The 144,179-nt window shown below is 36.1% G+C and overlaps 1 protein-coding gene across 4 annotated transcripts; it reads right to left on the reverse strand.

Annotated features, from left to right (window-relative positions):
• Positions 1-6,998: 6,998 nt before the first annotated feature.
• RB1CC1 (RB1 inducible coiled-coil 1) lies at positions 6,999-105,659 on the reverse strand. Of its 4 annotated transcripts, none has more exons than XM_038579300.1 (24): positions 105,503-105,659; positions 79,628-79,742; positions 78,433-78,554; positions 77,059-77,185; positions 76,715-76,885; positions 62,721-62,923; positions 60,968-61,394; positions 55,407-55,577; positions 46,209-46,393; positions 45,853-46,039; positions 45,688-45,769; positions 45,374-45,435; positions 43,947-44,050; positions 43,389-43,515; positions 41,399-43,299; positions 28,726-28,870; positions 25,872-25,980; positions 25,531-25,771; positions 17,437-17,491; positions 16,305-16,352; positions 14,516-14,574; positions 12,225-12,361; positions 9,182-9,252; positions 8,280-8,391 (listed from the first exon to the last, which is right to left on the reverse strand). In XM_038579300.1, exons 3-24 carry the CDS (start codon positions 78,501-78,503, stop codon positions 8,314-8,316), a joined length of 4,761 nt encoding a protein of 1,586 aa, XP_038435228.1. In that variant the 5' UTR covers positions 78,504-78,554; positions 79,628-79,742; positions 105,503-105,659; the 3' UTR covers positions 8,280-8,313. The 4 variants fall into 4 exon arrangements, with proteins under 4 accessions (XP_038435226.1, XP_038435227.1, XP_038435228.1 ...); XM_038579297.1 differs by having other exon boundaries at positions 28,726-28,891; positions 105,503-105,652; XM_038579298.1 differs by lacking the exons at positions 79,628-79,742; positions 105,503-105,659 and having other exon boundaries at positions 6,999-8,391; positions 28,726-28,891; positions 78,433-78,503.
• Between the last annotated feature and the right edge of the window lie 38,520 nt (positions 105,660-144,179).

A 144,179-nucleotide genomic window follows, 5' to 3' on the forward strand; every position in this document is an offset into this window, starting at 1 on the left:
GCACCCTAAGTACTGCTACACCTTAATTTTGGAAAGGGAATTAAAATCTTTATCCCAAGGGAAGACAGAAGAGAGCAGAGATAGTTTTTAGTGCCTCTTTGTATCCATAAATACATCACAGATGTCAGCTGCTACGAATGTCTGAGGTGCCATGGTTTAACTTTTGTAGGATTTTGGTGGTGGGTTGAGGTTTGGGTGACCTTATGTGCCTTTTTTTTTTTTTAACACTGAATAACAATAGCATTGTGTAGAAATTTAGGAAGACCAGAGCCTTGCAACTCTAACCCGTTTTGAAAGCACACAATCTTTTTAAAGTCTTTCTAGGAATGTATAAATATTTGTATGGCACTTTTCATTTTTTTTTAAGATTTTATTTATGTATTCATGAGAGACACAGAGAGAGAGAGAGAGAGGGAGAGAGAGAGAGAGAGACAGAGAGACAGAGGCACAGGCAGAGGGAGAAGCAGGCTCCATGCAGGGAGCCTGATGTGGGACTCGATCTTGGGTCTCCAGGATCTTGCCCTGGTCTGAAGGCGGCGCTAAACCGCTGAGCCGCCCGGGCTGCCTGTATGGCACTTTTCAATATGCAGAATAGTTTCACTTACTTTTCTTGTAATCATCACAAAAAACTGTTAAGGTTTTACTTATTACAGATAATAGAAATTCCCACAGAGAAACTGAGGCTAAAAAAAATTAAATAGGTGAGCCAGTAATTTACTTTGGAATCCATATTTGAACTTTTTTTTTTTTTAAGATTTTATTTATTTATTCATAAGAGAGGGGAGAGAGAGAGAGAGAGAGAGAGAGAGAGAGAGAGAGAGAGAGAGGCAGACACAGGCAGAGGGAGAAGCAGGCTCCATGCAGGGAGCCCGACATGGGACTCCATCCTGGGTCTCCAGGATCCCGCCCTGGGCTGAAGGCAGCGCTAAACCGCTGAGCCACTGGGGCTGCCCTGAACTCAGTTTTAACAACTAGAAGCATTCTGCCCCTTGTCACATTTTATCATACCTACAATTTTAAGCAGCAGGATTTGCATAAAACATTGGAATTTTCAAGAGGAAACAAGTTCTCTAGATGCTTACATTTAAATGACATTAAATGAATAAGGATGGCGGTGTTAAAATCATGTATTTTTGAGGATCAACTGTGGATACTGATGATGTGGGGGGCTAGAGATAAACCTAGGCAAGGTGCAGTACTGAAATTCCAACATGAACAGAAAGTAGTTTACTGCAAGTACTGGATATAGGCAGCTTATGGTGCCTTAAGAATGCACAGTCACTGAAGTTTTATTAGGCCTAAGCATCTGTGTGGCCTACTGGTTTATCAGATTGGATAAGGTTCAGAATTTTTCCTTAGAGCAAAGGTGTATTTCTTTCAAGTACAAAGGCTAGATTCAGATAGAGTGACACAGGTCAACCTTGTGAACTCTTAGTTTAAGCGTGATCTTTGAAAATGTGGACTCCTTTGTGTGCAGACTAGCGGTTCATACTATTATAATAGGCTTCCTGCAGAAGATAGTCAACACACTCCTTGTTGCTAATGAGCTATATCCTTTTAAGGTATGCTTGTGCTGACTTAATTTGTAGAACTAAATCCAGGAAAGGGCCACAGCGACCACACATCACTTTCAGTAACAGCGTCGTTACTATAGTAACCTTGAGTATATGGACTCTCCAAAAACTTTGAAAAGAACTTGTAAGAAAATACTGTGCAAAGAAACGATAATAAATTCATTTATATTAGCCATCTTCCATTTCACAATTGTAGCCTCTTAAGGAATGCCAGAAGTGCATTAGGAGGCATTTTGTTTTGGTCCTTCTAACCAAAGTAAAACCTTTTTGGAATTCACTGGTATGTGAATACACAAAATCATCTTGAAGCCACACATTCATTATTTAATGGAGATTTTCTGAGCTTCATTCTAATCATAAGCTTTTAATGACAAGCTCTGTTATGAAAAGTTAGAAATAATATGGTAGTGAGCACTGAGGAGGTATTTCAGTATGTTTAAATTGTTGGAATTTTTAAGATTTATGTGAAAACCTGGGAATTTCCAATTCCAGGTTGGCTTACTCCAATAAACACTACAAACAACATATGCAGGGGGCAGCCCTGGTGGCTCAGCGGTTTAGCGCCGCCTACAGCCCAGGGCGTGATCCTGGAGACCCGGATCGAGTCCCACGTCAGGCTCCCTGCATGGAGCCTGCTTCTCCCTCTGCCTGTGTCTCTGCTGCTCTCTCTCTCTCCTCTGTATTCTAATGAATAAATAAAATCTTTAAAAACAACAACAACATATGCAGAGAGGAAATCAGAGACGCTCTAGAACTTGAGTAAAAATGAGAACAGTTGGGATCCCTGGGTGGCGCAGCGGTTTGGCGCCTGCCTTCCCAGGGCGCGATCCTGGAGACCCGGGATCGAATCCCACATCGGGCATCCCGGTGCATGGAGCCTGCTTATCCCTCTGCCTGTGTCTCTGCCTCTCTCTCTCTCTCTATCATAAATAAGTGAAAATTGAAAAAAAAAGACTAAAAAAAAAAATGAGAAAAGTTTAAGACATTAATTCAGTAGTCATCTGGGAAAATAGTCCTAGAGGCTGTGGATGCAGGGGTGGGATTTTAAAACAATTAGTCCAATCAAGACAACATGGATTTGGTTATAGTCTTAGGGAGACAGGACTAGAACTTACACTTTTAAAAAAGCAAACTCCTGAACTGAAAAAGGCAGCATTAACCATAGGGAGATGGAAAAGGGCAGCTAGGAAATTCAGCTAGGGAAAAACGGTGAGTAGCATTGAGAAGGTGAGTCCCCACATTAGGCTCTCATATTTGAACTGCTGAGGCCACCTGACAACCAAACTTTCCTCCAATTTCTGGCTCACTGGGCTACAGTTTGATAGTTCTGCTTCCACCAGGAGAGAATTCATCTGTCAGTGTACTATATTCCCTAGGCAACTGTATTACGGGCACAAATGACAAAGGTATTGGTTTATACCAGAATCACACCCTTGTGACATACGAAATTATGGAAAAGTTAGTACTATCATTCATTTATTGGGAAACAGTTTGAATGAAGGTATTTAGGATACAGAGCAGTATGGCATGCTTAAGAGGTTGTAAGGACTTCAAATCATAAGAACACAACTTTGGTATCTGTGAAAGTGGAGAGATTTCTTCTTGACATTCCAGTTACATCCACAAGCCTGTACCCACCTCTTAATGTTGCAAACTAGGAATTATCACTTAGTTCATGGTGTGAGATTTCAACTACCTTAATTGTGAATACTCTATTGATAATGGTAACCAGTTACTAAATAAATCAAACTTTTTGAAAAGCTTCTCTGATGGAGTGCATAGCTGTTTAGTTATCACCAGTCAATGTGAAGGTAATTAGGGGAGTATCAGATACCAAACTTGGAAGGTGACTTGTCTGGCACTCCAGGTCCCCACGATGTCAGAATCAGAGTGATGACAGAATTCTTGTAGACTTTTTGAATACTCTTATAAGGACAGTATTATTTATAAGGCAACTCAAAATATTTTAAATTATGCACAATTGCCTTTAGTGCTGTGAAAGAGTCCTCTGGTAAGATTTCCAAGGTGCAAGATGGCCAGTTGTAAACATTGCTCACTCATGTTTTCTTGCACTCTTCAATGCTACAGACTAAGTAGGAGGAATATTCATGAAAATGTGTTACTTTTTAGGATCTAGTTATGTATATGGTGGTATGAAAACAGAAAAGCAAGTATACATTTCTACTAGACCATGTATAACCTGTTTTAAAAGTTAATATGTGCAGGGCAGGCCGGGTGGCTCAGCGGTTTAGCACTGCCTTCAGCCCAGGGCGTGATCCTGGAGACCCGGGGAATGAGTCCCGCGTCAGGCTCCCTGCATGGAGCCTGCTTCTCCCTCTGCCTGTGTCTCTGCCTCTCTCTGTCTCTCATAAATAAATAAAATATTTAAAAAAAAGTTAATACGTGCATGTACTGGTGACAGCTCCAGAAATCATACTTCTAAACATGTTGGATGAAGAGATAATCTTGTAGTATGTAACTGAAATTGCTGAGAGAATTTAGGCATCACATATGCTTGTTGAGTTTAGGCTTTACACTTGTAGGAGTTAAGAACTCATTTTTTAAGAAACTAAGTAAGTAGTTCATGTTAGAAACTTGAACTGGTTTAGTAGACATCCACTGGTACAGCAGAATTCCAGAGATTATAAGTGACACTTAAATGAGCTATTCACTGAGTAATACTATTACTGACTAGTGGAGGAATTAACTGGTGGCATTTCTAAATCAGTCTAAGGAGTATTACAACATCAATTGGGAGTTAGAATGTCAGAAGCACTTTTGCTATAAGGTTGCACAAAATGAGATCTTTCAGAAGCAACATTTAATATTTGTAGTAACAGTCCCTAGAAGTGCTGGAAATTCCTGAATCGCCCATATTATAGTGACAATTCAGTGAGAATGGAGTGATTCCTCCCTCTAGCAGTCCTAGAACCTGAAGGAAAAAGAATGGGTGACATCTGTTAAAATGATTTAATGGCATAGTATTCTACTGGGGGCACAGATACTAGAGGCATCGCTAGGTATACTCTTACATGACACACACAATTATTGCTTTGGTGAGGAGAGCACGTGGAGAACTAATCTTGCATTTTCTAATGCTGAGTCTTGCCACTTGTTTCCATTAACATCAGAACTGATATTGCTAGTAAGCTTTATTTATTTTAAGGTAGGAATGGAACAGGTGGAGCTCAATTGGAATGATCTCCAAGTCTGAGACATCTAAGAAGTATGTAAACCAAATAGCTTACAGCTGACTGTAGTCTCATTACCACTATGTTAAGAAGTGTTTGAAAAAATTTCCATCTTATAAAGATTATAAATTATACAAAGTATTTTTTAAAACTGGCCAAAGATGGCTTGTTTATATTCTGAGACTATGACTAATATAAAAGCTATCAATTAGTGGACAATAACATTTTTAACTGCTTCCAGTTTTTACTAGTAAGTAGAATACATATTTGTGGAAATTAAACATTACTTTAAATTTATGGCTTTAAGAGATCACTAAATCACATGCTATTCTAAAAAAAAAATTTCAAGGATATCTGTAACTATTTCTAAATATTAATGGGCAATAGCTGTTTTGCATATAACTTCAAAAAGAATTGTGACGGTTTAAAAAAGACAGTTTTTATCCTCTGCTACTTCTTTGAATCTGAGTTGGTTCTGTTGGACCAAAAAAGTAATAGAATTTGACATGCAAGTCTCTGGCTTTTGCTGCCTCTCTTTTAGGAAGTCTGCTGCCATTGCTTAGAAACCTGGAGTATTATGACAGAGGCCACATAAGGAAGCAAAGTACTCTGGAGGACAACCCTAACTAACCTCTAGACTCTTGAGTGAAGGTATTATGGACTATCCAGCCTAAGTTGAATCAACAGGTCACTGCAGCCATGTGAGCAACTGTTTTGGAATAATTGTTACACAACAATAAACACTTGATACAGAAATTGGTACCAAGACTGAGGCGCTGACCTAACAAAAACCTAACATTTGGCACTGCCTGACCAAAGGCCAGAACAGTGAAGGAGTGGTCTGTGAAGTTTGGAAAAGTAGAGAAACTGCTACTGGAAGCTGGAAAGATGACGAAATATTTTGTGTTAGCCAAATAAATAGCAAAACTAACAAATGTGTGCCTCTGGCTAAAAATATTTCCAAGAAATGTTCAAAGTGACAATGGGTTCATTTTACCTGTATGAGGCATGGGGAGAGATGGTTCCAAAATGCAGGTTTCTGAGAAGCGTGACTTGATGAAATAAAGTATGAAGAAGCATTTGAAAAGATCGAGGCTCTAGCAATTACACAATAATACCACAAGAAGAAAAAACAACAGAAAAACTTCAGACTATGGGCTGCACAAGGAAGGAAATGTAATCAGGATTTAGGAGTTGGCTCAGAAACCATTTACAGAGTGCTAGTTGGAAAGTAACAGTTAATTATTGGAAAGATAAAGTTCTAATGAAATAACTAAAATTTCATATAAGAAAATAAATCGATAACAAATTATCAATCATAGTGTAGTCATATAATCTGGCATATAAACTAAAAATGGCTAAAAAAGTAAAATCTTACCTCTAGGTGGCACAACTGTGAAATAGAACAGGGGCTTAGGGGTGTATTAATTATTTTTGGAAATCATGTACTTGTTTTATACCGTAATTTTTAAAAATAAAAGTCAAGGTTTAGATAATTTTTGCTCATTCTGTTCTTAGCATATGCAGAGGTACCTGCATATGCTAAGTAAATTATCCACATGATTCACATGTGCTTAAATTTTACTTGCAGTAAAATGTGATTTAAATATTCATTCCTGTAATAAAGACACAATTCTACTAGAGTTTGAGTAGTGATTAACAGGTTTTGATTATGCAAAAAATCTTTACAATAGCTAATATTTTATTTAATCTGTTTTTGAAATTGGTTCAAAGTACCTTACGTTATTTTCATCACTCAACCTTCAATACAACCTTATGAGGTAGGACCTATTATTACATCATTTTATTTTATTACATGAGAAAACTGTGGTTCAGTTCAGGCAAGTCGTCCAAAGTTAAGGTAGACCTAGAAATGGAACTCAGGGGTTCTGATGCCCAAATGCACAGTACATTGACCATAACCATACAAAGGTAAGATTGATAGGATGAATATAAAATAGAATCTAAGAAAAACTATAAGCAATAAAATCCAACATGAAAGAGTAGCATTAATGAGATGATAGCTTTCATGTGTCAGGCCACTGTTATTCCATAGCACAATGACCACATATTTATATGTGTGAAGGGCACCAAGCAAGTCAAAATGGTCCACCCGGCAGACTTACTTAGACCCAACCAAATCTGCTTAATAAAACCACTCTGTATATAAAGTAGTTTATTGCTTTGGTATTTTTTGCATTGAGATGTCATGGAAGGATTGAATAGAAACATGTGAAATCATTTGTTCATTTATTCATTAATATGTTGTCAAATTCAGTTTTCTATACACTATGGTGTTTATTCCATTTTCTGTACTATTAGATATACATATTTAAAAAAATATTTAACTTATTTTTAAGAAGAAATTAAATATTTTCTGAAAAAGAATAATTTTATTATTGTTCTCTAGCAACAAACCTGAAATAAGCCTCATCCAACTCAACTAACTCATTTAAATACCTTTGCTCCATAGCAATTTGTCTACATATCTAGTTTACACAATTCTATTCTACATAACACTGTTTTACCCTGTTACATAGTATATAGTTAAAGAACATTTTTGTAATAAACATGTTTCTCTTTTGATATGATACAGAACAAGTTTTTCACACTTCCCAGCAATCACTCAAATATATTAAAAATGTATCCCTTTTTAAAAGGCACACACATTTACAGGTTCAAATCTTTATTGTTTTAAAATTCTACATGTCTTTTACAATACAATATTTTGTTATTTAAATGACCTCTAAATGGTTAATGTACAATGAATATGCTTTTTCTGAAATCAAACCATGAATTATGATTTCATCAATATGATTATTCTAAAACAAATAATAGAGACTGGGAAGGTTCCAGTGCTGCTTTTGAAACTTGTCAATAGCACTGACTCTTCCCTTTAGAACCTAGGTGACCATTGTTGAAAGTGCTTTTGAAGATTGCTGATTATGGCTGATCTTAACATCAGTCAATCAAATGAAGAGTTTCTTTTTGTTTTGAAACATCAAAGGGCATTTAAAAAAATAAATGAAACAATTTGCTTTAGTAATCTACAGAGGCAAACTCAAAGTTATGATTATCTGCATGCAATAACACTCCTCTTTAAGTAGTTTTGAAGAATTTATACATTTTATAAAGAATGTGTTTAAGAGTGCAAGTTTTCTGATATTGATTTCACAAAAGGACAAATGCTGGTAATAATAACTAACATTTAATATCTAAGTCCAAGCTAATGTATATGTAACAGGCAATTAATATGGCTAACAATAAGCCACAATGCAGGGTATGCCCTTTGAGAAAATGAACTAGTTTGGTCCGCATTTCTAGTTATTTGGGTAAAAAAACAAAAACCATTTTAATTCAGCCGAGGGTTTTGATGAATTTATTGTTCCTAAAACGTAGCCAGTTAAAAAGTAAATGATATACACCAATGAAGTATATTGTCACTGTGACTTTTATATAAAAAGATGGCCTGCTGTTTTTGGAGTGATGAATAAGCACTGTAGGACAAATCAGAAACATGTCACAGAATGTTTAATTTCTTCCATAAGTTATACTTTCTTATTCCATGACACAGCTTTCACTCTGTAAAACTTTGTCCCCAAAGGAACTTTAAATCTGTTTTGTGCCTAAGAAGAGAAGAAAAGGAATCACTTAAATAGTTGAAACCAAATTACATAGGTACTGTCCTATCATACTACTTATTGCTGGAGTACTGGGGGTTGAGAAGTCTTTATCAAACTACACAAGACCCACACCCCTCACCAGGTTAAGAGTATTCTGAATCATTAATATTAATGGAAGAGAGAGCTGGAAATCATTGCTCAAGAATATAGAACAAAAGGAGACATATATCATGATTTTAAGTATCAAAGAACCCTCAATACACATTTTAAATTTTGTTAGTGTTCTGGAGCAGCGGGGCCCCAAATTACAGTGAGTTAGGAAAAATGTTCATGAGATTCCATTGATTCTATAGCACTGACACTGCTGACATTATAGTCAGGTATATTTTTAGCCATCAAATATTTTGCATTAACTTTCTTCAATGGGGGCAGCATATGAAAATAAGAAAACAACTCTACGACAAATAGATTCATTTTTAATCATTAGTTATGCCGTGTGTTCTTTCTTTTCTTGCACAAGAAAACACAACTTGATAAAGAACAGATACTTATTGTCATTTTCATGTTATAGCTAGATGAATTGTTGGTAATCTACCTTCATCTACTCTATAAAGATAAATAATAAATACTTATTAAATTGGTGATTTGTACTCATATTCATTAGATTCAAGGTATAAATCAAATGAGCTAAAGGACCAATGAATGGCCCAGTAATAATTTCTATATAAAGGACCATGTGAATCTGAATCTTGATAATTCCTAGTTTTATATCATTTGATCTAGTAATTTTTACCTTTTTGGCTTGACAGTATTCCTTTTCCATTACTTTTCCAAGTACCCACGGTCTTCTTGATGTACCTGAAGCTGTTGAATGAAATTGTTAATTTCTTTTTATAAGTACAGTTATAAGTCATGAAAACATAACTGCCAGAATCAAAACAGACCAATAAAGTTCTCAAAAGTGAAAAAAAGTATAAAACTTTTAAAACTGAAATCACTAAATACAAAAAGATTTATAAATCAAAAATGAATTTATTTTACTTTTAATCAATCATAGAATAAAGTTCAAGAAATAGTCTAAGCACAAATCAGAAGTCTAGGAATTCTAAATTAGCTCAACAGTGCCATCTACTGAAAGTGCTAATGAAGATGACCATTTCCATTTCTGAAAGCAGTTACTGAGTTTATTTTCTAGGTTCAAAGCAAAGCACTGCTTTTAACACACAGTGTTCAAGGGCAGGAGATGCACCTGCCTCATATCCTACTCCACAGTGCCTGGCATTGTACACTGTACACTGTACACAAAAAATAGTAATACAGGGTTAAGAACCAAAGTCTAGAAAGGCACTGCTTGTGTTGAAGGGGAGATGGAAAATGTGGGAGGAGACAGGATGAAAAGGCTAGTCATCATAGAGCCAAAGTGTGACAAGCTAAGAAAAGGAAAGTACTCATTCTATTTTTAAATTCAGAGGATAAGTTTATAATAGAGTTGGTTTCAAAAGTATTTGGCTAGTAAATTATCAGCTTAGGCTAAAGCCTTTGAGGTTCTAAGGGAAGACAAAATTGATTTTTATTCCATAAACATAATTTGGCAACATATAAATGAAAGATATCATGAATAAACTATCAGAAATAAAAATATATATATAGAAAGATAAAAGCCCAAGAACCACAGGATATGGGAAATACTCTGAAGACTAATATAGCACTTCATAGACAATACATCATTTCCAAAAAGAATCATCTAAAACTAAATGCCTATGTTTTGCTTGAGGAGTAAGCAGTCTCACTGTCATGGCCATAAAAACACTCTAATAATCCCCATGGCAATGACACAGGGGTAGGGTAGCATCATCTCCATTTGGTATTCTCTGTTCTGTATTTCTCAAAAAAGGGGGAGGGTGGTTGGGTAGGGTGGGGGAGAGAAGGGTCGAGTTCCTTGGTAAAGTAAAATTGTTTTTTTTTTTAAACGATTTTATTTATTCATGAGACACACACACACACACACACACACACACACACACACAGAGGCAGAGACACAGGCAGATGGAGAAGCAGGCTCTGTGCAGGGAGCCAGACGTGGGACTTGATCCCGGGACCCCAGGATCACGCCCTGGGCTGCAGGCGGTGCTAACCCCCTGAGCCACCCAGGGATCCCCCACGTAAAATTGTTAAATACATTCTTTTCTCCAAGACTTCTGAGCCTTTAAAATAATATGCATTGTAAACCTTTAAGACTATAAAGATTTATAAGTCTTCCAAGATTTATTTTTTTTAAGATTTACTTGAGAAAGAGCATGTGCATGTGGAGGGAGGGGCAGAAGAAGAGAATCTTCAAGCAGACTCCACACCCTGAGCATGGAGCCCAACTCAGGGCTTGATCCCAGGACCCTAAGGTTATGTATGGCCTGAGCCAAAACCAAGAGTCACACACTCAACTGACTGAGCCCCACCCAGGCACCTCAAGTGTTTCCTAGATTTAAACAATACCCTCTTATTCTTGGGAAATGCATATTGAAATATTTAAAAACAAAGATCCATGATATAACTTATATAAGTTATATAAGCCTCATATGGTTCTGGCAACAAAAACAAGCACACATTTGTGTATATTTATGTATTTATACATTTAGACATACACATGTACATAATGCAAATGGAGCAGAATGTTAAGAACAGGTGAATCTGAGTAAAGGTGTATGGGTCCTTTTTGTTTTTCACTGTACTTACCATGCAACTCATTGGTAAACTTACTTATTTACTTATTTTTAAAGATTTTTATTTTATTTATTTATGAGAAACACACACACACACACAGAGGGAGAGACACAGGCAGAGAGAGAAGCAGGCTCCATGCAGGGAGCCAGATGTGGGACTCGATCCTGGGACTCCAGGATCATGCCCTGAGCCAAAGACAGACACTCAACCACTGAGCCACCCAGGCACTGCTCATTGGTAAATTTAAATATAATTTTCAAATAAAAACTTTAAAGAAATCCGAAACAAACAAAAACCAATAACAACAAAAAAGAAATCAGAAACAAAGACATCCACAGGAAAAAAAAAAAAATACTAAGTTCACTGTTTTCAATGCACAAAATCAATAAGTTGTTAGCTTATCTTCTCATTTTTCAAGGTTATACGAAAACTATATAAGTCTATGGACATTCTATATAACCCATCACCCACAGCCATGATGAAGTGATGTGACACTGGCCTAGTTCAAGAGTTGGTATTTGCCCATGTTGGTAAGTCATACCAAACAAACATCAATGTAGACAGACATATATTCTTACATTTAATAATTGTATTTAAGCTAAAGTATCCCAAGCCATCTATTCTTTAATGATCAAAGTAATATATAAGACACTGTCATTTAGTAAATTTTAATAAAACTTTTCTTAAAAAGCCTTAAAAAAACTAAGTATTGACAAGTTTAATTAAAAACAAAGTAGGAACATAAGATGATAAACAGGACAGAAAGACATAGAGAATTTTTTTCCCTAAAAAAGTCTTTATTGCCTTTGTAAACAAATGAGTGTAAACTAAACTTAAATAAGCTGCATTTAAGGGAATTTTGACAATATAATTCTGTTTTTGCTAGGGCATGAAATATCTGACCCAACGTCATTAAATACACTCTAATTTTCAAATGTCTGTATAATCCAGGAAAATATTCTGTACAGAGCATATTTTATAGAACAAAACAAAAAACATTAAGCAGAATTCCTTCTTAGTGATTTAATTCTGTTATAATTAGACAAGATGGTAGGAAAGTCTTTGATATATTCTCTCCACTCTAGGTTTATTATTTTAGTTATGGATGTGACACTTACCACCCTCACCTGGTTTGAGATCCAGGGCAGGCAGAGACTCCGAATGCAGAAAATACAAGGTTGGACTAACAGTAAATAATACATAATTGTCATGGCGCTCGTCTAGGATGATGAGTACCAAATCTCCCACCTGAAAACTGAGTAAAGAAACGTAATTTATTATCCTAAAGGCTTACTGCTACCCTCCTTCTGAAAACTTTAAGTATATATTCTGCAATGTTCAGCCATATATTCAAATATCAATACATTATTAAAACTCACATTAACAATTTTTTTTTAAAACTCTACCCTGCTCCCAGTGGGAGTGCTGGTCATACACAGCAGATGTTCAAAGGATGATGCCCATGACTATCAAAGACAAAAATTTAAAAATTTCTAATACTATCTATAGCTTTAAAAAATAAAAAAAAAAATGTTTGGATGGGGGGGCACCTATTATAGTCACCAATTACAGGCAGAGGATATTCATTGTCATCTTCTATCTTAGAACATGAAACCAATTCTGAGTGAACTTACTTATAGTCAGTCACAGTGTCAAAGAAAGACTACATACTCTTTCTCCCATATCCAGGTATAGAGTTCTTCAATTTGAAAGAAAAACCAATTGTGCTCAGTTCATATACTTAATTAGGTTTAAACAAGTCAACTGAAATTACTGCTTTAGGGTGAAGGCCTGAAAGAACAAGCCAAGGGAAGAAAGTGGGTACAACTGTCCATATACTTTAATTGGTTCTGTCTCCTTAGAATCATTTTTAGAAATGCTGTTCAAAATATCAACAGGCCTTGAAAGTTATCTTGTGACTTTACTGAATTTATCAGTTCTAGCAGTTTTTTGGTGGAGCCTTTAGGGTTTTCTACATAGTATCAAGTCATCAGTTTTACTTCCCCCCTTTGTCAATTGGAACGCCTTTTATTTCTTTTTGTTATATGACTGCTGTGGCCAGGACTTCCAGTACTATGTTGAGTAAGAGTAGTGACGGTTAGTTACCAGGGGTGAGGTGGGGTGCAGGGGAGACGGGTCAAATAAGTGACAGGGATTAAGAGTACACTTATCATGATGAACAGTGAATAACGTGTAGAATTGCAGAATCACTATTTTGTACTCCTTAAACCAATATAACACTGTGTGTTAAAAAAAAAGTTAACCTCGAATTTCTTAGTTGTCAAGATAATTTAATTCAGTAGGTCTTGAACCTGATAAATTATCAAAATCACTGGGAAAGCTTTTAAGGGATAACAGCTTTTTATTCATTAATTGCTTATCTTACAAATATTTGATGCCTTCCTATCAAGATGTGGCAGGTGCTGTTTTGGCTAAATACCAAACAGAATACCTTTAAAAGGTAGACAGGGCCTCTCTTTAGGCAGTTAAAAAAAAAAAAAAAAAAAAAAAAAACAACCTTTTTTTTTTTTTTTTTTTTTTTTTTTTTTTTTTTTAACAACCTTTTTTTTAAAGCTCATCTCACTTTAATCTTTGAAAGCCAAAAACTGGATTTGAATTGACAGACAGCTAATACATAAAACCAGATACCACCTAGTCTTTTAAAATCACAGAGAAAAGATAAAATTCTAATGAAGGGTTGAAGGTCAAAAGTCACAGATATGTGACACCCAAAAATTTAGTTGACAGACTTGTTACAGACCAAAAAAAAAAAGGGTCTTATGAAAATATTTAGTTTACTGATTTTTGTATCTGTATTGATAAGTATAGAAGACCAACCAGGGTTCATGAGCTGGTAACAATGCTTTTTGAAAACTGTATTACAGAGACTCTCCTTTTCAAAAAGACCATGCCAAACTCCAATATATAGTAATGTGATCCTGTAACACTGTCTATGAAATTACTTAACTGACAGTGTATTATGAATTTGTAGTATATCAATAAAATGAAGTCTGAAAAATAAAATGAGGAAGCATTGCAACTTAAAAAAATCTCCTAATTGACTCTCCAACTGAAAATAAAAAAGACTAAAATGATAAATGGGTTTTAAAAGACATGGCATTAGCTGAAAAGTAGTCAAAGAGATTTCAGGAATATTCGTGTGAAAATGATAACTGAAGCTGCAATAGGAATGAGTTCGAATATAATCCTAATGTTCCTAAGAGTAAAAATTTAGAAAAGCTTTGCTTTTTACTAAAAATTTTTTTACTACCAATAGGTACAAAACACTCAGCTCAATGTACCTGAATCTGAAGGATTATAGCCAATGAAATATATTTTCATTAACAGTTTAATACTATCCAAGTCAACAAACTTACTCCACATGAAAAACAGAAAATATAATACTTACTCTCTAATAGCTATTTTTTCAGAATGCCTTGAGGATACGGAAGACATGCTCTGAGACATCTAAAAAAATGAATAGTTCATAAGGCTTATATAAAGCACCACATATATTTATTAGGTCCTTGTTGCAAAAATTTCTTTTGATGTCACACATATTCACATCTGTGTCCCAACTTTTAAGAGTCCAAAATATGAGGTTCATTAATATAATTCCTTTCCTTCAACAGTGATTTTTAATGGACAAATTCACCTACGTTTTTACTTATGGTTATTTTCTTAATCAAATTTGGTTGCACTAAAAACTAAATATAAAATCATATATGTAATTATATAGTTAATATTAGAAATATCAAAGAGTAGAGACTGACAAGTTTTGGAGAATAGTTTGCCACTATTACAAATCAGTTTCCAGTTTCTCCTTTTGGTAAAAGAACCAAAAAACTTTAGGAAAATTTTATTCGAAGGCCCAATATCTCATTAGACAAGGTTGACCATTTTCTAGACCATATTAAATTGTATTTTGATTTTTAAAAAAGCTTAAGTTTTTCTTACATTATAAATGAGGGTGTAGATTTAAGAAAGCACTGTGTGAAAGCAGTCAAAAATTGACATGAAAGTATGCTTTACACTGAGACACCTTTCTGGGTGGGGTACTCTTTGGATCTGAAGGGCAAAATTTGTTCATTCATAAACACTTCCCAAGCAACAACTGTATACCAGTTACTATTCCAGGTGCGAGGAACACAGACAAAACTGACTATAATCCTTACCAAATAGAGCCTATATTCTATTGGAAATACAGCATAAAGCAGCATATTGAATGATGTCTAGGATTAGGAAACTCTTTCCGTCTTTTTGAACACCAGTTTTCTCTAATTACAAAAATAGCAAATAGCCGCACGATTATCTTGATGATTAATGATTGACTAGAATGACTATAGACTAATTGAATACGTGATTGATGACTATAGAATTCAGATGTAATTTTGCTGTTCAAGTTGGGGAAGAAAGGCATAATAAAAGAAAGATATTTCCCTACAAGATAAATACTTTTAAAAGCTCAATTCCAGTCAATATCTCAAATCTTTTCAAAAGTATTAAACACTGGCTCTAGATTATTCCTATTTCTTTATAAATTACAATTATTAAAAGTTGAAAAATAAAGCAATTGCTTTATTAAAGCATGTAAGATCAACTATAGAACTGTTTAGACAATTGGTTAAGTTTACAGGTTAGGGCAGAACCCAGATTAATTCAGAAGACCATACAGTGTCTCATGCAAGGTGTCAGGATAAATCTTGACAATTAAGCTTGGAAAGAGCAAAAGAAAATGCAGGATAAAACAATTTAAGTTAAAAAAAAAAAAAGTGAAGGGATACCAAATATTAATTATGCATACTTACAAGTGAACATGTCAATTTTCAAAAGGCTTATGAAAAGTACCTCTAACTTAGTTACTGACTCAAGATTCCTAACTTGATGTTATAAATACATATAATTATGGAATCCTAAGCGATCATAACTTATCAATCATCAGAAACACTGCCTTGATTTTGTTGACTGATTTTAACAGTACATTAGTAAGGCAGTCCACCTGGTTACCTCTATTGCCACAGACGGTAAATCTGACCCAAAGTCATCACTCTGAGAATCAAGTCATCAATGATCCACATGGCCCAATGAAACTACTAGAAATAAATTACTCAAGCCATACATCTGATGGTATTTATAATGAAAGATAATGCAAAACATTTTGAGATGTTAACATCTATTGGGCAAGAAAAATAACTTACCAGTCTTTGATTTAATCGCTTGTTTTCTTCTTCTTTCAACTGTAATGTCTGTGGGAGAAAAAAATAAGACCTGTGTTTATCCCTTGTACCTTCTTAAACTGAAACTTAATAATTGTCAAAATTTTCTGAATCTTCACATTAATGTTCTGATCTAGTATGGATATTCTTTTTTATGGGTCCTTTCCAACTGTTTTAATTATTTATAGGCTCAAGAGAATTAGAACAATTTTAGGTACATTTACGTAATAAGCTTAAATTTCTCAAAGCTTAATATGCATTAGAATTACTTTGGCACTTGTAAATATGCAGTAAATAGCTGAGATCTATCCCCAAAGACTCTGCAGGGGGATAGACAAGGGATAGGAACAGGACTGCCCTAATAGGAGGATTCTGTAGTTTTAACACACACTTCAGCTGATTTTTGACAAAGACAATCACACAACCCTTTAATAACAAAAGAATGCATAACAGAACACAAAGTTATTTTGGCTTCTTTTTTTTTTTTTTATTTTGGCTTCTTATCTTGACAATTAAGCTTGGAAAAAGCAAAAGAAAATGTAGAAAATCTTAAAAGCCTAAGGAATGAAAAGTGGTCTATGAACAAAGATATGTTTAATTTGAAACAAAATTACATATAACCTGGGTAGTACAAATGGGAGGAAACCCTTGGACAATTTCCTGTTAATTTCAATTTATCTCAAAAAAAAAAAAAAAACCTCTTAGCTTTTCTTATTATTCATATACTATTTTCACCCAATTCTAGAAAATCTTTACCTTGCTTTTGAAATACAAGAAGTTTATATTTATAATGTTTTGTTGCATTCTTAACTGTTACTGAATAAAACCATTATTCTGTATACTCATTTTATAAAGATCATCTATCTTTCTTACTGAGAGACTTCATTTATTGGGAAGAAATGAAAATAAGAGGACTGAAATACTGTAAAACATTTAGTCAGTTGGATTAAAAAAAAAAAAAAAGAATTCTCAAAACATTAACCCCAAAAGTAACTATTAAAAAAGGATCTAATTTATAAACACAATGGGGTATGTTTTCAATGTAAGGTTTAGGCAACTACATTCCCAGAATGAACACAGCAAACACTGTATTTCAAGAAACCAATTTACTTACTCGTTCTAACAGCATTATTCTCTGTTTTTCTTCAGATAGCATATGGATATTTTCTCTAAAAGAGAAGGATTTATTTTAGTTCAAGTCATTTAAAATTCTGGACTTTATACTTTGCAGTGAGATTTGGAAACTTAACTATTAATACACAGCATCATAAAAATTTAAAGGTTTATACTTAAATTTTCAAAAGCAGTCTGCTTAAATTAGAATACATTTCAATGGTGTATATATATTCCTTGTGCCAGATATTGAACCTAGATCTAAAAATTGTTTCAAATTATAAGTGAAACTTTGTGTCTGCATTTTTCTAGGGATAAGGTCTTTTGAATTTAAGTTTTTTTCCCCAAGGATTAAGAACCATTTTTCTTACTATGGGTTAATCTATGTTATCAATAAAGTGGTATCTTTTGGGTGGCTTCACCATTAAAAATAGAGACAAAACAAAATGCTACACGTCCTTGAGTAAGCTATAGAATTTAAAGTTTCATTGTACAAAAAATAAACCAAATATCAATAAAGACTTCAAAAGTACTATTAAGTGGCTATAAATGTGCTAGTTACTGTGCCATGTGTGAATCTATCACACTAAAATAACCAAAAATTTGAAAGAAAAAAATGTAACTGAGTATAGGCTTTTATTTTATATTTTTACTACAATTTTTTACTGAAGCACAACTGGGAAATAAAATTGTGAGACATTCAAAGGATAAAATATGACGACTTGATATATGTACACATTGTGAAAGCTGACCCTCTGCTGAGTTAACTAATACCTCTACCACTTACCTTTTTTGCAAGGCAGAAAAAACACTGAAATTCTACTCTCCTATCAAATTTCAAATATACAAATATATAACACAGTGTTACCATTTTCTGTCCAGGTTATATATATCCTCAGGTCTTAATTATAACTGGAAGTCTGTCACTCCCCCAGCTCTTGGCAACCACTTTTCTACTCTATGAAGGATACTATGCAGTATTTGTCTTTCTCTGTCTGGCTTATTTCACTTAGCATATTGGCCTCCAGGTTCATCCATGTTGTTGCAAACGGCAGAATTTTCTTCTTTCTTATGGCTGAATAATAATCCATTATATACTTTTATTCACCATTTTCTTACCTACTTTCTTTATCCATTCATCCATGAAAGAATACTTAGGTGTTTCCATGTGTTGGCTACTGTGAATAATGCTGCAATGAACATGGGAGCACGGAAATCTCTTTGAGATAATGGCTTCATTTCCTTTGCATGTATACACCCAGAGAGGAGACTGCTGGATCATATGGTGGTTCTACTTTTAAGTTTTTGAGGAACTTCCATACTTTCTTCTATAGTGACTGTGCCAATTTACATTTCCACTAAGAGTGCCTGAGGGCTCCCTCTTTTCCACATCCTTGATAGCATTTGTTATCTACTGATTGTCTCTTTAATAAGACATCCTGATAGATATGATGTGACTGATATCTTATTGGTTCTGATTTGTATTTCCCTGATGATTAGTGACATTGAGCACTTTTCCATATACTTGTTGGCCATCTGTAGGTCATCTTTGGAAAAATGTCTATTTTTTTGCTTACTTTTTAATTGGGTTGTTTCTTTGCTATTGAATGTGAGTTCTTTACATACTTCAGACATTAATAATTTATCAGATATATTATTTGCAAATATTTTTTTTCCCACTCCATAGGTTGCCTTTTCATTTTATTGATGTATGGAAGCTTTTTATTTTTATTTTTTTTTAAGATTTTATTTATTTATTCATGAGAAGACAGAGAGATGCAGACACACAGGGAGAGGGAGAAGCAGGCTCCATATGTAGGGAGCCCAACATGGAACTCGATCCCGGGTCTCCAGGATCACGCCCTGGGCTGAAGTTGGCGCTAAACTGCTGAGCCACCAGGGGCTGCCCTGTAAGGAAGCTTTTTAGATTGATGTATTCCCACCTATTTAACTGTTGCTTTTGCTTCCAATGAAACCCCCCCCCCCCAATTAATATTAATCTTGCAACCTATTCTATTAATTTTTGTCTTCTTCAATTTCACCAATGTTGTGTAGTTTTCACTATACAAATCTTTCACCTCATTGGTTAAATTTATTCCTAGGAATTGTATTCTTTTTGATGCAAATATAAAAGGAATTGTTTCCTCAAATCTGTTAGTTAAACACTACTGATTTCATGTCCTGCACTTTACTAAATTTATGATTACTTCTAACGGTTTTTGTGGTCTTTAGAATTTTCTACATATAATGTCATGTCACCTACAAAGAGATAATTTTACATCTTCCTTGTCTATTTGGGTCTTTTTTATTTCCTTTTCTTGCCTAATTGCTCGGGCGAGGACTTCCAGTACACTATGTTGAATAAAAGTGGTGAGAGTGGTCATCTTTGTCTTATTCCTGATCTTAAAAACTTCCAGCATTGCACTGTTGAGTATGATGTGGGTTTCTCATATATGGCCTTTGTTATGTTGAGGAACATTTACTCTTTATCTACTTTAAGAGTTTTTATAATTAAAGATGTTGGTAATTTTGTCAACTGCTTTTTCTTCACAGACTGAAATGATGAAATGATTGTCAAACTTTGTCAAAGTGGTATATCACACTGATTTGCAGATATTGAGCCACCCTTGGATCCCTGGAATAAATCCTACTTGATCACAGTTATGCACCTTTATGTACTGCTGAATTCAATTTACTAATATTTTGCTGAGGATTTCTGCATCTGTTCATTAGGGATATTCTGTATTTTTCTTGTACTTTTCTTGTTAGGTTTGGTTATCAAGGTAATGTGGGCTTTGTATAATGAGTTCAGTAGAGTTCTTTCCTCTTCTCTGTTTTAGAAGACTTTCAGGAAGTTTGGTATTAGTTCTTTAAAAAAAGTTTGATATAATTCACCAGTGAAGTCACCTGGTCTTGGACTTTTGACTGGGACCTTTTAATTATAGATTCAATCTCCTTGGTATTAATTGGCCTGTTTAGATTTTTTATTTCTTCACAATTCAGTCTTATTTGATTGTATGTTTTTAGGAATGTTTCCAGGTCTTCTAGATTGTCCAATTTATTGGGAATAATTGTACACAGCAATCTCTTATGATTCATTGTGTGCCTGGTATTAGCAGTAATGTAGTATTGTAACTTAATGTTTTAAATTCTTCCACATGTGTAATTCCCCAATTACATTTTAATCAGCTTGACTGAGGCAGGAATTATATCTTCCTCTAACTGTTAATTCTTTCAGGAAGAGGCTTTGACTAATATAAGATCACAAAGATTTACTTGTAATTTTTGCTTTTACATTTAAGTGTGTGATATTTTATTAATTTGTTGATTTGTCTTATAAGGTAAATAGAAGAACCAATTTCATTCTTTTCCACTGAATTCTCTTGCTACCTTTGACCATAATGCAAGGGTTCAAATGACTATAAATATAAGGGCTTATTTCTGGACTCTCAATTCTATTTCAGTGATCTATACAAACCTTTGACCATAATGCAAGGGTTCAAATGACTATAAATATAAGGGCTTATTTCTGGACTCTCAATTCTATTTCAGTGATCTATACAAACACAAATATATAAATCAGGCTACTACCATACTGTCTTGATTACCCTGGCTTTGTATTAATTTTTGAAATAATATGTATATTTTCAACTTCATTCTTATTTCTTGCATACTGTTTTGGTTATTTTGAGTTAACTGCATTTCCATATGAATTTTAGGACCCACTGTCTACTTCTGCAAAAAAGGGCAGATCACAGGGGACTGCTACCTTAAGTTTTCCTTTTTTTATTTCTTTAAAGATTTCATTTTTATGTAATCCCTACAACCAATGTGGGGCTTGAACTCACAACCCTGAGATCAAGCATCGCATGCTCTACCGACTGAGCCAGCCAGGTGGTCTAAGATTAACTCTTCCAATCAATGAACTTATCATGTCTTTTGAAGTCTTCAATTTTGCTCATAAAGCTTTGTAACCTTCAGTGTATGAATCTTGAACTTTTGTTAAACATTTAGATTTTTAGTGAAATTCCTGGGATTGTCAATGTACAAGATCATGTTATAGTTTAATTTCTTCCTTTCCAAAATGGAATATGGAATATGCCTATAGTTTCTTGTGCCTGAGTGCCCTTTATAGAACCTCAATTGATCTTTTTCCTCTTGATTTTTAGGGGAAAAGCATTTCTTTCATCACTGAGTATGATCTTACTTGTGGGCTTTCTTAGATGCCTTTTATTAAGCTGAGGAAGTTCTCTTCAATTCCTATTTTACTAAGTGTTTAAATGCTTTCTATCTATCTATCTATCTATCTATCTATCTATTTATTTTTAAAATTTTTAAAATTTATTTATGATAGAGAGAGAGAGAGAGAGAGAGGCAGAGACACAGGCAGAGGGAGAGGGAGAAGCAGGCTCCATGCCGGGAGCCCAACGCGGGACCCGATCCCGGGACTCCAGGATCACGCCCTGGGCCAAAGGCAGGTGCGAAACCGCTAAGCCACCCAGGGATCCCCGCTTTCTCTTTATTGATACTGATATGGTATATTATTACATAAACTAATTTTAAAATATTCAGCCAATATCGCATTCCTGGGATAAACCCAGTAAGAATCCCTTTTGTATATTGCTGGATTTATTAGTATTTTTTTTTGAGAATATCTGCATCTATAGCTTTGAGATATTTCCTTAATATCTCAGAACTGAACTTGATGTGGAATTTCTCATCCAGTACGATTTGGAAGGGTCCCAAGATTTTAATTTTAAGGAGTTTAATGCTAATTCTGATACTGCTTATCTAGAGAAGGAACTTGAAGAACGATTGCTAATCCACTACTTTTAATTTTTCGAAAACAAGCAGTTTTGTTCTAGTACTTCAGAAACACAAATAGAAAATTAAGGGGGAAATTCCTAAAGTAAACTGAAATAAGAAACCAGCACATTTAACAAGAAATCAGGAACGGGCCAAGTTGGCATTACTAGCCTGAATTTTCTTTCTTAGTTTTATTGAGGTATAATAACTGATATGCAAAAATTTGCACACATTTCATGTACACATCCTGATAAGTCTGGACATAGACTATACACCCATGATACCACCACTACAACTAAGGAAGTAGGTATATTCATCAAAGTAAAAGATTTCTCTTTGTGTGTGTGTGTGTGGATATGTGTGTGAGAGAGAAATTTTGATGTAACATTTATTAGTCTTTATCCTTGTGCTTCCCTATTCCACATTAGTCTATACTTTAAGAAATAATGTATGTATGTTAAAGAAATCTTTAGTCTTAATACATTTGTAATATTTTTGGCATATAATATAAAAATCTATTTACTTGTGACTTTATCAATAATATATAGAATTATCTATATAGCTTAAGACTGTATCTTGGGCAGCCCAGGTGGCTTAGCGATTTAGTGCTGCCTTCAGCTCGGGGTATGATCCTGGAGACCTGAGATCGAGTCCCACATCAGGCTCCCTGCATGGAGCCTGCTTCTCCCTCTACCTATGTTTCTGCCTCTCTTTCTTTCTTTCTCTCTCTGTGTCTCTCATGAATAAATAAAGTCTTAAAAAAAAAAAAAAGGACTATTATCTTAACACTCAGCAGGATAAATTCCTGTTCACTGATATTTTTTGAAAATGTTATCAACTGTTTTTGCACATTTATTTTTCTATATGAATTTTAACATCCAACATCAAATTTTACCTACTTATCCTGTTGAAATTTTAGTTGGGTACAGATTAAATAACTGAATAAATCTGTGAAGGCAGCCTGGGTGGCTCAGCAGTCTAGCGCTGCCTTCAGCCCAGGGCATGATCCTGAGGTCCTAGATCGAGTTCCAAGTAGTCGGGCTCCATGCAATGGAGCCTGCTTCTCTGTCTGCCTGTGTCTCTGCCTCTCTCTCTCTCTCTGTGGCTCTTGTGAATAAATAAATAAAATCTTAAAAAACAAAAATAAAAAAAATAAATCTGATGAGAAAAGAGTATCTTTACAATACTGTATTTCCATCCATCTTTAACTTTCAAGACTTTTAATATCATTCATAAAGTTCTACAGCTTTCTTCACAAGGGTCTTGCACATTTTTTGTTAAATCCTAATCCTTAAATTTTTATTGGGATCTTATATACACACACACACACATATGTGTATATATATACACACATGCACACACACATATATATTCAAATCAGCTTTTGGTGGTAAATACATGTAAACTGCTCTATTTCTGATATATTTATGATGTATACTCTGAGGTAGTCATTACTTTTAATAGTTTGTTAGGTCTATGTGGTTTGAAAAGGACATTATCATGACATCATGACGGTTAAGACTTGCCAACATTTATTGTTTACTGTCTTGCAGAAGAATAGTGATGGTGACAGCTGGCATGCTGGCATTCTTCCTAAAATTGTGGAAAATTCTTCTAAATGTTTCAACATTGAATATAATGTTTGCTCTTAAGTGTCTCATGTATACTCTTTCAAATTAAGAAAGTTCCCCTCTACTTCCAGTTTGCTAAGTTTAAAAAAAAATATTTTTAATGAATGGGCACTGAGTTTTATCAGTTCTAATTTCTGCATCCAGATGATCACATAATCCTTTTCATGTGATTAGTATATATGGTTACATTGAGATATTCTGAGGTTTAATTATTATTATTGCATTCCACTGAGTCATGATGATCATAACAGTCCACTGTATTGAAATGCTAATATTGTCTTTTGGATTTTTCTTATACATATATTAACAAATGAGATTAACCTGTATCTTATTCTCTACAATTTCTAAAACCACACCACCTGTGGTTATGGTTCCATTCATTCCACATATTTACTTGTATTTCTTTTTACTTGTTATTTATCATGGCTCACATATATTTATCAATTTCATTTTCTTATATATGAGATTATAGAATTCTCCCAGTGTTACCACATTCATTAGATCTCTCATTTTTTGATATTTTTGCTTATACTTTAACAAAATTTCCATTTTCTAATCAATATCTATGTTGAATATACAGGTATTCAAATTTCCAAATGTATACACTTCTATTTTTCTTACTAATTGTCAATTACTTATGTTTAATGCCTGTAATTATATCAATATTTAGAACCCTGAGACTTCCTTTGTGATCTGGTATATAGTGAATTTTCTTAACTGTTTCTCTATTGCTTTATTTTTTACTTCATTGTGTCCTGACGAAGAAGCTCTATTGTTACCGTGACTCTGAAAGTTCTCATTCTAGTTTTAATCCATTTTCCATTCCTATACAATGGATCAAAGTCACATTTTCAAGCATCTACAAGTCAATAGCCAATTGCCTACGGTTAAACTGTGCTTCTTCTATATATGAAACTTTTTCTTAAACTTATAAAAACCTTTTGCTTGAATGGTTTATATATTTTTTCCCTTATAATTTTTCTTTAGGTGCTTTGCGTATGTAGAATTCAATTGGCTGCTTTTTTACCTAAGAGGTTTTGTTGTGGTTGGTTTTAAAATGTTTGGACTTATTTCTGTCATTTATGTTTTCTAATTACTATGGGCTATATAGGTTTGTGCCTTGACTTTTTAAATTACAGCTTATTTAACAGTCTTTTTCACATAGATTCTTAAAGCCTTATACCTTTCCAAGACTCAAATTAATCAGTTTCTCCTTTTAAACTAAGCGGAAAGCTGCATACATTTTTACTTTTCAAAAAATTCCTTTGCCTTCCCCCACCCAATACACAGTCATCCAAAGAAATATATTCATTACTATAATTATGCCTTTTCGTCTTAGGTAATGAACCTCAAAATTTAAACACTTCCTGTTAATAAGCATAGCTTGACACTACTGCAGTGGTCCTTCTCAGGGCAGCCTATGATGAGTTTGGTGCATAAAGTAGGAAATAGGCCAAAGTGACTCATATATATACACACACAATCTACGATAGTTCTAAAATTCATAGCTTAAAGGAATTTAAAAGGGACAATTTTCAGATATATGGGCTGTGGACGACAACACATATTTCCTACCTTCAGAGCTTTTAGCTTGCAGAACTGCACTAGTGGTTTAAAAGCCTGCATTACTTAAAGCAGTTGAAGACATATGTACTTACTGTACAGACATCATACTTGTCTCCATTGCTGAATCCACTTTTCCTTCATCTTGTGTTTCCATTGCTGATCTCTCTGTTTCACCTGGGAGTTCAGGTGCACAAGCTCCATAAAGTTCTGGGGCTGCAGCTACGTATGCTGAAGGAACAAAACTGCTACTACGCAACTTACTGACTTCTTCTTCAAGTTTTTTCTTTTCCTCAAGCAAACGAGCTCGATCTTCAGAGAGTGACTCTATCAAATCTGAAGGACCCCCCCAAGTTGAAATAACATTACGAAACGTTTCATATAATTTTTTTAAATTTAAAAAAAACTTAAAAATACATTATGAAATATTACTAACCTTTATCTCGCTCTTGCTGTTGCATTGTACTTTTCAGCTTATCGCTAAGATCATTGATTATATTTTCTTTTCTCATTTTCTCTCTCGTTAAAACAGTGTTAAAATTGGTCTGGAACAAGAGAACGACAACTACTTAAATTGTCTGCATGTACACAGCAACTAGGGCTAAAGAAACTGGCAAATATTTTTACATGGCACACTAGTATGTGGAGAAGATAAAGTGCAAATGACAAATGATGTTCATTTTTTAATAAGAATGCTATACTGTTTTAAGTACAATGAAACTGTGTTATGATATGCTGGTTCCTATTTAAGATATGCTCCAATTTAATACTTTGGAAATGAATTCTATTTTTTCATCACGGTCTACATATTTATTGTCAAAGCACTAGCAGCTGATTTTACTTTTTTTTTTTTAGATTCTATTTATTTATTTATTCATGATAGGCACATAGAAAGGCAGAGACACAGGCAGAGGGAGAAGTAGGCTCCATGCAGGGAGCCCGACATGGGACTCGTTCCCGGGTCTACAGGATCACGCCCCGGGCTGAAGGTGGCACTAAACCGCTGAGCCACTCGGGGTGCCCCAGCAGCTGATTTTAAAATTGAGAGAAAGAAAGACAACAACCTAACAAGTGCTGTTTACGTTTTCTTTAATAACCTTCCCTCTCCTGGAATCTTCCTTTTGTATTTAGCTAAATCCTGATTAATATAATAATATTTTATAGAGATGACTTTATCACATCTTCTCTTTTCTGGACATTTACAAGAGCCACTGCACATCAGGTTAATATTAACTGACTTGTCCCTCTTCAATTTTTTTATAAAAACTTTCCTACTGTGAAGCTCATGTATCAAAGTGCCTGCACAGGGCAGCCCCGGTGGCGCAGCGGTTTGGCGCCGCCTGCAGCCTGGGGTGTGATCCTGGGGACCTGGGATCAAGTCCCACACTGGGCTCCCTGCATGGAGCCTGCTTCTCCCTCTGCCTCTCTGTCTCTATGAATAAATAAATAAAATCTTAAAAAAAAAAAAAAAAACACAACAAAGTGCCTGCACAGATCATATAAGTCCATTTGGCAATTCTCAGTGCAGTTTCTTTTATAAAGATGACTGAATTGTGAACAAATTCATTTATAAGAGTTCCATTAAGATCTTCTTGAAACGTAAAGGCAATAGATGAATGGTAAGTGATCTAAACTGACTTCCCATAGGCCTAGTATTTCCAATTCCAAAATTAAGAATCTATGATCCTTCAATCAATGCATAATGCCAACAATGCTAAAAACAGAGACTTAATAGCAATATGGAATTTTTAGATCAAGATTAGTTAATTCATTAAAGATGGAGTTAAAAATCATCTCTAGGGGATCCCTGGGTGGCGCAGCGGTTTGGCGCCTGCCTTTGGCCCAGGGTGCGATCCTGGAGACCCGGGATCGAATCCCACATCAGGCTCCCGGTGCATGGAGCCTGCTTCTCCCTCTGCCTGTGTCTCTGCCTCTCTCTCTCTCTCTCTCTCCCTCTCTCTGTGACTATCATAAATAAAATTAAAAAAAAAAATCATCTCTAGTCAGAAATGAAGATGCCTCAAAAAACATTTATGATGTCTTTTGTTAAGACATTTCTCTATATATTATGCATGTACAGAAGATTAATATTTATAACTGTGTTTCAGTTAATTCATCTCAAATATTTATAATAGCTTATTTCAGCCAATGAATTCATCCCCTACTTAATTTTGGAATCTAAAATTGCCCATGAGCTCACAAAGAGCACAGAGAGAAAGAAAGCGGGGAGTGAAAGATACATTTTATATAGAATGAATCATACAAAGGAAATGTACAACCTCAGATTTTTAAAAGCAGAGGCAGCATTAATGATCTCTTCATTGGTAATTCTTACTTAAAACTGGCAATTCCACCTCCCTGAACACTTAATTTCATTGGCTTCCATAAAGCCACGTTTTTCCTTTTTTTGGTTACTCTTTCTCATTCCCCCTTTTCAGGCTCTTCTTCCTTTCCCCAGGCCTTAAAACTTAAAACGTAAAGTTTAAGTAAAATGTAAAGTTCCTTCAGGTTTTGAACTATATTTCTGTATTTTTCTTGAATACTACAAAGACATTAATGTAATCAAAGACATTAATGTAATGTGCTTGTTTCAGAAATGCATTCCTTAGGGTAAAAAAATCAGGTCACTATCTCCCTGGCCTGAGCTGTCACAGCAGACACCCACTGTCCCCACAGGTGCCCATGTCTGGCAGTTCTCCACTTTCTTCCCACCCCAGTGGGCAATGCTGATTACATAGAAATCCAACTGTGGATTCCTTTATTTGCTCTCCAACTGCTTGTCATCCAGATGCCTGAGGTGAAGCACTAGCTCTCAAACAAGGCAACCTAGTCCTTAGTGGTCTGGCTCTTGCTCCCCTCACAAGCTTGACCCTCTCACCATTCCTCAATATTATTAATAAGCGAATCAGCAAAATTCAGCAGTAGCCCACCATTATGTACCACTAGCCTGTCACATGATATAAATTAGAGAAAGTACAAGAAATTTGTACTGATCAGCATGTAATTTATAATACTAAAATTTGAGAGCTTGGGGGAAAAGTTCAAATATATGTGAAGCAGTAGAAGCACTTCACGTTATAAAAAACTAATCTGAATTGAAAATGCTTTAAAAAAAAATGAATTGAAAATGCTTTTATCATGAAGATGTCTAATAAATAATATCAGGGTCAATGCAGGAAAAACACATCTATGATTTAAGCCACCGTTGCTACACAAAAAAATTATATTTGTTAATTTACGTTTATCTACTTTAATTCTAAAATAAATGAAACTAGGGTGAGGGAACATACCTGTTGTTCAGCAATCAGAGATGTTCGAACATTTTGCATTTCTTCATTCTTTCTTTTCTCTTGCTCTTCAAGTTGTTCTAAAAACTTTGCTTTTTCTTCCTGAAGCTTTTCTTGAAGTTCAGCAACTAGGCTTGAAGAATCTTCTCTGGTAGATTCAATGGCAAGACTTGAAAATTATATAGAGTATTAAAATTTTTTTGAAAATAACATGTAATCATAAGTATACCAAGTATCTTAATTAGTTCATATCAGAAAGGCTATGTATCTTCCTTAAACCTAACAGTAATTAATTGCTGTTAGAGATATTTCTATGTAAACCCCCCCCCTTTTATCTGCCAAGGAAAGGGAAGCAAGTAAAATGGAAAAGTTTAACAGAGATTAAATATAGATACAGGGATCCCTGGGTGGCGCAGCGGTTTAGCGCCTGCCTTTGGCCCAGGGCGCGATCCTGGAGACCCGGGATCGAATCCCACGTCGGGCTCCCGGTGCATGGAGCCTGCTTCTCCCTCTGCCTGTGTCTCTGCCTCTCTCTCTCTCTCTCTGTGTGTGACTATCATAAATAAATAAAAATTAAAATAAATAAATAAATAAATATAGATACAAACATGGTGAAAGACTATGATTATATTTGATAAATTCATAACTTGCTTCTGCCAGGAAGTGCAAATGTTTTCAATATAAAAACTCAATATGCCTCAAGAACTCAGCTTCAAATTTCAGTTCTGCTAATCTTAGAAACTAGCTAGCCCTAAGGGTTGCTGGCAAAGCACCAGAGATAAGAGGACAAGGCAAGGAGAAAAGGCACAAACATAAGTTAGTAAGTATTGTAATTTCTGACACAGAAGTTAATTTTATCTGCTTTCAACCTACTAATCTTTTACATTAAAAAAAGTTTGCTCATGAAGTAATTAATCCCACCAAAGGAGTTACAAGTGTTAAGCCACAGGAGAGAGGCTATCATGTTAGCAAATATTCCCAAGGTATTTTAGTGACTAAGTCAACTGATTGCTTTAAATGTACATTTACACAACTTTAAATCACACTTTAATGTTTTGGGAATCGGGAGACATATTGAAGTTTTTAAAATTAAATTTATTTTTAGAGAGAGAGAGAGAACAACAAAAAAAGAGTAGAGGGAAAAGCAGAGGGAGAGGGACAAGCAGACTCTGTGCTGAGGGCAGAGCCTGATGCGAGGCTGGATCCCAGGAGCCCGAGATCATGACCTGAGCTGAAATCAAAAGCCTGATGCTCAACCAAATGAGCCACTCATGTACCCTATGGGATCAAGAGGCATTTTATAATCAATGTGGATACTGAAATTGTTTATATTTATTGATATAATTTCATAATTCATAAAATTATCATACTATTATTACAGCAATTGATAATCATACAAAGAATTGTTAGCTGCGATTCATTCTTCCAAATTTATTAACAAAATATATTAATTCATTTTCTCCTAAGGGATAGTTTTAAATGGCCACACATGAAATATGCAAGTTAGAGACATATTACCTCTATCAAAGTCTGAGACAGATTCTGAGTTTACAGAAAGGCTTCAATTGGGAAAAAACCTAATCTGTAATGCAGTGAAAGGATAAGGTAAGATTTGTTTTCAAGGTTTTTTTCTTTAGGGCTAGGAGAGGGGTATGGAAGGTAAAAATTACAGCATGGATGGAAACCCTGACAAGTTACATAAATTTTAGTGTTAGGAACTAGAATATAAATATGAACTCAACTAGTAACAATAAAGTGTTAGGGATTAAAATTGGTATAGGCAGGATTTATGTACTAGTTTTTCTTCAATACTGTTTGGCTAATATCTACCTTTGGCAATTATGAAACACACTTTGAATAATTATCCCTACAGTTATAGAACAGGTGAAGTGTTATAAGAAAAGCAAAAAGCCATGTTTCACACAGGTAAGCAAGGCTGACCATAGTGGTAAATGAAGTGAATGAAGTCAGACAAGCAGGGGGAAATCCAATCATGACCAGAAAACATTCTGGGTTTTATTAGAAGTACAATGTAAAGTCATTACAGAATTTTTTCTAGAGAGAATGACAAAGTATAAATTTAGGTTTGTAAAAGACTGTTCTGAGGATATTGGTAAGAATACTGGAACAGAGTAACAAAGAAGGGAGGGGCACCTGGATGGCTCAGTTGGTTAAGCATCTCCCTTTGGCTTATATCTTGACCCTGGGGTCCTGGGATGGAGCCCTGTCACTGTTCCCTGCTCAGTGGGGAGTCTGCTTCTCAATCTCCTCCCTGCTCTCTCTCAAATAAATAAAATCTTTAAAAAAAAAAAAAGAGTAGGAGGTTTCAGCATGAGAAAGGATGCTAAAAATCCTTTAAGAGTATGGTCTGACTGCATGTGCATGCACAAAGATGAGTGGTATTTATAATTTCTAAGTGTGTTGAAACTTTGGGTTGCCTGGTACACCCTGGGGAAGTGTTCCCTTTACCTCAAGGATCAGTGCTGTGCTAAGATGAGGCAGGTATGGGAGAAGATAGTTTTCAGCACACAAGAATGTAAAGACATCATTGCCTCTTTGTGAATACACAATCATTCCAAATACCCAGAATGAGCACATTAAATGATTAGGTATATGCTGATTCATAAGGTAAAAAGACTCTTGGTGCCAAAAGCAAATAAAAGAGAGCTTATGACACAAAGGTCAATAATCATACTGTGTTGGAGACGGGTTTCTTGGGGTTTTATATGCTGCTATGTCACATTGCTTGAGGCTCCTATCAGAAAAGGTTCCAGGGAACTGTTGGCCACATTATTCTGTTGTGCTTTAACATTACTGTACAACCTCAAATGGTTCTGTCATCAGGGGGAATTAACCCTAGCAATGAAATAGTAACAGCTAAAGTTTTATTTTTTATAGCACTACCGCCTCACTTTCTTTAGGGAGTAAGTAGATGTGTGTGTGCTGGGTGAGAGGGAAGACACGAGGAAAAGATTACAGTATCTCATAATTAAGAATATATTTGGTTTAGCAATACTGGCATAGAAATCTAAGGAATCTGGAGTGTGTGGGTAGCTCAGTGGGTTAAGTGTCTGCCTTCCACTCAGGTCATGATCCTAGGGTCCTGGGATCAAGTCCTGCACTGGGCTCCCTGATCAGAGGGGAGCCTGCTTTTCCCTTTCCCTCTGTCTGCTGCTTCCCTTGGTTGTGCGCATGCTCTCGTTAGATGAGTAAATAAAACCTTAAGAAATCTAAAAACACTTATCAATACAGTTTGCTACCCCAAACTAAACTTAAATAATCCTGTCTTATATTAATACCCTTAAAAAGGCCTGGAAATTAGAACTAAAGGAAGCGGATACATTTGTTATCAGCTGGAACACTTCCTACCCTTATACAGAACCTGAAATAAAGCATTTCTGGTTAATAGGTTACCCCACCATTAACAAATTAATGTATGCTAGCAAAAAGATTCTATTATACTCAACACTTCTAGGAACTAGAAAACTTGTGTTGAATACAAAGTAGATTGTCACAATGCTTGAACTATTTCCTATCATTTGGGTCTACCAAACAAATATTATCATGGAGTTTTTAAACTGTTTTTATGATGTTAAAAATAGATGAAAATTATAAAACTGAAGTGCTCCTCTTGTACTCATCCAAATCTACATCAACTCCCAGGAGGCATGGCAATGAACAGTGTTGTACATAGATTTGCAAACAACTCAACACACGTGCACATTCTCTACACTCATTTTCTTTGTACACAGGTGTATGAGAAAGCCTTTTTTCCCTGTTAAAAATAATGTATATTACTGATTTTAATTTTCCCCAGTTATATAGGAAAAAACATCTTATTTTAATTCTGTATTTCCATAATCCCAAGTAGATTGGAAAGCTATTCACATATTAGCTATTTGTATTTCTTCATCGATCTGGTTGTTCATATCTTCTGTTCATTTTTCTAATGAACAACTTGCCGCCTTTTTCTCATTGACTTGTGGGAGCTTTTTAACATTATGAATACAATTAATATCTTATATTTTGCTGATGCTTCTCCCATGCAGTTGGTTTCTTCATGCCATTTCTGGCATATGAACAAGCAAATAAGTGGTGGAAAGGAGGGAGGTGTGCTAGGTAGTGTCATCACCTCAGCATCATTTCTTCTTAAAGATTTCCTCATTCTTTTTCAAGCGTTTCTACTGCATGACAGAGAAACCTAGAACTACATTTGTCCAGGACGACCTTCCCAGTAAGTTCTGAGTTCAAATTTGTCAATGAAAGATACCCACACAAGATCTGGAATGTTAAATGAGAGTTTGTCATTCTAAGAAGTGACTATGACCAGACATGTGGGCTACATGAGGGGTTTCCAAGTAAACTACCTGCAGTGGTATCACAGTAGACAACTGTGGAAGTCTCCAAGGAACTAGAATAGTTTTCTGATTGGCCACTCACTTTTGGTGCTTCAGATAGCCTTGAACCTAGATTCCCAGGTTTTGTCAGCAACTCCCTTAACCACATCCCTCCCTTAGGTCTCCCCAAACTCACAGGAGTTCTAATATTAAACCCTTTAATCCTGGAATATTCAAAAGAGATTGTTTTCTAAACTCAATCCTAACAGATATGGTCTTTGGGGGGAAAAAAAAAAAAAACCAAAGATAGGAGTCCGGAATTGATTCTCTGATCCTCGATCTGAAGACACTGGCCTCACTGCCAGTACAAAATGGAACTCTGGGAGATTAGGGTTCCATGGCAGAACAGCTAATACCTATAGTTGTGTGGATCAGGTGACTAAAGGTGGCAAGGTTTTAGAGATGGCACAGCTGTCCCTACTATCCCAGTAAGTCTTTTTTCCCCAGCAGCCACAGCCTCTTTTCCCTCATCTGAGAAGATTAGTGTCATCTTGCCTGAGGTCCCTATCTCAACAAGTAGATCTTTTCAACAAGCTGATCCTTCTCAAGTGGCTCCCTTACTATTTACTTACAGACTCATCTCTACTTTCAAATCCCCAGATCCCAGAGGAGCTGAAAATCAAACCAAGGAGGAATTACAACTGCAAAATTTTGCATTTATTTTGGTAGCAATATAGGAAATATATATGGGGATGGATCCAACAGGAGTTAGAAAAGGAAAGGCAAACATAATGGTAACTTGGGCCGATATTATCTGTATTGATACAATAATCAGAGACTCTAGATTGATTCAATGTTAACAGCTTGCTAAATTTATTGCTGGAAATTTGGACCTAACAGCCAACATCAAAAGAAAATAAAATGTCAAAATAAGATAAATGTCAAAATAAGATATTCTAGACCACAGGCAGGCAAACAATAGCCTGCAGGCCAGATCCAGCCTTTACCTGTTTGTACAGTTGAAGTTGTACTGCAACACAGCCATACCATTCATTTATATTGTCTCACTTCTCTCTTGCTAGTTGAGTAGCATGGCTAGAAACCATATCACCCACAAAGTCTTAAATATTTACAACGTGGCCCCTTCACACAAAGTTTGTCAACCGGTCTCTGTATCAAGGATTCTCAAATTGTGATCCACAGAACCTTGGGGGTGACTAGAACACTTTCAAGAGATCAGCAAAATCAAAACTATTTTCATAATAATACTAAGATGATATTTATCTTTTACACCTTGTTAACATTTGCACAGGTGATAAAATTGCTGACACCTTAACATAAAGATGATAGTGCCAAACTGTACTTTTGGGTTATTGTTTCCTTTACATCAAGGCACTCAAAGTGGGGAAAGGAGTCATTGTTTCCTTTACATCAAGGCACTCAGGTTTATTTTGGAATATACATGATGTATTAAGAATTATTACTATTGAACCCTGACCACTGAGTATGCACCTTTTTAGTATTCAGTGTGATGAGTACATATAAAGTAGTTCTGCCACTTATAGAAATATGTCTGTCTCACAGAAAAGTACTTGTACTTTTTTTGCTATGTGAATTTGCTACTTTTTTCATGCTCTACTATTTCTATTTGAAAAATGACAATCTTTGGTTGTTTAGATTTGGATTTTCAATAGAACATTTTCTCAAAAATGACCAATGTGGGCTTATTACTTCAATGAACAACTAAGATCATTTATTACCAATGGCAAAATAGATTGTTTAAAAATAAATTAGAATTTTAGAAATCTTGAGGCACCTGGCTGGCTCAGTCAATAAAGTATGCGACTCTTGATCTTGGGGTCATGAGTTCAAGCCCTACAATGGGCACAAAAATTATTTAAAAACCAAAAAAAAAAAAAAAAAAAAAAAAAGAAAACTTTTACCTGCCACTATGAGCTTGAGAACTTTCTAGTACCTTAAGATCTTTCTTATAAAACTGGTAGGTGTGTGAACACATCCAATTTTTCTGTCAATAAAATATGTCAGTATTTATAAGATGTGCATAACTCAGTGAACCAGTTTTTCAAATGACTAATTCATTGTGCTATAAAAATCATGCATGGGTAAAATAACCACTTAAAGTGGAAGACAGTTCAATAATATTAGCATAAACAGCATGAAAAATCCATCTGACAGTTTCATATTCTATATTGAAACTAATGTTTAAGAAATTATCATTTGTTGGATTTTGAATTAGCGTCAAGGAAATATCCACAAGTATCTGAAAATTATATGTAAGTGAAAGGTTGCATTTTTATCATAATCAAAAGATACTGCAATAGATTGGATGCAGAAGCAGATATGAGAATCCATTAAGGCACACATTAAAGAGATGTGCAAACATATAAAACGACACTCTTCTTTTCTTTTAGAAAATAGTTTTTTTAAAGAACACATTTACTGATCCTTGGTCTTGAGGAAGGCATCCAAAGAATGATGGTGGTAGGCACAGTGGAAGTGGTTCATTATTTATATCTTGGGTGGATCCATAGAATATGCCTTTCACCAAGGCATTAAGAAAGTCAACTTCAAAAAACTCCGTAGTGGTGCTCTGCAGGACAGGGATAGCAGAGGGAGATGAAATCACTGAAATTCAATGAATTTAATGGAAATGACAGGATTCTGGAGTGGTAGAGGTCAATTAGTGGCACTTAACCAAAGACATGAGGTGGTATATTCAGGCAGCAGAGCCAGAGCAGTAATCATAAGGTCTGACCCAGAAAAATCTTTGGCACTGGCTGTCCACAAGGCTATGACAGAATGGGATGATAAAGGATGATTAAACTTTTTTTTTTTTTAGCTGTTTTTTAAAAACTCAGTATCTAGTGCTCAGAGAGCTGATTTAATTAATTAAAGAGAATCACCATCCCTTACCTAATCCCAAGATTTGAGTCAGTCACCAACTATAATGCCGAAGTTTTATAATGCTGTCTCCTTTATAGTCTTTGGCACAGAACCTATGCCTACTTTTCAGGCTGAGTGTGTATTCTGGGAAAGTAACCAATTTTGGGGGGACTAAAGAATACTGACTCTGAGGGGACTCTAATGCCACTGTGGTCCACCAGGAGATTACTGATAGCCATGTGATAAATGGAGTTTGGGTCCAGTGGGTCCCTTTACCAAAGACACACGATACATCCTTACATCTAGAATCTCTAGTGGAACAGACATAAAAGCAACTGTTGGAAACTCCTTGTTGGTTCCCTTCCTAAAACTACTATGATAAAGAAGTCAAGTAGAATCCCTAAAACAATCTCTCACTTCGTATAATTTCTATAACATTCTTAGTCAACTTAAGTATGTGTCCTGTAGAAAACATACAAAAACAAGCGATGGATTCTCATAAATTTAATCAGGTAGTGACTCCAAGAAAACTGTTATTTCACATATGACTTCTTTGCTGGAGGAATCAACAAGGCACTATTATTAGACATGGAACTAATGATTTAGTGATTTCTTCCCTCTTCATAGCTATAAGCATACACTAGGGGTTGAAAACTTTTTACAAAGGGGGGAAAAAAAGAGTAAATGTAAGTGAGATGATCTGCAATACCTACTTAATTCTTCCAAAAACAACCACAGGCAACAAATAGGTAAAGGAACAGGCATCTGTGTATTCAAATACAGCTGTATTTGAGTGGTAAGCAGATTCTCACCGGCCAGTTTGTCAATCGCTAGTCAACTACAAGCAGCAGTAAGATTTTACCTATGGCAACAGCAATACACTTCCAATGTCTTATCTCTGGATCATACCAGTTCTCCAGTCCTGTGTTAAAATCTAGTTGGCAGGGGATATTGATCTTCCTGCTATTCCTTAAGATATCAATACTAACCTGAGATAGGGGTGGGGAAAAACAGATATCATACTAATCCAATACATTTATGGCATTTGTGCTCCTTAGGCTGAGTAAACAGGAAGCAGCAACTACCTGAGCTACCAAAGCAAGACACATGAGTGCCAGAGGATGAACAATAAAGTCCATGAATTCAGGACCTTGTCAGCACAGTGAAATTTCTAAGTATCCAATGGTCCAATCAATGAATGTCCCCTCTAAAGTGAAGGGACAAGCTGCTTGTAGGTGAGCATCTCTGAAGTTTGGAGGCAATATATATAGTACATTTGGGCATGCTGCTCTGACTCATTTATGAAATAACTCCCTGTTCTGTGTGGCTCTGCCCCTTGAGCTACACTTCCCTGAAGATGCTTCAAGTGTCTGTAGCACAAATGTATATTGTTTAGAACATCTGGCAAGTTTTGTAGGAGAACCACAGTTGAGACTCTTAGAAATCTGAAGTGTATAACTATTTTCCTATTGTAAAGTAGCCATGGCCTGCTATTGGGTATGTAGAGATTAAAAGACTAATCATGGTCCCCCAATTTAATTGTGTCTTGTGCTACTCATCATAAAGTGGGTACTAATACTGTCTAAGCCACTAAGCCATCAAGTTGGGTATAAAGAGCAACATTCCATCATAAGTTAAACGTGGCATACATTAGAGCCAACAAAATATGGCACAAGTACAAAAAGATCAAGATTCAGGTTCCCAAGGTACCTTCTACTGCTACATTGCCTCCTTTCTCTCCAACATGACTCTGATGAGTGGAAAAAACTGGTAGGCCTGGGTTCATATGATTCTGCAAAATATACTGACACTATTCAAAAGTATAGTTGAGGTATTAGAGACCCAGTGGAGAGTGGCTCTAAAGAACAGTAGTGAAGGGAAATCCTCCCAGCAGGAATATGTCAAGCAGTATACTTGAAGTTACTTAGGAGGAGAAATGGTCAGGGCAAAGATTTGCAGTGATTCATGGAGACTGGCCAGCCAAGGTGTTGGCTAGATAGTGAGGGGTGGAAGAAACTGGACTGAAACCTGGTAGGAATATTTCTGGAAATGAAATATGGATCAGCCTCCTGAAATGTGCAGGGTAGGTAAGAATAAGGACATGTAAATTCTCTGAGTATACTATGTCTGACTATGAAGAATCTCTTAATAATCAGATGGGCAATCTGATTATTCTGTGACTATTCAACCAGTCCTATTCAAAAGGCTGACTGTCCATACAGGCAGGAGGTGAGGTTACATATGGGCTCAGCAATATGGATTTCTATACATCTAGTAACCAGCAGTGAACTCGATACTGCTGTGCTTTTCTAGGAGACTCGCCAGCTACTGGATGGCAGGCTGATTACACTGGACCGCTTCTTCATAAAAAGGACAGTAATCTGTCTTCACAAGAATAGTCTATTATTCTCCATATACAATTACCTTCCAAAAAAAACAAAAAAAAACAAAAAAAAACAATTACCTTCCATGCCCATATTATTTCTACAAGAACCATTCCTGAACATACAAAAAGGCTTATTCACTGTTACGATATTCTACTTGAACTGCTTCTGAACAAGGAATTTCATTGTGCAAAGATATGTAGCAATAGCCTCATGTCCATGAAGTCACTTATCTTACCTAGTATGCCAATCCTTAAAGCAGCTGGTTTGATACAACTGTGGATCAATGTATTAATAACTCATTACAGTACCAGATGGGTGACTTTTTTTTTTTTTTTTTAAGTAGGTTACAGGCCCAATGTGGGGCTTGAACTCATGACCCTGGGATCAAGACCTGAGCTGAGATCAAGAGTTGGATACTTAACCGACTGAGCCACTCAGGCACCTTGTAATTCTGAATGGCTAATGTAAAGAATACAGTACATGCCCTGAGCCAGACACTACTTTGTGAAACTAATTCCTCCACAGTTACAATATACAGGTTGGAGAACCAAGGATAAAAATTGGAATAACATACATCTTAACTAACTACACTAACTACAATCTAAATAAAAATTTGAAAAAGAAAAAAAATTGGAGTAACTATTATTTCAATGAGCCAAGAGTGAAAATTTTGCTTCCTGTCCCTACAACTTTGGACTTCGCCAGTTTAGTTCCCCCCAAAAGAATTCCTTTGCCAAGAGACACAACCAGGGTCCCATTCAACTGGAAGCTTAAACTATCACAGATACCTAGGGTTCATCACAGCACTAAATCAACACACCAAGAAGGAAACTGCAGTATGTACTGATACAACTTAACTGTCAGTGGAAAACAGTTCCTACACTGTAACACAGAGGAATATGCCTAGAAGTCAGCAGCTTTTCTCGGCTGAGAAAACTCTTAGAACTGCCATGTCCACTGATAAACAGTCAAATGAGAAACCACAGCAACTATATTATAGGAGGAATCATTAATGGCAGTTTCTTCAGGTCAAGTAAAATCAGGTGAGGTAATGTCTAAGAAAAAACAAAACAAAACAAACAGAAGGAAGCTGTAAATATCAACCAGAGGTACAAGACTGGTTATAGAAATAGAGACTACCAAATTAAGCCTATATATATGGATGAATTTTTTATCTTTATCCCCCTCTCTCAGTATCCTACTATGTAATAAGTGTTGTGACAATTGTAGTTAACCTTATATTTCAATACTTAACCTGCAGACTACCAAAGAGAGATTGAGTCTGTGCAGAAAGATAAATGAACAGGATGGCTACAATGACTTAAGTTTGAATCTCACCTTTTGAAGAAGGTGAGACTATCTGAGGTGATATGAAAGACATAAGTTGAATCATGTCCAACAAAAACATGACATTCTAAGTGTCTCCATCTGGAAGTTCAATATGGGTAAAAGAGACACGAAGGATCCCTGAGCTGCAAATGTATATATAGTGCTAGACTATCATCATGCAGCCATTGTTCTCACCCCTCTTCTAGAATCTCATCTGCACTGTATTGCAGAGATGCGTTATTTCCCAAAATCCCTTCTAATTCCAAGTTTGCCAATAAAAAGAACATGCACAAATCGGGAAACAGAAAAGCAGTTCAGGCTTACTCTCCAAAGGTATATGCAAACAGATGAAATTTCACAGGAGTTTCCTGTCAAGTAACTGAGAACTACCCATTTTGTGTTGTGGAATGAGCCACATTACTGGAGCTTTGAAGAGACTCTTGATTGCTACAGCAGCTTTCCAGTGAAAAACGAATAACTGTCAGCTTTGGTGGGTACTTCAGCATCTCTTTTCCTGATATTTCACCCAGAGCTTTCCTGGTTTTCAGCAGTCATTCCCTTGACCTGTTCTGTAAACATTCGTGCAGGCCCTAATTTCTGTATTAAATCCTCCAAACCCCCCAGAATACATAGAGTTCCTATTTTTAAAACAGAAGGGGCGGTTTAATCAAATACCAATATATGAATATTACACAGCAGAGAGTCTACCACAAGAGACTACAGAAGCAGTAAGGCAAGAAACAGGTTAAAATATATAAGGTATACAAACCTATAAATATAGTCACTCAGAAAAATTAATGATACAACTAATTGATAATGTTCTAGAAATTGTTCGTTAGGTCATAAAACCCTCAGTGAAATTTAAAAAAAGCAGAAATACTGATCAAAAAGTAGTAACATCAGGGGATCCCTGGGTGGCTCAGCGGTTTAGCGCCTGCCTTTGGCCCAGGGCATGATCCTGGAGTCCTAGGATCAAGTCCTGCATCAGGCTCCCTGCATGGAGCCTGCTTCTCCCTCTGCCTGTATCTCTGTCTCTCTCTCTCTCTCTGTCTCTCATAAACAAATAAAATCTTAAAAAAAAAAAGGTAGTAATATCAGTCACAATATTAAACATGCAAAAAAAAAAAAAAACCCACAAAAAAACCCGCGACTGTATAAAAACCTGGATCTTTTGAATAACACAGGGAATAACTGAAATTGTAGTATCAAGGAAGTAATAGTGCTGAAACATTTAGCCCCAATTTAGAATTCAGTCTTTACTAAGTAAGCAAGCACTGCTCAGATGAAACTGTTACCTTTCATACATACAATTTAAAAAGAATGTTTCAACAAAAGAAATTAGGAAAAAAGACTTCAAATAAACCAAAAGAAGGAAATTAATGAATTAAAAAGGAAGCCCTTGAAAACATCTGAAATTTTCAAAAAAATCTGTTTCTCTGGAAATCCATGATACTCATCCATTTTGAAAAGCCACTAATAAGCTTATGCAGTCTGTTACTTTTTTAAATGTTTGAAAGAAATGCTAACTATAAAGTAAAAGGTTAAAGTAAAAGGTTTTACTTTATAAAAATATCTCAATTACTATATTGGCCTAAGATAAGTAAATCAAGGTACTGTGATTACATATACAATTAAAACATGAATCACCAAAAAATAAATAAATAAAATTTGAATCACCAGTATTTTAATTTTATAATTACAGACTACAGTAATTCTTACCTTTTTGCTATTTGATCCTCAAGATGTTTAACTTTCTCTAATAACTCTTTCTCAACAGCTTCTTTCTCCAATTTAAACTCTTTTAAGGCAGTCTGAATAGCTTCTTCTTTTTCACAATTAAGCTTCTGAATTAACTGTTCTCTGTCTTGCTCCTTGCTCATGACAAACTTCTCTTTGTCCTTCTCAAGTTTCTGGATAATAGCTTCATACTTCTCTTCCTGTTGGGTGAGTTTTTCATCTTTTTGTTTTTCAAGAGCACTCAATTCTGCATCCAATTTACTCTGCAGTTCAACTATTTCTTCTTTCAGGTTTTTTTCTATTTCAAATGCTTGCTGATGCAATGATGTTACTTTGTTTAATTCAGCTTTAAGCATATCAGATTCTTCTTCATGTCTACTAATTAACTCTGAAATGCACTGATCTTTTTCAATTGTCATTAAAGTTCTTAGCTCTGCCAAACCCACCTGATAGTTTTCATTATTATCCTGAATCTTTTGGTTTAGTTTACTTATCTCTGTTCTCAAATTTTCTGTCTCTTGTTCAAGGAGAGATTTTAGGGTCTCCTTCTGCTGGGCTCTGCTTTCTTCTAGCAAAATTTTGATTTCATCAGTTTCTGCTTCCTTCAATGCAAGTTCAACCTCTAACTTACATCTCATGTCTGACAAATCAGAAACTTTGAGTTTTAATTCCTGTAGCTGTTGTTCTTTCTCCTGGATAACTGTGGCATGAGACTCTTGTATCTGGTCAATTCTTTGTTGATTTTCCTTTTTTAATTTCTCCAAAGACACTCTGTGGTCTGTCATAACTTTCTCAAACTCCTGTGTGTGCCTAAACTGCAGAGTGTCCTCTAACTCCTTTAGATGACTTTGCTCTAAGCACTGAAGTTCTGTCCGCAACAACTGCATCTTCTCATCATTTTCAACATGGAGCTTCTTTAAGTCTTCTAATACTATCTCTCGTGACTGTTTCAGTTCATTAATTTCACAATTTTGAGTGTGCATTATATTTTCCATTTCTAACAACTTCTGATCCTTTTCATTTTGCAAGCAGATGACAGCTTCTTTTTCATGTTTAACCAAAGCAAATTCATTATCTTTATTTTGTAAAACCTCCTCAAGGCATACCAAATCTCCTTTCAGCTTTTTAATTTTGTTTTCATTTTCTTCACTCTCCTTTATTAGTGCATCAAGCTTGCCTTCATATTCACTTTTTAAAGACTGCAGTTCTTTTTGATGTTTTTCACTTAGTGTTATTTCCAGAGAATATTTTACTTTCTCAATAATGTTTCTTATTTCTAATGCTGTACATTTTAAAGAATTTGAGAAGTCACACTGTTCTTTTTGTACAAATGTTCTGAAGTGGCAGAGGTCTTCCTTGATGGTTTGTATACTGAAATTCGAGTCTTGGGCAACAACTCGACATCTTTCCAATTGGACATTTAGAGAAGTATGATCTCCTAAATCCTCTTTACCACATATATTTGTATCCTGCATCCGTCTACTGTCTATTGCATTGATAACTGATGAATAAAGTGATTCCACCATCATTTCTGGACTCTGTGGATCACTTATAGGATTAGGAGATGATAAATTTTCTTCTATTACAAACTCATTTACAGCAGACATAAAATCTGATTCAGGACTTTCTGCTAATGAATCCAAGTCTAATGAAACTTGGTGAATAGTCTGTTCTATGTTTGGATGGGGGATAGTTTCAAAATCAAATGTATGTGCATCAATGCTATCTGGAGATAATTCTTCTAAGGGACACACTGCAGGACATAAGGGATCCTGAACAGTAAGTGGAGGAGGAGTTCTCGGTGAGGTAGTAGTTGCGATTCCTGTTGTACTTTCTATCCTTGGTGAGGAAGCCGACTGTGGGGATGTCTGACTTATGGATGCCTGAAAAAGAGAGGGACAGGCTTACAGAGCTGCAGCAACATAAACATTTTATACTAATGAAGCAAATCACTTGAAAGAACTTAATTTGCCTTTTGTTCACTCAGTAGATCTGTAATGGTCTGTGACATTTCATCCAAACTTTGTGCTGCTTTTACCAAATTATGTAGAGCGAGTACATGCTGGTGAAGAGGTTCAAAGTCACAAAGTAAGGGAACCCTGAAACAGAATACAATCAAATTAGATTTGTGATTTCGTAATGAAAAGATGGATACCTACAACCAAATATTTCAATCTATGTGAAAAATAACTATGGTTATATCTGCTTTCAATCAATACCAGAAATAGCTTAAGAGGTCTAGATATAATCATTAAAGTGATAAATTAGCAATCTCCCACAGTTACGTGTCAGAGTAATTACTTGAAAAAAATCAGTTACATGTAAGCAATTAATTTCCTTTTACTTTATCTTCATTTTCTGATTATTTGCATATTCCCCAGAAACTTCCTAAAGCAGTATAGGAAAGCCAGCCTATTCTAAAATATTTCTATATTCTGGCATCTCCTAAGACTATCAGTGCTTCTTTCCACAGCTCCAAAACAAAACATTTTAGGGTGGTAACTAAGTTAAAAATACTAGTAACATTTACCTGAGGAATGGCTGAACTTCTGAAGGACAAAATGATTGCAGAAACTGTAAATCTTTTAATGAAATATCTGGAAGTTCACAGTCAAACTTTCGAGGCTTCTGAGTCTATACAAAAAAACCAAACAAACAAACAAACAAAAAACCCAAAAAACGTACAGGACAAATTTATAAAGGCTTTTTTACTATAATTAATTTCAATATAAGAAAGAAGCAAAAATGCTATAAATTATCTACTGACATTTAAGAAATAGAATAAAATAAAAATGAACTATTCAAAAACTAACACATATACTATATTACTGAGTCTTAAATAATGGGGAACCATAGCTGTTGGTGATCAACTGATGTGACTGTTCCTCCTTTTCTCATCAGGTTTTTAAAAATGAGATGGCATCCTATCAACATTAAAGGAACCCAATTGTTTCACCAGCACATAGACTATTCCCAAATTTTTCCTTAACTTGTGACATGACCATGAAGATCTCTCTAGCCTTGGCCCTACGTCTATTCCTATCAATTAACTAACATGCGTTGTTGTTTTAAAATGGTAAAAAGGTGTTTCCTAGGTAACATTTCCTTCTTTGCCTTTCCCTTGACCTTTCCATTATATTTCCAAAAATACCTTAGTCAATTTCAGCTTCTTAAAAAGAAATGATCTGGTAAGTCCTACCATTTCTTTATAATACTGTCAAGAAATACAAATTTTAAAGTAACTCTGTTTCAATCATTACCTAAGTAGATTTAGATATCAAGATGCTCTTCATTAAACAGGGGTCCTAAAGAAATGAGTGCAGGAAACCCTATTACATTAAAAAATACATACATTTAAAGCTCTAAGAAATCCTGCAGTAAAGAAACATGTTATCTAAGTAATGCATCTGAAGAGAAAACAAAAAAACCTAAAGCACTTCCCAAACTTCTATGACCTGCAGAATCATTGGTTTCTCATGAAATAAAATGAATGGTCCCCAGTAATTCTGGTTTAAAAACACAAACTTACTTTTCAGAGTTTCAATGAAGGCCACCTGAAGAATCACCCTATTCTGATTCGTAAACAAAGGATTAAAACAAGAGTAAAGAGAATAAAAAGGGGGAGAGGACAGAAGGAAAAGAAAGGACAGGGTGGAAGAGAGAAAGAAGGAGGGGAAAGATAAAGGGAATGAGAAGACGGCGAGAGACAAACACAAAATAATAAGAAAATCTCCTACCAATTAACAGCTTAACAGTGTAGTGTGGCTTATCCTCCTATGTTATGAAAACTCTTGATCAAAAAATATGAATATATTTTCAAGTTTCATGACAACTGACTTTTAAAACCATTTTTATGTTGATAAAAGAACATTCTATGTTTCTAAAAATATCACTATTTCTCAAATAAAGGTTTGAAAACATACAAAATTCAGTCATGGTTAGAAAATAAATACGTACACAAAAGGATGGGGGCCAGGAGTCCAATCCCCTAAACAGACGATTTCTTAAAAAGGACTTCCCTGTGTAAAGAAATTAGCAATATGGTTATTTTATATTGTATTTCAGGGGAAAAAACTCTGGTTTTTGAAAAACAAATGATCAATTCTTCATATTTAAATTTTAACAATGGACTCAACTCTACAGACCTTAAAAGGAATGTTTCTCCAGATTTCAATGGTAACTAATATCACATACATGCTACATAACATACTCATATCTACAAATAAAAACATTTTTCATTAAAAATAAATTTATTAGTGCATAACACTTACTAAATAATTTCCCAAAGGATTCCCTTTTTGACTTTTCAGCTTCATATAATCGCTTTCCATCTTTGACTAAAGCACCAGCCCACTAAGAGGAGGAAAGTTTATGTTAATATCACACACCAATTCATAAAGCTCATACACAATGAAAATAGAATTTAATTTCCATACCTCCCTGTAGTGTTTTATGAACATCTTTCTCCTTACAACCTCAACAACAGCTAAGCAGTACATCTGAGGAACTGTACTAAGAGCTTCAACAATTTTGACTCTTTCTAACAGTTCTATCACAAGGCGGAGCAAAGCTTGTAATTTCTCTCCATCTTGATCAGCATGAAGCATTACAAAGCAACACCACCTATAGGATGGAATTGAGACACACAAACTCTATAAAAATGATCTAATCCCAAATTAATCAACCTATCAAGTATTTCAATATAATGATAAGGGAAAATTACTCCACTGCTTGGCAGTAACTAAAAAACCACTTCTAAACATCCAAAATTAGATGTTAGAGAAACACTTACTTCAGTCTGACATGTAGGTTATTAGCTAGTTCTTGTTTGGCAGTGGTACACTTCTGTTTAATATCCAACAGTTTTCTATGATTTTGCAACATAATCATCAACTGATTTGCATGACTCAGGCACAAATCAGGTAATACAGATGCATCCTTCAAGTTTTCAGCTCTCATCTGATTAGCTAAAAATCCCTTTGAGAGAAAATATTTTAAAGAACATTAACTTTCATGAAAGATATCAACATTCATTTAAGAGAAAACCTTTGTTATATGAACTGTTCTAACTTTTAAACAAGATTTTAAAATCTACTATCTTGAATGTAGATATGTTCATTAAAAACGATTGTTTTTAAGAAGTCTCTGCTCATCTAATTATTACATTTTCATGCAAGGAGGGAAAAAAAAGAAACCCACTGGGAAGATAAAGTAATTTATCCAAGGACATACTTTAAAAGTCAAATTAGAACTAGAACCTCTGTATCAAGGCTCCTACTATACCATGGGTCAGTCAGAGCATGACATTAAGTAAAACATGGTCACTGATTTTAAGCCATGAAATAACGGACTTAATCTAACCAATGATATTCAACAGTACTTTGTACAATTCTCCAAATGAGTAAGTCATTCCTCTCTCCAATATTTCTGAACTATATTTTGTTCCACTCTATATGTATATGTATGTGTATACATATCATTCCTCTCTCCAGTATTTCTGAACTATATTTTGTTCCACTATATATATGTATGTATACACATACACACATACACATACATGTATATATACATGCTCATGTTTTTATATATGTGTATATACATGCTCATGTTATACATGTGTCTATACATGCTCATGTATGTATACACATACACACATACATGTGTACGTATATGCTCATGTTGTTAGAACAATAACAACTTAAATATGCAATTTTACAATACCTTTTATTATTTGGTAGGAAAAATAGCTATTATATTTTTTCTTAGCTATCCTTACCTACTTGTTTTCAAAGGTGAACTCTGCATCATTTTGTTAAGAAGGGATGGTGTTTGGGCTATAAATTAAGTTAGACAGATGTGCCATATTTAAAATAAGGTAGTTTTATGTGCAAAACATTAAAAAAAAAAAAAAAAGGTACAAAGCCATCTTGATAAGCTTATTACTAAGTATTTTTATTGTATTTATAGGTTCTTTTTCCTACTCTGCTTACTAAACGGTTAGTGTGTTATAGAAGCTTTATGATTTGCATGTCTGTCTGACTGCCATACTTGCTACTGTAAATAATTATCTTTCTAGGAACTTAATATGGCCAGCAACAACATGTCTTCTAACTTTTTGGTAGTCCTCTCTCTCCTTTCTGCTTTTGTGTCTTCCTAAATTTCAAGGAAATATTTAAATTTAAATGATGTGTGTTAAAGTCAAAATCACTTTTTATCTGAAAATAAGACAATTTCAACAGTAATTTTATAACTTACTTACCTTTGAATATGCCATACGCTCCACTGTGGCTATATTTTTTCTGACTTTAAAAATAACTTACTGCTTTTATCAACTGTGTTAAAACCTTACAAGTTTAACTACTTTCTACTGAATCCAAAAAAACAAAAAACAAAAAAAAACCCCAGATAATCAATCCCCTCAAAATAAATTCTAGACCACTAATAATCTTCTGACAGGAAAAACATATACATGCAAATGTTGTTAAAAGAAAAAATATAAATCTATTTTCAATAAAATAAATTCTCTATTTGTTAAGGCATTCTTAGTATAATATTTAGACTAAGTAGAAAAATTCCTAAGAGGTACAAGCCTCTTAAAATAAGTCATAGAAATGAAAATCACAGGGAATATAGCCAACAATATTTTAATAATGTTATGGTGACAGATGGTGATTACATTTATCACAGTAAGCACTGAGTAATGTATAGAATTGTTCAGTCACTATATTGTAGACCTAAAACTAATGTTAACACTATGTCAACTGTACTTCAATTTTAAAAAGTTAAGTAAAATTTCCTTGATGTCATAGTATTAATTAATTTTTTATGTGTAAATATGAGGATTGATAGCTACATGATGTTTAAGTTTAAAAGAAAATTACATGGCTGACTGAGTGATGAGGGAAGGCAGAACTTAAGCTATACCATATCCTAATTCCGAATTTCACTAGGTTATCTAGTAAGAATTAAATAATCATGACTATATTTGAAAGAAATGTAACTTGTTAGTTATATTTACAACTACAGTATTTACAACTCCCCTCAAGCTGTATTTTGTTAACCTTTGGTTTAGGAAGCAGATTCCCTGTTTTCTTATTTTGCTGACAATCTTTAAAGATAAGAAGATTACTAGAAAAATGATACACAGTGAATAAATTTTACAACTCCCCTCAAGCTGTATTTTGTTAACTTTTGGTTTAGGAAGCAGATTCCCTGTTGTTTTCTTATTTTGCTGACAATCTTTAAAGATAAGAAGATTACTAGAAAAATGATACACAGTGAATAAATTTTCAGGGCTCCAGTGTTAATGTAGCTTCACAGATCGGTTGAAGTTTCTGTCAGGCCAGGCAGAAGGGTCTATAATGTCCTCAGAAGTGTTGTGGTTAAAAAAAAAGTTTTTTTTCTCTTAAAGCTGCCTGAACTGGTCATTAACATAGAAGATATTTAGGCAATAAATCTCCTTCCATTGTCTTTTTCCTTTTCTTTTTTTTTTTGAGAGAGAGTGTGTGAGAGAGTTTGAGAGAACAAATGGGGTAGGGGGAGAAGCAGAGGAAAAGGGAGAGAGAATCTTAAGCAGGCTCCATGCTCAGTCTGGAGCCTAATGCGGGGCTCCATATCACAACCCTAAGATCATGGCCTCAGCTGAGATTAACAGTCATAGGTTCTTCAGACTGAATGACCAAGGCGTCTCTTTTCTCTTTTCTATAAGACCGGCTAGAAGATTTAATTGCTATGTAGGTAGAAGAAACCACACAAAATTGTATTTATGTAAGATCTAAAATCAACTCCTCAAATCAATTAATCTGAATTTATCTACTTTCACCCACCACATTCTGAAGGAAATACTGATAAAAATATCTGCAATGGAAAAAATATTAGCTGTAACAAAACTAACAGATGAGATATCTGCAAATAATAAATGTGAAAGATTCAAACCAGATTAAAGAGAAGTCTAATTTCACAAACCCAAGGCTACACTAACCCAGGTTTTCAATATACATACATGTGTATGTGTATATATGTAGGTATGTATATCTACATATATATACATATATATATCTTTTTGAAAGAGAGAGGGAGGGAGGGAGGGAGGGAAAGTGGGGGACAGAGAGAGGGGGAGAAAGAATCTTAAGCAAGCTCCGTGCCCATCATGACCTGAGCAGAAATCCAGAGCTAGACCCTTAACCAACTGAGCCATCCAGGTGTCCCTCATTCAAGAAGTATTGACTGTGTACCTACTATAGTTCAGAAACCGTGATAAGGCATTGTGAATAGGGCAATGAGGAAGAGAGACTAGAGTCCTGCTGATTAGAGTTATATTCTTTCGTTTTTAATCTCTACACTCAATGTGGGGCTCAAATTCACAACCCCAAGATCAAAAGCCACATGCTCTTCCCACTGAGCCAGCCAGGTGCCCCGAAGCTTATATTCTTAAAGAAATCGCATTAAAAAAATAGTAATCACTTCAATGTAATTATGATATAGGATAAGTACAACATGCTAAGAGAAAATAAATCTGATCTGATTAAGACTGCAAAATCTGAGAAAGCTTGTCTGTGGAAGTGATGTCTCAGTTAAAACCCTTGCCGCTTTACATCTCTTGGCAGCCAAACACATAAATATAGGATTGAAAGGTTGTTCCAACAGCCACATACCATCTAACTTCAATAGGATATGGTTTGTCTCTCATGAGCCCATTTAGAATTACATTATAACCAGTTTCTCTCAGAGCCATTCACTCAGGCAAGCCCAGGTGACAACTTTTATCTTAGGGCCTCCATTGATGTCTATTTTACAGTATTATTCTGAATATTTAACAGTTATGATGTCTAAAAGTTAAATTCTATGAGTTATCGCAGCTTAAAACATTAGCAAAAGCTGCAAATAAAGCAGGGGGAAAGAAGATGGTTAGACAGGGTGCTTCAATGATCACAGGACACCAAAAATTAGTCTTCAAATTTTCACAGGAACAGAGCAGGACATGTCTACTAAATTTTTTTCAGTTTGGTTTCAAGAAAGTTTAAGGGTCAGCCCTGCTCTGTTTTTTAAAGAAAATTAAAAAATACCAGAAGCCCCTTCATCACAGCAACTACACTTCCAGAAAAATGACTTATCCTCATATTACACAACTCCATTTGCTGAATTGAATATAGATAAGGATAACAACAGCATCATATTAAAAAAAAAATTACAACCAAATGTTAAACCACTCAGTGTAGTTCCCTGACTGTAGTAGTATTACATCTACTTACACACACACTCACACATACCCTAAGAGATTTGAGAGAGCAAAGGAGAGAAAATAGATTATCTTACAGATAATCTATTACCTGTTTATTATCTATTATCTGTTTCTGTTACAGAAACAGCTATAAAGAAATCTGAAGATTTTAAAGGAATGATGAGTTCATAAAATATGAAAAAAAAAAGACCAATAAATCTGACTAGATCAAAATTTAAAATTTGTATAACAATCTTTATAACACTATCAACAAAGAGATAGTATCTGTGGGACGCCTGGGTGGCTTATTCAGTTAAGCGTCTGCCTTTGGCTCAGGTCATGATCCCTGGATGCTGAGATTGAGCCCCGCATTGGGCTCCCTGATCGGTGGGAGCCTGCTTCTCCTTCTACCCCACTTGTGCTCTCTCTCACTCTGTCAAATAAATAAAATCTTAAAAAAGAGAGAGATAGTATCTGTATTATTTACAATACACAAAGGATTATCCAGACTATAATAAATTCTTACAGAAACATTAGGATAAAAAAATTGGCAAATGACATTTCAGAGGAAATAGATGGCAAACACTGATATAAAGTAAACTGTTCTCAATTAATGAGAAGAGTGTTGACAGATTTTTCCTTTACGGAGGATATATTATTACACATTACTAATTAATATTTAAAATGCACAAACACCCTAATTCAGCAATCCCATTACAGTGATCGTCCCTAAAGAAATACTAGGCCATGCACATAAAGATAGAAATGTACTGGCATATTAGAACAATGTTTGTAACAAGAAAATCTGGAAGCAACCTAAATGACCATCAAAAGAAGTCTTGTTAAATAAATTATGTTTGATTCATTTTATTGAGGGTTTTGTCAAAGAAACAACAAAAAAACATCAGGAATTCAGAGCTATCTCATGTAATGGTAAACTATAATTTAATGGTTATGTCCTGTGGCATTCCTGTTACTAGAGACCTAAGAAAGCAGTGAAGGACAAGGGCCAGGACCTAGGAGGTGGAAGAAACCTGGGGAGGCTAGTTAAGCAACCAGCAATGCTTTCTCTAGAGACAAGTGTGGATTCTTGAAGAGCAGCCCAAGGCTAAGAATTAAAAAAAAAAAAAAAAAAAAAAAAAAGCAATCCTTTGACATCCTCAAGGAGCTAACAAATAAAAAAACTGGAGATCAGTGCCAACCAAAGGAAGACAATGGAACACATTTTGTATTAGTATCCCAAAAAGCTATATTCTATGGAGTAAAGTTTACAAAAAGTAGACTGGCCATCACAAACACTGGAAGACCAATTTTCAATCACCTAAATCCCTAAAATTGAATTAAAATGATATAAGTTTGTAATAGCCCTTACCATATGAAAACAAATTTTCTCCAAAAGTGTTATGTTAAGCTTTGTATTTCCTTGGCCTTTCTGATAAAAAATAATTAGGCACACGAAAAGGCAAAACCACAAGAATGAAAACTATAGGAATAGCCACACACACACACACACACACACACACAGGCACAAGTAATAGGCTTAACAGAGACTTTTAAATTACTACATGGCTAATGTGATCAGAGATGATGGATGAGACTATCTTGTTAGATAAATTGAAACTATATAAACAAAGAATCAAATTAAAATTGCAGAGCTAAAAAATAAAAACTATCAATCAATAAATGAGTTTTTATTTTTATTTCTTAAATATTTATTTATTTATTCATGAGAGACACAGATTGAGAAGAGAGGCAGAGACATAGGCAGAGGGAGAAGCAGGCTCCTAGCAGGAAGCCCGATGCGGAACTCAATCCCGGATCCGGAGATCACGACCTGAGCTAAAGCTGAGCCTCTCAGGCGTCCCAATAAATGAGTTTTTAATAACAGCTATTCACAGCTAGAAAAAAAAAATAATCTGCAATGATGGGAAATAAAGGAAACAAGGGTAAAAGAATAAGATGAAAGGTCTAATACATATATAATTGGAATCAATGAAGGAGAAGGAAAAGAGTAAGGCAAAGGCAAAATCTGAAGAGAAACTGGGAATTTTCCAAGATATGCCATTAAGCCACAGTAGTACTACAATCCCAATGCAGGAGAAATACAAAGAAAACTACATCTTGTATTATAGTAAAAACTGTTAAAAACCAAACCAAAGGGCAGCCCCGGTGGTGCAGAGGTTTAGCGCCGCCTGCAGCCCAGGGTATGATCCTGGAGAACCAGGATCGAGTCCCGCATTGGGCTCCCTGCATAGAGCCTGCTTCTCCCTCTGCCTGGGTCTCTGCCTGCCTGTGTGTGTGTGTGTGTGTGTGTGTGTGTGTCTATGAATAAATAAATAAAATCTTAAAAAAACAAACAAACAAACAAACCAAAGGGATGCCTGGGTGGCTCAGCAGCTGAATGTCTGCCTTCGGCTCAGGGCAGGATCCTATCTGGGATGCTTCTCCTTCTGCCTGTGTTTCTGCCTCTCTCTCTCTGTCTCTCATGAACAAATAAATCTTTAAAAAATAAATAAATATAAATAAAATAAATAAAAACCAAACTAAAGGCAATGTGTTAAAGGAAATCACTGACAGCCTAGATTCTATATCCAGAGAAAATATCCTTAAGAAATAAAAGGTGATTTAGGGACGCCTGGGTAGCTCAGCGGTTTGGCGCCTGCCTTCGGCCCACGGCATGATCCTGGAGACCTGGAATCGAGTCCCACATCAGGCTGCCTGCATGGAGCCTGATTCTCTCTCTCTGCCTGTGTCTCTGCCTCTCTCTCTGTATCTCTTATTAATAAATAAATAAAATCTTTAAAAAATGCTTTAAAAAAAAAGAAAGAAAAGGTGATTTAGAGAGATTTTCAAATGACAAAAACTAAATTTGCAACTAAAGGATACTATCGTTTTAATGCATATCAAACTTAGAAGGATGCATGTGTAACATAAAAGGGAAAAAGCTGATATGGAAAACAGAATAATAAGTAATTCTTTTTTTTTACGATTTTATTTATTTATTTGAGAGAGAGAGCACAAGTAGGGGGGTTAGCAGAGAGAGAGGAAGCAGCAGACTCCCCACTGAGCAGGAAGCCCAATGTGAGGCTCGATCCTATGACTCTGGGATCATGACCTGAGCTGAAGGCAGAGGCTTAACTGAGTGAGCCACCCAGGTGCCTGAATAAATAATTTTTAATGATAAATTTTTAAATAAAAAAGGAAATTTTTATCAAGAGACAGCAAGTAATGGGGAGTGGGCAGAAGGAGGAGATAACCTTAAGCAGGCTCCACGTCCAGTCCAAAGTGGGGCTCAATCTCAAAAACCTGAGATCATGACCTGGGCTAAAATCAAGAGTCAGACACTTAACTCTGAGCTACCCAAGAACCACGCCAATTTTTAAATTTTAATTTTAATGATAAAAATAATCCAAAGGGGAAAAGTAAAAAGAGATATGATTGGAAGAAAAATTGGAAATAGTACAATTAAAAACAAATACTCAGCAATTATATTAAATAAATCGACTAAATATTTCAATCAAAAAATTTTTCACCTTACTTTGAGGCCATCATAAACTTGATGCCCAAACTTGAGAAATATATACCAAATGAATAATACACACACACGTCAACATAATTCAGTTTGCCAAAATGCTAAACTCAATCCAAAATTAATTAAGAAAGACAATATATTATGACTATGTTGAGTTTCTTCCAAGAATCCCAAGGAGGCTCAAGATTAAAAGTAGACTATAACATTCGTAATCCGATAAGGGCCTTCTATTAACACAAAGAGAAAAAACTAGCTACCAGAAACATTATAATTGTGAAATACTACTTTCTATAGATCAGGAACTAAACAAAGGGACCCACTATAACAATCTACTCAGTGCTGGTACTAGGATTCTCAGTCAGTGCAAGAGGGTAGGATAAAGGGGTTCAGTTCACAATAAGATGGCTAGACCCAAAATCAGGAGAAAAAAAAAAAAAAGAGTCTGAGAATTACAGATGAATTCAATTAGGAAACTATAAAAATGCAATAAATATTTTTAAATTTATTTAAAAAGAATAAAGCAAGGACATACACGTTTTATCTACCTACACACAGTGTAATGCCATGCAGGTAAAATAAAACATTTGCAACCAATAAGATGATTTGTATGTTCTAATGTTAAGAGTACAATCAGAGGAAAAATACTGGCAGAGGAAAGTTAAACTAGAAAAGTGTACATCTCAATCAAGATTATACAAGTTAACTCTTTTGCTGTTTTGCCAGACTGAGTGGAGGACAAAGTCACTAACGTGGCAGAAAATGTGTAGGCTAATCACTCTTAGCAACTCCATCACTTTCTTTTGGTTATAAATCTGAGAAGAGAGGTCTTGGAATACTGCATTAAATGAGACCTAAAAACCTAAGTATTAGTAATCTCTAAGATTTCGTATTTTCTTCCTGTCCTTAACAAATCTCACTAATTCTTTTTCAGTTTTCTGAGGGGGAGAGCAGGAAGTACTTAAATGTTTAGTACAATGACTACTTTCTGTTTTTTTCCACAGCTGCTCACAGCATTTTCACAGTTTATCTTTTACTTACTACCTAAAGTGGCCTCAGCTCACTTTATCAAACATGAACATTAAGAACTTGTCTTAAAATACATGGAAACAATATTATTGCATTAACAATAATTAAGGATGAGGTAAAATGATGGTGTACAACAAACTGATATTACATATAAAATATTGGTATAAAGAAACTATGAATTGCTTTTTCTGAGAGAAGTTTGAAATGAGCACCTGAGCAAGTTCCTTCTGTTCATTCACTAGTCGGCTGCAGCTAGCAATCATCTGGTCCAGGGCATAGAGCCGGTCTTCAAGTCCTTTAATGGCTTTCATATTCTGATTATCAAGTTTGGCAATAGTTTGACGGCACTCTGCTATAAATGGTCGAATAATCCTTGGATCAAGCTAAATGACAACAAAACATATGAATGAAGTTTTTAGCAAATAGTTAATATATTTCTCACTATTTTGATACACAGCTTCAGAGGAAAGAAAATGAAAAACATAGAAAAGTAAAAGCACAGGAAGTCTAAGTTATACTTCCACAAAACTGGGAGGATAGTTATGTTAATAAAAAATTACTGATTATATCAGAATCCATAATTAGGAATACAGTGCCAGGAACTATAATCTTCCGATCAATGCCACAATTTAATCAATCTTCCGTGTCACAGAGAAAATGTTATCTTTAAGGTCTTATAAAGTAAAGCAGAGTTAAAACACGTTCTTTGGTCATTGTCTTAAAACTCTAATTTCCCTCAAAACAAGGTCAAGTTCCTTCCTTCCTGGAGGTATCTTTATTTTCAGTCTCTATCTCCTAAAGGAATTTGCTTGATCAACCCAACTTTCTTACTCTTCAATCTCTCCTATTCCCTGGCTTACATCCACAAATTTTCTGGAAATCATGGAACCTAACAAATTTGTCTCAACACTCTTCCCCTTTCCTTGAAAGAATACATTGGCAGTGTTTTTGCATGCAGTCTCCACAAAAACCACTCTGCCGAAGATCACCTATAACCAACCTCCTTTCACTTGAAGTTCGTATACATTGAAGACAACCTCTCACAAACACTGGAAGCTTTGGGGCATTACCTCACGGATTCCTCCACAGTACCCTTCTTTGGCTCCTTTTCCTGTCTAATCCATGAATACAGATAATTCAGAAGGACTTTGTGCTTAGCCCATTTGTACTATTTCTTATATGATTTCAGCATAAGCATAATTTCTATGCAATCCCAACCCTTTTGTAATCCCTGATCCTCCTCACAGATTTTCAGCTTGTGTTTCTGATCACTTCTTTATACCTCCACAGGAGTATCAACCTGTTATCTTCTACTATTAACTCATTACAGTTGTCTCCTGTTGAGATCCCTAAATGGCTTTCTTCTGCCCACTATGACATCTAAAAAACACAGCATACAGTACAGCCTCCAGTGACTGGATACTAGTAAATTTTTCCAAACCTATCCTCTTTTCAAACTGAATTGCCCATTACATCCAGACAAACCCTGTATTTCTCTAGCTCTAATCTTTCTTCAAACTGATCATTCTACCTAGGTGTTTGAAAGGCCATCTCTGTCTCTATGTAAGGGTCCTAGTCAAATACTGCCTCCTTCTTGATGCCCTCCCTTATCTCTACAATCAAAGGACCGTACAATATTTAATGGACAGTGTTTGGTACACAAAGAACATACAAAAGCCATTAAAACTGAACTACTACTTTATTGTTATCCATAGTCCAATTTAATTAATAAGAGGCTGCACATTTGCATCACTACAAAAAAGCTAACAGAGCCACTACTTAAATACTGGCAGCGGTAGCCCAATACTAACAAAAACCATACGTATGTTAACATTTTCTCACTTTTCTTAACTTCATGGTAACTGAGTTCAATCTGCACACATTTCTGGTCCAAAGTACTGTACAAACCAAGATTGGCTTTAAATCACTAAGGTGATAAAGGGCTAGGAATGAGGATTAAAACGGATTCAAATTTTTAGCTCATGCAGAATTATAACTACACATGGACTTCACATGGCAATGATTTAAAGAAGAAAAAACAAACCCAAAACCAGGGCTCCTGATTATGATAGTTTGTATTTCATAATTCATTGAAAGTATAATACAACAACACTGACAACGTGGAAGACTATTTTGTGAATCACCTGAGTACAGATTATATAACCTGACTTCCTAAAAGCTGATTCTAATTAATATTTTATTTGCCTCCAAGTAATAAAAATTAAAATTTCCAAAGAGTCACTGGAGAATTTTTTTAAAATACATATTTCAAACCACAGATTTCTATTAATTATTTAGGAAATTTTTAGTAACTGAACACAGTGCTATGCTACTTTTTTACTCTTGGGTTTTTCCATTGATATTTACAAAGATTAATGTTACTGTCATCTTAGAAGAAACTGAAAATTTTCTTACCCTTTCCATTCTTTCCATCCCACCTCTAAATCCACACCCACTGCACAGAGCAAACAACAGTAATTCTATAAGATCACAAGAATCCTGAACAAAACACTAAAACAAGATTCAATAAATTATGCTGGTATTAATCTGGACAGCTTAGAAATGAGCTAAATGCACATATTTCCAATTACCAATTTCCAATGTCAGATATATGAATGTTTTCCTTTTCTATTTTTTTTTAAGATTTTTTATTTATTTATTCATGAGAGAGAGAGAGGCAGAGACACAGGCAGAGGGAGAAGCAGGCTCCATGCAGGGAGCCTGATGTGGGACTTAATCCCGGGACTCCAGGATCACACCCTGGGCTGAAGGTGGCGCTAAACCACTGAGCCACCTGGGGCTGCCCGAAAGTTTGCCTTTTATAGTATAATCTGAACCAGAATATCCAAGACTCATTCTAATTATGAATATACTACAACCCAAGAAAATATGTGAATACACAAAAATGTAGGAACAATTCTAAATTTTTCTCAGTATAGGAGAGAAAAGGTCATGAAAAAGTCCACCAATCTACCCAAGTATTATGAAACAGAATATTCAAATGATAGATGGATGGTGATACAGATAATAAATGAATGGCAGTGCTAGGATATGAGCCCTTATGTTGCCCAATCTTACGCAAGTTCCATAATACCTATGTCTTGACTAGTTTTTTGAAAAAGATCTTAGATTATGGCAATTGGAAATACATGTTACAAAGATGCTGAAACTGGGATTACTATGTAAAAATGATGGCTTTAAACAGGATTTTTTAATAGAAAATCAAACCTTGGAGCATTTTAAAATTCACTGGCAAATAGCACACTACTACTATCAGATAATCAAGCAGGTGAGTTATATGTAACTATGTAATACACATGAGATAAATGGAAGGCATCTCTGATGAGAAGTTCCATACTCAGTTTATTCTATCTTTAGAAATGCTATAGTGGTATTAAGAATAAATATATAAAACTACCAAGAGGAGAAAAATATTAATCTAATAAAAAATCATGACAAAGTACTGTTTATTATGCAGTGTATCGTATTACTGTAACATCCTACACTGTAATATATAGGCAGAAATATATAAATTCTTCAGAATGTATTATCATTCCTTTTCACAAGTTTTTAAGCTGACACGCACAACTTAAGAGTGCTGTATTACAGACAGTATTTTAAACTATGCTACCTCATTTTATATCAAGTGACTATAACCAAATAAAAATTTATATTATGCTTTCAAAATATAATGGTCATGTAATGTATCACAAAGACCCTTGGTATACACTATGAAAGTAAACATTAACTTAGGTCAGTAATGTGACACCTTAGTAATAATACTATAGCTAACTTCCGTTTTCTGTAGATATAAATTCCTGTGGAATTTCATTAAGCCAGAGAAGAATCATTGTTTATTTTCTCTTGTCATGAAAAGTGAATAAAAATTATATGGCTGTGCTGGATTTCACTTAAACATGCAAATGGAAAGCCAACTTACAGTTCTTTTAAAAGGGGGTTCTCCTCAGTCTACAGCCCTATTCTCTAACTCATGCAGAAATACACACACACACACACACACACACACACACACATATATACCTCAATTATTCTATTTACAATCATGTGCTTGACTTTCCACAATCATAGGTTATAAGTTTTAGGCTACTAACATGTCAACAATTTAAATAGGAACACTAGTTTTCAATCCTTTTAGGTAGCAATCTTTGCATAATATATTACACACTCCCATGCCCTGGCAAATGTCTTTATTGAAGCTGTCTTTAATGACAAATAAATGGCCAAAAAGAAATGCCTCCTTTAAAGGATTTCATCAAGGAAGTAGAAATTTAAAGAATAAGAAGAAACCTAGGATTTATTTAAGTTTTCCATTTTGAAAGGTATGTGTTATTTCCAGGCATCCCAAACAATGCACTGCCTTCCTCAGTATTCAAAGATCAAGTCTCTTTTCCAATGGAGTGCCCTTTAAAAAAAGATGAACTATCCTGCCCATCATCTTTAGACAACAGCAAACTTCAAAATATTATCTTATCACTGTGTAAGTGAAATATGTGTCCCATCAACTTTGACTTCAAAGATTTTCTAGCAGCTTACGGATCATGTTATTTTTTTTTAAAGATCTACTTATTTTAGAGAGAGAGCGGAAGCTCCTCCTTGACGTGGGGTAAGGGGGGGCGGGGAGAAGGAGAGAGGAATCCCGTGCAGACTCCCCACTGACCATGGAGCCTAACACAAGGCTTGATCCCAGGACTCTGAAATTGTGACCTGAGGTGAAATCAAGAGTCGGCTTAATCAACTGAGCCATCCAGGGACCCCTGGATCGTATTTTAAGAGATATTTACTCCCCAGACCTAAATGTTTTCCTAATATATTTGGGGAAGAACTTATTAATCTAAAATACAAGCTCACTATAATTTACAAAATACAACTCAGACCACAATATTGAAATTTTGAATTTTAAAATATCTCAGGCAGATAAAGTATTTAAAACTTCTTTTAAAAGGAAGAAGTTCCTTTTAGGAGGAATGGTGATTAGAAAGATGCACACCAGATTTTCAGGGAGATGAAAGTGTTCAGTATCTTCCTTTGGGTGGTCATTACTTCGTGACCTAACCGCTCAAGAACCTGTATATTTCACTGACCATAAATCATTCTCGCTGCTAAAAAAATATTTTTAATATTTTTAATTTTGTAAAAAACAAAATTCTTTAATATTTTCCAAAAGACCTTCCAAGTTCTATAGAATTTGTAAATGTGAACATCTGATCCATTATTAAGTTAACTTTTAAAAATATGGTAGGCTAGAGGTGGCCATTTCTATTTACCTATTTACTTATATTTAGAGAGTGCTATGTATTTAAGGCACAAGAATGAAAACATTAAGACTGCACAAGTTTTACTTAACAGATGAAAGAGCCTAACTGTAAGAACAAATTAGAGGATAGGAGATATTAGCATATCTACATACGTTACAAGTTCAGAAAAAAAACATATTTATTTCAAAGTGCTACCACCAAAATCTACACCATTTGAGTAGGCACTTCAAGGTTCTGCAGTGCAGTAGAAATTTTACATATATGACCTCTAAGAGTCTTCACAAATTTACTATTAATTCATAAATAAGGTTACAAAGGAAAAGATTTAATCTGTCCAAGGCTTTTACAAGATGATTTTACATAATCCTTGGTTTTGAAGTCTTACACCAAGGCTCATTATTTCCACTATAATAATATTACCATTCTCAAGTTTATAAAATATTTAGTATAAATAACAGTTGAAATGACATAAGAAATATTAAATTGACATGACTTACTCTGCTCATGGAATCAAAGCATTTCCTGACCAACGATTCCACATCATTAGGTCTATCTTGAACATTTATCCAGTCTAACAAAGAAACATTAAAAAAAGGCAGATCACCGTCTTTAGCATCTACTGAAGTTTCATCCTGCTGGACAGTATTTTGACAAGATTCCCTAATTTCTTTTCCAATTTCAGCATCTGTGGTATCTGGGGCTATATGTTCCACTGACTTGTGAAATGAGGTTAACAAGGATTGGTTAGTTGCTCTAGGCATATCAGGAGAAAGCACCAGTTCAGTGGAGGTTTTCATTTCAGCCTTTTCTGAGCCTTCATGTTCAGGTAAAGAATCCAGTCTTCCCAAACATTCCCTGTAACTATGTCTGGTTAGGCACTCCAACAGTGGAATCTTGGCCATTACTGAAACCGCAGTTCCTAAACTTAAAACACAAAAGATCTGTCAGTAAAATTATGGGACCACTCTAATTAGAGATTAGCATCTTGAAAGAAATAGCATTCAATTATTATACACATAAATATTTACCATTACTATAATGCATATAGTTATGGTTCTTTAAAAGAAACCTAGTTAGACAGAAAAGGGTTATCATTAACACATTGAAATTTCACTCTCAAGTAAAGGGAGCCAGCTTATACTAAAGAAGTAGACACTTGGTTTTCATCAAACCTTAAGATATAAAAAATTCAACTTTACAAAAAAGATTTACGAAAGCAGTCCCCTAAAGTATGACGTTAAATCAATCAAGTATTTTTTGATAATTTTATTCTGTGCTTTCAACTTAACAATCCTAATAAAGATTAAGGTAACTCTCACATTCATTACACCCTACAGACAGGTAGATATATGTTGTCAAAAGGCACTGGGGGAGATGATATCAATGACTTGATTTATGCAAAAACATTTGTGAAGGGGCTTAGGCTCGTACACAAAATTATATCTAAAATAACTTCCCAAATAAGAGTTACTTGAAAATGTTGTTGTATACTCTTTCTAGTCTCAAATAATCATTCCCTTTCTTCCCAAGATCAGTTCCATTGGCAACACCAAAACCTAATTCATACTACAAAACAGAAAAATTTGAATAAGGTTCATTTTAATTAAAATGATGTTATTCCCCTCCAAGTCAAAGTAATAAAAAATATAAAAACTAAAAAATGACTGTAAAATGTGGAAAGCATACACAAAGACAACAGAGGGCTATATTGGTACTGAATCATTACTATATTTTTAGATTCATTATAGCTCTTTTAAAAAACAACCACTGACTATCAGATGTGCTTATTTGCATAGAACCAGAAAGCCATCAAAATGGCTTCTTTCCATCTTAGCAAGCCTATATCCTAGAGCAATATTTAAAAAGGAAAATAAAAATTTCCTTGATTGATGAATATTGAAAAAATTTCCATTTCTGTCAGATGTGTTATATTTATATTTTGCCTTTATTGTGAAGTTGATAGCAGGGCAAGAAGGAGGCAAAGACTCTTGAGTTTGTAAATGATTTAGAAGAATTTTGAGCCCTTTACATAAAACAAGATAAGAAAAAGAAATGTGGGAGATCCATAAATAGGATGTAAATAAAACTGACCATAATTAAAAATTTTAGAGTCTATAAAAGTCATCATAAAAGTCTCAAAAAGTGAAGAATTATAACAATTAGAAATGAAATCACATTTACTAAACAACTGATAAATTGCCAAAGTATTTTAAACAAACATCTTATTATCCATTTTAAAAGCAAACATACTGAGTAAGTTTTAACTTGATGTCTTCTATGGATTGCAGATAATTTGAATAAATACTTTCAAACTTGAAAAGTAGTTTTTGGTATGAATTTGAACAGTCCTCCAGATTGGCCATGATTGCAGCCCAGCCTTGGTGTTGAAGATGTTCATCATGGACCAGACCTTCACAGAAAGAGCAAAGTTTCTTGGCAACTTCATACATTTCCTATATTGAAAGTGAAGAAACACAGTAAAAGAAGGTAATGTTTGTATGCACATGTTTGTATATATATATATATATTTACCTGTATGTATGAACATAGCCTAAATATATTTTCAACAAAGCACTGACAAGGGAATATTTTAAACAAAGCACCGACAAGGGAATGTTTCAGTTTATCTTAAGTGGTTCTGCTTGTTGTTATGACACTAAGGAAGAAGAACTTCTAACTCAATACTGCTGGAAATATATATTGGTGGAATACCTATAGACGGCAGTTCAGCAATAACTATCTAAAGTAAAATGGTGTCTATTGTTTGGCAGCATGATTCACCTTGTAGAAATTTACCCAATAAAAGCTTAAGCAAATAAGCAAAAATACTAAAAGGTTCTTTTTTTCTTAAGATTTTATTTATTTATTCATAAGAGACAGAGAGAGGCAGAGACATAGACAGAAGGAGAAGCAGGCTCCCTGAGGGGAGCCTAATGCCGGACTCGCCCCCAGAAGCCCGGGATCATACCCTGAGTCAAAGGCAGACACTCAACCACTGAGCCACCAAGGTGCCCTTAAAGGTTCTTTACTTCAACTATAAAAAAAAAGTCTATCAAGAAATTATGTGCATCTATACAACAGAATTTATCTAACATTAGATATTTAAGATGAAAAAGATATATTTATAAAAATAGGAAAAGATCAATACACAGCAAATTTAAAAGGTAGGCTAGATTCATAAAATGAATTTTCTACATTTACTACTACTATATGACAAATCAGTTATAGGTGACCCTACAGACCTAAATGTAAGGTTTTTTGTTTTTGTTTTTACAAAAGGGGTAGATGAGGGATGCCTGGGTGGCGCAGTGGTTGAGCTCTGCCTTTGGCTCAGGGCATGATCCTCGAGTCCTGGGATCGAATCCCACAGCAGGCTCCAGGCAGGATCCCAGGAGGGGCAGTGATGCCCCCAGGCTCCCAGGGGCACTAACAGAGGACCTGCACCCCGGGGGAGAGCACCCCACACACCGCGGCTGAGCTCCATAAAGGGCTGGTGCGTGCCTGGCGGGGCCTCGGGAGCAGCTCGGATGGCGGCTCCGCGCAGAGGCGGCTGCGCGGCCCCGGGAGCAGCTCAGGTGGTGGCTCTGCATGGAGGCGGCTGCGCGCCCCTGGGAGCGTGGTGCAGGCCCCAGAGCCCAGGGTGCTGGGGGAACACAGCCCAACATCCAGCGCTCTCCCTGAGACAGATGGAAGCCAGGAGAACACAGGGCAGCAAGGATGCTCCAGCCTCCAGGCCCCCCCCCCCCCCCCCCCCGAGCTACAGGCCCCCTAAAGACGGAGCTACCGTAGTTACTGCGGGAGCTGACTCTAGGGATGAAGAGCTGGCCGCCACCACTTTTGTTGTTCCCCCTGGGGTCATCCTGTACCTGGGACTGAGCAGGGGCCTCACAGGATAAAAAGCTCCCACTGAGCCGTGCACCTGGCAGGGGGCTGGGCAGCTCCCCCAGGTGCACACACCTGAGAATCAGCACAGCAGGCCCCTCCCCCAGAAGACCACCTGGAAGGACAGGGGAAAGCAATTTATTCAGCAAGCAGCACTGAAAGTACCAGGGGAAGTCAAGGGATTCACAGTATATAGAATCAGAGGATACTCCCCCTTTTTTTGTTTTGCTTGTCGCCCACCTCCTCCCACTTTTATTTCTCTTTTTCTCGTTTCCAGTACAACTTTTTTTGGCCCTGCACTGAGCAAAATGACTAGAAAGAAGAACTCGCCACAAAAGGAAGAATCAGAAACAGTACTCTCTGCCACAGAGTTACAGAATTTGGATTACAATTCAGTGTCAGAAAGCCAATTCAGAAGCACAATTATAAAGCTACTGGTGGCTCTACAAAAAAGCATAAAGGATTCAAGAGACTTCATGACTACAGAATTTAGATCTAATCAGGCTGCAATTAAAAATCAATTAAATGGGATGCAATCAAAACTGGAGGTCCTAACGATGAGGGTTAATGAGGTAGAAGAAAGAGTGAGTAACATAGAAGACAACTGTATGGCAAGGAAGGAAGCTGAGGACAAAAGAGAAAAACACCTGAAAGACCACAAGGAAAGGTTAAGGGAAATGACAGCCTCAGAAGGAAAAAAATCTATGTTTAATGGGGTTCCAGAGGGCGCCGAAAGGGACAGAGGTCCAGAACGTGTATTTGAAAAAATCATAGCAGAGAAATTCCCTAACATGGGAAGGGAAACAGGCACTCAGATCCAGGAGATGTAGAGATCCCCCCCCCTATATTCAATAAAAACCGCTCAACACATCGACATTTAATAGTGAAGCTTGCAAATTCTAAAGATAAACAGAAGATCCTTAAAGCAGGAAGAGACAAGAGATCCCTGACTTTTACAGGGAGAAGTATTAGGTTAACAGCAGACCTCTCCACAGAGACCTGGCAGGCCAGAAAGGGCTGGCAGGATATATTCAGGGTCCTAACTGAGAAGAATCTGCAGCCAAGAATACTTTATCCAGCAAGGCTCTCATTCAGAATAGAAGGAGAGATAAAGAGCTTCCAAAATAGGCAGAAACTGAAAGAATATGTGACCACCAAACAAGATCTGCAAGAAATATTAAGGGGGACTCTGTAAAAGAAAGAGGAAGTCCAAGGAAACAATCCACAAAAACAGGGACTGAATAGGGATCATGATGACAATAAATTCATATCTTTCAATAGTAATTCTGAACATGAATGGGGTTAATGACCCCATCAAAAGGTGCAGGGTTTCAGACTGGATAAAAAAGCAAGACCCATCTATTTGCTGTCTACAAGAGACTCATTTTAGAGGTAAGGACACCTACAGCCTGAAAATAAAAGGTTGGAGAACCATGTACCATTCAAATGGTCCTCAAAAGACAGCCGGGGTAGCAATCCCATATAGATAAATTAAAGTTTATCCCAATAACTGTAGTAAGAGATGAAGAGGGACATTATATCATATTTAAAGGATCTATCCAACAAGTGGAACTAACAATCATCAATATTTATGCCCCGAATGTGGGAGCTGCCAAATATATCAATTAATAACAAAGACATACTTAGATAATAATACTTATACTTGGTGACTTGAATACAGCGCTTTCTACAATTGACAGATATTCTAAGCACACATCTCCAAAGAAACAAGAGCTTTAAATGATACACTGGACCAGATGGATTTCACAGATATTTACAGAACTTTACATCCAAACTCAACTGAATACACATTCTTCTCAAGTGCACATGGAACTTTCTCCAGAATTAGACCACATACTGGGTCACAAATCAGGTCTTAACCAATACCAAAAGATTGGGATCGTCCCCCTGCATATTTTCAGACCACAATGCTTTGAAATTAGAACTAAATCACAAGAAGAAGTTTGGAAGGATTTCAAACATGTGGAGGTTAAGGACCAACCTGCTAAAAAATGAAAGGGTCAACCAGGAAATTAGGGAAGAATTAAAAAGATTCATGGAAATTAATGAGAATGAAGATACAACCATTCAAAATCTTTGGGATACAGCAAAAGCAGTCCTGAGGGGGAAATACATCGCAATACAAGCATCCATCCAGAAACTGGAAAGAATTCAAATACAAAAGCTAACCTTGCACCTAAAGGAGCTAGAGAAAAAACAGCAAACAGATCCTACACCCAAAAGAACAAGAGAATTAATAAAGATTCGAGCAGAACTCAATGAAATAGAGACCAGAAAACTGTGCAAAAGATCAGCAAAACCAGGAGTTGGTTCTTTCAAAGAATTAATAAGATAGATAAACCATTAGCCAGCCTTATTAAAGAAAAGAGAATAAAGACTCAAATTAATAAAATCATGAATGAGAAAGAAGATCACCACCAATACTAAGGAAATACAAACAACTTAAAAAACTTATTATGAGCAGCTATAAGCCAATAAATTAGGCAATCTAGAAGAAATGGATGCATTTCTGGAAAACTACAAACTAACAAACTGGAACAGGAAGAAACAGAAAACCTGAACAAGCCAATAACTAGGGAGGAAATTGAAGCAGTCATCAAAAACCTCCCCAAACACAAAAGTCCAGGGCCAGATGGCTTCCCAGGGGTATTCTATCAAACGTTTAAAGAAGAAACCATACCTATTCTACTAAAGCTGTTTGGAAAGACAGAAAGAGATGGAGTGCTTCCAAATTCGTTCTATGAGGCCAGGATCACCTTAATTCCAAAACCAGACAAAAACCCTACCAAAAAGGAGAATTATAGACCAATATCCCTGATGAACACGGATGCAAGAATTCTCAACAAGATACTAGCCAATAGGATCCAACAATACATTAAGAAGATTATTCACCATGACCAAGTGGGATTTATCCCCGGGATGCAAGGCTGGTTGAACACTCGTAAAGCATTCAATGTGATTGATCATATCAAAAAGAGATAAAACAAGAACCATATGATCTTCTCAATAGATGCAGAGAAAGCATTTGACAAAATACAGCATCTATTCCTGATCAAAACTCTTCAGAGTGTAGGGATAGAGGGAACATTCCTCAACATCTTAAAAGCCATCTACGAAAAGCCCACAGCAAATATCATTCTCAATGGAGAAACAATGGGAGCCTTTCCCCTAAGATCAGGAACATGACAGGGATGTCCACTCTCACCACTGCTATTCAACATAGTACTAGAAGTCCTAGCCTCAGCAATCAGGTAACCAAAAGAAATCAAAGGCATTCAAACTGGCAAAGAAGTCAAACTCTCCCTCTTCGCAGATGACATGATTCTGTACAGAGAAAACCCAAAAGCCTCCACCCCAAGATTGCTAGAACTCATACAGCAATTCAGCAGTGTGGCAGACTACAAAATACAAAATCAATGCCCGGAAATAAGGGGCATTACTAAACTAACAATGAAACCAAAGAAAGAGAAATTAAGGAGTCAATCCCATTTACAATTGCACCCAAAAGCATAAGATACATAAGAATACACCTAACCAAAGAAGTAAAAGATCTATACCCTGAAAACTACAGAACACTTCTGAAAGAAACTGAGGAAGACACAAAGAAATGGAACAATATTCCATGCTCATGGATTGGAAGAATTAATATTGTGAAAATGTCAATGCTACCCAGGGCAATTTACACGTTTAATACAATCCCTACCAAATACCCCGAACTTTCTTCAGAGAGTTGGAACAAATCTTCTTAAGATTTGTGTGGAATCAGAAAAGACCCCGAATAGCCAGGGGAATATTAAAAAAGAAAACCAGAGCTGGGGGTATCACAATGCCAGATTTCAGGTTGTACTACAAAGCTGTGGTCATAGATCAATGGAACAGAATACAGATCATAGAATACAGAACATAGATCAATACATTTTACAGAACATAGATCAATGGAACAGAATACAGAATCCAGAAGTGGACCCTCAACTTTATGGTCAACTAATATTCGACTATTCACTGGAAAAAAGTCTCTTCAATAAATGGTGCTGGGAAAATTGGACATCCACATGCAGAAGAATGAAACTAGACCATTCTCTTACACCATACACAAAGATACACTCAAAATGGATGAAAGATCTAAAAGTGAGACAAGAATCCATCAAAATCCTAGAAGAGAACACAGGTCACAGCAACTTCTTGCAAGATACATCCATGATGGCAAGAGAAACAAAAGCAGAAATGAGCTACTGGGACTTCATCGAGATAAAAAGCTTCTGCACAGCCAAAGAAACAGTCAACAAAACTAAAAGACAACCTACAGAATGGGAGAAGATATTTGCAAATGACCTATCAGATAAAGGGCTAGTGTCCAAGATCTATAAAGAACTTATTAAACTCAACACCAAAGAAACAAACAATCCAATCATGAAATGGGCAAAAGACATGAACAGAAATCTCACAGAGGAAGACATGGCCAACAAGCACATGAGAAAATGCTCCGCATCACTGGCCATCATGGAAATACAAATCAAAACCACAATGAGATACCACCTCATACCAGTGAGAATGCGGAACATTAACAAGGCAGGAAACAACAAATGTTGGAGATAATATGGAGAAAGGGGAACCCTCTTGCACTGTTGGTGCAAATGTGAACTGATACAACCACTCTGGAAGACTGTCTGGAGGTTCCTCAAAGAGTTAGAAATAGATCTGCCCTAGGACCCAGCAATTGCACTGCTGGGGATTTACCCCAAAGATACAGATGCAATGAAACGCCGGGACACCTGCACCCCAATGTTTCTAGCAGCAATATCCACAATAGCCAAACTGTGGAAGGAGCCTCGGTGTCCATCAAAAGATGAATGGATAAAGAAGACATGGTATATGTATAGAATGGAATATTACTCACCCATTAGAAACGACAAATACCCACCATTTCCTTTCTGTGGACGGACCTGGAGGGTATTATGCAGAGTGAAGTAAGTCAATCGTAAAAGGACAAACAATATATGGTCCCGTTCATTTGGGGAATATAAAAATTAGTGAAAGGGAATAAAGGGAAAGGAGAAAAAATGAGTGAAAATATCAGTGATGGTGACAAAACATGAGAGATACCTAACTCTGGGAAATGAACAAGGGGTAGTGGAAGGGGAGGTGCGTGGGGGGTGGGGGTGACTGGGTGATGGGCACTCAGGGGGGCACTTGGCGGGATGAGCACTGGATGTTATGCTGTATGTTGGCAAATTGAATTCCAATAAAAAAAAATAGATAAATACAGTTGACCCTTGAACAACGTGGGTTTGAAGTGCACAGGCCCATTTTTATGTGGAGTTTTTTTATAGTTATAGCACTGTAAATGTATTTTTCTTCCTTATTATTTTCTTAATAACATTTTCTTTTCTCTAACTTACTTTATTGTAGAATACAGTATATAATAACTATGACATGCAAATTGTGTTGAGCTACTGTTTATGTGAACAGTAAGGCTTCCTCCAGCCAATAGTAGGCTATTGGTTAAGTTTTGGGGAAGTCAAAACTATACACGGATTTCCTACTGTGTGAGATGTTGGCACCCCTAACCCCCATGTTGTTCAAGAGTCAACTGTATAATCTAAATACTAGTCCTTTCTGTAATATGTAGTTTGCAAATATTTTCCCATCTGTAGCTTATTTTATCTTCTTGACAAGGTCAAAAATATTTATTTTTGCAGAGAAAAGATTTTTTGTTTTTGAATTCCAATTTATTGACTATTTCTTTTATGGATTGTGCTTTTGGTGTCATATCTAAGAACTCCTGACCAAGCCCTAGGTCCCAAAAATTTTCTATGTTATCTTCTAAAAGTTTTGTAACTTTACATTTAAATATATGATCCATTTTGAGTTAATTTTGCAAGGCATGAAATAAGGCAATCTTCATTTTTTTTGTCCTATGAATGTCCAATTTCTCCAGCACCATTTGTTTTTTAATGGTAAGAGACTCTGAATCTCATTCAAATCCTGTGTTTAGGAACCCTCTCTCATCACTCCAGGAGAGGGAAAAGGGAGTCATTGTGGCCAGAGTGGAGTAGAAATTCAAGTTCCTAACCCTGTGTCTCTGACACCTGGTGGTAAATGAAAACACCTCCTTGTTACTGCTGGGTGGGGATACGGGTCCCCTGCCACCCCCATCGGATATTACCCTGGATATTACGATTTACAGTCATGGAATATACACATTTGGTTATGGCACAGTATCATATATTATGAGATTAGATAGAGATCTATATCCCACAGATTTTTATGTATTTGTTAATTTCCATTTACTTCATTATATTTTCAAATTTCCCTTATGATTTCTACTTTGGCTTTTGATAATTAAAAAGTATATTGTTTATTTTCTACATATTTGGGAATTTTAAGATATCTTTCTGTTTTTAATTTCTAATTTCCATTGTGATCCGAAAATTCTATACGATTCCAATTATCTACTTAATTTTTTTATGGCAGCATATGTCTACCTTGATGACACTCCATGTGTACTTGAACAGGTATTCTTTTCTCTAAACAGCAACGAGATCAAATTGATTTATAATACTGATTACATTTTCTATATCTCTATTGACTTTCCACCTATTTATTGTGTCAATTACTGAGAGAAATAAATCTTCAAGTATAATGTGGAAAAAAAATGTGTATAATGAATTTTAACTCATCACAAGACATCATTAGTTGAATGAAAAGGCAACAGAAAGGCAGGAGATAATTTTAACATTTAAGCACATGGCTTTATAAAGATTATATAAAGGCAATTAAAATCACTTACAAAAGGATTAGCAACTCAATAAAGAATAAGAAACTAGAAGAATAACTTCACAAAAAGTATATGCAAAGTCTCATAAGTGGAAACCTGCTCATCCTTATTAATATAAACTAAGTTGGGATCCCTGGGTGGCGCAGCAGGTTTGGCGCCTGCCTTTGGCCCAGGGCGCGATCCTGGAGACCCGGGATCGAATCCCATATCAGGCTCCCGATGCATGGAGCCTGCTTCTCCCTCTGCCTGTGTCTCTGTGCCTCTCTCTCTCTCTGTGACTATCATAAGTAAATAAATAAAAATTAAAAAAATATATATATAAACTAAGTTACAATGGCCTACAAGTACACACAGATCAGAATGAATACAATTAAAAGCACCAAGAAAACCAAGTATCAGTGGGTTTGTTGAGCAAGTAGAACAATCATACACTGATGGGAATATAAACAGATATAACCACTTCAAACATTAGCAGCATGTAAAGTTAAGAAGAGGCATACCCAACAGAATTCAAAAGGTGCACTAAACAACTGCAAAGATATTCACAGCAGCTTTACCCACAATAGTCTATAACCAGAAATATCTATCAACATAGTTAAGTGAACCATGGCATATTCATACACAGAAACCATGCTGCGATGAATGTAAACCGTTAATTCATGCAATTCCATGAATGAATCTCAGGAACATAATGTTAAATAAAAGAGGCCAGATACAAAAGAAAACAAACTATGATTCCATCTATTCAAAGTTCTAAAGAGGCAAACTAATTCATGGTTTTAAAGTCAGGATATTGGTTGATTTTATGGAAGAGGGATGATGGGAGAAAGAATGGGAGAAAGCATTAAGTAGGGCTTCTAGGGTGATAACATATTTTAGAATTTCACTTTGTGAAAATGTGCCACAAATAAATGTACAATTATGATTTGTACATTTTCTAATATGTATATATCTCACAAAATAAAATTTTGTAAATAAAAATTATTAATTTCTCTAATGATGATATCTGAATCCAAGGTCACATACCACAATTGGGGTGACCAAATGTGAACTTTGGCAATGTGACTTTAGAAGACCAGACTCCTGCCACTGCTACAGGGCCTCTAATTCCTCATAAAATGCACTGTCTGACATGATCACTGTTTTGATTATTGTAGCCTTTCCCTATGTTTTAAAATCTGAAGAATATTAACCCCTCTACCTTCCATTCTTCTTTTTCTTAACTTTCTTAACTATTCCTGAACACTGATGCTTCCCTGTAAACTTTTTTTACTTCCCCATAAACTTAAAGTCCATTTTATCTAAAACAAACTAAACAAAAAAACTCAAAGTTCCTCCTCAATCTCCAAAGCAAAAATTCCTTTTTCCCCCATGCCGATGCTTTTCATGGCAACTTTAAATGCAATTCATTAAGTTCATGAATATATTAAGATTACGACTGTGAAAATTAAGAATATATTAAGAATCTTATTATTAGGTTTAGAGGTAAAATTTAGTGATTCACCAGTTGCATATAACATCCAGTGGACAACATTACTTCAAGTGCCGCCTTAATGCCAATTACCCCACTCCCTACCCCATCCAGCAACCCCGTTTCCTAGAGTTCAGCATCTTAATCTTACGGTTTGCCTCCCTCTCAATTTTCGTCTTATTTTTCCTTCCCTTCCTCTATGTTTATCTGTTTTTCCTTAAATTCTACATGAGTGAAATTCATATAGTATTTGTCTTATATTTTTGTCTTATATATTTGTCATATAGTATTTGTCATATAGTATTAGCATAATAATACCCTCTAGTTCCATCCATGTCATTTCAAATAGCAAGATTTCATTCTTTTTCATGGCCGAGTAATACTCCATTTTATGTAACTATATATGTATGCACATACACATCTTTATCTATTCATCTGTTGATGTACATATGGGCTCTTTCCATAGTTTGGCTATTGTGGACCTTGCTGCTATAAACACTGGGGTGCATGTGCCCCTTCAAATCACTACATTTGTATCCTTTGGATAAATACCTAGTAATACAATTGCCGGTCACACAGCAGTTCTATTTCTAATTTTAAGGAACCCCTACACTGTTTCATAGTTTAAGAATATGTTTTTTCATTGGCTTATAACTTATGTTTTTGAACAGAATTTTATATATTTCTTGTTAATACTTAGATTGTAATATATTTTCCATTTCCATTCCAAAGCAAGCTCCAGTATGGAGAAATGTGAATGTTTATATATTTATCACATATCCAACCACCTTACCAAAATTATTTCTGATAGCTCTTTATTAAATCCTCATGATATTCCAAATATACAACCGTATCATCATCTAAAATGGATGTTTTTCACTTCTTTTCCATTAATTTTGCCACTCACTTCACTTTCATTTTATTTCAGTACGTTTTTTAGAAGTTCCAAAGAATACTGAGTAGACAGGATTCTGATTGATGCAAAAATGGCTCTAATGTTTTGTTGATTTGAAAGCTGATTATCTTTTCTATTTGGTCAATTCTGTATTTTATTTTGTTTCCTTGTAGAGTAATGTTACTTATTAAGAATAGCTGCTAAATTTTAACATATGCTTCTTCTGGATAATATTAATATGACTAGGTTTTCTCCTATAAATATTCATGATTGAGGCAACTAATTATATTAATACATTTCCAAGTATTGAGCCACCCATTCTTATAATATACCCCCTTTTTGCTAATATATTACTCTTTTAATACTCTCCTGGTATTATCTGTAAAAAAGAAATGAATATATTATGTATTTTCACGTTATAAAATATTAAATCTAGCCCATAAAGAGACATTATCAAAAATCTCTCATTTTAAATTATGATAAATATACATGGAAATTATTGTTTGAACCCATTTTTAAGTGTATGATCAGAAGCATTAGGTTATTCTTATTGCTGTGCAACCATTACCACCATCCATCTCCAGAATTTTTTCATCATCCCAAAGTGAAACTGTATCCAATACACAATTAATTCAACTCTCTCCTCACCACCCATCCTTGAGTGAGTATTCTTCTATTTTCTTTCTCTATAAATCTGACTCTTCTAGGTACCTTATATAATTGAGATTGCACAGTATTTGTCCTCAAGGTTCATCCATATTGTAGTTCACATCAGTGTTCTTCCTGACAAGGTTAAATAATGTCCCATTGTATGTACACACCACATTCTGTTTATCAATTCACCTACCAATGGACATTTGGGGTTGTTTATACCATTTGGCTGTAGGATATAATTCTGCTATGAATACTGGTGTACATAATTATGTTTTATTAAGTTTTCCTATAATTATTACCATTTAGCCTGTGTTGGTAGGCAAATACAGATCTGACTTCTTTTTCTCACAAATTAAATCTTTTATTATAAATTTATAACTTTGTTCTGTTTAATGCTTTAACATCAAGTTTATCAAAAATGAATACTGCCATTTAAAATTTTGGTACATTTAACCTACCAGTTCTGTGCATTTCTTTTTATACTTTTTAAAAAAAATATTTTCTTTATTTATTCATGAGAGACATAGGCAGAGGAAGAAGCTTCGTGCAGGGAGCCCAATGTGGGATTTGATCCTGGGACTCCAGGATCACACCCTAAGCCAAAGGCAGATGGTCAAATGCTGAGCCACTCCCCAGGCATCCCTCTTTTTATATTTTAGCAAACTGTTTTAACTGTATGTCTTGTGATGATATAGTTTTTTTTTTTTTTTTCACTTCATAAAACTTTTCTTCTTCTAAGAAGTTGGCTACATTAATTAACAAGTGACATACTGGATTGTATTAATCTAATTATTTTTAGTATTGTTTCTGTTACATCCTTTTTAGAGTTTTGTTAGATTAATAAATTATTCATTCCTTGTTCCTCTGTATTACTCTTGATGCCCTCTGTTTCCTATTTCTGTCTTGATCTTTGCCTGCAAGAACCTTTAAAGTCTTTAACTTAAATTGTGTCATTAGATATTGCTAGAACTATTTCTAGATTAATCCTCTTTCTCATTTCATCTATTTAACTTAAAAGTTTTGTAATACATTTTGATATGCCTTTGTTTAATCTAGTTTTATTTGTTCTTTTGACTTCATTCTAATCACTTAAAAATTTACATATCCTATTTGATTATCCTTTAATTTTTGGTAATATCACATTTTTCTATTAGCACGTATTACCTATATTTTCACCCAAATAAAAAATATTACTTTTTAAATGGTATACAAATGTGTAGGCTAAAGTATAAATAGCTTATTTGAACATCAATATTCTTGTTTTTTCAGTAAAAAAACTAAAGGACTGTATTATATACATTTGTTTACAGAATTTGTTTTTAAAAAGTAATTCTGCTATTACAAAAACATTTCTAGACTGATGCTTATGTTCTAGAAAGATGAGGTTATTCTTTTTATGTTGCATCCTATGTGAAAAAAATGATAGTTTCATACATGTACATACTACACTAAAACAAACTGCTGATTTACTTAAAGCAATGTAATTATTTTGTTAATTTGCTTATTTTTATAAATGGTAAATACTGTTATTAGGTTCTAAAAGATAACATTTTTTCATCTCAAAGTAAAGTAAATGTGTCTTACTAATGATAACTTAGAGCCAGTATTACATTATTAGGTATGGGTAACTCAAAAAGTAAAACCAAAGGACTATGAAACAATCCATGGACACTGCAGAAAGCAATATAAGAGGTATATGTTGGAAAGAAACTTTGTTCTCCTCTAGGACCTAAGTATATGAATATGAATTAAAGATATTGAATTAAAGAATCACATTTTTAAGATTTATGTAAGCTCCCTTTGTTTCAGTCTACTCTAACACAGGTAATTTTATTGATTATAGTAATGTTCAGAAGTCATTAACTGTGTATCATCATTTAGAAAAAACCTGATCACATTTAAAACAGCTTTTCCACTCTAAGATCTTGTAACTCTTTGCAAATGCAGGATTAACTAATAATGTAGGAGTCTAAAATTTAAAAACCAGACATATTAACTAGCAAAATATTTCCCCCACAACTTTGTGTTTTGCATGCTTCCTCTGTAATTCAGACCACTCTGCTAGCTACTTATTTATCTGAGTAGAGTTGATGCACAATGTTATATTAGTTTCAGGTGTACAAGATTTGTGATACAACAACTCTATACTTTAGGCTATGCTTACCACAAGTGTAGCTATCATCTGTCACCATACAATTCTATTACAGTATTACTGACTATATTCTTTGTGCTGTATCTTTTATTCTCATTTATTCATTCTGTAACTGGAGGCCCATATCTGCCGTTCTCCTTCACCCATCCCCCTAACTCCTGTCCCCTGTGACAACCATCCCTTTGTTCCCTATGCTATTTAGATTTGAATGCTATTAGAAATTATTGATTTATTAGACCATTCGATGCCTTAAAAAGGCTAATACTTCATGAAAATATTACCAAGTATATGAATAAGACATCATTTTGTCAAGTAACTAATTTTCTTTTTTTTTTTGAATTATACTAGATGTAAGCATAATAATTTCAAAAAACAATTATTTTTATCTTACCACTGCAAGTTGTGTCCTTGAAGCAACTGTGTGAAAAACTGCAGGCATCATAAGAGACTCTTCAACTTTTATTTCCATGTCATTTTCTGTTGAAAAGGTAGTTTTCGGAATAGCAGGTGGACGATCACATAAGATCATTTCTTTGTTAAAAAGAAAAATTGGATTTGTGTCCTACAGAAATAAAAAAGTAAAAGAAACTGAAGTAAAATGTTATAAACACTGAACATGCACACTCCCTTCAATATATGAAGCAGATAAACCTTACTTTTGAATGTTGAGTTCCCAGTTCCCTATGTAATGTGGAGTTGAAGCATGTTTGTGCAAAAGGGTTCATGGACACATACCGTCCCAGCACTGTAGGTGCACACTCTTCGATCTGCAGCCATGCATTCTCCTCCATTTACCACCAGCACCTGATGCTGAATTGCAATCTTGTATTTGCTATGAATGGCATGCTTGAGGTCTGCCACACTTTAAAAGGGGTTGGGGTAGAAGGCAAAAAGTCAGTTATACATAACTTCCCAATGAAAACTTTTTTATCATCAAAGTAGCACTGTGTAAAAATATTTGATATTAATTTCACTCTAAAAATTTCCCCAAAAACAGTATTAAAATATACTTCTTGTTTCTGGAATCAGATTCCATAATCAACTGGCTGATCTTAGGTGAATAAATTACGCATGTGGCACATCTAAATATGAGTCTATAAAATACAGGCAGTAGACATATTTATTTCTGTGCTCTTTATATAACACAGCAAAGGAATATGCTCAAATTAGCATCAGGTCTGTTAAAATCCTCAGAACACAGATGTCTGTTAAAATCCCAACATCACATTACACAAACTACATTAAGTATAAACTATGAAATTACTTCCTCTCCCTATCCTTCAGAAAATCATTTCTTTACAGGTAAAATTGTATTTTAAAAAACCAGAACTTAAAAAAAATAATTTCAAATTCCATTTTTGAAGCTAAGAATATTAATTCCACAAGATACTTATAATATTTCCGCTGTCAGATTTATTTATTCTGTATTGCTAGCATGTCTTTGCTATGAGGGCCACTACCAAAATACAAGCAGGAATAGTTGTTAGTATTTTCTTCCTTGCTGTTTGGCCTCAAAATATATCCTCCCTCCCCCTGACAATTCTCCCCACCTTTCACAAATATAAGAGGATGGGCATTCATTGATTGAATACTGGAATCCCCTGCAAAGTTGGAGAATTATTAGATTATGAGTCCTACTAACCTACTAACTTGGTTAAAAATATTAAACTGATTTTCTTCCTGCATCAACAAACAAAAATACTACTGAATTTATTCATACAAGGGAATAAAAACAAATCACCAAAATACAAGAGACTGGACACATGCTGCTTTATATTGCTAGCAATAACTTCTTTAGCAAGGTCCTGGGAAATTTAGAAGAGCAATTAGCTTTGAAAACTTCTATTTGATAGTTTTAGTTTGAAATCAGTTTGTTTGTTTATTGCAAATAATACATTCACACAAACAGAACAAAGCACAACTTTATGAATTTTTAACTTTTAGCGTTTTAGTGAAAGATGACAACTATATACATATTATGCTGAGATAGAGATTTAAGATACTGCTACTCTTATTTAACAAAGAAACAGTTTTTTTCCCAAATAAAGTAGTTTAACGTTTTGCATACAGAAATGCAAAAGTGATGAGATTAAATGAAATACAGCTTACGTTTGCACTGTAAGTTCAGTGTCAAATGTCAGGGTAGTTCCAGTGTTAACCAGAAATACATATAACTTCATGATGATTTCTCTGAATTCTGTGAGCGTCTACCTCACACTCTGATCTGGTTACTAAATGAAACAGACAAGAAAAATGGTCAGTTTTACAAACACAACTACAAATACAAATATCTTCATGTAAGACATGGCATAGTTGTAATACATAAATAACAACAAAACAATAGTTTTTCTGTTTACAGAAGTGAGATAAGTGAAAAGCATAACTGTTCTACATTAAAAAAATTTAAGGAAGAGGTCAGCAATTAGAAAATTATGTGTATATTTCATACTGTCTTCATGTACCCTTCTACATTAATAATTAATCTGATCAAAGATTCTTCCTAACTCACAAAGTTCTTCCCTGCTTCTCTCTGTATCACAGGAAACTGTCTTAAGGTTAAATTTACTAATAGCAAGTAAGAGCAGCCACTACTTGCAAGTTAGGGGAAATGAGTTAGTTCTTCCACAGCTGCCTCTTAATCTAAAGTCTCCCTCCACACTGAGTTAGAAATGCTCCATAAAAACTGTGACCCTAACAGTTATATCATCTAGTTGCACAGTTGAAAATGACAGGTCCAGAAATTAGAATATTTAAAACAACTGTGTGTTTAAGAAGCTGTACAAGTCAAAACTTCATATATAAAATAAACTTCCTCAGGGTGCCTGGGTGGTTCAGTCAGATGAGTGGCTGACTCTCCGTTTTGGCTGAGGTGATGATCTCAGGTTTGTGAGATTAACGCTTGAGACAGACTCCATGCTCAGTGGGGTGTCTGCTTGAAATTCTCTCAAGCTCTGTCTATGCCCTTCCCCCACCTAACTCCTCATGTGTACACATACTCTAAAAAATTAATAAATCTTTGAAAAATAAAATAAACTTCCTCATCTATAAGAAGGGGCAGGTTTCAAATCTAGCAATTTATTTTTTTATCATTAGAGGTAAAAATCTCCCAAATTAATGGAAGTGATGAGAAACAATAAACTAACAGACAATAGAATATATCTTTCCTTATATTCTTTCCAGTGAGCTTCAGAGTAAAATCAGGGAAGAAAGAAAAAAATAAATACAGTCTTAAAATTAAAGTTTCCAAAATTATTCTTTAAATGAGTTATATGAAAAACGTATGAATTTAGGAACTGTGACTTACCGTCAGGCACTGTGAAAAGGACTACCACTTTTCTTAAGAAGCAGATTAAAACTGGTTTATGTTTGCTTTGCTTGATGTTGGCAACTGAATGGCATTACTGGTTAAACTCAGTAAACTGAAAAAGGAAAAAAAAAATCTGGATTATCCTAGAGAGAAATAATTCAGTATGCAACAACATATGGTTATTGTTCTTTGTTTAAAAATTCCCATCTTCAGATAATAGAAAGACTAATTTCTATTAATCTCTCTTCCTATCTGTACATTCACTAAAACCATAAAAGCATAACTTTGACCTATAACACTCCATTAAAAGACACAAAAGTATCTAAAAAAACTCTCCAAAACTGCCAAATTGTGCAGCTATTTCTTAGGTGCAGAATTATATATTTATATATTTATATATTTAAAATATAATGGCAAAAATGAGCCTGGCTGTAGTCTGACTGCCACAGGGTTTAATTCTGGCCTCATTACTCATAAATGATCCTGGGAAACTTCCTTAATGGTCTTGATTTCTTGTTTTGTAAAATGAATACAAAATGGTACCTGTAGCAGGCAACCTCTAAAATAGCCCCTCCACCTCTGGGTATCCATATTCCAGTGAAATTCCTACCCCTACTGGTATGGGCAGAGCCCATGATCTGTCTCTGAGGTTAATGACATGTCACATGACTGCTACTCAAGATTATAACTTCCATCATGCCAGCTGACTTCTTCCCTTGCCAGCTTTGATGGAAGTAATAAGCTGCCATGGAGAAGCCCATGTGGCGAGAAACTTAAGTTAGCCTCAGTGGGAAGCTGACAGTCTGAGTCTGACAAGCTGCAAGGAACTTAATCTTGACAACCACCACTGAGCTTGGAAGCAAACCACTCCTTGGTTGAACACCAGAAAAGATTCCAGTCCCGGCAAACACCTTTCACTGCAATCTTCTGAGAGACCTCAATGCAGAGGACCCAGCCAACCTATATCCAGAAAATGTAACCTAAAACATTTCTTACTCAGCAAAAGATAATTAATATAGTTTCCTACATTATAGGGATATTATGAGAATTAAGGGAGAAAAAGTATGAAAAAAAATTCAATGTATTAGCCTGCTACTTGGCAGGGAATAAGAATTTAGCACTCCTTCTTGGGCTCTTTTTCCTCTGTCAACTCTCCAATGTTTGGGTGGGACTGCACCACCACCTCCAAGTCCAAGAGTACACTTTATCTTACAAGTTAAAAGGAGTTCTTCTGTTTTCTGAAGGATTAGGTAGCTAAAAGTATGGTGACTCAAATGGAAGGAGTATTGGCAGCAGAGATCATTCATTCATCCAAACAGAACAAACACTTACTGAGCCTTATGTGTCAGGACTGTGTATTTAGTGAACAAAATAGACATGATCTTTCCCCTGATAGAGATCACAGTCTTGAAGAAAAAGAAATAAGAAGAAAGTAAACATGCTATAAGTTGCAATAAATGCAAAGAAAGAGGATTGGGTAGCAAGAAAGACCTACTTTAGATTTGGGTGATCAAAGTGGGCCTCCATGTGGGTTACATTTAAATAAGGTCATAGGAAGGACAACAAAAGCCTGTTCTATAAAGGTGGGTAAAGCAATACAAGAAAATACATTTGTGAATCTCAATATAAAATCTTTATAATAATCATTATATTATAAGTTTTTTACTTCTGTTTCCTTTTAAATACTATTTACCTTGTTTTGGTATAACTTCACACTTAGAAAAAAGTTACAGAAATAGTACCAAAAGCTCCTTGCACCCTTTACCCAGTGTTATCAACAACATATACTGCTCCATTTGCTTTATCATTTGGGCCACTTCATGCTACATATTTGATTTCTCTTTCTCTATATATATACATATACACCACACATTAAGATATATTCTTTCTGAGCTGAGAGCAATCTACAGACAGAATGTCTCATCCATAAATACTTCAAGATGTATCCTAACAGGATTTTCTCTACATGATCAAAGTAAATTCATCAAATCATGAAATTTAACATAGATCCATATTATTATCTAATCCATAGTTTCTACTCAAATTATTGCCATCAATATGTTTTACAGTCTTCCCTCCTCAATCTAGGATCCAATTCAGGATAATATATTGTGTTTAACTGTAAAATCTATTTAATCTCTTTCAATCTGGAACACTCTATCTTTTTCTTTTCATGAGCTAGGTACAATATTGCTCTCAATATCATAGGCTTCAGAAATTATTGTAAAGATGGACTCAGTGTCATTCCTTTGTTCCATAATACTTACAGTAAATGAAGGAAACTCTGTTAAATGTAGCAGCTACTATGTGCCTTACAAAAAGACCAAACTTTTCACCTGGTGTTCACCCTAACAAATAGCTCAACCTAAAAACCACAATCATTAACAATGCTTACATAAACAGCTACCCAAACAAACTTTCTTTGAAAATTAGTCTGTATGTACAATTCACGAATAATGTAAAACGAGTTCACAGACAGTTCTGATTGCTGTGGCTCTAGAACTTAGGCTATAATTTTACTCCACTATATAGACACACTTGACACTGTCATTTAAGTAATTTATTTTTTTTCTTTTTCATTTAGCTCATTTCTAACAGTTCCTAAGTGATATTAATGACAGCATCATTTTGAGAAGGACCTCCTGACTTATCCTGATGTAACATCCCATGTTTTCATCCATTACCTTTGAAGCCAAAGCACTGGCAACCTTTTTTTTTTTTTTTTTTTTTTAATTCATGAGAGAGAGAGAGAGAGAGAGAGAGAGAGGAGGCGGAGACACAGGCAGAGAGAGAAGCAGGCTCCATGCAGGGAGCCCAACGCGGGACTCAATCCTGGGTCTCCAGAATCAGGCCCTGGGCCGAAGGCAGCGCTAAACCGCTGAGCCACCCGGGCTGCCCAGCTCTGGCAACTTTAAGCAGAAGCCTCCCTCTGAATCTTCACTCTATATCCTATTTATTGTCATCTACCACCCAGGGCCTGTGTTAAAATAACACGAGAAAAATCTAACTCGTAAAGTGAGTCATCATTGCCCCATGGGTCTTACAAGCTCTGGTGGTCTTTGAGTAAATGTCAGCCAACAGTATTCCTAAAATTTGCATGGAACCACAAATGACCCAGAAGAGCCAAAGCAATCTTGAAAAAGAATAAAACCGGAGGTATCACAATGCCAGATATCAAGATATACTCAAAAGCTGTAGTAATCAAAATAGTATGGTACTGGCACAAAAACAGACACACAGATCAATAGAACAGAAGAGAGCTCAGAAATAAACCCAAGATTATATGATCAATTAATCTTTCACAAAAGAGGTTAAGAATATGCAATGGGAAAAAGTTTCTTCAACAAATGCTGCTGGAAAAACAGGATAGCTGCATGCAAAAGAATGAAACTGGACCACTTTCTTATACCATACACAAAAATAAACTCAAATGGATTAAGACCTAAATGTGAAATCTGAAACCATAAAAATCCTAGAAGAGAGTACAGGCATTTCTCTGACATCAGCTATAGCAACTTTCTTCTAGGTCTGTCCACTGCAGAAAGGCAAACAAAAGCAAAAATAAAGTAATGGGACTACGCCAAAATAAAAGCTTCTGCACAGCAAAGTAAACAATCAACAAAACTAAAAGACAACTTACTGAATTGGTGAAGATATTTGCAACTGATACATATGTGATTAATATCCAAAATATATAAAGAACTTCTACAACTCCACACCAAAAAACCCCCAAATAATCCAATTAAAAATGATGGGCGCCTGGGTGGCTCATTAGGTTAAATGTTTACCTTCGGCTCAGGTCATGATCTCCAGGTTCTGGGACTAAGCCCCATGTTGGGTTTCCTGCTCAGCAGTGAGTCTGCCCTCTCTCTCTCTCTCTCTCTCTCTCTCTCTCTCTCTCTCTTATTCTCTCCCCCTCTGCCCCTCCTCCCTGCTCATCTCTCTCTCTCCCCTAATAAATATCTAAAATAAAAAGAGAGAAGACATGATCAGACACTTTTTCAAAGAGACAGGAATGGCCAAAAGACAAATGAAAACATGCTCATTATCACTCATTATTGGGAAAATGCAAATCAAAATCACAATGAGATATTAACTCATACCTGTCAAAATGGCTAAAATCAACAATACAAGAAACAACAAAAATTGGCAAGAATGTGGAGAAAAAGGAACCCCCATGTACAGTTAGTGGGGATGCAAACTAGTGCAGCTACTGTGGAAAACAGCATGGAGGGAAAAAATTAAAAATAAAAATTACCATATGATCCAGTAATTCCACTACTGGGTATTCAACCAAAGAATACAAAAACACTAATTCAAAAAGATATATGTGCCCCTATGTTTACTGTAGCATTATTTATAATAGCCAAGATATGGAAGCAACCTAGGTTCCACTGAAAAATGAGGGGCTGTATACACACACACACACACACACACACACACACAGGGACTATTACTCAGCCATAAAAAAGAATGAAATCTTACCATTTGCAACAATATGGATGGATCTAGAGGGTATAAAGCTAAGTGAAATAAGTCAGTTGGAAAGACAGATACCATATGATCTCATTCATGTGGAATGTAAGAAACAAAACAAGTGAACAAAGAAAAAGACAAACCAAAAAACAGACTCTTAGTTACAAGAGGGGAGGTGTGTGGGGGATGGGTAAAATAGGTGTAAAGGGGATTAGAGAGTATACTTAGGAAGAGCACTAAGTAATGTGTTGAACTGTTGAGTCATTATATTATACTCTTGAAACTAATAACACTCTATACTGAAACTGAAAAACAAAACCAAAAGCATAAAGTAAAAACTAAAAGGGAATAACAACAACAAAAAAAAAACCCCACACAAACAAAAAAACCTAATAGCTTCCAGTCACAAAACACTCATATTTAATTTCATATGTTCTATATATATGACATACAAAATGATCATAAGTAACACTGAGTGATTCATTATATGCCAGTAATTACGCTAAGTAATATTATACATAATAATTCCCTTATTTTTTGCAACATGTAAGATATCCCATTTTAACTATTTCTTTTTGGGGTTGAGGAAAAAGATACAGAAATTATACAACTTGCCCAAAAGCAGAAAGTTAGTATGAGATCCAAGAGTTTGGACCAACTTCAGTTTACAACATTTATTCAATAAAAATTTCACCTGAGGAGCTAGGATGCCCTTTTTTAGCTTTGGATATATAAGAGCAAACAATATGATAAAGTTGCCTATTCTCACAAAGGCTACATCTTAGCTAGATGACATGAAAAAAAAAAAACTTTTTTAAAGATTCTACTTATTTACTCATGAGAGACACAGAGAGAGGCAGAGACACAGACAGATTGATGTGGGACTTGATCCTAGGACCCCAGGATCACAACCTGAGCTGAGGGCAGATGCTCAACTCAACCACTAAGCCACCCAGGTGTCCCAACATGAAAATTTTTTATCTATACAAAAATTTCCTGTTATCTACTTTCAAGAAGAATAGCTACAAAAATGCAATTATTTGTAATTATACATAACTCTAAAATATCTGCTTGTACTTTTGTTTTATTCTTTAAAGATATGAATATTGTTGACTTAACAGTAACTGCCATTGATTGTTAACAAGAACTAAAAACTGTAACAGCTACATATCCTTACAATTTCTGTGAGAAAAGCTAGTATCATCCCCATCAAAAAAAGTTCAATCATCTCTCAAAGTCACAATAGCCGAAACAATCAGTTCAAATCTATGGCTGGAACTAGAAGGAAAGAACATGAATGTACCACTAAAACACATATAGTAAATACATCCCATGACTTGCCATTTTACTGTTCCATTAGAAATCCCAATACTTGCTTTCCCCCAACAATTCTACCACTTTCTAGAACCATTTTTAAGCCTTCATTTTCCTAAACTGTACTTCCTAAATACAACACAAAAAAATATCAAGATTATGTAAGGGGAGTGGAATGGCAGAACACTTCAAAACTTGACAAATGGTAAGGTTTTCAAGTGAAAAATGAGTCACCAGCCAAGAACTGGTGTAGTCCCAGGTTATGGGAGAACAAGATTCCCCTGGGTACACAGATAACATGGTTCCTTGCAGGGGGCAAAGACTGGAAATTCTTCCATATTGTGGGTCATCTTTACACAGTGGGATTCTCCAAAAACTTCACAGCTAAAGGAATGTATGTACACAGAAGAACTTACGTATGGTAGCCAAGAACACAGCTGAGTGAAATACTGAAAGTGGTCTCCTTTGCTCTGCAGCCCCCAGAGCTAAGCAGGCATCATGGTTCCAAGGTAGAAGTGGAGTCACAGAGACCCATTCCTTTACCAGTGCTGTCTTTCACTACTCAGGGTACTCACTGGGGGCCACCAACATGGCAGGGACTCCACAGCTTCTGCTGGCAGCAGAGTATAACCAGCAAGAGAATGGGGGACCCAGAAAGTCACCTGTCTCAAGCCACACTTTCAGAGAGCGAGGCAACTCAGGATCTGGGAGTCCCTGGGCAGAAAGTATTGGGTTGGCCTCTATCCCCAGCCTGCCAGGCCCATGATCACTTAGGTGGTCCCTGTGTGTCCAGAAAAAAGATCTCCAACTGATAGCAACTGAGCATGAGCACAAAGCATGCATACCACCTTGGATGGCTCATTCTGGACTCATGGGACAAGGCAAGGGAGAGGTTTCTTCTGTTACATAAAAATCTACATAAACAGCCTTGATCTTGCATCTTAACCAGCAAAGCCTAAATACTTATCTGGTCTTTTACAAAAAAAGTTTGCCAGCTTCTGCTCTAAGGCTTGAGCAACTGCAGCCAATTCACTGAGAGCTTGCACATACCTGGGTTATCACCAGGCATCTAACAGTCAAGAACTGAAGCCTAATGGTGAACACATGCTGTTTGCAACCGCAACACTCCCTGGAAATGATAGCAACAACAGCAGAGAGGAAGCCCTCCAGGAGACAGGCCCAATTTCCCAGCTAGCTTTCTAACACAGGACCAGTTTCTGGGCAGGTCACAGGAGTTACTCATTTTCTGACTTATGGGGAGGGGAAAGGGGAGAAATCAAAAAAAATGGATGAATCTTTCCATTACCTGCACTTCATTTATTTAATCCAAATATCAAAAGATGGGATCTGACTTTCTCCTCAAAACTGGTAAATGGGACAGTGTTACAACAAGTAATTAAAGGTTAACAGCCTTAAAAAAAAAAGTTTCAGGGATCCCTGGGTGGCTCAGCGGTTTAGCCCCTGCCTTTGGCCCAGGGTGTGATCCTGGAGTCCCGGGATCGAGTCCCTCATCAGGCTCCCTGCATGGAGCCTGCTTCTCCCTCTGCCTGTGTCTCTGCCTCTCTCTGTGTGTCTCTCATGAATAAATAAATAAAATCTTTAAAAAAATTTTCTATGAATTAGTAAGAAAATCCTAAAAATCCACAATAAATAGTGCATGAGAAAGTGATTCAAGTAGTTAACAAATGAGAAAAATACATGAAACCTTCTCAGTAAAGGAATACAAATCTGAAAAAGACATTATTTTCACCTATTAAACAAGCAAGAGTTTCAGACTAAGATTCCTAGATTTTCAATCTAAGAGAAAAGATATACAATAAAGTAAAATGTTAGTTTGCACAAAATTTCTCTTTGCATAAAAACACATCATCTATAACCCCACTGAAATAAAGGCAGTGACAACCTAGAGCAATAACCAAGTAGCCACAGTACCTTGTAGGGTAAAGAATTCACCTTATTCAGGGGCACGTGGGTGGCTCAGTTAGGCATCTGCCTTTGGCTCAGGTCGTGATCCCAGAGTCCTGGGATCCAACCCCACTGATCCCTGCTTAGTGGGGAGCCTGCTTCTCTCTCTCTCTCCTGCTGGTGTACTCTCTCTCAAATAAATAAATAAAATCTTAAAAAAAAAAAAAAGAATTACCCTTATCAAAGAGAGGTCTGGCCTTTATTCTTGGCTATGAGGAGGGGAACCTGAGGAATGTTCCTGCTTGATAAGGAATGTCTGTTTGGGGGCTTTAGAACAGTCTAACAATGTGAATGATTTATGATGGCAGCTTTAGGATATACAGTATCCATTCCCATCTCCAGAAAAAATGGAAACTAAAGCCATTAGTTGGACGACCTCCAAGAAGAGCTAGAGACTAAAGGTCTCTACCATATAAAGATGATAGAGCCTCAATAAAAACCCCAGACACCAAAGACTCAGGTAAGCTTCCCGAGTTAGCATTACTCTAATGTAGTGTCACACACTCTGGCTAAGATGAAGTAATTCTGTCCATGATTCCACAGGAGAGGGCAACCAGAGGATCTGCATTTCAAACCCTTCCAGACTCTCCATGCACATCTTCCTTTGCCTGCTTTTTTTTTTTTTTTAATTTTTATTTATGAGTCATAGAGAGAGAGAGAGAGAGAGAGAGACAGAGGCAGAGACATAGGCAGAGGGAGAAGCAGGCTCCGTGCACCGGGAGCCCGACGTGGGACTCGATCCCGGGTCTCCAGGATCACGCCCTGGGCCAAAGGCAGGCGCTAAACCGCTGCGCCACCCAGGGATCCCCCTTTGCCTGCTTTTAATTTTAATGTGCATCCTTTTGCTAATCAAGGAAAAGGAAATCATAATTAAGTGAATCATAATTAAGTACAGCATTTCCCCAAGGTCTGTGAGCCATCCTAGTGAATTCTCCAACCTGAAGGTGGTTGGAGGAACACCAAATCTGTAGTCAGCTGATCCGAAGTGCATGGTCCTGGGCACCACCAAACAGGTGGCTGGTATTCAAAGTGAGAGAAGTCTTATAGAGACTGTTCCATCTAACTTCAGAATATTTGTACATATAACTCTAAAATCACTGTACCCATGTTGTGGTTTCTAAATGGGACCTTTGGAGAAGTGTCTGATTCCAAAAATCTGAAGTAGAAAAACGTACTGATCACATAAGCCTGTAAAATTAAGATATGCCATTAAGCAAAGAAGCTACAAAAGAATAATAAGACCAGGTCAAAAGGGAAAGAAATCAACTTCAACAGGCTTTCGTGACTAAGATGGCACTGTCTGAGCATACAAAGAATACTTACAAATACTGTGTTATATACTACAATTAGTATAAACTCTGTAAATATTCATGTTCATAATGATACAAAAAAGAAACCAACCTTCACTGAGTTAGAGTAGCACCTATTCTAGAAATAAAAAAGGGAAGGATTTAAGGACTTATGCTCTCTTTCCCACATAAATTATACTTCAGATAACCAATATAATGAAGAAATAGCTTTTTGTAGAAAAGCTCCAACTATTACTACAGGCAAAATATGGAAGATGACAATTTTGCAATGAAATAATGGATCTATACATCAATAGACATTAAAATAATTAGAAGAAATCTGACAGATTAAGCCTGATGACAAACATGAACATACTGATCACCTGTCACACTGCTATCAAGTTTCTGTGTCTCAACCGGATGTATACAGTTTACCTATGAAATATTCTTGCCTATCTCCTCCCCAAGAAACACAAACCCCAATTTAAAAAAACTTTTACATCTATGTAGTTACCAGTTTATAGGTAACATGTGGTGTAGGGGAAAAGAAAAACAGTATTATAAGAAAATAACCAGCTAAATTCAGAAATAAACATTCTATAGGACAATGACCTAACTTAATGGCTTCAAAAACACAGGAAAAAGTCTACCTATTAAAGAAAATGTAAGAGATAATAATCAAATGTGTGGACTTCTTTGGATCCTAAAATAAAACTACTATAAAATATACTTTTGAAATTAAGCATGGAAATCTGAAGATGAATTAAGTATTAGACTATACAGAAGAATTACTATTCCATTTTGGTCATGACAATGGCATTTTAGTTATGAAACAATGCATTCTGGAAAATTAGTGTGTAAAATGATATGAGATGTTTTAAAACAGTCTAGCAATAACGAAAGCAGAAGGGGGAGAGAGAGGGAAAGGTAAGTAAGGCAGAAGGACAGTTAGGATCACCAAAATACCAGTAACTATTAAAGCACATGGGATGGACAGATTAGATTCACTGTAGTAGTCTCTCTACTTAGGACAAACGGATGGTTACTAGAAGGGATACACAGGAGGGGGTGGAGGGATGGGCTAAATAGGAAATTGGGATTAAAGAGTACACCTGTCCTGATGAGCTCCAGGTGATGTATGGAAGTGCTGAATCACTATATTGTACACCTGAAATTAACACTATACGTTAACTGGGATTAAAATAAAAACTTAAAATATATTCTACTTTTATGTACGTTTGCAACTTTCTACAAAATAGTACAAAAGTTATCACAAGCATTTTGATAATCATATTCAGCATTCATATATTATAGCTGGAGATCCACTATAAATAATTCTGACTTTTTGGAAAAGCAACTGGTGTTCATGAGTAGGTAAGTAGAAGTTTCATAAACATACATTTCTCTTAACCTAATAACTGTACCATAAAATTATAGTTCAAGTATATACAAAATACTTCACTACTTGTGAAGAGTGTTAAAAATACTTGGCTACTCATTCATCTATTCATACAGTAAAACAAGATATACAATAATTTTTTAAGAACTTATGATGTTGAATGAAAACAATACGCATAATATGACCACAAATGTGTAAAAACATGAGAGAAATACACAATGGTAAATAAATACCTCTAGCACTGGAATTAGTAATAACCTAGTAAAAACAATTTAGCTGCTGCCAGAATACACCACCTTCCTGGTTATAATCTGACCTAATGTGAAGGAAAAACAACTGACTCATATAGCAAGAGCTTAACGGACCTGGTTTAATTTTTTTTAAGAAACATTCAAGAGAGACAGTGAGAAATAGCATGCAGGAGATCAAGCATAAGCAGGAAGAGGGAGCTGAGCACAGAGCCTGACAAGCCTGACATAGGGCTTCACCAGGACCTGAGCTGAAGGCAGATGCTTAACCAAGTGAGCCAACCAGGCGCCCCCTGATTTAGATTCTTAATCTGCTACTTATAGGTTGAGTTGAAAAAAGTACCTTATACTCCCTAAGATTCAATTTTCTCATCTAAAAAGTAGAGGAAACATTTTCCTTGCTGGGTTATTGAAGGTATACTGTTCTTCAAAATTTACAAGACACAAGTTGTAAGAGAAGGGGAGGTGATGGGGATAGGGGTGCCATGACATATAACTTGAAACAAGATTAGGCCATGAAATAACTATTCATACAAAATGATGGTTACATGTGATCAATATTCTATTGCCTATTTCTGTTAACTTCCATAATAAGTAAATATAAAAATACAATAACAAAACAAAACTTACAGAACACTTTCCAGAGGTTTCTCACACCTTCAAGAGAACAAAAATAGTATAGCTAAAAGCTTGGCTCAATAACCTGGTTTTTCTGCATTTTGGTTATGTTTTTGTTTTTGCTTTTTTGAGCAATGCTAGGAGTTATTCACTAACGCAAGTCCATTCTATAAAAGGCTGCTGTAAGGAACCCTGTCTGCTCTAAACCTAACTCCTGACAATGCCTATATAAGGGTGACATGCATGTTAGAAATTATGTGTCCCACACTTCCTGAAGTTCATGCTGGACAAAAATTTAATTTCCCCCCACAGCTGTTGTTCTTTTTTTTGCGTGTTGATAGCAAGTTACTGAAACACTTTCTGAAAGCATCTTTTCACTGTGTTAAGACAGTGCTAAGAAATTCTTTTCCGTAATTTCTCAGAGAATTGTGAACTTGTTGAAAAAGTCTGGACCTAGCATATATATCAAATCTCAGCACATCATATTTGCAGCCAATCCACGAACAAGCGAATATACAAATAATATACAATACATAATATATAGGGGCTCTGTGAACAATAATGGCAAATAAAATGAAAATCCCAGCTTCCTATGAGTAAACACATATATTCAGAAATATAGAAATCAAACTTTCATTTTATACCAACACCTATCAACATACAAAGGATTTGCAGTTTTCTGACTCTCAAACTACACGCCTTTAATTTTTCAACAAAGATCACCACAGACATGAAAATTAAAATTTACTTACAAGTTACAAGTGTTCCTGGATTATCACTGCAATGAGAAGAACTTTGACCTTGAGGACATCGAAAATGTCTGCCTATTCAAGATTCTGTAAGATAAAGTTGATGTACAGGGCTCAAGCCATCTAAGAGACCAAAGTGTCTCTTCAAGACAGAGACAATCTTGTGAGGTTAACAAAACATAACTAACAATTCAAACTACCTAATGTGAAAATAAACAGTTACCGTCCTGGAGTTTCATTACTCTTCACATGAGCATTCAGTCCTATTCCATACACAGGGATAGCATACAGATCACCATTTTTCCCATCACCTAAATCTCTTTATAAACTTGCCTGACCTTAACTTCTCTCTTCTGTACCTTAGCTCCTAAATTGCGAAAGTCTTTCCTGAAAAAAAATCTACTTCTGTCTTTAGCTGTTACTTTGACCCTGGATTACAAATTTTTATGTGATCACATCATAGTTTCACAGCAGAGTTTCATTTTCAATCAAAATGAAAGTTTGATTTCTATATTTCTGAATATATGTGTTTACTCATATTACTCACAGCAGAGTTTGTTTGGCTCAAGAATAATTTTATTTCTGTATTTATTTTTTTTCCATATTTCACATATTGGACACAATGGGTGATGGAACAAATTTTTGTGTAAGCGAAAGTTTTAATTCAGATTCTAACTGAAAAGTGTGGTTTATAAAAATTATTATATGCTCTAAATGGGTGCCAAAAAATTTATTCATAATTTTTAAAATTCTCTTCTTAAAATATAAAACACCCAGAATGTGATCCTGGAGACCGGGGATCGAGTCCCGCATCGGGCTCCCTGCATGGAGCCTGCTTTTCCATCTGCCGGTGTCTCTGCCTCTCTCTCTCTCTGTCTCTCATGAACAAAATCTTTTCTAAATAAATAAATAAATAAATAAATAAATAAATAACTTCCATAAAGACTGTAATTTAAGTTCAGTTATGAAATTTTATTTAATTATATCTTCTCTAGACAATCCATGAGCCACATGACTTTATCAACTAAAAATCTGTAGTTAAAAAAACGTCCTCATCCCTATACATCAAGATTTCCATTTGGTAATGTATAAAATGGGAATGTTAGTAATACCTATCTCATAAAGCTTTGTGGAAAACAAGTAAAATTACCTATGCAAAGAGCTTAATATTTAGTACAATACCAACTGCACATTACATAGTCCAAAATGTTACCTAGGAACAGGAAGTAACTCTTGCAACGTAAAAAGTACTCAAGAACACCTATTGAGTGAGTAGGCTCTCACAAGTAGACATATTGTTAGAATACTACTAGCAGTAAGTGATCAACAAAACAGACGTCAAGTAGTTAACTGAGAAAGACCTCATCCAACTTGCTAAATTTTGGTAGTTTCCTTAGAGCCAAGGTATCCCAAGGCTCTTTAATTAAAAAAGAAAGATAATAATCTTCTCTACCTTAAACATCTCCAGAGTTTCTCCTGCTGACCGGGATTCACCAATGGTAATCAACTCTGATGTCATATATATAGTAAGTACTCTTTGGTCTGCAAACCACTCTCTTCTACTTACTCCCAATTAAGCTATCTAATTCAGAGCTTACTACTGTGTATCCAAGCTCTGACAACAATCTAACTGAGCTCCTCTATTCAGTAGATTTCATTTCAAATACATCCTGGAGAATACTACCAACAAAAAATGTTAGAGGTCTTATTTTAATGTCACTTTAACTCTCCCCAACTAAAAATGCTTCATACCATCTACTCAACTGTCTAAATTTTTTGGAGTAAATATCCAATATTGTCTTTCTGTGCCTGTGCCTCATTACATGAAACTCCATACCATTTAAACTGATCTCTTGATGAAATCATAAGCCTGAGAGAGATAATAATTCTTGCCTTACTCATGTCATTTCATTGTCTCTATTTTATAACCATGAAGTCACAAACACCCTATCATAAAGTCTTCAATCTACTGGCTGTCAACAATGTACCTAAAGCACTTAGAGCCCAGAACTTTAAGTTTCAACTAATCAAATAGTGTTTGTATCCAGAACATAAATAAATGTCTTTCTCTATATTTTTCCCCACAGGTGAAATGCCTCACATTCCCCAAACCATACTGTAAACAGCTAGAGAAAACTTGGCCATGCTTTACACCTCTCTTCAAGACACTACAGTACCTAACCTACTACCAAGACATTAGATAATCAATGAATGAGGCCAAGGCTATGGAGAAGGACTAGTGCAAGAACCACAACTGTGAAAAACAAATACAAAGTGGCTCAAAGAGAATCCACAGGAATATTTTGTAAGAATGTACTATATATCCTCTATGCTTGCTATCAAAATAAGATGGCCCAACAAAGCTGAATTCACTCCTTGGTATATAATTGTTAAAATCTTAAGCAAAAGGGGCATTAGGCATTAATAACCAAGCACATCTTTGGGCATCGTGAAAATGAACAGAACTCATCCTGAAAAAATACTGAAACAGAAGATAGATCTGGGTTTTAGCCCTAGATTCACATCTTTCCTTCTGTGACACGAGAGCCTAATTTCACCAAATCTCAGTTTCTTCAACTAAAAACTGAGAAGGGTACACTGGCTAATTCCTCCAAGTTTTTATAAAATGTCAGATTCACATTAAATTCCGTTCTAACTTACTTAATGTGCCAGCTTCTAAAGATTAAAAAAAAAGAAGTATATGCTATCTCCTTTGAAGAAGCTTAATCACAGGGGATCCCTGGGTTTGGCGCCTGCCTGTGGCCCAGGGCGCGATCCTGGAGACCCGGGATCGAGTCCCATGTCGGGCTCCCAGTGCATGGAGCCTGCTTCTCCCTCTGCCTGTGTCTCTGCCTCTCTCTCTCTCTCTCTCTATCATATATAAAAAAAAAAAAAAAAAAAAGCTTAATCACAGGGCAGCCCAGGTGGCTCAGCAGTTTAGCGCCCCTTTCAGCCCAGGGCCTGATGGGGGGGGGGGGGGGAATGGAGTCCCATGTCCAGCTCCCCCTGCATGGTGCCTGCTTCTCCCTCTGCCTATGTCTGTGCCTCTCTCTCTCTCTCTCTGTGTCTCTCTCATGAATAAATATATAAATAAAATCTTTAAAAAAAGCTTAATCACATAAAATGAATATGACAATACAATGCGGTACATACAATAGAGATATGCAAAAGTTGTACTGAGAAGAAACGAGCATGAGTTCACGTAAAGGAGGTGTCATTCCAAAAAATACCAAAAAGGATATGTAAAATTGAGTTCCTGCTAGAAACCAATGATTTACCCTCCCCAATCACATTTGCTAAAATCTAAGAAGATAAGCTTAGCAAATCACTAATCTCCTTGAAGAAATCAAACATTAAGAAGTGTTAACCCTTTTATCAATTTACGAAGTTGGGATTGCTCATTAAGCACACTTTCCCCTGACCTACATAAAATCTATCAAACTTCTAAGTGGATTGCATCTAAATGATCTAAGAACTATATTCTTACACACAATGGTAAATTGCCAGCATTTAAGTCAACTGCTGCTGAGTTACAAATTAACTTTATGTGACAGAAAATTTCAGCCTAGTACATAATACAGTATTACTTTTTACCAAAGTCAAGATTTGCTAAAATCTGCCCCATACTCATTTTCTATAAAAATTAATTTTTATAAAATGAAATCATAAGTATGACAAGCTAACCCAGTTTTTTTTTTTAATTTTTTTATTTAATCATGAGAGAGAGAGAGAGAGAGAGGCAGAGACACAGGCAGAGGGAGAAGCAGGCTCCATGCTGGGAGCCCCACATAGGACTTGATCCCGGGTCTCCAGGATCAGGCCCTGGACTGAAGGTGGCCCTAAACCACTGAGCCACCTGGGCTACCCTAACCCAGTTTTAAATTAAAAGCAATAGACAAGTAAATAATTGACAAGATTTTTTTCTTTCCTTTTTTTTTTTAAAGGTTTTATTTATTTATTCATTCATGAAAGACACAGAGAGAGGCAGAGATACAGACAGAGGGAGAAGCAGGCTCCATGCAGGGAGCCCAATAAGGGACTCGATCCCAGGACCCCGGGATCACGACCTAAACCAAAGGCAGATGCTCAACCACTGAGCCACCCAGGCGCCCTGATATAGATTTTCTTAAAATTATTATGTGGTCCCCCTTGCCTAAACAGTGTCTTTAGTTTCTGTCCATTGAGACAATAACTATTAAGTCTCCATTGTATATATATATACACCTGTATACGTATCTACATCTATACATGCAGGGAGAGAGAGACAGAGACCCTGTAGGAAAGAGTATTTATCAAAACATGTCAAACATAGTCTAACAGCTATTAAACCTGCGATTCTGGCCCATTAATAGATAACTTATGGAACAATAGATTCAAATATATCTTCATATAAACAATAACAGAATTTCAAATTGGGGGAAAGGATAAAATGTTCATGCAACCGTACTATGACAAATGGCTATCTACACCATGCAGAAAGATTAATTCTACTGAAATGTCATCAGTTTTTACCCTTTAGGTTACTTCTGATGACCAGAAGGAACAGTGTTGATTCTTGGATTCTTGATATCTCACAATGAGCACACTGCCAGTTTTGACAAGAACAGAAATTGGTACAATTTATAAAGAGATTTAATCTGGCAATATGTATCAAAATTTAAATTGTATAAATTAAAATGTACAAACCACCACCCTACCTCTGAAAATATTGGAAGCAAATAAACAAACAAATGTACCAAGGTATATACCCAATGAATTTTTATTTTTAACAATGAAAAATCAGAAAGCTATCAATCATGATTTGTCAAATTACGGTACAGCTATATATTATTTAGACATTTAAAATGGTAGCTCTTTACATACTGATTAGTGATGCATTTATTATTTAGTAGGAAAAGTAATTATAGTATATATCATGTGATTCTGTTTGTGGATTTTATTGTTATTTTATTAACTAATGGTGAAGGAGTACATGTACACAAAAGCATTAAAGAAGTCTGGACTGCAGCAATTTTTTCTAGCTATTTCTCCTGAGGCAAAGAAAACAAAAGCACAAGTAAGGAGACAATCAACAAAACTACAGACAACCTATTGCATGGAAAATATTTGCAAATGACATATCTGATAAAGGATTAATATCCCAACTATATAAAGAACTTATAAAACCCAACACAAAGAAAACAAAATAAAAAACAAGAAGACATGAACAAAAATTTCTCCAAAGAAGATATTCAAATGGCCAACAGACACATGAAAAGATGTTCATCATCACTTATCAGAGAAATGAAAATCAAAATTGCAATGAGATAATACCTCCCACCTGTCAGGGTGGCAAAAATGAGAAGCAGAAGAAACAAGTGTTGACAAGGATGTGGAGAAAAATGAACACTCCTGCAAATTGGTGCAGGCACTATGGAAAACAGCATGGAGGTTCCTCAAAAAGTTAAAAACAGAACTACCCTATGATTCAGCAATTACACCACTGGGTATTTACCGCCAAAATATAAAAACACTAATTCAAAGGGATGGATGCACTCCTATGTTTACAGCAGCATTATTTACAATAGCGAATTATGGAAGCAGTCCAAGTGTCCATCAACTGATGAAAGGATAAAGATATGATGTATCACACACACATTCCCCACAAGAAAGAATATTATTCAGTCATGAAGCATGAAATCTTGCCATTTGCAATGACATGGACAGAGCTGGAGAGTATAACACTAAGTGATATAAGTCAGAGAAAAATACCATAGGATTTCACTGATCTGCAGAATTTAAGAAACAAATTAAATAAGAGGTGGAAAAAAGAGATGAAAACCAAAAACAAACTTTTTAACTATATAGAACTGATGGTTAACAGAGGGGAGGAAGTTGGGGGGATAGGTTAAATAGGTGATGGGGATTAATTAGTACCTTTATGATGATGAGCACTAGATGATATACAGAATCACTGAGTCACTATATTGTACACTTGAAACTAATAACACCGTGTTAACTACCTAGAAGTAAAATTAAAACCTAAAAAAAAAAAATTCTGGAACCATTTTTAGCATCAATTTTGTTACAACGGCTATTTCTGGATGCAGGACTTTCACTTTCCCTGGTCTCCTTAAAAATCACATTTATGGGGACGCCTGGATGGCTCAGAGTTTGAGCGTCTGTCTTTGGCTCAGGGCATGATCCCAGCGCCCTGGGATCGAGTCCCACATCAGACTCCCTGTGAGAAGCCTGCTTCTCCCTCTGCCTATGTCTCTTTCTCTGTGTCTCTCATGAATAAATAAAATCTTTTTAAAAAAATCACACTTATAATCAGAGGTAAAAATACTTATTTCCATTTTGAAAAAGAAAAAAAGACAACACTTTTTATGCAACACCAAGAAATAAAGAACCTGAATATGTTGCCCTTGAAGAGCCAGTCCAACTAAAAGAATAAGACAATGACCCCCACCTACTATTCCCATTCTAGCCCCCAATCTGCCATCCCAGTGTAGGTTTGCCTTCCCATTCAACTATCTTCCCTACATGGTCACTCATATTTAGTTGTCCAACTGTTACCTTTACATATATGTAAGAGGGAAAACAGAACTGTGAAAAGAAAATGAGATTTGGAATCAGAAGAGCTGTATGTAAGTCCTATTCCCACTAACAACTGTGTGACTCAGACTAACCTGATCAAACTTAAATTATTATTATTTTTTTGTTTGGTAAGATTTTTTAAGTAAGCTCTACACCTAACATGGGGCTCGAATTCACAGCACCAGGAGTCCACAGACAGAGCCAGCCAAGCACCCTTAAACTTGTTATTTTCATTACAAAGAGAAACTCCCAATCTCACAGGGTTGATGTGAAAATGCAAAGAACCTACAGATAAACTGAGGAGTTATGCAAACTGATAATGCAATACAAAAGTCAGATACTGTTGGTTAACTAACCCAGGTCTCTGCCCCCAGGCACAGGACTAGCACTCAGCAGATGCTAAATATCCTCCATTAGCAATCATGCTTCTGATACCACAAACTTGACAAATCCACATTTCAATTCAGTGCTTCTCCTTTGAAACTATTCCCTAACTTCTTTTGTTAAAAAAGCTATCATTCTCCCATTGTTCACAACTTCAGTTATTTCCATCTAAAAGCCTATCCATTTTTCCTTTAGAATCCAATCCTTAATTTTCCAATGACATAACTCTTATTTTAGAGCCTGGAAACTCTTCTTGCTGCCTTTAAGGCTCCATCTTGCTCCAAGTCTTCCTGAGCAGTTAGAACCAGTTACACCAGTTATTAACTACTGTCTCCAGGCTGCACCCCTCAAGAACCTTCCCTAGATCCTCACAGTTGCCTACAGCAAGACACAAATCAATGGCCTACCACCCTCTGTAGCTAGTTTCTTTGTAGCTCTCTCCTGTGACCTCAAGTATAGTACCTCACAGTTTCACTGAATTTCATTATGTCTTCTCCTTGAAGAATGTGAATTTGCCAACGCTGGCTTAAAGCTACATAAATATTAAAATAAAAGTACAGGCTTTGAAGCAAGATTTACCTCTGTGTGAATCCCATCTCTCCCAATGAGGCTCAAATAACCTTTGCACTTCAGTTGACCACCCATAAACTGAAATGATACCTTTTACAGAATGTATTTCAGACTCCTTTCCAGCGCAAGGACTATAATAAAAGCTCTAAAAATGGTGGCGATTATAACTTTAACTCTGACATTCATGGACTTCATAATTAAGCCCTAGTTTACCTTTCTAGAAATATTTCCAACTACTCTTCTACATGAAACTTATATTCTCTCACTTTATATTGCCCTGCTGGAATCAATTTCCCCAATTTCTGCTAATCTGATTTTTACTCATCCAAGTACAGTGCAAAAACATGGTTCATTAGCACTACTGGGAAGTTTTCCCTAACCGTGGGTGGCCCACAAGCACTCTTTTCCCTCTGAATTTACAGAGCTCTTACTAGCTACATAAGGTAGTAGGAATTATCAGAGGAAGAAAAAAAAAAATCTCACATCATAAAAAGACATTTGCCCTGCTTGGATACTCTTGGGATACATTCAGCTATAAGTGAGGGGGCGAGTAGCGATATAAAAGCATCTCCTTTATATATATATGTAAAACACTATCCAATTTATCAACTGGAGATTTACAATTTCCTCTTTGAGAGGCTGCCACCATAATGATTAGGTCAGCTATTCCAGTTTACTGTCAACTATTTAAAATTTAAAATTAGCTTCCTTATGGGGAAAACAAAGGGAAAGACTTCAATTTCTGATGTCCCAAACTGAATACATTTAAGTCATTACTCACTCTCAATTTGTTAAACATCCAACATTAGCCAGAAACTGTGCTAGGTGTTGGAATTACAATTTCCCACAAGTTGCTTTCAAGTCTAGTAGAATTCACAAAATCTGGACAAACTAGATACGTTGGACCAAAAGTTTCATGGAGAAAGAACAAGACTTAGGAATAATTTTGTCTGATTTGTAATTCTGCAAATTGCAGAATATGATTCCATGGAGGGGTCACTGCGTGCTGCACCAATGAAAATAATGTTCACCACATATGGAAAATCTTAGGTTACCCAGGGGACTGAAAATGGGACTTCGAACCCTCCATATCAGATTATTTCTATCTGATCCTACCTTTTTCTCTGCCAAGGGGGGGAAAAAGAGTAAGTCAGCCATTTTCCTCACATTCTCCCAAAGAGAACCTTTTCCATAGAAGTTCAGAGCCTCCTAAACAAAGCTATAACTAGACAAGCAACTTCATATACAGATAGCACCAAAAGAATAGAGACAACAGGAATACTTTTAATAGTATGGCTTCTGGGCTTTTTTTCCCTATTCATACCAAAAAAAAAAAAAAATGTATGTGTATATACAAACAGTTTGGTTTTATAAAAATGAGATGATGAACATCATGCATATGCTATACAGCTTGTTTGAATTGAATAATACAATGTGGGAATATTTCCATCAATACATATAAATGTATTTCACATTTGCTGTCCTGCCATTCATAAAAATTATGTAAAATGCATGACTTGCAGATAATTTGAATTTGGAATATTAGTAAATCTAAAAAACAAAAGTCCCAATACAGAATATCACTAGATGTCATTTTGAATTAGCCTCACTCATAAAAAACTTAATTCACTTTGTAATTATTAGGGTATTTAAACATGTTTTTTTTAAATATATGCTATGTCACTTCGTAACTTCTGCTTAACAGAAATACAAAAAGAAAGTTAAAATGAAATTCAGTCAAATTTACTAGATAACAGTTCTTCCTCTAAATTATGCCACGTATGGAAGCCACATCCATTTTTTTCTGTATTCTTGTCAGCAATTAAAATAAAACATCCAGGACTGTGCACAGTATAATTTTTAAGGGATGGCAATACCAAGTTGTGACATTCCCTTTAAAAGTGAATTCAGGGTTTCTAAATTCTTTAATATATGGACATAATTATGTCTATAGCAAAAGTGTTACATTTCTACGCTTCATTTTATGATAGTTTGAAAATGAAATCAAAATTATATATAGCAAATATTGAATTAGCTTTGTTCTATTAAACAAAGACCATCTGTAAACACAATAGCAACATCAAAAAAAAAGGATGTGCACATCTGGAATTTGCATACAATGGCTAAAACAACCATGGATATATTAACAATACGGTACTAATCTGACTAATATTTTAACAGATATTCTGGATAGCTGCTGATCAACTACATGTAGAATATGAGGGAAAAAATAATGTGTATAGTCCCAAACCAGTAACAAAGAAATGGAAAAGGGATTGCAATTATTTTCATCCCTTATCATAATTACAAGCCAATAGAATATTAGAATTCAAAAGAGCAAAATCTTGGAGGTGGGAAAGAGGGTGGGGTGTCATTTCATAATACTCAGGGTACTCACTAAACAGCTATGAAAGAAGAAACAAATCAATGAAAGAAAGGGTGCATGACAGCACTCATATTAGGAGAAAGTAATTTAAAAGGACCTCAACTTTACTGAGGGATGGAAAGAAATGCCATCCTCTCAGGGACCATACCACAGAGGTCTTCTTACAGGCAATTAGGTTTATTAGGCCCACAATAATAAACAAATCAGAAATGTGACAATTAAAATTTACATACTTTTATGTACAACAGTAAGTACAACATCAACCTAGCACTCTACAATCTGCTTCTCTAGCATTTTATCTATTCCAGTCTCTCAAAGCAGCCAACATTCGTAATTTATCTTCTTTAAAATTCCCCATGGTTCAAAATTTCCTACAATCTTTTATTCAAAGGTTACATACAAAGTTCTTGTTCATCATTCATGTTGCAGGAGCTAAAACTGTGTTGCAGGGGTTTAACATTTCTTGAATGTAGTACAAGTTGCCTTCTAGCCTTTCATGCTAGAAAGCTTTCATGCTGCTGGGTTTTCTGGAACAAATCTCTGTGGCTTTTGCAACGGGATGGTTACAGTATGGTACTGTTTCCTTACTATTACCGCAGGCCCCCGAGTATCTGTAGAGTCTTCACTATTACCATTCTCAGAGTACCCTCCCGTTCATTGCTATTAGTCCACCTGCAGTACCCTTTCCATTTTTTCTTGTATATGCCAATTATCTCAGAGCCCTCCCGTTTACTATTCCTGCTGCCAAGAATGTTTTTGCCCCAGATAGTCACACAGCTAGCTTTCTCACTTTTCCTGGGTCTTCATTCCAAAGTTACCAATGAGTGAGGACTTCTGAAGTTTCAATCCCCTAATCCTGATACTCATCTCCTCTCTTCTGCTTTTCCTCCACTTCCTAGCATGTATCTTTTACTCCTTACTTATTTTTCTCCAATAAGTATGGGGATTTGGCTTGTTTGCTGCCAAATTCCTAGCATTTCTTGACCAGTACCTAGCACAGAGTAGGTACGTGATAAATCCCAAGCCAACAGGTGTTGAGGTGACTAGGACATCTTTTTAAGGAAAAGTGATGTGACTTATTCATGTCAGATCATGCCTCTAAAATATCCCCCTACACTCCATAAAACCCAAATCTCCTTTTAGTAACTTTCTTTCAAACTTGCAAATACTGCAAACTTGCAATAATGCTCCAACAGTGTAAGTCAATATTAACTGCATGAATGAATGTATAGAGAGAGGTACTGCCAGATTTTCACTTGAGCTTCTTGAGCCACTATTATCTATACTACAAATGAAAAGCTTAATTGGGATTAGAAAAGAGTGTTATGCAAAAAAAGAACATTTTACTAGATATTCCTGTTTTATTTTTTATTTTTTTAAAGATTTATTTATTTATTTATTTATTTATTTATTTATTTATTTATTTATTTATTTAGAGAAGAGAGAGAGGCAGAGACACAGGCAGAGGGAGAAGCAGGCTCCATGCAGGGAGCCCAATGTGGGACTCGATCCCAGGTGTCCAGGATCACACCCCAGGCTGCAGGTGGCGCTAAACTGCTGCGCCACCGGGGCTGCCCAATATTCCTGTTTTAAAAAACAAAAGCCCCATGTATCTGCAAAGTAAAGCCTGTAGCAGGTGCTCGAACATTTGATGAATACATGAAGATTTAAAGACAGTCTCAAAATCAGAAGCCAAATACAAGCTCTTCTCAGGCTAATACAATAAAAATTTAGGTTCAGAAGTGTGGCTTTTCAAAAACAAAGGTCTTGTGTCCTCTGCCCTTTTGGACTTTATGAATTTGATTTGCTAAAAGTCAATCTGCCACGCATTCTGAACTTGTATTTGTTAGCAAGAGCCAGAAAAACTTTTTGAGACAAGAGTACTGCTTCACCCTGTCATCCAACATCAAAAGAACTAGGTCAATAATTAACCCTAAATTTGACTGACATGAAAAGATTCAAAATCAACTAAATAAAATTACTTTTAGGGATCCCTGGGTGGCGCAGCGGTTTGGCGCCTGCCATTGGCCCAGGGCGCGGGCTCCCGGTGCATGGAGCCTGCTTCTCCCTCTGCCTGTGTCTCTGCCTCTCTCTCTCTCTCTGTGACTATCATAAATAAAAAAATAAAATAAAAAAAAATTAAATTACTTTTAAAAAGTAGTCTGGGGGGGGTGGGGGGGAGGGAGGATCCCTGGGTGGCTCAGCGGTTTGGCGCCTGCCTTTTGGTCCAGGGCGCGATCCTGGAGTCCCTGCATGGAGTCCCGCGTCGGGCTCCCGGCATGGAGCCTGCTTCTCCCTCCTCCTGTGTCCCTGCCTCTCTCTCTCTCTCTCTCTCTCTCTCTCTATGTCTATCATAAATAAATAAATAAATAAACAAATCTTTAAAAAAAAAAAATTGTCTGGGCAGCCCGGTGGCTTAGCGGATTAGTGCTGCCTTCAGCCCAGGGCCTGATCCTGGAGACCCGGGATCGAGTCCCACATCGGGCTCCCTACATGGAGCCTGCTTCTCCCTCCGCCTATGTCTCTGCCTCTCTCTCTCTCTCTCTCTCATAAATGAAATCTTAAAAAAATAAAAATAGATAAATAAATAAAAAGTAGTCTGAGTTTACATTTAATTTTCATCAACAGATATTTATCAACAAACACCAACATAAAACATTTCTTTTATAAAACTCTATTTAGGTCTGAAACACAACATGAACACTAAAATGACAAATGTTACTGAGAAAATGTGTTCACTTAGGCCACATTCTGTCATTCTGTTAGAAATAGAAAGCAAAAATATCTTCTCACCCCTAGCTTATAAACCAAATAACCTCCAAAATAAAATCCCCACGGTACTCGGAATGGGAGAGACCTCTTTGTATCAAATACAGAAATATAATAATGTGATTCTTGATTAAACATAGATTTGTCTATTTAAAAGTCGTCTCCTCCTAAGTTCCTAACTTCCCAATTCTTTGGATAAATCATGCAAGCAGCACCAACACAAAAACCCAGAACCTATACAATAAAACGATAGGCACATTTTCACAGGGCCCAAATCACTGCTCTATGTACATACAGTAAACTGGAAGCAAACATTGTTACCTAGCTTAAATTCTTGCAGTAATGACTCTGTCAACAGAGAGCATATTAGTCCTCCTTGGCATCCTGGCACACACCACCTCGTGCTATGACCACACTTTCAAGAGTCATGATGGAAAAGACTAGATTACGAAACCATAACAATAAACATAGTACATCCACCAGGCGGTGGAAGAAACTATTCCCCTCAAAAGCTGCCATTTCTCCTGTTCTTCTGCTCCTCCTAAGGAAGTTGTGAAATCCGCAAACACACCCCATCCCAAATCTTATCGGTGGGGCTGGCGGAGGCTGAGTCATTGCTAGGAGTAACTTTATACCCATCGCACTCCGGGGTCGGGACAAAGGCATCCTCCGATCCTCCCGCTGCGCGCTTCGCTCGGCCTCGGCCCAATTCCGCTCTCCGGTTTCTCAAGTCAGAGACGGCGTGAAGGCGACGCCTGCCACAGTGACGACGAGACAGGAGGCAGCTTCCCTCGCCCTCCGCCGCTCCGAAAGCCGAATCGCCGAATCGCGGCTGGCCCGGGGCGCGGACAGGGAGGGACCCCGGGGCCGCCGCCACGGGAGCCGCACGTAGGCCCGCACCGGGCGAGCCCGCCCCACCCCGCCCGCAGCCCCGGGGGCTTCGACTCCAACCGCGCGTCTCCTCAGGGGCCGTCGAGCCAGGGCGGCAGCCGCAGGGCAGCACCTGCCGCGCCCGGATGCGCACACACCTGCGCGCGGGCGGCGCCCCCGGCCCACTGCGCCCGAACTCGCCGAGCAGCCGCGGAGCCAGATGGGGGAAGGGGCCACGGGCGGCGACGGCACTCACCTGGCAGCACCGCCTCCTCTGCCGGTGGCAGCAGCAGAGCCGGCGGCCCCTGGCACCATCTTCCGCCGCCGCCTCCTCCTCGGCGGCGGCTACCAACCGCCCATCGGGCACCGCCAACCGACACAACCGCCGGCGTCCCGGGTGCCGGTCACGGCCCCAGACTCCGGGCGGGAGGGAGGGGTCGGGGCAGAGGGGGTAAGCTGTCAGGCCCCTCGGCTCTGGGTCGGGGGCCGGGAGTCAGGGGGCCGCGGCCGGTCAGAGCCGAGGGGCCGGAGCGACGCGGGAACCCGAAGGCAGCGCCGAGGGCTCGGCAGGGCCGCGGACTCCGCCGCGGTGGGGTTTGTTATTGTCGACTCCGTCCCTTCCTCCGCGGAGCATGCCGGGAAACGGTGGGCGGGGGGAGGGGCGCGCCGGGCGACCCGGGCGGTGCGGGGAGGCGCGCGCAGGTCCGGAAGTCGGCGGGCAGCCGGGAAGGGGGCGGCCCCGCCCACGGCCGCCGTGGGCCCGCCTGGGACTCGGCTGTCCTCCGGTGACCCAGGGAGACCGCGGGGCGGCCTGCGGCGGTGCGAGCGTCGTCGTCCGGGCGCGTGCTGCCCCAAGGTGATTTTGACCTTCCTTCTGCAGCGAGTTGGCCTGAGCTGCGCCGACCCCGCCGGATTTTGGATTAGCCCCAGGTTCAAGAGCTTACGTGTCTGTCCGCCGGTCGCGGAGGAGCCGGGCACGCCGAGGTTCCGAGCTCTCGTCTCCGGGCCGCCTCCCGGGCCAGGGTCTATGCCCGGCCAGGCCAGCCCGCCACCGACCCCGACCCCGACCCCGACCCCGACCGCGACCCACGCCGCTGGACCTGCGAGCAGCCCATAGGTGTCTCAGCTAACTGCAAGTGTGGGGCGGCACACTTTGCCTCAGACCAGGTAAGGCGGAGACCAGAGAGCTAAGGTTGTGTCGATTGGAATGAAGGTGTCAGCGGCAAGACCTCCTATTTTCAGCCCTGGAAATACTGAGTTTGTTCTCAGTAGGTTGGCACGAGTACTCTAATGGACAGAAGACAGTTTCGGGGGAATCCCGAATTTGTGAAGACCGGTAAGTCACAAGCAGTGACTTGAGGCCACAAGGCTTTGAGTATTAAAACGTGATGAGCAGAAGTTAGATGTAGAATAATTATATAATGCTCTTTAAGTTCCTGGTATGTCCAGACACTTGGTACGAGTAAAAGCTTAGGGGTGCTACCGCTGTCAAAGGGCTCTTGTTGGGTTTGCATAAAAATGAGTATTATCACCGTCTTCAAAAGCACCAAAACAGAATAAATTCTATTAGGTAGCATAGTTTGCTGTCTTTTATTTGTCAGTGGTGGAAACTGACTTAAAACATTGAACGACTGGTAAGCAATTAGGGATTTTCAGTTTCCTTACACACTTATCCGGCATCTGGGTTATGTTTGAGAAGGGCTTATTTTTACCACTTTGTTTTTAATTTTACACTCCTTCATATCCCAGAGAATCTTGTATTTGGCAAATCATTTCACTTTAGTGTTTTTTGTTGTTGGTTTTTTTTTTTTTTTTTTTTTTTTTTTTTTTAGGCTGGAGTTTTATACACCCAGAAAGAAGTGAAAATTAAGAGACTAAATTGCTCTTATGCCTAGAGGGAGGTACGAACTGACAAGGCTGAAGTAGGCTGCTGATTTTCTTAGTCACAGCATAGGAACCAGCACACAGAAAATAGGTAGTGAGGAGAGATATTGCCAGAAAATTGGTAAGCAAAACACACTGTCAGGCCTGTAAAGAATATACAGGTGTTTAAACTACTTAGTTATCACTGACATTCATTACAAATACAATACAGCTTAGAAGGTGAAAACATCACTGACTTATGCAAGTGGTAACCTATTAAAAAATAAAATGTTTTAAATGATCTTTGTCTCTCTGACCTCTTTCTTTGGAAAAAGAAATTCAGTTCTCAAATCTTAGTCATAAGTTGGAAGAAATGACCAAAAGTAATTGGTTCATACCTTAAAGATTTACATCTCCAGAGTATAAAGGTTAAGAGTTTATATACATTCAATGTTGTTTCTTAGTGGTAAGTATAAATGTGTTAACCTTAGCTTTGTTATATATATGCAGGTATCTGGAGTAAATACTATTACAAGTTACTGATACTGGGCAGCCCTGGTGGCGCAGCGGTTTAGTGCCACCTGCATCCCAGGGTGTGTGATCCTGGAGACCCCGGATCAAGTCCCTCGTCAGGCTCTCTGTATGGTTCCTGCTTCTCCCTCTGCCTGTGTCTCTGCCTCTCTCTCTCTCTCTGTCTCTATGAATAAATAAATAAATAAAATCTTAAAAAAAAAAAGTTACTGCTTAAGGTATGCAGTAATAAGTTTCAACAAGTTACATTTTCTTTTTTAGGGAAGGTATTGAAAACCCTCTACACTCTCCCTTCCTTAGTAAATTAAAGCAGCAAAAATCCTTCATGCAACATTACTCTACCAAGCTTCTTGATAGGAACTCCACAATCTACAGCCTCATGTCCACCTACTGTTCTTTTCTCACTGAAATTGTAAACAAGTTAATAAGGACCTCCAAATTATTGTGTTGAATGGACAGTGCTGACATTTTATTTGCACTTTTTAAAGCACTTGTTATAATCTTTTAACTCCCCTTTTGCAGTGGCTCCCTCTTCACTCTTAAATCTGTCCTTTCATTTGATTCTCTTCCAAATTCTCAAGTAATTGTAATATGACATAAATGGTGCAAATATTCTCTATGGGAGAAGAGATGAGAGACTTAATCTTGTCCTCAATTACATGATTAGTTTTTTTTACATGATTAGTTTTTAATTTTAATAAACATTTATGTCTTTTAATAGATTTATAGTGTGGGCAAAAGAGACTGGTTCTCTTCAGGAGTATGTAGGGATTTCACAGTCTACAGAGAAACACTGTAATATCTCAAATCAGACCTTTAAAATCTTATTTTTCCTTCAGGTCTCCATTTCAGTGTCACTTTCTCAGAGTCCTTCCCTAACATGCCAGTAGTTCCTTTAGAATATTATGTTACAACTTTTACTATTTGTCTAACATGTTGAAATAGAGTACTTTTTTAATAGAGGAACCGTTTCCCCAATGTGGGGTAAAGTGTTGTACGTACAAACATTTGCTGAAAATGCTTTATACTTTTATTCAGGCCTTCAATTTATACTTGGACTCACCTCAACTAGTCTTTACTGTTTACTCCATCCAACCCATTATGTAGCAACCAATCTCTCCTGCTATTTCTCCTGGCACTTTTGCCTTTTACACTTAGGAGTTTCCTCATCCAGGATTGTTCATCCCATTTTGCCCATTTTTTCAAAGTCATTTTTAAAAACAGCTTGGACATCAGCCAACTTCTAACTTCTGGGCAATAATAGTGATCCACATATCCTACTACCTACCTCTGCTTCATACTACACAACTATAAATTTTAGTTTCTCTAAGTCTATGAAACTCTTAAGTTTAGGAACTATGAATTTTTTCTATTTTTAAGTTCCTAGAACTTTCTAGAGGGCTTGGCACATAGCAATTAATAAAATACTTATATTGAAGGTTGACTAAGAAATTATTAGGGGAAATTCCTCTTCTCAAATATCTAAAAGGTTTGTATAAGGGATCATTCAAAGATCACTGTAGTAACAGATTTAAATAACATTAATTCCTTATCCAGAATACATCACGATATTGGGGAGATCACAGTTTACAGTGTAATTTTGTTAACTCTGCCTGATTTGGGATTTTATTATGCATGCATTAGGTATTTCTCAACATAGTGTCACTACCCTCATTTTCTTTTAGGTTATATTCAGCCAGCCAGCAACTGCGATTAACATAATTTGACTTTTTTCAAAGAATGAATCAGTTAATCATTTTTAAAGATTAACTCCTTTTAAAAAGTTTTGGATTTTGTTTTTAAGATCATAGCCAATGATGCATAAAACATGCTCATGTACTACTTAGAGACTTCTGGCACTATGGTTATTAAGTTAATGTTTTTAGTATTGTTTATAGACATTAAAGCTGCCTTACTCAATTGGTCTGTTGGTACTCACATATTATTCATGATAATGATGATAGTAAACTTATGGCTATTTATCTTCAAAGCTAGTGATGAGCTTGATGAGCTAGTGAGCAACACTGTTTCCAATGCCACGGCACATACAGTACTTCCAGCATGCTTAATTTCCCAACAGATTTAAAGCGATAGATTGAGACAAAATATTTTTAGTCATTTTTCACATTAAGTTTGTTTCTCATTACCTTAAAGAGCTTTTTTAATAAAATGTCCAAAGATACAGCCGGACTGTCTTAAAGCAGAAGCTCATCAGTTCATGCAGATATAGATTAGACTGAAACATCAAGTGGTAGTTGGACTAAGGGTGGTGCCTTTCAAAGGTCTTTTATTGTGACTCACGTTACAAAATACATTTTAACATTGTGACCTGGTGCATACATTGAAGCTTCTATCAATGAAACCCTATTTTATGAAAAGAGTTCTTGGAATGCACCATGATATTTTCTAATCTATCTTTGTTCCAATGCTAGTCTTGACCCACTAAATTGATTTTACAAACTTCCAGTGACTTGAAACTTTTTGGAATGGTGACATAGGCCCCAAACCTTGAAATTCTTTGCTTCTGATTTTTCCATCAGTTCTTCCTATTTAGACTACACCCCTCCATAGTGAAGTTTGTGATTATGTTTATTAAAAAAAAAATCATAACCTAGCTGAAGCCAGTCCAACACTAGTAAGTGTATCTTAGATGACAGACATGGGCTTTACATTTATAAACCTATTTGTCTTGATAGTACTATCCACTTTCAATTAATTTTCTCTATATTCACAGATGGGGAATTGAGAAGTTAGATTACTAATTCCTTCTAGGTAATGTTCTTCAGCTAGTAACTGTTATGGCTAATATGAGCCCAGCCAATTCAACAGGCAATATCTTTAAACACTATACTATGCTGTCCCTTAATATGGTGGTTTCCTGAAGGAGGGAAAAACTGAAAAATTTTAAGTCTAGCACTAGGCTTCTGAATCTCAGCACTAATAGGATTTGGGGCCAGATAATTTGTTATAAGGGGCCGCCGTCTACGTTTCAGGATGCTTAACATTTCTAACCTTTACCCACTAGATTCCAGTGGCTTCCTCAGTGATGACAGCCCAAAATGTCTCTGGACACGTTGTGATGTTCCCAAAGGGCCAGTCACGCCCTTCACAGAACCACAGACTAAAGCATGGTGCACCCATAATGAAATGAATTGCAGCCTTTAAAATTGTATTTTAGAAAACTAATGACAAGGGAAATATTCTAAATTAAAATATAGAACTACTGTCCTATTTTTAAGTTGCACTATTTTTTTCATATGTTGACATCTCTGAAATTTGTGTGCATTTAACAATGGATAGGGCCGTACAATCTTGTTAACCAACTGCCTCCATTACCTGTTTATTCAAGATATCAAAAACACTAGCTTAGAAAAAAAGTCCTAAGAACAATGGTGGAGCGTTCTTTTGAACACAAGGTATCAAAAGTTTGTGGAGAGGGATGGGAAAGATGATGAATCAGACATGTTGGACAGCATAATGAAAGGCAGTCCAAAGCATGCTTTGTCTAAAGAATTGCAAAGCCAGTACAGGAGAGTAGCACCATGACTTGCTCCGTTATGGATTCACAGGAAATACCTGTTGCCAATGCTTTCACTGGTTGGTGAAAAGGATGAATCGTATGGAAAAAGCAATGTATTTTATTTACTTATATTACTTGTATAATATTTACTTATATTTTCCTTTTTATGTATGTACGAGAGCAATGGTAAACATTCAAATGAAGTCTAACGAAGCTTTTTAAATAAGTAAAAATAGGCGATATTTCCTTTCTGTGTGTACATATTTCTGCATTTTCCAAACCTCAAGATCCTTAAAAATGTGTCCTTACTCTTGCGACTTCAAGTGATTCTACATTGTTGTACACAAAATTCAAGATTTTTTTTTAATTCAAAATTTTCTAATTTTGATATTACTTCCTCAGATCATCCTTTTGTTTCAGTTAACACTACCTGCTGTCCATGCATGCAAAAAAACTTTCCCCAGGAGGCATTCTTTCAATGCGGTTTGTTTATTTTTTAATTTGAGTATAATTGACACAACGTTACATTAGTTGTAGGTGTACAACTTTGATTTGGCAAGTTTATAATATTGTGCTATATTTACCACAAGTGTAGCTAGCATCTGTCCCATTACATTGCTGTTCAATGTGGTTTATTAAAAGGAGCATCGAACTGGTCATCTGGAAACCTCACATCCAATCCCTGCCTCACTCTTCTGTGCTCTGTTTCCCTAGTGGTCAGCTCCTTTTACTCTGTCAAACTGTCAAACTGTTCTTAAATCCCTAACCCATCCCCCTTTGCAATTCTTTCATTCTGGGTAAATAATCTCACCTCCTACATCACTGAGGAAATAGAAGCTATGAGAAAAAAACTTGTTCACCCTTCTGCCTTAAAGTCTGCAAACCCATCTGCACCTACTTAGCCTCCTCTCCAGTCACTGTTCTGTCCCTTCTATAGTCGTAGGCTTTTAACTCCATCCTGTCATCTCATTGTGTCATTCTGTGGGACTACTTGGTACATGCAAAATTTAGTTCTTGTGAAACAACTTGCAGAATTTAAAGAATATCTTTAAAATTGGATTTGTCCTTAATAGTAGTTACCCTAAAGTATCTTTTGATGTACCAACTTTACTAAAATTTACTTCAGTTACTAGACAATTATCTGCATAAAATGCCATATTGATCTGCTAACAAGATCAGTGTTAAAAAACTCTTAGGAAGATACAAAAACTATTGAAAAGTGCTTTTCTTTTCCCCTTTGTAATAGTTATTTTAACTTCTAATTATTGACTGCCTTGATCATATGAAATCTCTTTTTCTTTGCAAGTTTTTACTTAAATTCCAGCTAGTATACAGTGTAATATTAGTTTCAAGTATGGAATTCATATGAAATTTCAAAAAAAATTTTCACTGTCTCTTGTGGCCATTACTTCTACTAGTTTCATGATGCTTCCCAAAACTAATTTTATCATATAGAAGAATGGAGTGTTAAAAAAAATTCTCCACTCCGACTATCAAACACATGGTACAGTGACAAGGCCCGGGACTCCCTTTTAAAATAAACTTTAGAGGGAATTCTAGTGCAGACTTAGCCTTGGGAAACAAAATACAAAATCTATAAAGATCCTTTTAATCCTACTAAGTCTTCCTTCTTTAAATCCATAGGTGGCACTCTCTCTTGGTGAAATCGTCAGATAAATCTTAATCTTGAGTACTCAGCACTTTCTGTATCTTTGTACTATGATCAAGGGATTACTTTGAGTTAGTCATTTTCAAATATGTTTTAATATTTTTTGGAATTGCGTACATTGTTTCTACACAACTAAATCATAAAGTTGTCTGCATTTAGGAGTTGGAAAACCTGAGACCTCATTTGGATCTAGAAAATCACTCAATAATATGTATGATTTCAATTTGCTCCTTGTATAATGGTGTTTTGCAATACCTGTTTTAGCTTTCTCACATTATTCTACAGGTTAGAATGAAAATTGCAAATAAAATATACTTTGGACATTTTGTATGGTCCCAAAATAATAACAATGGCTACTCATGCTTTTTTGAAAAATGTAACTCTATTAGTTCTTAAAATTAATAAAATGTATGTATTTAGTACAAACATCTAGTTACATTTAAAACATAAAAGAATTATTTAATTTTATATTTTTCTTATATTCACATTATAGATTTTTTGCCTCCTTTACTTCTCCCATTCATTCCTTTATACTCTTGAAATTCTAGAAACTGATCAAAGAGATGGTTGTGTCAAATGCTCGTCTCTTTCTATATTAAAGGCTCCTAAGAACATTTTACATTCCTGTTTCAAGAAGGTTGGCTTTTTTAAAATAGCCACCATCACTAAGAAATAAACTGAGAATCACGGGTTTCCTGAGAGGAAGTTCATCCAGTCTTTGAAAAGAAGTTAAAGTATATATATGTCTTCAACACAGTGGATAGTACAGATTCAAAAGAAGCAAAAATCTATATTAAGTGATTAAAGAAATTATCCTTTCTCTTATTTCATGAAACTCAGTAGTATGGTTTCTATACAAAAACATTTTTATCACATTTCTGTATATTGGCAATAAAAGATACGAAACATGTAAAGAAAATTACATAGCATCCATTTTAAAAGAATATAATAGGAATAAATCTAACCAAAGAAATGCAAGACTTGTACACTGAAAATCGCAAAATATTGCTGAAAGAAATTAAACATCCATCCCTGGTTTGTGAATCAAAACACTTACTGAGATGGCAGTACTTTCCAAATTGATACGCAGATTCAACACAAGAAATACAATGCTACAAATTTAAAGTTAATTGATTTTCAAAAAGGGTACCAAGACCTTTCAACAGAGGAATAACCTTCTAAAGAAATGGTGTTGAGACAATGGGATATTGACAGGGAAAAAAAAGTGGGGCTCATACCTTACATCATATACAAAAATTAAACTGGATTGAAAACCTAAATGTAGTAGCTAAAACTATAAAACTTAGCAGAAAGCACAGGAGTAAATGTCTGTGACTTTGGATTTGGCAGTGGTTTCTTAAATTTGACGCCAAAAACAGCAACACACAATAGATAAAATTATCAAAATTAAAAAACGTTTATGCTTCAGGGACGCCTGGATTGCTCAGTGGTTGAGCATCTGCCTCCGGCTCAGGGCGTGGTTCCGGGGTCCTAGGGTCGAGTCCCGCATCAGGCTCCCTTTGAGGAGCTTGCGTCACCCTCTGCCTACATCTTTGCCTCCACGTGTCTCTCATGAATAAATAAGTAATCTTAAAAAAAAAAAAAAAAAACTTTTATGCTTCAAAAGACCTCATTCAGAAAAGAAAAAAAAATACATCCAGTGTGAGAAAGTGTTTGTGAGTTACCTATCACCGTAGAACGAGTATTCAGAATATATAATGAGTTCTTACCACAAAAAAAGACAACCCATTTTTTAAAATGGGCTTAAGATTTGGATAGACCTCTCTAAAGACATGAAACCAATAAAAACATGGAAAGATGCTCAATCTTCGTCTCTATGGAAATGGAAATCTAAATCACAGTGAGCTACCACTCCAAGTCCCCAGGATGGCTAAAATCAAAGACTGATAATAACAAGGATGCGAGAAATTGGCACTCTATTACTGGTGGGATTGTAAAATGTTGCAGTCCCTTTGGAAACCAGATTGGCAGTCCCTCAGAAGAATGAACAGTTACAACATAGCCCAGCAATTCCACTCCTAGAGAAACTAGTGCATACATGTTCAAACTGCATTATTCTTAACAGCTGAAGAGAGGAAGTAAGCCTAATGTCCCATCAACTGATCAATAAACCAAAATGTGGCATATCCATACAATAAAATTATATAATGCAAAAATGTCCATTCCTTAGAGTAAGCAGAATTACCACATGAACCCAGCATTTCCACTTCTAGTTATATACCCAAGAGAACGAAAAACCTGTCTTCACAGAAAATTGTCACAAATGTTCATAGCAGCATTCTTAGTAGCCAAAAAACATAGAAGCATTCCAATATCAACTGATGAATGGATAAACAAATGTGCCCTGTATATACAACTGAATATTATCTGGCAATATAAAGAAAAAAAGGGCTGAATCATGACAACAGAGATGAATCATGGAAATACGCTAAGTAAAGGAATCTAATCGGAAAAAGCCACATACTTTGACTCTGCTTATATAAAATGTTCAGAATTGGCAAATAGAAAAGTACATTTGTGGTTGTGGGGAGCTGGGGAAAGGGATAAATGGGATATAACTGCTGATGGGCATGACATTTCTTTTGGGAATGTTGAAAATGTTCTGCAATTAGTGGTGATTTACTTATGAATATCCAAAAAGCCACCACATTGTAAACTTTTGAAATGATCAATCTTTGGTATGTGAATTGTAATTCAGTAAAACTGTTACTTAACATCTTAACGTTATATTTTTAAAAAATCTAATAAGTAGCATAGAGTGAAGACCCCCATAAATCGCCTGTTGCAAAGCTTTGGTTTTAAAAGTACTTTAAAAGTAGAAGTCTGATTTAACCCTCCCTTGAGGTGGCTGGCAGTCCTTTAGGAGAACCTAATGGAAATGTCATAGTTAACCATGGGTGCAGGCATAATAAGGTACTGCTTTGTCTACATAGTTGCTTAACAAATAAGTCATTAACCTTAATGCCAATGAAAAAATACTCCCCCAAAAAAACTTGTGTTAGTCCAAGTCAGGGTTTCTCAACCTCTTTGTCATTTGGAGCCAGATAATTCTTTGTTGTGGATGGCTGTGCTGTGCACCATGGCATGTGTAGCTGCACCCCTGGCCTCTATCCATTTGATTTCAATAGCACTGTCTTACCCACACTTGTAACAACCCAAAGTTGCTTCAGACATTGCCAAATGTCCCCAGAGGCAAAATCACCAAGACAAAACCACTGATGTAAATTCTTACTAAATGCTGTGGTTCCTATTAAATTTTAATAACATATGTAAGCCTCAAAAAGAGTAATTTTTATTATCTTTTAACAAACATTGTATTCTATGGGGAATTCATGTCTCCAACCTCTGTGGTACAATATAAACCCTCCCTTTAAACAGTAGACTCAAAATATACAATGATAGCACCATGATTGTAAAGATACTTAAGCAGAAATGGAGTTATTTAAATTCTATCGTTCTGTGTGCAAATCATTCTCCAAACTTTTATTTATTTTATTTTTTAAAGATTTTATTTATTTATTCATGAGAGATACAAAGAGAGAGAGAGGCAGAGACACAAGCAGAGGGAGAAGCAGGCCCCATGCAGGGAGCCTGATGTGGGACTTGATCCCGGGACTCCAGGATCACGCCCTGGGCCGAAGGCAGGTGCTAAACCCCTGGGCCACCCAGGGATCCCCTCTCCAAACTTTTAAAACCCTTTTTTGAAACATTTATCTTTTTCCTTTTTCAAAAAAAACTTTTTAATGAAAAGTATTACTCTATTTTTTCCTCTTTTGTATCATAATTATTACCAACTTTTTATTTAAAAAATTTTAATGATGTTTTTCAGTGTCTACATTTCTATCTGGCTCATATTCATTTCATTTTATGATTAATAAAAATTCTCATTCAGAGGAAGAAGGTGTTAAATGTGCTAGATATACTACTAATTTTGGAGAAAGTGGAAGTAGCTAACAAAATTGAGTGAGCATGTGTGAGGTATCATGCTAGGTGCCTTATACCTTATTAACCTAACACAACAAACTGCCGTTTACATATGTGGAAACAAGCTCAAATTTAACTTTTTCCTCAAATTCTATTTAAAATTCTAAATAGCATGAATAATTTGCATTGGCAATTTACTATCAGTCTTGAGCAAGTTACTGCTCTCTCAAACCCAAATAATATAATGATATGCTACTTGTATAATATAATTAGTAACTTTAAAAATGTATATATTTCTAATAGACAACTTATTAGTTTCAGGGGTACAACATAATGATTTGATATCTGTGTGCATTGGGAAATGATCACAATGAGTCTAGTTAACATCTGTCCCCTTACATGGTCACACACACAGAAATCTTTTATTTTTTTGTGATGAGAACTTTTAACATTTATTCTTAGCCACTTTCAAATATGCAAAACATATTAACTCTAGTCACCATGCTGTACTTTCCATCCTGATGGCTTCTCACTGGAAGTTTGTTCCTTTGATCCCCTTCACCCATTTCCACCACCCACCACCTCTGGTAGTCATCAGTCTGTCCTTTGTAGCTATGAGCTTGTTTTTTTGTTTTTGCGTTTTGTGTTTTTTGTTTTTTAGATTCCACATATAAGTAAGATCACATAGCTTATCTCTGACTTATTTCACTAGCATAATGCCATCAGGGCCCATCAATGTTGTTGCAAATGGCAAAATTTCATTTAAAAAAATGACTGAGTAATATTCCATTGTGTACATATAACTGCATTTTCTTTATCCATTCATCCATTGGTGGACACTTAGATTGTTTCCATATCATGGCTATTGTAATATAATTAGTAAATTTTAAACTGTGTGCACTTTTATTAGCTCATAATTTAGTTAAGAATTCCTTTCTAGGAATTCGCGGCGAGTCATAAATTAGTAGTATTCTGTCTATTAGTACATACACATATTTTAAAAGGAACCTTTTAGACATTAATACTTGCATCTCTGATAAATACCTAATCTGGTGTGCATTTAATTAACCCTTGTTGAGTGAATAAGGGATTAAGTTTGTGACTTGCCTGAACAACATGAAGTCAACTCAAAGAAAAATTGTTCAAAAGTGTTTCTATCGCCAAAGCCTGCACAATTTTAATTTGAAAGGTAATAATTATTATAATAGGTACAATCATTATGATAAAGTCCCAATCTAAAACTTAGGATGGGAAAGAAGCAGGACTGAAATCTTTTAGCTGAATTATATTCCTAGGGCAGAAAACTAAATATCGGGAGGAAATATGTGTGGCATTTTGCCTTGGGATCACAAATTTCTTAGCATGATCTCAGTAAAATTAAGCACATTAAGTGCTCCTTTGCCCCAGCCACAAAATGCGACGTATCCAAATATTAAATAACGTCCTATGCCAAAACTTGCCATCAGTGGTTAGTCAGCATATATAAAGTTCTTACCTAGAAGCTGTCCTTGTCATGATATGAAAATTAACTAGGAAGTCAGAATATATGAACTTGAACTTGAGCTTTCAATAATTAGTTTGTTCTTTTAACAACGAAGCAACCTAGCCAGATTTATTCTTAACTCAGTAAATATAGACAGGGTGTGGTGACCCTTAGCCAGCTGGGTGTACCTCTGCAATTCAAAAGATGACTAACGAAGTACTGTTTACATTTAAAATTAGAAAAATTATCTTTGATGTGTATACTGTTTCCTTGACCAACTGGTGATTGAGGCTATTAATGCAAATTATGAAAGCTGAAAAAGTCCAGAATTTAAAAGCTATAAAAGGCTATTCTTGTTGAACCCCTCCCATTTACCTCTAAGGTCTCAAAAAATCCACTGTGATTCATAGTGGGGATTATCATCTATAGTCCCTTACAGTTCATACCAGCATGTTTAGCATGCTTCAAAATCAGTTTCTTATTATTCATGGATTCATTAGTTTATCCATTCACTTAAAAAACATTTATCATGAACCAGGCACTCTAACAAGGATAAAGTGACATGGGACAAATTTAATTGCCCATCAGTGGATGTGTGGATAAGTAACTTGCAGTATATTCAATTTATACAACTGTGCCCTACCTAGTAGTTAAAATTGCGTGAACCATGACTACATGTACCACTATGATGTCTCAAAAACATAATATTTAAGTAAAAAATAAAGACATTTGATAATATTGGAAAGGCTGTGAGAGGATGGGCACTTCAGGGATATCTAATATATTACTACCTCAAGTAAGGACAATTAGCAACCCATTATGATTAATATTACCATTAATGTGTCAACTCTAATTTATGCTATAGACATATCTTATAGAAAAAATAGGTGCATAACAGCATGCTACCATTTAAATTAAAAAAAAGAATATATGTGTACTTGCTTAATGTGCATAGAACATCTCTGAAAGGATACAGAGGAAACAGGAAACACTAGTTGCTTCCACGGAATAAAACTGGGTGTTTGAGCAGCTTTGTGGGAAAGAAATTTTTCACTGCATACTCCCTTGAATCATTTGAATTTTGAACCATATCTAATCATAAAATGAAAAATTGATTGCATGTTTTTAGAGATAATGTCGAGTGGGGAAAAAAAACAGAAAATAATGTACAATCAAAATGTATAATCAAAATATAGACACACACATTGTAATAAAATATACCACAATCAGGATGGTGAGGTAGGAGGAGAGAATTGGAATAAGAGAGGCTGACCTAGGGACCTTCAGTTATGTATGTAACGTATACATATATATGTAATGTATACAAAGTCCTATATTAAGATGTGTTAAATGTGGGTGATGGATAGATTGGGTATTCATTATGTTAGTATCTATCCTTCCTGTGTTTGTTTGAAAATTTTTTTAAAGATTTTACTTATTTATTCATGAGAAACACAGGGAGAGACAGAGACAGAGACAGAGGGAGAAGCAGGCTCCATGCAGGAAGTCCGATGTGGGACTCAATCTCGGGACCCCCCAATCACGCCCTGAGCTGAAGGCAGACACTCTCAACTGCTGCGTCACCCAGACACCCCTCTTTGAAATATTTTCTATTTCTAAAGGGAAAATTGTGATCAGATATTGAGGACATATGAATATGTTCATATGTATTCATATTAAATATGTTGGTATTACCAGGGATCATAAAAAGAAAGAAGTTGTTTCTCTTAGAGATTTAATACTGATAAAGAGAAATATTATTATTGAACAATTTACACAGTTGATGGGAGAACAGGGCACCTCAACTCCCCTCAAGGTGCAGCTCACCTTCTTTTGGAGGGGAGAGGCATGAAGAATTGTAACTTCTCACAGTGCCTAACTTTAGGTGAACTTGACCTCTCATAGCGCTGGACAGTAGATGAAGGAACTGGGCTTTCCACTTTAATCTCATGATTTCTCATCTGGCCCAAGTAATGCCTTACTGTCTACTCTATTTTAAAGTGTCCTTAAGTAGCCTTTTAGGTCCTTCAAATGAAGATCCTGACCTACATGAGGGAGAATTGTGGGCAGGCTAAGGATTCAATCTGGCTTTGGATCCTGCCAATATTTCCTACTGGCTGGCTGATCTTGACCAAGTGCCTTACTCTGTGACTGTGTTTTCAACTCTAAAATGAAAACCATAGCAGTACTTTGTCAGGATAATGTGAAGTAACACATGTAAAGAGTTGAAGACAATACCTACCATATGGTAAGTGCTTAATTACTATTGTCTGTTATTTCCCCTTTTTAGCTTTATGCCTTTGCTTAGGATATCACTTATCCTGGAATTTTCTCTGGTCACCTGTCAATAGGCTACCAATTTTTAAAAACTTTTCCCTGGTTGGCTCAACTGAATGTCATTTCTTTGTTCTCTGAGCCTTCATGGAAACACAAACCTGTGGTACTTCTACTCTGCCTTTCTGAGGTTATCTGAGAACTTGTCTCCTCCATTTTATATCTATCTATCTATCCATCTATCTACACACAAACACACACACTCACTGTTCTAGCAGGATTCTTGCTGAAGGCAGACCAAGGTGATCAGACATTACCGGGGGGATGGTAAAGGCGACATATATAAATATATATGCATGTATCTTACAAATGTTTTTCTAAGTATATATGTGTGCATATATATGTGTCTGTATGTATACACACACACACATCACTGGACAGATTTTATTTCCTTTAATGCCTTTATAGTGGTTCTATGTACTTTCTCTGTAAGCATCTTTGCCATAAGCATTTTTGCTAAGAACATTTTCACTGCATTAACTAATTGGCTACAGGGTAATTTTTCTATAAAAGATAAAAAATAACTGGTATGACAATTTGGTTTCATTTCTCCATTGATGCAATGCTTATTTTTATATAATTGTCAGCCTTCATAATAGTCTACACAGTGATACAGAGTTTGGAAGTATATTTTCCATATAACTTGGGAACATCTATCAATGGACATGAGACAATATGCCAATAATAAATAGTGTAGAAGGCTTTCATAATGTAATACCAACCTCAGTTACAAATATACATCCTAGTATTTGGAAACTGATACCTCTCAAAGGAAATTTTAGTGAAAAAAAAAAAAAACAGAGTGTAATGCTGAACAAGGAGATGAATCAACAAGCAAAAAAAAAAAGCAAAAAAAAAAAAAACACTAATACTGTGAGAGGTGAAATCGATTGGGCTCACTTATGACAAGGAGTTTTCAAATGGAGCTGGGAGGACATTAAGGAGATGGGCCTCAGGTCGCCTGAGTGGCTCAGCGGTTAAACATCTGCCTTTGGCTCAGTGTCTGATTCCAGATTCTCAGGATCAAATCCCACATTGGGCTCCCTGCATAGAGCCTGCTTCTCCCTCTGCCTATGTCTCTGCCTCTCTGTGTGTGTCTCTCATGAGTAAAATCTTAAAAAAAAAAAAAAAGAGATGTGCCTCATGCACATCCCCAACAGTGGAACTTTTGAACTGGGCTAAACCGTGAATATTCCAAGGAGTCAGCCTGGATGTCTACAACCTGCTACAGTAAGAGATTTTGCTTAGTGATAGACTTAGCCACCAGTTACATTCAGTTAAGATTAGCTTTCTGCCATCAACACCAATAAAAAATTCTTTTGTAAGCAACATATATGTGTTTGCTTTAAGAACCCTTGACTTTTGCTCCCTACTGAGACACTATTTGGGCTGCTACCCAAATCTGTGTGCCCAAATTGCAATTCTTTGATCCCAAATAAATTATCTTGATTAATTATTGCTTCCTGACAGTATTAGGTTGACAATACTATGAACAAAAGACTTTCAAGACAAGTGCTTAGGTATAATCCACAAATCAGTTATTTGTATAGTGTTGCCATGAATCTAAACATGTTTTAAATGTACTAAAATATTTTGTATTTGGTGATCTTTTTAATTTTGTTGTTAATTTTTCATATGTTCTTTTATTTTTGGGTAATTTTATATTTTACAGTAAAATTGCCTTATGGCCAGTTAGTTATGTGGAAAAAATATTTGCAGAGAAAATGCTTTCAGCAAAGATACGGCAAAAATACTAGACATGTTTTGTAGCATTCCATCATATGGAATATTTCTATATACATTTGCTCCTATAACTTAATCATACTATTATGTGAAAATGTTTTTTTTTTTCTTTCCTTCCTTTTCTCCACATTATGTCATGGTTAAACTCCTACGCACAATCAAGGTTTTTTTGTACAGCCAAAGGTCTTATAGTGAAAAAACATTGCTGTGATTTCTATCTCTGAGAAACCACAATCTGATATACTATTTAGAACACATGAGTGCTCTTTATGCTCTTTGGGCATGTTGGTATTGACCATATTTGGTCTCCCATTACTTGCCCCTTTGGTTCCTCTAACTCAGCACCTGCTCTCTTTTTTTCTTGTATTTTTCATTGAGCCTAACTTCATGTACGTGTAACAAATTGTTTATTGACCCCGGATTTTGTTTTCATTTTTTTCTTTCGTTTTCTTAACCTCCTCTTTCCTCTCTCCCATCCTTCAATTTCAGGCTCTTCAGAAAAGTGTAATCTTAGACTTTAGTAGAAATTTCTTCATTTTACATGATCTCTTATACTTTTAGTAAGAACCTTCACACCCTGTGTGAAGAATGAAATTTCTTCATTTTATATTATCTCTCATACTTTTAGTAAGAACCCTGTGAAAATATGGATTGTTGGGAATCATCTGAGTAACTAGTGGAAACCTTTTGGGCTGTGGAGTATTCTTATGATCCTAATTTAAAAACACAAGACCTGGGATCCCTGGGTGGCGCAGCGGTTTGGCGCCTGCCTTTGGCCCAGGGCGCGATCCTGGAGACCTGGGATCGAGTCCCACGTCGGGCTCCCGGTGCATGGAGCCTGCTTCTCCCTCTGCCTGTGTCTCTGCCTTTTTCTCTCTCTCTCTCTGTGTGACTATCATAAAAAAAATAAATAAATAAATAAATAAATAAAAATAAAAACACAAGACCTATTTGTATGTTTTACCTTATTGCTGGGCTATAAGCTTTACACATCACCTTACCACTACTGTGTCTCTCCAGGGATTCTGTACTAGCACCATAGTGGCATATTACTTTGCGGTTATACACAGCTTTACAATTACTACAGACATTGTCTCATTACAGGGCTAGCTGATGGTTAAGCCAAAATTAAAAGCCAAATTTCCAACTGGGAGCACTACACCCATCTACTCTATTCTAAATACATTGGCCTGAACGTATACATTAACATATATTTTTCAAAACATATATGTTTCAATCAGTCAACTTTAGATAGATTAATGAAATTGCCAATATTAGACAACCCTTTGACTAAGAGTCTCTCCTTGACCAAACTTTAGTCAGGCTCCTCTGACTCTCCTTCCCAATGAGGCCTCAATTTTTGGGCTTCTGTGTTTGTCTCTGCATTGTCCCATTTTAGCAGGAATCCTGCTGAGTCAGTTTAGCCAGTATCATCCATCCTTGATATCTGACCACCCTCCATATCTGATTGGGCTCCTCATTCTCTGCCATGCTTCAAGTGATATCTGACCACACTGGCCTGCCTTCAGAAAGAATGCTACTAGGTCAGTTTAGCTAATATCCCTCCCTTACCCCTGAGGTTTCTTCTTAGTAATATTCTACCTGTTGACCACTGACCCTACTTGTTTGCTATCCATTCCCACTTTTCCTTGTGGCATTCAGAGCTGAGGCTAATCTCTCTCCCCTATTTCAAACCTCACCATAGAAATCCCTATACCTATCACAGCAATCCCCCTGAATAAAGTCTGACTTACCACCCTTTAACAACTGTCACTGAATAATTTTTTTCTTTCAATGCCTTTCACCTCTTCAACCTGATGTTAGGCATTACAGTAGGCCCAGTGGACTCAGTGATCATTGGGCACAAACTCTCAGGAGGCAATAGTCCATTTAACATACTGTTTTCTTTCCTCTTCTTTTCTACCTCCTTTCTTCTCTCTCTCTCCCTCCTTTCTTCCCATTTTTTCCCTCTGTCCTTCTCTCCTTTTTCATCTTACCATGTTCCATGAAGGATGTGAGGTGAAAACTTTTGTTCTCGTTACAATGACATATTCAGATGTAAATGTCCTGATGTACAGCATGAGTTACATGTGAATTTATGTACAGCATAAATATTATTTAGATGACCAATCTTAAATTTTCCATTCTTGGGAGGACATATAATTCTGCATAATTATGGATTTTAAGACACTTGGAAGATATCTTTTATATGCATCTTTTGGGATATTGACTTTTATTACATTAGGGGATAGATGAGTTTGAATTCCAATGATCACTTTTCTTTTTCCAATTGCTCTAATGATTGAGATTTGATAAAATGAATTTAGTTCCCAAGTGGCTTTATTGTAAATTTTTAAAGTAACATTTATAGATATTACCTAATATAATGTTGCTTTTTTGTATTTTAGTGCACAGAATCTAATTCCAATGGCGAAATTTGCTCTTTACCTCATGGACTATTGGGAATGAACTGTTTCATAGAGTTTGCCCACTCTTGCCGGGACTATTTCTTTTTTTGGTGAGGTGAAGGAGAGGGAGAGATATAATCTTAAGCAGGCTTCATGCCTAGTGCAGTCTTTGATGTGGGGCTCAACCTCACAACCCTGAGATGACCTGCGATGAAATCAAGAATCAGGTGTTTAACCCACTGAGCCACTCAGGTACCCTAGGAACTATTTTAATACTTAAGTCTTTAAGGTAAGAGAGATAGGAACACCTGGGTGGCTCAGTTGATTAAGATTAGTCCTTCGGCTCAGAGCACTACATTGAACTCCCTGCTCAACCGAGAGTCTGCTTCTCCGTCTCTCGTCTCTCTCTGCTGCTTCCCTCTTTGTGCTCTCTCTGAAATAAATAAATAAAATCATAAAAAAAAAAAAAAAAAAAAAGAAAAGAAAGATGAATCGCATACTGCATGTTTTTCAAAATAACACCAGGGGTCACTATAGGCTAGAAACGTTCAAATATGTTTAGACATGTGGAGTTATTGTTAATCACAGGATTTTTATCTGAATACTTGCTTATTGATGAGCTCATTTTAATCCTCGGTTTCATAACAGCCCATATTATATTTAATTATAGTTCAATTGTCCAATTTCAACTCAACTGAAAAAAAAAACTTCCTTTAGAATGTTTAGTAGTAAAAAAAAATGTTTAGTAGTGCTGCTACAATCAGATCAGTAATAACTAAATATTATTCTTCCAAGAAAGTTAGGAATTCCTTTTCTTCCATCAAAATTAGATATGATAACATAGTTCAGTAGGTAAAGCCAGATTTAAAATTAAGAAAGATGAATTCTTAAATCTGCTGCATGTAGCATAATCTTTTTGCCTAAATTTCCATTTGGTAGGAAGAGACAAAGTTAGAGGATTTCAAAAATTCTACCCATCTGGTAGTTTTGTGATGACACAATTAAACTTGAACATCTATTGCTTTCAGTATTCTAATAATCTGCAGAATGTTGCAGAATTTTCCTCATGTTCATAGAGGGCCATTTTGCTTAGGAATAGGCTTGGGGAAAACTGAACTAGACCTGGGGCTATTTTAGAGATTTAAATCCAATAAAGAGACACTTCTAGGATTCATGACCAAAGAGGACAACATAAAATCTTTTCTTGAAAAGAGCCAAATCTCCACATAGCCCAACCCTAATGATTTTCTTCAGATCATATGTTCACACAGATCTCCATCTCCATTTAATAAATTATAATTCACTTACCATCCAGCATGTGGTTGCCCTCTATTCCCCAGCAACTCCTTGGAAACACCCAAGCCAATGGATGAAATGAAATGTGTCTCTACATCAAGGTCTTGAACCAAGGGCTTTAAGGGACTTCCTAAGGTTTCTTTCAGCCATGTCTTCAAGCTTTTCCAACTATCAGTCCTTCCTTAAGCCAGTCTTACTGCATGGAGTCATTGCCTTCCATAAATTGATAACCTCTTTAATTTTCCTGCTAATTCTCATTCCCTCAAAGTTTTTCTCCTCCTTTATTACCTTTTCCCAAAGCACTGATTCATGTGTTTGGTGAACACTCAGAGCAATTAGTCCACTAAGCTATTGTCTGTGCCACCCACCTCACCACTCTTTCATTGTCTTGCACAATAATCTAGTTATTGTATGCAGGTAGTTATTATACAGACGTATATTTTCATCTCCAGTAAAATTTTAAACTTCCATGAAAAGTGGCCAAGTCATACTATAACACAGACCCTCAATCAACAGCCTAGCATAGAACAACTTTCAATGGAAAGTAAATCTGGAGGACAGAATAAAACATTATTGTTTATTTTTACCTCATAGGACTTGTGGATTATTTATTATATCAATGACAAAACTTCCTACTTTTTGGCCACATCTAATTTACCTCAATGTTACTTAAATTGGGTTATATACTTCTTTAGAATTAGATCTCATAAACCCCAAACACTTCTCAGTTTTTCAAATGCAAATGCTTAAATGAACAAAAAGGCCATCTTAGTCTATATACATATATATAAACACATGTTTAACAATAAATGAAAGAGAATCACTATCAATCTTACAATGCAGTTTCCCTATCGATTTTTTTAAAAATGGGGGAGAGGAATTATTGGAAAACTAACAAATCGTCCTTAAGAACTCTATTTAATTATGGGGAGTCCACAAATCAGAGGAACACCTAAAGTTGGTTTCATTCCACCTGAAGACACAATTGCTTTTCTTCATTTCTCCTTTCAATAAGTGAGTATTTACTGAGCAATAACTGTATCTTGGGTGATTTTATAGTGCTTAGCCTTGAGCATTTTATAAAACCTCACTACTCTTTCCTGAAACAAAGCTATAACTTATTTGAACCTTTGTTTAACCATTGCATTCCAGAATGGAATTCCACTGCAATTCCTACATGTGACACTTTTGGAAAAGTTACTGAGGATTTCAGAGACAAATTCCTATAGTTGGGAATTTAGTATAGGAGGAATGTGGAGAAATTCCTTTGTATCTGGTGTTGAAATCTTAGGGGCATTCACAATGATGCTCATCTCCCACAATTCTCATCAGGAATGAAGGATCACCTGTAAGCACTAAAGCCATAGAACTAGAAGATCAGTGTAAAGCGAAAACCACTTCTTTTTTCCTCAAATGTATTTATTTGAGAGAGAGAGAGAAGCAGGCTCCATGCAGGGAGCCCGACGCTGGACTCGATCCAGGGTTTCCAGAATCACACCCCGGGCCAAAGGCAGGCGCCAAACCACTGAGCCAGCCAGGGATCCCCGAAAAAACCACTTCTGTGTCTCCTCTACTTTACACTGCTTCAACACTGCTTCACTCTAACACCAGGTGTATGGATTGTCTACACATCAAGCAATTCTGTGATAGCAGCTGAGTGTCTTAAAATGTAACTCAATTATACCTAGAGGTGGCGTCAGATCCAGTAGGTTAAAGATTTAGTCCTATAAGTTTGCTATTGCCCCAATTCTCCCTCCAAGCAACACAAATATACAAATGAATCTTACTAAAGACAAAGAGATGTATGATATTTTGAGATCCCATCTACTTTGGTAATTACATAATCAAGAGATATGCACCCCTATATTCATAGCATTATTTACAATTGCCAAAACAAAGAAATAGTCTGAGTATCCATACACAGATGAATGGATAAAGAAAATGTCATATATGTAATAGAATATTTATAGCCATAAAAAAGAAGGAAATCCTGCCATTTGTGACAATATAGATGGACCTTGAGGGCATTATGCTAAGTGAAATAGACCAGACAGAAAAAGTTAAATGCTGCATGGTACCACTTATTTGTAGAATCTTAAAAAAAAAAAAAAGGTCAAACTCATAGAAACAGTAAAAAGAGGTTGCCAGGGATTGAGGTGGAGGAAATAGGGAGAGGTTGGTAAAAAGGTACAAACTTTTAGTTCTAAGATGAGATTATGGAAAGACCATTAACTTTGTTTAAAACAACTTGGATATGTAAGTTTACTATTTCAACTGTAAATTTTTGAAATCCAGATACAGACCAGATATTTCAATAAAACCTAGAGCCTGAATGTAGATGTACTTTAAGCATAAAACATGGTGGATTCTGATGATTCAGTATGAAAGGTATAAAATATCTGGATCAGATTTTTAAATATTAATTGTACATTGAAATATTATTTGAATATATTGTTAAAATATATTTAAAGAATTGGAGTGCCTGGGTGGTGCAGTCAGTTGGGTGTTTGACTCTTGTTTTCAGCTCAGGTCATGATCTTGGGGTTGAGATCATGAGATTCTCTCCCTCCTCCTTGCCTCTCCCCACTTGCATGCATTTGCACTCTCTAAGAAAAAAAGGAATTATATATATATCATTAATATATAATATATGTAATATAATAATATATATAACTTCAGCTTTTTAATGTAGCTCCTAGACAACTTATAATTACATATGTGGTCAGCATCACATTTCCACTGAACAGTGCTGACCTAGAGCCATTTTTAGAGCTCATATGTTACATATTTTTTCCTATAGTTTTGGGTATCCTTGAACTAAATTTTAGCTACATTTTAATGTGAGGGTGTACAGCTTCAAGTTTGGGGGTTTCTTTTGGGATATAGAGCATATGTCTTATAATTTGACTTTCATTATTTTGGTTAGAACATCAAAAAAAAAAAAAAGCTGAATTCAAACAACTCCTTGTCTTGGTTAAATACTATTGGGGTTTTCCATTTACAGCTCGTTGATTTGGTTGTCAGTAGATCTATTCAGGGTACATTGGAGTTTCCTCCAAAGTGTCAGAAGAGGACCATATGACGATCAAAGAGAAAATATCCACGAAGTGCACAGTACATGAGGATATGGCTTCCTGTATGTGCTCTTCAGTGATAAAAATCATACGCACCTCAGTGATAAAAATCACGTTGCTAAAAAAGTGCTAAATAATATCCTTTGGCCAGATGTGATCACATATTATCTATGTGGCTCTATTTTTTAAAAAGAGTATTTTAAAAAAGTGTTTCTATATGGAATTTTGTGCTAACAGATTGACAGTTGCATTGAATATTTAATATATAGTCTATTTATATTAGCAAACAAATTAGTGTGCTCATATCCATCAAAATTATGTGATGAATACCTTTTTCTCTATCTACCAGGTTTAGATTAAGTTGATATATTTCATTTTAACTTAATTTCTGAATAGGTAATATGTACATTTTGAAAAATCAAGAAATACAAAGTATTCAGTTAAAGTCTCTTTCATAGTCCTGTTCTCTATTCATCTGGTTCTCAACAACCCTCCAAAACATACACATTGATGACCACATACCCAATGTTATTATTTTAGGTGCATGTACACAGTTCCGTTAACATATACTGGTGAATCCTGATAGTCTTAAATGTCCCTTTCTACACAAAAGGTAGAATACTGAAAATACTTTTAAGCCCACTGCTTTTTCATTTAACATTATGTCTGAGATATTACCAAAATGTCCTCCAAAATGGAATTTGAACTTTTACCAGCAGCATATGAGTATTTACTTCCCCATTGATGTTTTCTAACTTTTCATTTGTGTTCATTTTTCCTTACAATATTACAAAGATTAATGTTGATACAGTCAAGATACAAAACATTTCCATTACCACAAAGATCCTTCATTTTGCCCATGCCACTTGCCTCTCACTCAAACCTCTCATTAGCTTTTGACGATTACTTATTTATCCTGTTTCTATAATTTTGTCATTTCAAGAATATTATATAAATGGAATCATGCAATATGTAATGTTTTGGACTGGTTTCTTTTCTTTTTTAAGATTTTATTTAATTATTCGAAAGAGAGAACACAAGTAGGGGGAAGGGCAGAGGGAGAGGGAGAAACAGGATCCCCACTGAGCAGGGACCCCAATGCAGGGCTTGATCCCAGGACCGTGGGATCATGACCTGAGCTGAAGGCAGGCACTTAACCCAACTGAGCCATACATGCGTCCCCTGGATTGGTTTATTTCACCAGCATAATTCTCCAGCAATTCCTCTAGGTCACTGCATAGATAAATAGTATCATTTTTTTCTTTTTTTAAGCTTTTATTTATTTATTCATGAGACACACACACAGAGAGAGAGAGAGAGAGAGAGAGAGAGAGAGAGGCAGAGACACAGGCAGAGGGAGAAGCAGACTCCATACAGGAAGCCTGATGTGGGACTCGATCCGGAGACCCCAGGATCACGCCCTGAGCCAAAGGCAGACGCTCGACTGCTGAGCCACCCAGGCATCCCAGTATCATTCTTTTTTAGTGCTGAGTAGCATTTCATGTACACAGTTTAGCCACTCACCCATAGAAGAGTATCTGGATTGATTCTAACTTTTGGCTATTACCATTAAAGTTTCTATAAAAACTCATGTATAGGGTTATGTGTGAACATAAATTTTCATGTTTCTGGGGTAAATGTCCAGGAGTGCAATTGCTGGTCATATGGTAGTTGCATGTTTAGATTTTTGAGGAACTGCCAAAATGCTTTTCAGAGTGGCTTTGCAATTTTTTATGTTCCGATCAGTGACACGAGTGATCCAGTTTCTCCAAATCTTCACCAGCATTTGATATTGTCACTATTTTTTTAAGTTTAAACTGACAGATGTATAATAACATTCTTTTTTTATTGCATTTATTTATTTCGGAGAGAGAGAGAGGGAGAACAAGCATGAGCAGCAAGAGAGGCAGAGGAAGAAAAGACTCCCCGCTGAGCAGGGAGCTCAATTTGGAGCTCAATCATAGGACCCTGGGATCATGACCTGAGCCCCTGAGCTGAAGGCAGATGGTTTACCAACTGAACCACCCAGGTACCCCACCATGCCCCACCAAGTACTTACTTGGCTTTAAAACAACTGCTAGCATTCCTTTTTTTTTTTTTTAAGATTTTATTTATTTGTTTGAGAGAGAGAGAGCACAAGCAAGGAGAGGAACAGAGGGAAAAGGAGAAGTAGGCTCAGCAAGGAGCCTCATGCAAAGCTCCATCCCAGAACCCTGGGATCATGACTTGAGTGAGCCAAAGGCAGCCGCTTAACCAACTGAGCCATGCAGGTACCCCATCTTATTTTGGTTGTAACTTTCATTTCTCTAGTGGCTAATGGAGCTGAACATCTTTTCAGGTGCTTATTTGTCATCTGTATATCCTCTTTGGTAAAAAGTTTCTTTATGTCTTTTGTTCATTTTCTAATTTAATTTTCTGTTTACTGACAGAAAACAGGGTTTTGAAAGTTTATATATATATATATATATATATATATATATATATATATATCTCCTAGGTAGTAGTAGTCCTTTGTTGGACATGTGGTTTATAAATATTTTCTGAGATCCTTTCTTGTTTCAACGTGTTGTGAAATACATTTCTAATTTGTTAGACTGGAGATAAATTAGTGGGATTAAAGCCCAGATTACATATCGTTATTAGTAGGTTTTCAGTGCATTTCCCACTCACTGGTTAACCATCTAAACTATGAAATTGGGTGTTATGACAGTATTTTATCTTTTGATATTTAATCAGTACCCATTATTTAGTTAACATACTTGGTAACACTTAGATGTTTGCTTTTAAGTTTTTCTGAATAAAACCTTCCTGCTACCTGACACGTTTAAGGAATCTGGTGCTTTAAATTATGGTAACGACACAAAATATGCTGCATTCCTTATTTTACCTAATCTACCCAATCTCATGAAAGTTACTACAGTTGACCCCTGAACAACACAGGGTGCCTTGCTTATTGAAAATTCATGTATAATATTGACTCCCACAAAACTGAATTACTAATTGCCTACTCTTGACTGGATGCCTTACTGATATCATAAAATATCAATTAACATATATTTTGTACGTTACATGTATTATACTGTATTCTTATAATAAAGTAAGCTAGAGAAAAAAATGTGGTTAAGAAAATCATTCTGAAGAGAAACTACATTTATAGTACTTATTGTAAAAAAAAATCTATTATAAACTCATGAACCCATATTGTTCAAGGATTAACTGTATTGTTACTTTATTTTATATATAAGTAAATCAAAGCTTAAAAATATTAGCTCAGGGGCACCCCGGGTGGGTCAGTGGTTTGGCGCTGCCTTCGGCCCAGGGCCTGATCCTGGAGACCCGGATCAAGTCCTGCGTCGGGCTCCCTGCATGGAGCCTGCTTCTCCCTCTGCCTGTGTCTCTGCCTCTCTTTCTCTCTGTGTCTCTCATGAATAAATAAATAAAATCTTAAAAAAAAAAAAAAGAGACTCTGGATTTCTACTTTTGGCCATGATGGAATAAGAAGGATTGGGTTTGCCCTTACACTCAACCTAATAGAGCTTAAAAGTAAGCCCCAAAAGGATCAAGTGGATTTCAGGTAAATCTGAAACCAAAAAAATATTCAAGTAACACCAAAAACCAAGATCCAAAACATAAAACACAGTGTGGCATCTAATCACAGATTGCCAGGTGTATAAACAAGCACTAAATCATGTCCCAATGCCAAGGAAAAAAAAAATTAAGACAGATGGAGACAGCTAATCGAATCAGCAGACAAAATGCTAAAAATGTACTTCATATGCTCAAGAAGTTTAGAGAAAAGCACGCATTTGATGAAGATCACTGGAAATGATAAGATCCAAATTAATCTTCTGGATGTGAAAAATATAACATCTGAGATGAAAAAACTTTATGAGATTAACAGTAGATAAGACACCACAATACATCACAGAAAAAAGAATTAAGAAATTGAAGACAAAGCAATCAAAAATATCCAAAATGAAACTTAGCGGAAATATTTTTTAAAAATGAATAGAGCACCATATTGTGGCCTAAAATACATCACATAATGAAGAGTCTCACAAAAGAGGAGGTGAGAATTCAAATGAAAAAATTGCTTGAAAAATAATGGCTGAATATTTATCACTTATCATGATAACTACAAACCAACAGATTGAAGCTCAACAAACCCCAAGTAAAAGAAACAGGAAGATAAACCTAACCAAATACATGGCAAAAAGTAGAAGGTAAATTAATGCATAAAAAATGCTCATGGTTATTAGTCATTAGGGTGTTAAAAAAAGAAATAACAGGTCCAAATAGAGTCACTTGTGCTAAGCCCCATGTTAGCAAACTGAGATTTAGTACCTAACATAATTGCAGTTTCAACCTCTCCCAGGAAAGTAATCTTTAACCAGTCAATATGGAATTATGGAGACAGCACTAGTGACGTAATCTGCCCTGTAAACTCTGCCTTTCCCCAAAGGATGATCACTTTGCCTGAAACAACACACTCTTTGTCTTGTCCCCTTTCTGCCTATAAAAGCCTTCTATTTTGTACATCTCTTTGGAGTGACTTTCTATTTGCTAGATAGGATATTGCTCAGTTCATTAATTATTGAATAAAGTTAATTTTATCTTCAAATTTACTCGAGTGTTTTTTTAACAAGGGACATGAAAATTAAAGTCATGAGAAATTATACCAACTAAATGCTAAAATTAAAAAGACTTCCAATATAAAAAGTTGGCAAAACAACTGTAACTCTCATATAGTTCTGGTGGGAATATACAATGGCCCAGCCACTTTGGAAAAAGTCTGATCATCTTTTATAAAATTAAATACTTACCATATAGTAGCCCCACTTAATTTAGTAGTCTCACTCTTGTATTTATTTGTATGTGAAATAAATTCCTATGTTCACATAACACCAGTACAGCAAATCCCTAAAGCAGCTTTACTCACAACGATCAAAACGTAGAAACAACCCCAATGTCCTTCAATAGGTAAGTGAATAAGTAAATTACAGTATGGCTAGCCATTCAATGGATTTGTTAATTTGGACTAAACTATAGATTCAGGCAACAATGCAAAAGAATCTCCAAAGCATTATGCTAAGTGAAAGGAGTCAAACACTAAAGTACTCCCCTAGGCTCTACACAGAAGATTGTATTCTGTAGGGTCCCATTTAAATAAAATTCTATAAATGGATAGAGACAGAAAGCAGATCTATAGGATCCAGGGATGGAAGCAGGATACTGACTTCAAAGGGACCAAACTTTCTTGAGTGAAGGAAATATTTTATCTCATAATTTGGGTGGTAACTACACAACTGTTTAGATTGGCCAACATCAACTTAAGATTGGTGTGTTTTATTCTTTATAAATTCTAGGTAATCAAAGTGAGACTGAGGGAATATTCTAGAAGCTATGATCAAAACAGTAAAATAGGAGAAATAGGCTAAAGTGGGAGTCTGAAATCTTTGATAAGCTCTGCTTGCTCCTAAGGGTTAGTGAGATATTTAGGTTGAAATTGTGACAAGAACTGGTCTGTTTGCAAGGATGGAGCTGAGTTTAACTTTTATCTAACCTGAGCAAAGGAAGGGAGTAAATGTAGTCAATAAGACTTTGGTTGGAGACAGAAAAGGGAAAGGAAAGTGGGCTCTTGAGTCATTAAGAGAACTGCAAATAGATCATGACAATTAAGCACATTTTTAGAAGTAGATGCAAATACAAAGAACCAGAATGCTATGACAGAAAGCAGTAAACACTTGGACTGCTTGCTCATGGGGCACATTTCCATCAAAGTCACTTTTCTAAGTGTTCACAATCATTTGATCTAAAACATGTGTATTAAACTTTAAAAATAATTATATTCAAGATGAACATACTGCCCATCTTAACACACTCTAGCGGGTCAATGATTTAAGGATTAATTTAGTATCTCATTCCTTAGATAAAACCAGAAAGGACTCCTTTGGGGAACAGTTAGTAAGCTAAGAATAATTCTAAGACTTTTTGACAACTGTGCCTGACAACAGCTTATTTTAGAATAATCCCTCTCCATTGAACTCTTCTACGTGCTGCTTTGCAAAGAAGTTTCTAAATCAAACATGCTTGCTTATGTTTATGCCTATACATGCACAAATGTCAAAAAACTAAGAAATCCCATAGCACAAGATAATCAAAGCAACCTGAAGAAATTTCAAAAAATTTTAAGTGTGTATTCTAATCACAGGAAATCTATTTCAATTGTCAAAACTCGTATAATTTCTCCAGGGGAAAAAAAATACTTTAGTCCATTCCTACTAAAAGCTGTTCTTCTCTAAGAAGGAAAATTTAACTTTGCTCTACTTCAAGTTTGTACGAGATAGAGCCATTAAGATTATTTTGAAAACATTTTTGGTTTGAATACACGTCTACAGAAAGCTCACTTAGCTTTCACATTCAAAATATAGTTGTTTGAAAATTATCTAATTCACAGTTAAAGGATAAACTGCAAGGAAAAATTTTTTTAAATTTTATATATATTTTTAAAATTCATTTGATTTAATATCAAATTAAATAGTCAAGAAACCAAACTATTTCCCTCTCTCCTTTTTTTCTTTACTGGAAAGAAATAAATTCAGTACTTTTTGTTAATATTTGAAATGCAAAGCAATTGGAAAAAATATCTCAGTAATATTTGAAAAATCTAATTTCACTCACCTTGGTAGATGTAAAGAAGCAGAAGAAAGCAAATGCTATAGAAGTGATAGGGTAAATTAATAATTCTCAAACTCTCTTTGGAGATTTATGTATATGCCCCACCTCTTACTATCTAATGTAAATTTAAAAGACAAAGGAGCTTGTTGGTCTTCAGGTAGGAGTTGCTTATTCCCCTGAGGAGATGGGATATAGATTTATCACTGGAGGCAGCCATACTTTGTAAAATTTTGTGAAAGATTGTCATCAAGTTCTGTGCTAGAATAGACTAGATTTTTGCATTGACTCAATGAATAATTATTGCGTCCCTCTTGTGCTCCAGCAATCAGTAGGCACTAGAAATGTAAGAACAAAATCCAATCAGACCTGATCTTGTCCTTGAGTAATTTATTTTTGTAAAAAGGACTAATAAATAAACTATCAGGGCACAATCACAATTCAGTAAGGTAAGAGCTACAATATGCCAATGCACTGGGTTACAGGAGGGATGCTCACTTTGAGGTAAAACGAAGGGTAGAGAGATGGGAGTCAGAGAAGGGTTTTAGAAAGGCAGGCTGTGGAGTACTTTATGAAATTGAAAGATTAACGAAAATCTGGCCTAGAGGGAGGGAAAGCCCTCTTTCCTCTCCCCAGCCTAAGCGCCAGTGTTTGCAAAAACCCAAAGCTAGACAGAGAAAAAGGATAAAGTACCATTGGAATTGAGAGTTTTAAGATTAGAGGATGTAGAATATACAGCAGAAGGGAGACATAAATTAAGACAAGATTGTTAATTTATGACAAACTAAAGGCTCTGAATTTGATAAAGAGAGCTGTTGAAAGGTTTTTAATTAGTTGATGACATAATGAGATTGGTACTGTGGGAAGATCATGCCCCACCCTTCATCCTCCCATCAGCTTGGGGTAGAGAGACGCTAGAACTCAATGTTTACAAAATGCAGGAATTCCAAGGTGAGGCCATGTGCATGTATGGCTAATATACAAAGGACAGGAAGGCTATCAAATGGTTCAACCCAAGTCTCGAAGGCTAACGTGTGACTGGATAAATTGTCCATTTCACAATAAAGCCACTTAGAATGATGGCAGAATTGGGGAAGGAAGGGAAGACTATGCATCAAAGTCTAAGATTAATAACAATGACAATAGCTAGTAAGGGTTGAGCTATTAGTATGTGCCTGCCACAATGCTAAGAATTTCATAGAGTGGGATGCTTGGTTGGCTTTGGTTGAGCATCTGCTTTTGGCTCAGGACATAATCCTGGAGTCCTGGGATCAAGGCCCGCATTAGGCTCTCTGTGTGGAGCCTGCTTGTCCCTCTGCCTGTGTCTCTGCCTCTCTCTGTGTGTGTCTCTCACTCATGAATAAGTAAATAAAATCTTAAAAAAAAAAAAAAAAGAATTTCAGACAGAGTATGTTATCTAATCCCCAAACACACCATGGAAGGTGAGGAGTGATCAGGAAATCTATGCTTGGCAGTAATACAGGAATATGGGTGGCTAGAAATTTAAGAGGGTTTGTTGAACATGGGAGCAGTTAATGATCTAGAAGGATTTTTAGGGTAGTGACATCACTGATAGGGAATGATGAGAGGGCCATGGAGGAAGTGATGTCCTCAGAAGAGAGGCAAAGATATAGAAGGGACTTTGAAAACCAGTTGTGGACAAGAACTTGTTTACCATAATGTAAAATTGCCAAAGGAGTAGGTTCAGACACAGAGTGGAAAAGCTTGGGAAGGTGAGAAACAGAAGAGATTTGAATTTAGGAAAAAGAAGTTATAAGGAATTGATCTAAAGGTTAGTGATATTAAATAACACAAATTCAACTGAATATATTGTAAAGAAATGGGTGTTGATTGATACATAACTTGAGCAGCATCCCATCCAGCTACAGCATTCTGTAGCTGTGAAGGACTACAAAAGGGAAAGGTTTTAAGGGTAGAACAAGAAAGTCATAAATAGAAAAAAAAGATTATTTCGGATGAGGTCCTCTTTCTTTGGGGGAGGAAAGATCTTATTAGGTGGTTGACCTCATCTCCCTTTGGAGAATGGAGGCATAAGTGACTCCATTTGGGGCCTGTGGTGTTTTTTTTGTTTGTTTGTTTTTTTAAAGCAGACAACCACAGAAATAGATGACCTAGATATGTACCATAGAAACATAAGTAACACCCAGTAGCCCTGCTCAGTATTGAGCAAAACTGAATTATTATATATCCAGACAACCTTTGTGTGTTTAACAGCCAATTAATAAAATCTATGAATATATATAACATATATATTTAATATATATTTATTTCACTTCATCCACAATATAAGGTAGATATTTTCATCTCCTTTTTATAGATGGGAAATGATTTGGAAAGGATAATCACTTGCACAAAGTTTTGACATGGGAGGGATATAGGATTTGGATCCTGACACCACACTCTTTGTACCATAACTCACTGCCTTTCATAACACATATATTCATCATGGCTGCTGTAAATATGGAATTATCCAAGTGACAATCCCATGTCAGAGTTTAGTGGGAGAAACATGAAGTGGGCAGCAATAACAAAAATAACACAACAAAAAACTACAATGAAACATTCCATATATGAATGAAGGCATATGGTATTTCTTTCTCTGACTTATTTCATCTGGAATTATACTCCTAGGTCCATATTCATATATGTCTAGGTTTCATTCCTTTTTATGGCTGAGCAATATGCTATATAATATGTGGCATTCTAATCTTTTGAGGAATCTCCATACTTTTACCTCAGTGGCTGTACCAGTTTGCATTCCCACCAACTGTGCTTAGGAATTCCTTTTTCTCCATATCTTTGCCAACACTTGTCATTTCTTGTGTTTTTTATGTTAGCCATTCTGACAAGTATACAATGTTATCTCATTTTGGTTTTGCTTTGCATTTGCCTGATGATAAGTGATAGTGATGTTGGACATTTTTTTCATGTGTCTGTTGGCCATCTCTATGTCTTTAAAGAAATGTCTGTTCATGTCTTCTGCCCATTTTTAAACTGGATTATTGTGGGGGGGGGTTGGTGTTGGGTTGTATAAGTTCTTAATATATTTTAGGTATTTTTAATAAAGATTTTTATTTATTTTTTTGACAGAGAGAGAGAGCACAAGCAGGGGGAGTGGCAGGCAGAGGGAGAGGGAGAAGTAGGCTCCCCACAGAGCAAGGAGCCTGATGTAGGACTTGATCCCAGGACCCTGAGATCATGATCTGAGCTGAAGGCAGACACTTAATGGACGGAGCCACACAGATGCCCTATTTTGGGTAATAACCACTTACCAGTTATATCATTTGCAAATATCTTCCCCCATTCAGTAAGTTGTCTTTTAGTTTTGTTGATTATTTTCCTTTGCTGTGCAGAGCTTTTTATTTTAATGTGGTCCCAATAGTTTATTTTTGCTTTGTTTCCCTTGACTCAGGAGATATATCTAAAAAAAAAAAAAGTTGCTATAGCTGATGTCAGAGACATTACTGCTTTTGCTCTCGTTCAGGATTTTTCTGGTTTCAGGTCTCACATTTAGGTCCTAATCCATTTTGAGTTTATTTTTGAATGGTGTAAGAAAGTGGTCCTGTTTCGTTCTTTTGCATGATTGTCCAGTTTTCCCAACACTATTTGTTGAACAGACTGTCTCTTTTCCATTGCATATTCTTGTCTCCATTCTCAAATATTACTTGACCATATAGTCATGGGTTTGTTGCTGGGCTTTCTATCCTGGTCTGCTGATTTATGTGTCTATTTTTGTGCCAGCACCATACTATTCTGATTAATACAGCTTTGCAGCTAACTTGAAATCTGGAATTCTGCTATCACCAACTTTTCTTTTTCAAGATTGTATTACTATCAATTACTTCCTTTATGTTAGTTAATAGCTGCTTTATGTATTTAGGTGCTCCTATGTTGGGTGCATAAATGTTTAAAATTGTTATATATTCTTGTTAGATTCTTCTTCTTATAATTATATTATGTTCTTCTTTGTCTCTTATTAGAGTCTTTGTTTTAAAGTCCATTTAGTCCAATATAAGTATTGTTTCCCTGACTTTCTTTTCAATGCCACTTGCATGATAAATGTTTCTCCATCCCTTCATTCTCAACATGCATGTGTCTTTAAATCTGAAATATGTTTCTTGTAGGCAGCATATTGATGGATCTTGCTTTTTTTGTCCATTTCACCATCCTATGTCTTTTGCTTGGAGTTTTATACCATTTACATTCAATGTAATAATCAATAGCTGTGTACTGCCATTTTTGTTACTTGTTTTATGGTTATTTTGTAGTTCTTTTTATTTTCTGGATCTCTTCTCTTGTGGTTTGATGGCATTCTTTAATGATATAATTGGATTCCTTTCTCTTTATTTATTGCATATCTATTACCGGTTTTTGAGTTGTAGTCACCATTAAGTTAGTATATAACATCTTATGCATATAGCAGTCTACATAGTAAGTTGATGGTCACTTAAGATTGAATCCATTATAAAAACACTAACACAGAGGGCAGAGCAAGTTGGCAGAGGAGTAGGGTCCCCAAGTCACCTGTCCCCACCAACTTACCTAGGTAGCTTTCAAATCATCCTGAAAACCTAAGAATTCAGTCTGAGATTTAAAAAAAGAACAGCTGGAATGCTACACAGAGAAGAGTTTGTGCTTCTAACAAGTAAAACTCATTTTTAGCCACCCTGCACTGAGCAAAATGACTAGAAAGAAGAACTCACCACAAAAGGAAGAATCAGAAACAGTACTCTCTGCCACAGAGTTACAGAATTTGCATTACAATTCTATGTCAGAAAGTCAATTCAGAAGCACAATTATAAAGCTACTGGTGGCTCTAGTAAAAAGCATAAAGGATTCAAGAGACTTCATGACTGCAGAATTTAGATCTAATCAGGCCGAAATTAAAAATCAATTAAATGAGATGCAATCCAAACTGGAGGTCCTAACGGTGATGGTTAATGAGGTAAAAGAAAGAGTGAGTGACATAGAAGACAATTGTGTGGCGAGGAAGGAAGCTGAGGACAAAAGAGAAAAACAATTAAAAGACCATGAGAGGGAAAAATCTACGTTTAATTGGGTTTACAGAGGGCGCTGAAAGGGACAGAGGACCAGAAAGTATATTTGAACAAATCATAGCTGAGAACTTCCCTAACTTGGGAGGGAAACAGGCATTCCGATCCAGGAGATAGAGAGAGTCCCCCCCCTAAAACCAATAAAAACTCCTCAACACCTTGACATTTAAAGTGAAACTTACAAATTCCAAAGATAAAGAGAAAATCCTTAAAGCAGCAAGAGACAAGAGATTCCTAACTTATATGGGAAAAATATTAGATTAACAGCAGACCTCTCCACAGAGACCTGGCAGGCCAGAAAGGGCTGGCAGGATATATTTAGGGTACTCAAAGAGAAGAACATGCAGCCAAGAATACTCTATCCAGCAAGGCTCTCACTCAGAATAGGAGAGATAAAGAGCTTTCAAGATAGGCAGAAACTGAAAGAATATGTGACTACCAAACCAGCTTTGCAAGAAATATTAAGGGGGACTCTGTAAAAGAAAGAGGAAGCCCAAAGAAATAATCCACAAAAATAGGGACTGACTAGGTATTATGATGACACTAAATTCATATCTTTCAATAGTAACTCTTAACATGAATGGGCTTAATGATCCCATCAAAAGATGCAGGGTTTCAGAGTGGAAAAAAAAAAAAGACCCATCTATTTGCTGTCTACAAGAGACTCATATCAGATAAATTAAAGTTTATCCCAAAAACTGTAGTAAGAGATGAAGAGGGACACTATATCATACTTAAAGGATTTATCCAAGAAGAGGACCTAACAATAATCAATAGTTATGCCCCTAATGTGGGAGCTGCCAAATATATCAATCAATTAATAACCAAAGTAAAGACAGACTTAGATAATAATACACTTAAACTGGGAGACTTTAACACAGCACCTTCTGCAAATGACAGATCTTCTAGGCACAACATCTCCAAAGAAACAAGAGCTTTAAATGATACACTGGACCAGATGGATTTCACAGATATTTACAGAACTTTACATCCAAAGCAACTGACTACACATTCTTCTCAAGTGCACATGGAACTTTCTCCAGAATAGACCACATACTGGGTCACAAATCAGGTCTCAATTGATACCAAAAGACTGGGATTGTCCCCCACATATTTTCAGACCATAATGCTTTGAAACTAGAACTCAATCACAACAAGATATTTGGAAGAAACTCAAACATGTGGAGGTTAAAGAGCATCCTGCTAAAAGATTAAAGGGTCAACCAGGAAATTAGAGAAGAATTAAAAAGATTCATGGGAACTAATGAGAATGAAGATACAACCATTTGAAATCTTTGGGATACAGCAAAAGCAGACCTAAGAGGGAAATACATCGCAATACAAGCATCCCTTAAAAAATTGGAAAAAAACTCAAATCCGTAAGGTAACCTTGCACCTAAGGGAACTGGAGAAAGAACAGCAAACAAATCCTACACCCAGCAGAAGGATAGAGTTAATAAAGATTCAAGCAGAATTTAGTGAAATAGAGACCAGAAGAACTGTAGAACAGATTAATAAAACCAGGAGTTGATTCTTTGAAAGAATTAATAAGATAGATAAACCATTAGCCAGCCTTATTAAAAACAAAAGAGAAATGACTCAAATTAATAAAATCACAAATGAAAAAGGAGAGATCACCACCAATACCAAGGAAATACAAACGATTTTAAAAACATATTATGAGCAGCTATATGCCAATAAATTAGGCAATCTAGAAGAAATGGGCGTATTTTTGGAAAACCACAAACTACCAAAACCAGAACAGGAAGAAATAGAAAACCTGAAGAGGCCAATAACCTGGGAGAAAATTGAAGCAGTCATCAAAAACCTCCCCAAACACAAAAGTCCAGGGCCAGATGGCTACCCTGGGGTATTCTATCAAACGTTTAAAGAAGAAACAATACCTATTCTACTAAAGCTATTCTGAAAGACAGAAAGGGATGCAATACTTCCAAACTTGTTCTATGAGGCCAGCATCACCTAATTGCAAAACCAGACAAAGACCCCCAAAAAAAGGAGAATTATAGACCAATATCCCTGATGAACACAGATGCAAAAATTCTCAACAAGATACTAGCCAATAGGATCCAACAATACATTAAGAAGATTATTCACCATGACCAAGTGGGATTTATCCCCAGGATGCAAGGCTGGTTCAACACTCGTAAAACAATCAATGTGATAGATCATATCAACAAAAGAAAAAACAAGAACCATATGATCCTCTCAATAGATACAGAGAAAGCATTTGACAGAATACATCATCTATTACTGATCAAAACTCTTCAGAGTGTGTAGGGATAGAGGGAATATTCCTGATCATCTTAAAAGCTGTCTATGAAAAGCCCACAGCAAATATCATTCTCAATGGGGAAACACTGGGAGCCTTTCCCCTAAGATCAGGAACATGACAGGGAAGTCCACTCTCACCACTGCTGTTCAACATAGTACTAGAAGTCCTAACCTCAGTAATCAGGCAACAAAAAGAAATCAAAGGCATTCAAATTCGCAAAGAAGAAGTCAAACTCTCCCTCTTTACAGATGACATGATACTGTACCTAGAAAACCCAAAACACTCTACCCCAAGATTGCTAGAACTCATACAGCAATTTGGCAGTGTGGCAGGATACATAATCAATGACCAAAAATCAATGGCATTTCTATACACTAACAATGAGACTGAAGAAAGAGAAATTAAGGAGTCAATCCCATTTACAATTGCACCCAAAAGCATAAGATACCTAGGAATAAACCTAACCAAAGAGGTAAAGGATCTGTACCCTAAACACTACAGAACACTTCTGTAAGTAATTAAGGAAGACACAAAGAAATGGAAAAATATTCCATGCTCATGGATTGGAAGAATTAATATTGTGAAAATGTCAATACTACCCAGGGGGATTTACACATTCAATGCAATCCCTATCAAAAAACCATGGACTTTCTTCAGAGAGTTGGAACAAATAATCTTAAGATTTGTGTGGAATCAGAAAAGACTCCAAATAGCCAGGGGAGTATTGAAAGAGAAAAACAGAGCCGGGGGCATCACAATGCCAGATTTCAGGTTGTACTACAAAGCTGTGATCATCAAGACAGTGTGGTACTGGCAGAAAAATAGACACATAGATCAATGGAAGAGAATAGAGAATCCAGAAATGGGCCCTCAACTCTATGGTCAACTAATATTCGACAAAGCAGGAAAGACTATCCACTGGAAAAAACAGTGTCTTCTATAAATGGTGCTGGGAAAATTGGACAACAATATGCAGAAGAATGAAATTAAACTATTCTCTTCCACCATACACAAAGATAAACTC

Source organism: Canis lupus, chromosome 29 (genome assembly GCF_011100685.1).
Source record: "Canis lupus familiaris isolate Mischka breed German Shepherd chromosome 29, alternate assembly UU_Cfam_GSD_1.0, whole genome shotgun sequence".
In the NCBI taxonomy this organism is placed as follows: Eukaryota; Metazoa; Chordata; class Mammalia; order Carnivora; family Canidae; genus Canis; species Canis lupus.

Bases quoted from the DNA above. Each gene is read 5' to 3' on its own strand.
- RB1CC1 (XM_038579298.1), bottom strand. From the start codon at position 78,503: ATGAAGTTATATGTATTTCTGGTTAACACTGGAACTACCCTGACATTT. The intron at 45,436-45,687 runs GTAAGTGTTATG...TTCTTTACACAG, and splicing joins ATCCTTTGGGAAATTATTTA to GGAAGTCCTTTTTAAGAAAT. The intron at 25,772-25,871 runs GTTAGTAATATT...GGGGTCCTTCAG, and splicing joins ACAGCAAGAGCGAGATAAAG to ATTTGATAGAGTCACTCTCT.